The sequence below is a fragment of the Cajanus cajan genome, chromosome 9 (assembly GCF_000230855.2).
Source record: "Cajanus cajan strain Asha chromosome 9, NIPB_CcT2T_4, whole genome shotgun sequence".
Taxonomy (NCBI): Eukaryota; Viridiplantae; Streptophyta; class Magnoliopsida; order Fabales; family Fabaceae; genus Cajanus; species Cajanus cajan.
The window spans coordinates 42,686,819-42,830,997 of NC_138525.1; positions in this window are offsets into that span (position 1 = coordinate 42,686,819).

A 144,179-nucleotide genomic window follows, 5' to 3' on the forward strand; every position below is an offset into this window, starting at 1 on the left:
CTTAAGCCTACCATTGGCCAAGCCATTCTTACAAAATCCATTTTTCAAAAAATAAATAATCCCTTCTAAAACACAAACTTTTGAAAATATATCCTTTCCTTCTTTCCTCTCTTGTCCCAAACGATTTTTGAATAATCTAGTGGAAACATGGAGATATAGTAGTCAATAGGAGGGTTGACACATCTTCTAAAGGAAAGGAAAATCATTTGGTTGATGACACCAAATCTCAATATAACATGCATCATTCCTCGGTTACAGAAATCGGCAGCACACAGCCCGTCTAGAGGAATGGCAAAAATCCAAACAGAGAAACGCATCGGTTAATTCTTTTGAAAAGTGAATCAAATAGAATTAGGTGCATCATACTGCATACATGCATACAGATGATAGGTGTAATGGAAGATCACTTATTCTCTGTTTATTGAAAAAAACAAAAAAAAAATATATAAACTTCAGAAAAACAATACGCCCGTATCATGTTCAGTATGCCCGTACCAAAATTAGGGTTATGAACAAATTTTCAATTCAATACGGGCATACTGAAATGAATAACGGCCGTATTGGCAATAACAGAAATCCTTCCTCACATCAATGACAAAATTCCTCCAAGAAGAAGAGGATAGGGGGAGCCATTCATTTTTTCCAAAAATAAAATAATTAAACTTGCATTTTGTGCATCGCGCACATTAATTGCACATTCAAAGACCTCATCATGAGGCAATTGCATAAAATAGAAAAAATAGAAAATTGCTTGTGTATGACAGCAGTCAACAAAAGCCGAAAACGAAAAAAGGCAAGGATACAAACAATACTCCTCAGTTTGTACAGAATGATTGAGCCTGGAGAGGCTTGCTGAAAAAATACTTCCTCAGAATAATTAAGCCTGGAGAGGCTTGCAGAAACAATACTCTCTCACCATACAGAATAACTGAGCCTGGAGAGGCTCGCCGAAATAATACTCTCAGAATAATTGAGCCTGGAGAGGCTCGCCGAAATAATACTCTCACAGAATAATTGAGCCTGGAGAGGCTCGTCGAAATAATACTCTCTCAGAATAACTGAGCCTGAAGAGGCTTGCCAAAATAATACTTCTCAGAGACATTTCTGTACAGAAAAAGCCGAAATCAACCAAAAAAGGCAAAAACACAGAAAAAACCAAAATCAACAAAAAAGGCAAAAATACAGAAAAAGCCAAAAACGACAAAAAAGGCAAAAGATTTAGAAAATCGATCGCCTCGTACAGAATAACTGAGCCTGGAGAGGCTTGCCGAAACAATACTCATGCAGAATAATTGAGCCTGGAGAGGCTCGCCGAAATAATACTCTCTCAGAATAATTGAGCCTGGAGAGGCTTGCCGAAATATTACTCATACAAAATAACTGAGCCTGGAGAGGCTTGCCGAAATAATACTCTCGCAGAATAACTGAGCCTGGAGAGGCTTGCCGAAATAATACTCTCATCAGAATAATTGAGCCTGGAGAGGCTTGCCGAAACAATACTCCCTCTTAAAATAATTGAGCCTGGAGAGGCTTGCTGAAATAATACTCCCAAACTGTACAGAATAAATGAGCCTGGAGAGGCTCGCAGAAATAATGCTCCCCAGAGAAACCCCAACTCAAGCTCACGGAACAAATCCCCAGCGAGAGCTATCAAAGCAAGATCGACAAAATTCCCAATGGAAGCACGATCACCCAAGCAGTATATCTAGTCAAAGGACTTAAAACTTCCTCAGTGGAAGATAGCTCTCCAACTCAGGCGTTGAGTGAGTCTAAGCCTGTAGAGGCTTCCTAAATAATACTCTGGGATACATAAGATCCCCAAATCCCCAGTCGCCTACTCAAGAGGCATTCCTACAAAAAGAAACAAAAATCAAAAGATCAATAATCATTCCCCAAGCGGAATCCGGCACTCAGCCGAACACCAAACATCAAGATAATTCGCCTACTCAGAGGCACTCTTTCAAAAAAGAAAAAAATCCAAAAGATCAATAACAATTCCCCAAGCAGAATTTGGCTTTTCAGCCAATCATTGAACATCAAGATGATATGCCTAACAGAAGAGGCTAATCAAAATCAACATCCAGAATCCCCAGCGGATAACAGCCTACACAGAGGCAGCAAAAATCAGAAAATCAAAAAGAGTCACCCGAATAAAGATAACCGGGATACTCCACCACCGTCAAAAGGACATCAGCCAATCATAAGGCACCGCTCATCTCAGAAAGAGCATCTTCGTGTCTACAACCCAAGGAAACAGAAATTCCTCAATGGGCACCAACTACGCAATGGAAAGTTGGGACACAAGAACCTATGAGTAACTGCACATCCCCTAGATGGATCCCTGCGTTATCCAGCCCTCAGTGGCACAAAAATCAAAAACAATCGTCGAAACAGCATCGTGGACTGTGGAGACAAAATCATCACAAATCCCTGGAGAGGAAAAACTCACGCTACCCCGAGGTTGTCAAGAACACGGAGGTATGCAACTACCACGAGGTTGTCAAGAACACGTTGGTATACCCTGGAGAGGGAAAACTCACGCTACCCCGAGGTTGTCAAGAACACGGAGGTATGCAACTACCACGAGGTTGTCAAGAACACGGAGGTATGCAACTACCACGAGGTTGTCAAGAACACGTTGGTATACCCTGGAGAGGGAAAACTCACGCTACCCCGAGGTTGTCAAGAACACGGAGGTATGCAACTACCACGAGGTTGTCAAGAACACGTTGGTATACCCTGGAGAGGGAAAACTCACACTACCCCGAGGTTGTCAAGAACACGGAGGTATGCAACTACCACGAGGTTGTCAAGAACACGTTGGTATACCCTGGAGAGGGAAAACTCACGCTACCCCGAGGTTGTCAAGAACACGGAGGTATGCAACTACCACGAGGTTGTCAAGAACACGTTGGTATACCCTGGAGAGGGAAAACTCACGCTACCCCGAGGTTGTCAAGAACACGGAGGTATGCATGAGCCTGGAGAGGCGACGACTAATACTCACCCTGGAGAGGGCAAACTCAACTTGGAGAGGCTACTCAACAATTTTCCACCGGAAGACGCTACAAGTCAGAAGGTTGGCACCTCACCCGGACAATTGGGTCAACTCCTTTACTTGTCAGCCGGTACACCAAAAGGCCGTCCGACTAAGTAAAGGGGGGGCAGCTGTAGACCCCTAAAATTGTCCGGGTCAGAAATAAAGCTTGAAGACTCTCGAAGACTAAAGGAAAGTCAGCCGGAAGGACTCCTGGAAGACCCTGGAAGACCCTAGGATGATTATCTGTAGGTTTAGAGGTCTTAGAGTAGCAAAAAATAAGAAAAGTGGGAGGAATGAAGCCCAATACGGCCTCCCAGAGGTTCAGTACGGCCGTATTGAACATTTTGAACTTCAATACGGCCGCACTGAACTCAATACGGCCGTATTGAAGTTTCTGAACTTCAATACGGCTGCATTGAATTCAATACGGCTGCACTGAACTTCAATACGGCCGCACTGAACTTCAATACGGCCGTATTGAGGTTTTTTGAACTTCAATACGGCCGTATTGAATTCAATACGGCCGTATTAGTTCAAAATTTCAATGTTGACCGTATTGACCCTCATAAACCGTATTGAGCCTCTTCCCTATAAATATGACGTCAATGGGACGTCATTGGACACTTTTCCACACAGTTTTGACTCCCTCCTTGAGTATTCTGGGGTTTTTGAGCAGTGTTCTGCCCTAGAAATCTCTCTGGGAGTCGATCCGACGAAGTTCTGGAATTCCGAGCATTTAGCTTGGAGATTCGAACTTAGTCGAAGGGAAATCCTCCGGATTTCCATAGTCAAAAATTATTTTTAGGAAGGAGTGAGCGGGCTTGTAGAGCGAGGGAACGCCAAAAAAGCTTCCCAGTTTTACTTGATATATAAAAAGCACGCTTCAAGAGGTTTCTTTTCTAAAAATCCCTTCTTTTACTGCTTTCTGTGTGCATATTAAACTGTCATCATGTAGATAGTTAATTTATAATTGCTTAGAATAAATAGGGGTAATTTAGTAATTTTGCACTATTATTTTTAGAAATAATCTGTCATAGGGAACCCGAAAGGGGCGTTGTGGGGTGCTAACACCTTCCCCACACGTAACCGACTCCCTTACCCGACTCTGGTTGTAATGGCCGAAGTCGATTTTTGAATCGATTGCCTTAAACCTCTTTTTCCAATGTTTTGAGTAAAACATTGGTGGCGACTCCATGAACCCTTCCTTTTATGAAAACCACTAATCCATGGAGGGTCCCGCTTGGGATTAACATGGATTGGTGAGCCTTTAATAAAATTGCTCGTTTGACGAGGTCTCAGTTTGAGAATAAGTCATTCTAGCAATCCATATTTTTAAACAAATAAAAGAGTCCAACCATCCTTCGCGAATGCCGAAAGCCCGTTTCGGGCCGGTGGCGACAGCCGGTTGTCGAATGGGTCTATAGGTGCCCGCAGACCGTTGTCGGAAAGCATCACTCAAGGTGATAACCATGAACTCGAGTCCGACAGTGCGTTGGAGCTTTCCATCGACTTACGACGAGAGGAATTGGGTCCCTATAATGGGGGCACCTTGGGGGCCTCAGACCGGTGAGAACAGTTAGATCCACCTTGAATATGCACTTTTCTGCAGGATACCCCTACCTCGTGATTCGCTCGTGACTGTTCGTGGATGAGTGAATTGTTTGTGCATTGTTTATGTGAAATTGTTTGAGCATACATTGCATTTCTTTAAACATACAACATTCCTATTCTTTTAAAATAAAAATAAATAGGAATAAGAATCTTCCATTGCATGGTGTTAACATCTACCTTCATCACATTCATGTAGGTAGTTTCCCTTTTCACCCAAAAAAATACAAAAAACAAAATACCCAAAAAAAGGAAAAAAGGGTTATTTATCCAAACCAAGCAATATCATGCATCATCTTAGGAACATCCCGAAAACATGATAATGCCTAGTTCAATAAACACAATGCATGCATATTCAACATCATCATCTCATATCATGCATATAGATCATGGAGGGATCTAGGAGTCATTCATTTCATACATCTCTCCTAGTAATCCATTAATAACAGTAATAAAAAGAAAGAATTAAGCGATGCGTATGTTCAAAAGATGGATCGCACGCCGTTCGTTATTAAATGCAAGCCAACAACCGCGCCAAGCGAACACACGTCAACTCCGTTGTTGGTAATCAAGACAAACAAAGGGGAAGGTCCAATGCCGTTAAGGATCATCGCTCCAAGGCCTTTTCCCTACGAATCAAATAAGGCTGTGCCATGGATAAACGACATCCATTCTTCTGCCGACAGCGATATTTCCAACATCGCTGGACTTGGGGGCATGACTAGGAGTGGCAGGATCTACACTCCCGAAGATCTTCATGATAAAGCCCCCAAGAATAAAGAAAAAGAAGAAAAGAAAACCGAGGAAAAAGAATCCGAGGAGGAGACAGACGAGCTGTTAAAGTTTATCCGACAGAGCGAGTACTCCATCGTGGATCAACTTCATAGGACGCCAGCAAAGATTACGCTGTTGTCGTTGATCCTAAGCTCCGAACCGCATCGGCAAGCTCTGTCGAAAGTCTTGAACGAGGCATATGTGTCGCACACTATCTCCCAAGACAAGTTTGAGGGGATTGTTAGTCACATCACGGCTAATGATCACCTCACTTTCACCGATGAAGAGATCCCCGCCGAGGGACCAAATCACAACAAGCCCTTGCACATCTCTGTAAAGTGCAAGGAGTATCACATCGCAAAAGTCTTGGTAGATAATGGATCTTCCTTGAATGTGATGCCAAAAAGAACGCTCGAGCAAGTGGCAATCAAGGGAGTCCAAATGCGCCCGAGCAACATGATCGTTCGAGCTTTCGACGGTTCTAAAAGAGAAGTGGTGGGAGAAGTCAATCTTCCAATCCAAATTGGACCCACCATCTTCAACGTCGAATTTCAAGTGATGGACATTTCTCCCGCATATAGCTGTCTCCTTGGCCGACCTTGGATTCATGATGCGAAAGCTGTACCCTCTACGCTCCACCAGAAAGTCAAGTTCATAGTGGGTGACAAACTGGTGACTGTACAAGCTGAAGCTGACATACTCATCAGCAAGCCATCCAACATATCTTATGTGGATGCAGCAGAGGAAGCTTTAGAAACCGCCTTCCAAGCATTGGAAATCGCCAATGTTGAGACGTTTCCCCGAGAAATGAAGAAGGTAGCCCATATGCTCACCAAGAATGGATACTTGCTGGGACAAGGACTTGGCAAGGATTCCCAAGGAATTCCCGAGCTACCTATTATCAAGGATAATCCGGAGAAACAAGGGTTAGGATACAACCCTAACAAAGATCAAAGAACGAAGAGGAATCAAGATCCTTCTCGACGTTCTTTAAGCCAGATCTTCAGGAAGGCCGGTTCACAAGCGTCAAGGCCGGTCGTCGTCATCAAGTGCTCTTCTCCTTCCGATAGAGATGTATAGGCCTGATGACTATTAGAGATTACTCCTCGGGGACAGCCCGACCCCCGAGCCTCGATAGGGCACATGTTTTCCACTATGATTATAATAAAATCATTCTTTATTAATTCTTTATTGCTTCTTTTCTTGCTTGCAATAAAATTCTAGACCGCATTATTTAACCCTATTTGAATAAACATAAATGAGGTTAAAATCGTCTTAATAAAAATAAACCCGCATCTTTTTTATGTGGAAGTGTGTGACAACTTGGAGCACCTCTCCTTGGCCTCAATAAGTACCGTCATGGATAAAAAGAAATCCATTCAGGACAAAAATCCTAAAAAACAAAAAGCTCGGCAGGAAACCCAAAAAGGGGGCTGCGCAAAAATAAGAGCAAAAGACCCGCTAGGAATCCCACGAAAGGGTGACCTAGGCAAAAGTTAGGGTTGCAAAAATAAACAAAAACAAAAGTCCACTAAAACGCCACAAAAGGGTGTTTTAGGCAAAAATAAGGACAATCAAAAAACAGAATAAATCCATGATGGTACCACCAACTGAATTCAACAAAGGGGCTCAAGAAAAGCTATCCAAGTTGTCAAATCACAAATGTTAATAACCAAGACGTGCTTAACTTCATAAGTGTTTAATCAAACAAGCCTAAACACTTAAGCCTACCATTGGCCAGCCATTCTTACAAAATCAATTTTTCAAAATAAAAATAAATCCCCTCTAAAACACAAACTTTCAAAAAAGAATATACCTTTCCTTTCTTGTCTCTCTTGTCCCAAACGATTTTAGGATAATCTAGTGGAAACATGGAGATATAGTAGTCAATAGGAGGGTTGACACATCTTCTAAAGGAAAGGAAAATCATTTGGTTGATGACACCAAATCTCAATATAACATGCATCATTCCTCGGTTACAGAAATCGGCAGCACACAGCCCGTCTAGAGGAGTGGCAAAAATCCAAACAGAGAAACGCATCGGTTAATTCTTTTGAAAAGTAAATCAAATAGAATTAGGTGCATCATACTGCATACATGCATACAGATGATAGGTGTAATGGAAGATCACTTATTCTTGTAGACCCCTAAAATTGTCCGGGTCGGAAATAAAGCTTGAAGACTCTCGAAGACTGAAGGAAGATCAGCCAGAAGGACTCCTGGAAGGCCCTAGGAGGGTTCTCTGTAGGTCTAGAGGTCTTAGAATAGCTCAAAATAAGGAAGTGGAGGGAATGAAGCCCAATACGGCCGTACTGAACTTAATACGGCCGTATTGAAGCTTCAATACGGCCGCAGTGAACTCAATACGGCGTATTGAAGTTTCTGAAACTTCAGTACGGCCGTACTGAAATCAATACGGCCGTATTGAAGTTTCAATACAGCCGCAGTGAACTCAATACGGGCGCATTGAAATTTCTGAATTTCAATACGGCCGTATTGAATTCAATACGGCCGTATTGAAGTTCAAAAATTTCAATACGGCCGTATTGCATCTGTAGGCCGTATTGCGCCTATTCCCTATAAATATGACGTCAATTGGACGTCATTCCACACTTTTTCAGATAGTTTCAACCCTCTCCTTGAGTATTCTGGGGTTTTTGAGCAGTGTTCTGCCCTAGAAATCACTCGGAGAGTTGATCCGACAAAGTTCTTGAGCCCCGAGCCATTTGGCTTGAGGATCGAACCTAGTCGAAGGGAAATCCTCCGGATTTCCATAGTTAAAAGTTTTTTTAGGAAGGAGCGAGCGAGCTTGTAGAGCGAGGGAACGCCAAAAAGCTTCCCAGTTTTACTCAATATATAAAAGCACGCTTCAAGAGGTTTCTTCTTAAATCCTTCCTTTTACTGCTTTCTGTGTGCATATTTAAACTGTCATCATGTAGATAGTTAATTTATAATCGCTTATAATAAATAGGGGTAATTTAGTAATTTTACGCTATTATTTTAGAAATAATCTGTCATAGGGAACCCGAAAGGGGCGCTGTGGGGTGCTAACACCTTCCCCACGCGTAACCGACTCCCTTACCCGACTCTGGTTGTAATGGCCAAAGTTGATTTATAAAATCAATTGCCTTATCTCTTTTTCCAATGTTTTGAGTAAAACATTGGTGGCGACTCCACGAACCCTCCTTTTGCGAAAACCACTAATCCATGGAGGGTCCCGCTTGGGATTAATATGGATTGGTGAATCATTTTAATAAAATTGCTCGTTTGACGAGGTCTCAGTTTGAGAATAAGTCATTCTAGCAAACCATATTTTTTTTAAACAAATAAAAGAGTCTAACCATCCTTCGCGAATGCCGAAAGCCTGTTTCGGGCCGGTGGCGACAGATGGCTGTAGACCCCTAAAATTGTCCGGGTCGGAAATAAAGCTTGAAGACTCTCGAAGACTGAAGGATAATCAGCCAGAAGGACTCCTCGAAGGCCCTAGGAGGGTTCTCTGTAGGTCTAGAGGTCTTAGAATAGCTCAAAATAAGGAAGTGGAGGGAAAAAGCCCAATACGGCCGTACTGAAGTCAATACGACCGTATTGGCACTTCAATACGGTCGTACTGAAGTCAATACGACCGTATTGACACTTCAATACAACCGCAGCGAACTCAATACGGGCGTATTGAAATTTCTGAATTTCAATACGACCGTATTGAACTTCAATACGACCGTATTGAAGTTCAAAAATTTCAATACGGCCGTATTGCCCCTGTAGGCCGTATTGCGCCTATTCCCTATAAATATGACGTCAATTGGACGTCATTCCACACTTTTTTCACTCAGTTTTGACTCCCTCCTTGAGGATTCTGGGGTTTTTGAGCAGTGTTCTGCCCTAGAAATCTCTCTGGGAGTCGATCCGACGAAGTTCTTGAGCCCCGAGCCATTTTGCTTGAGGATCGAACTTAGTCGAGGGGAAATCTTTTGATTCCCTTAGTTAAAATTTTGTTCTAGGAGAGCGAGGAGCGGGCTTGTAGAGCGAGGGAACGCCAAAACGCTTCCCAGTTCTTTGCAATATATAAAAGCACGCTTCAAGAGGTTTCCTTTCAATCCTTCCTTTTACTGCTTTCTGTGTGCACATTTAAACTGTCATCATGTAGATAGTCAATTTATAATTGCTTAGAATAAATAGGGGTAATTTAGTAATTTTATACTATTATTTTAAAAATAATCTGTCATAGGGAACCCGAAAGGGGCGCCGTGGGGTGCTAACACCTTCCCCACGCGTAACCGACTCCCTTACCCAACTCTGGTTGTAGTGGCCAAAGTTGATTTTTAAATCAATTGCCTTATCCCTTTTTCCAATGTTTTGAGTAAAACATTGGTGGCGACTCCACGAACCCTCCTTTTGCGAAAACCACTAATCCATGGAGGGTCCCGCTTGGGATTAATATGGATTGGTGAGCCTTTTAATAAAATTGCTCGTTTGACGAGGTCTCAGTTTGAGAATAAGTCTTTCTAGCAATCCACATTTTAAAACAAAAAAACGAGTCCAACCATCCTTCGCGAATGCCGAACGCCCCGTTTCGGGCCGGTGGCGACAGATGGCGACTCCACTGGGGAAGCCTCGAGAGTCAGTCCCATTTAGTGACAGATTATTTTTAACAAATAATAGTTAAAATTACTTTATTACCCCTTGCTTGTATGATAACATGATTTATTATATGGCTTTAAAATAACTGTTGTATGTTTAAATTCCGCAAATATTTGAGATAAAAACTGCACACAAACCTTTGCACACAACAGTTCCCTCTATACCCGGGGGCATGAGTGATTAACCATAGGGAGTGGATGTTAGTACGGCCGGTTGTCGAATGGGTCTATAGGTGCCCGTAGACCGTTGTCGGAAAACATCACTCAAGGTGATAACCATGAACTTGAGTCCGACGGTGCGTTGGAACTTTCCATCGACCTACGACGAGAGGAATTGGGTCCCTATAATGGGGGCACCTTGGGGGCCTTTGACCAAGTGAGAACAGTTAGATCCTCCTTGAATATGCACTTTTCTGCAGGAGACCCCTACCTCGTGATTCGCTCGTGACTGTTCGTAGATGAGTGAATTGTGTGTGCATTTTTATGTGACGTTGTATGAGCATACATTTGCATTCTTTAAACATACAACATCCCTAGTAAAATAAAAATAAATAGAAATAAAGATTTTCTAGTACATGGTGTTAACATCTGCCTCCATTGCATCCATATAGGTAGTTTCCCTTTTCACCCAAAATATACAAAAAGAAAAAATACGTATTTATCCAAACCAAGCAATATCATGCATCATCTTAAGAATATCCCGAAAACATGATAATGCTTAGTTGAAAAAACACTATGCATGCATATTCATCGCCATCATCTCATATCATGCATTGTATTGTAGATTATGGAGAGGTCTAGGGAGGTGCAAAGGCCATTAAAGAAAGTGGACTTCCTATTATACCGTGCTGAGAGGTTGGATCACCTCTGTACCTTGATGCCACGAGAGGCTCGTTTGGAGTTCGAAAAATCTTATGGACGAGTCCTTGACTTGATGAAGATTTGTGTGGATCCAGCTTTTCTGAGAGCCTTGGTCCATTTCTGGAGTCTCGATCTGCACTGTTTTGAATTCCCCCAGTTTGACTTAGTTCCTACTCTCGAAGAGTACGAACTCATGCTTCGATGGCCCAAATCAACAGGGGTCTATATTTTCCATGGAAATCATGTGGCCGTAGAGAGAGTTGCCACTCAAGTCAAACTACCACCACGATTATCTGCTTTAGTGGGGAATGGCAGTATCAAGGGTTGGAAGCTTGCTATGATTGAAAACCACCTTTCTTCTTTGGCTGATGAGGGAGATTGGTTAGCTTTCAACAAGACTCTAGCGTTAGCCGTGTTTGGGATGATCCTATTCCCCTTTCACGCTAACACAGTGGATCATGCTGCTATGGACGCCTTCTTCGCTTGGGACGTACATATGAAGAGTCCCGTGCCTGCCATTCTTGCCGACACCTTGCTTTCTGTCAGCTTATCTCAACAGAAGCAAGGGAAAACTATCCGATGTTGTACCTCCTTGTTGTATGTGTGGGGCATCACACACTTTTATGCCTCTAGTCATATGGGGACTTTGCCCGATCCTTTGAGAAGTTTTTCGAAGATCCCCGTACGCCGTCGGTATGCTTCCGAGTGGAAGGAAGAGATGGAACAGTGGAGTATTGAGCACTTCACGTGGGTTTGTCCTTGGTTCCGTCCAAACAATGTATTGACAAGATGCGGCAGTTATCCAAGCATACCATTAATGGGCCTCAGAGGTTGCATAGCTTATTCACCTAGATTGGCTATGAGGCAACTCATGAGGACTCAAATTGTTCCTACCAAAGAGGAGCTTGGAGGGTTGTGTTTCTCCTTTGATTCCGAACATCAGAGGGACATGCACGCTATCATTAGAGCATGGGAGAAACCAATCTATGAGGGAGATCGAGAGCTTGGAAAGCCTCGGGTATCCGTCTCCACCGACTATGAGATATGGAGGAACGAGAGAGGGGTGTCTCAACCATCCACCCCTTGCGCAACCACAACCACAAGGAGGTTAATGCAAGAACAAGTCGACGCCTTGACCAAAAAGCTGGAAAGTATGGAAGCTCAAATGAGATTTCTTGAAGAAAAAAATGAAGAATCCAGTTTTACTATTGATGGTCTTCAAAGGCAATGCAAGAAGAAAGACCACGAGATAGAGCGGCTCAAGGATGAGTGTGCTAACCTCAACGAGGAGACTACTCGGGCATCCAAAACGCCAAAGGTCGAACCGAGTAGTCAACTCCAAGAAGTCAACGCAAAGATAGCACACCTTGAAGCCGAACATGTAAGGCAGGCACAGTTGATCAAGAACATGCAAGACGATCTGCTCTTGACTCGATCCGATGCACAACAATGGCGGGAAGTTGCTCAACAACAAGCCGCAAACCTTTCCGATTTCCGCAAAAAGGAGAGGGAGGGACTAGCACAAATGGCTAGACTCCGAGAGGAGAAGGATCGAGCCGAAGACGAGCTTAATAAGCTACAGGCCATGATCAACTACTATACTCAGAAAGCGAAGGAGGCTCAGAAAATCAGTGACGATATGAGCCAAGCGGTCCATACACAGATTAAAGCAATGGGTCGTCACGTCGAGGAAGCCGAAGATGAGTGGCAAAGAAACATGAACCCGCCTGTGGGTTTTTACCGGCTTTTCTCTTATTGTAAAAAATTGCTTCAAAGCATTGTATAAAGTTGTACACTTTCTTTAATGAATAAAACAGTATTTTTGAGATTTATTGCCTTTGCATTTCATAGTCATTCATTTGCATTTACCTCTCCCGGTAATTTAATAATAAATGTTAATAAAAAGAAAGAAATAATCGATGCGTATGTTCAGAATGGATCGCACGCCATTGGTCATTAAATGCAAACCAACAACTGCACCAAGCAAGCACACGGCGACTCCGTTGTTGGTAATCAAGACAGACGAAAGGGAAGGTCCGACACCGTTAAGGATCATCGCTCCGAGGCCTTTCCCCTACAAAACAAATAAGGCTGTGCCGTGGATATACGACATCCACTCTTTTGCCGACAGCGATATCTCCAACATCGCTGGACTTGGGGGCATGACTAGGAGTGGCAGGATCTACACTCCCGAAGATCTGCACGATAAAGCTCCCAAGAATAAAGGAAAAGAAAAGGAGAAAACCGAGGAAGATAGAGAATCCGAGGAGGAGACTGATGAGTTGTTAAAATTCATCAAACAAAGCGAGTACTCCATTGTGGATCAACTTCACAAGACACCAGCAAAGATCACTTTGTTGTCATTGATCCTAAGCTCCGAACCGCATCGGCAAGCTCTGTTGAAGGTCTTGAACGAGGCATATGTGTCGCATACCATCTCCCAAGACAAGTTTGAGGGAATTGTTAGCCACATCACGGCTAATGATCACCTTACTTTCACCGATGAAGAAATCCCCGCCGAGGGACCTAATCACAACAAGCCCTTGCACATCTCTGTAAAGTGCAAGGAGTACCACATCGCAAAAGTCTTGGTGGATAACGGATCCTCCTTGAATGTGATGCCCAAAAGAACTCTTGATCAAGTGGCAATCAACGGAGTCCAAATGCGCCCGAGCAACATGATCGTTCGAGCTTTCGACGGTTCTAAAAGAGAAGTGGTGGGAGAAGTCAATCTTCCAATCCAAATTGGACCCACCATCTTCAACGTCGAATTCCAAGTGATGGATATTACTCCTGCATACAGCTGTCTCCTAGGCCGACCTTGGATTCATGATGCGAAAGCTGTACCCTCTACGCTCCACCAAAAAGTCAAATTCATCGTGGGTGACAAACTGGTGACCGTGCAAGCTGAAGATGACATACTCATCAGTAAGCCATCCAACATACCTTATGTGGATGCAGCAGAGGAAGCTTTGGAAACCGCCTTCCAAGCATTGGAAATTGCCAATGTTGAAACGTTTCCCCGAGAAATGAAGAAGGTAGCCCATATGCTCACAAAGAACGGATACTTGCCAGGACAAGGATTGGGCAAGTACTCCCAGGGAATCCCGGAGCTACCTATTATCAAGGACAATCCGAGGAAGCAAGGGTTAGGATACAACCCTGTTAATGATCAAAGAACGAAGAGGAATCAAAATCCTTCTCGACGTTCTTTAAGCCAGATCTTTAGGAAGGCTGGTTCACAAATGTCGAGGCCAGCTGTTGTCATCAAGTGTCCTTCTCCTTCCGATAGGAATGTATAGACTCAGTGACTATTAGAGATCACTCCTCGGGGACAGCCCGACCCCCGAGCCTCGATAGGGCACATGTTTCCATTATGATTAGAATAAAATCATTCTTCATTAATTTCTTATTGATTCTTTTCTTGCTTACAATAAAGTTCTAGACCACATTATTTAACCCTGTTTGAATGAACATAAATGAGGTTAAGATCGTCTTAATAATCAATAAACCCGCATCATTTTTATGTGGAAGAGTGCATGACAGCTTGGGGCACCTTTTCTTGGCATCAATAAATGCCATCATGGATAAAGAAATCCTAAAGATAATAAGCTCGGCAGGAAACCCAAAAGGGGACTGCGCAAAATAAGAGCAAAAGACCCGCTAGGAATCCCACAAAAGGGTGACCTAGGCAAAAATTAGGGTTACAAAATAATGAACAAAAATAAAAGCCCGCTAAGACATCACAAATGGGTGTTTTAGGCAAAAGTTAGGGCCGTCAAAAAAGGGAACAAAATAAATCCGTGATGGTACCATCAATTGAATTCAACAAGGAGCTCAAGAAAAGCTATCCAAGTTGTCAAAGCACAATCATTAATAACGAAGATGTGCTTAACTTCATAAATGTTTAATCGAACAAACCTAAACACAATAAGCCTGCCATTGGCCAGCCATTCTTACAAAATCCATTTTTTCAAAAATAAAACAATCCCCTCTAAAACACAAACTTTTGAAAAATATACCTTTTCCTTCTTTTCTCTCTTGTCCCCAACGATTTTTGAATAATCTAGTGGAAACATGGAGATATAGTGGTCAATAGGAGGGTTGACACATCTTCTAAAGGAAGGGAGAATCATTTGGTTGATAACACCAAAAATCAAATACGCATCGTTCCTTGGTTACAGAAATCGGCAAAGCACAGTCTGTCTGGAGGAATGGCAAGATCCAAACAAAGAACGCACCGATTAATTCTTTTGAAAAACTGAATCAAATAGAATTAGGTGCATCTCATTTGCATACATGCATACAGATGATAGGTGTACTAGAAGATCACTTATTCTCTGTTTATCCAAAAAAAAAAAAAAAAAAAAAAAAAAAAAAAAAATCATAAATCAGAAAAATCCAATACGCCCGTATTGGTATTAATACGGTCGTATTGGAGTTAACGTTAAGGATAACGTTTCAACTCCAATACGGGCGTATTAAAACCCAGTACGCCCGTACTAAACCCCAATACGGTCGTATTGAATCCAATACGATCCGTATTGATTGTAAACTTTGTACATCAACGGAAAGGCCAATACGGCCGTATTGAATCCAATACGGGCCGTATTGGCGGAATTTTGCCTATAAATAAAGACTTCCCCTCCCTCATTTTGCATACCTTTCTTCATTCTCCACATTCCTTGCTTGTGAGTGCATTCCTAGAGAGATTATCGGAAATGGCAGAATCTTCTCGCAAAAGGCAGAGAGCCCCAGCCAGACGTGTAATGACAGATCGACACCGGGACCGGCTACAGCTTATAGAGACGTTCACCATCGAGCCGTCAAGAGTGCTCGACTTTGAGCTTCTCCAAGCAGTGGGCTTGGAGAATGACGTCAGGAACTACTTCGACGCCATAGGATGGGGATTTGTCCTTAATCCACCATCCCAGCTATATTTGACGGCCACGAAGGAGTTCTTGGCTACAGTCGGCGTCACGGAGTCGACTAACAGCTATGGGGAGGATGTTTGCGCGGTGGATTTCTGGATGAATGAAGGATACCGCACGCTGACGTTGGACGAGTTCAACGTCCAGGCAGGGTTTTTCAGCCGCACTGATCAGCTGGCCTTCCGAGACGCCATATGCGAGTGGCCTGATGAGTGGACTCCGGTTGAGATGTGGAGTTTGCTCACTGGCCGACGGGATTATCATTCAGGGGTGAAGGGCTCCCGGCTCCCGACTGCTCTTAGGATCTGTCACAAGATCCTCACCAGTACTATTCATGGCAGGTCCAAGAGTCAGGAGTCGATTACACGACCGGATCTGCTGGCCTTATATTGCATGGCCACCGGCCGGAAGGCCAATCCTGGATATTTCTTCCTTGAGCACGTGAAGAAGTTTGGGGTACGAGAGGGAGGAGAGTCCAGACAGGGGTACATCTTGGTTGCCCCACTCCTCTCACAGCTGGCGGAGACATGGGGATGTCCCGATGGTGCAGAGCCAGGGGCATTGGCGCCAAAATTGATTGGTGCCTCCACCCTGATTAACATGAAGATCATCGCTAGATCGCCAGGAGGGGGGTTTGTGCGAGTAGATGGCCTCGAGACCTTCGACGACCTCCTCAACAACCTCGACTTTGAGGGAGGCGACACCCCGCAGCCAGAGGCTAGCACGTCACGGTCGGACAGGGGATACTTCGACGCCCGCTTCGACACACTGCAGCAGAGCATTGACACGCGATTCGATGCTTTTCAGCAGAGCATCGACACGCAATTCGATGCTTTTCAGCATAGTGTCGGTACATGGCAGCAGAGTACCGATGCTCGACTAGATACCTTGGTGCAGGGGTTCGACAACCTCTCCGTCTGGATGCATCGCCGCTTCCCGGACTCGCCACAGGACCCGCCAGCAGAGGAGTGAAGACTGGCTTCTGTTTTATTGCTTTTTCATGTACTAGTTTGGTTGGGCTTAGCCCCATTTCTCAAATTTTTCTTGTACAAATTCATTTTTAATGAAATTTGCCACTTTTGAATTCAAAATTCTCTGGCAATTTAAATTCTGTACAGAAAAAGCCAAAAAAGAAAAAGGCAAGGATATAGAAAATCCGACAAACAGTTTATACAGAATAACTGAGCCTGGAGAGGCTTGCCGAAACAATACTCCTCATCCCCCACATCAAAGAATAATTGAGCCTGGAGAGGCTCGCAGAAATAATACTCCCCAGAGAAACCTCAACTCACGCTCTTGGACTCAAAATCCCCAGCAAGAGCTATCAAAGCAAGATCGACGACATTCTCAATGGAAGTACGATCACCCAAGCAGAATATCCAAGTCAAAGGACTTAAACTTCCTCAGTGAAGATAGCTCTCCAACTCAAGTGTCGAGTGAGGCTAAGCCTGTAGAGGCTTCCTAAATAATACTCTGGGATACATAAGATCCCCAAATCCCCAGTCGCCTACTCAAGAGGCATCCCTGCAGAAGGAGAAAAAATAAAAAAATCAATAATCATTCCCCAAGTGGAATCTGGCTCTCAGCCAATCATTGAACGTCAAGCTGATACGCCTAACAGAAGAGGCTAATCAAAATCAACGACAAAATCCCCCAGTGGATAACAGCCTACACAGAGGCAGCAAAATCAGAAAACCAAAAGAGACACCCGAACAAGGATAACCGGGATACTCCATCAACGTCGAAAGGACGTCAGCCAATCATAAGGCACCGCTCACATCAGAAAGAGCATCTTTGTGTCTACACCCCAAAGGAATCAGAAATTCCCCAGTGGGCACCAACTACGCAATGGAAAGTTGGGACACAAGAACCTATGAGTAACTGCACATCCCCTAGACGGATCCCTGCGTTATCCAGCCCCTAGTGGCACAAAATCAAAAAACAACCGTCGAAGCAGCATCATGGACTGTGGAGACAAAATCATCACCAAATCCCTAGAAAGGAGATATTCACGCTACCCCGTCGTCACAAACACGGAGGTATGCAGCTTCCGGCTCGGGCAATGAGCGAAGCTATCTCTGGAAAAGGGGTACTCACCGCTTACCGTTGTCACAAAGGTACTTAGCTTCCGGCTCAAACAAAGAGTGAAGCTAAGCCTGGAGAGACGGTACTTACAGCTTCCAGCTTGGGCAACAAGCAAAGCAAGGCCTGGAGAGGCAAAACTCACACTGCTCACCGTCGTCACAAGGATATTTAGCTTCCGGCTCGAACAAAGAGTGAAGCTAAGCCTAGAGAGGCGGTACTCAACCATCAGCGTCATCAGAGGCGCGTTGATGTCCAACTTCCGGCTCGGGCGTCGAGTGAAGTTGACCTTGGAGAAGGTAAACTCAGCTACCGAGGATGTCAGAAGCGCCGAGGTATGCACCCACCTAGAGAGGCTACTCAACATTTTTCCACCGGAAGACGCTACAAGTCAGAAGGTCGGCACAATACCCGGACAATTGGGTCAACTCCTTTACTTGTCAGCCGATACACCAAAAGGCCGTCCGACTAAGTAAAAGGGGGGCAGCTGTAGACCCCTAAAATTGTCCGGGTCGGAAATAAAGCTTGAAGACTCTCGAAGACTGAAGGATAATCAGCCAGAAGGACTCCTCGAAGGCCCTAGGAGGGTTCTCTGTAGGTCTAGAGGTCTTAGAATAGCTCAAAATAAGGAAGTGGAGGGAAAAAGCCCAATACGGCCGTACTGAAGTCAATACGACCGTATTGGCACTTCAATACGGTCGTACTGAAGTCAATACGACCGTATTGACACTTCAATACAACCGCAGCGAACTCAATACGGGCGTATTGAAATTTCTGAATTTCAATACGACCGTATTGAACTTCAATACGACCGTATTGAAGTTCAAAAATTTCAATACGGCCGTATTGCCCCTGTAGGCCGTATTGCGCCTATTCCCTATAAATATGACGTCAATTGGACGTCATTCCACACTTTTTTCACTCAGTTTTGACTCCCTCCTTGAGGATTCTGGGGTTTTTGAGCAGTGTTCTGCCCTAGAAATCTCTCTGGGAGTCGATCCGACGAAGTTCTTGAGCCCCGAGCCATTTTGCTTGAGGATCGAACTTAGTCGAGGGGAAATCTTTTGATTCCCTTAGTTAAAATTTTGTTCTAGGAGAGCGAGGAGCGGGCTTGTAGAGCGAGGGAACGCCAAAACGCTTCCCAGTTCTTTGCAATATATAAAAGCACGCTTCAAGAGGTTTCCTTTCAATCCTTCCTTTTACTGCTTTCTGTGTGCACATTTAAACTGTCATCATGTAGATAGTCAATTTATAATTGCTTAGAATAAATAGGGGTAATTTAGTAATTTTATACTATTATTTTAAAAATAATCTGTCATAGGGAACCCGAAAGGGGCGCCGTGGGGTGCTAACACCTTCCCCACGCGTAACCGACTCCCTTACCCAACTCTGGTTGTAGTGGCCAAAGTTGATTTTTAAATCAATTGCCTTATCCCTTTTTCCAATGTTTTGAGTAAAACATTGGTGGCGACTCCACGAACCCTCCTTTTGCGAAAACCACTAATCCATGGAGGGTCCCGCTTGGGATTAATATGGATTGGTGAGCCTTTTAATAAAATTGCTCGTTTGACGAGGTCTCAGTTTGAGAATAAGTCTTTCTAGCAATCCACATTTTAAAACAAAAAAACGAGTCCAACCATCCTTCGCGAATGCCGAACGCCCCGTTTCGGGCCGGTGGCGACAATGGCGACTCCACTGGGGAAGCCTCGAGAGTCAGTCCCATTTAGTGACAGATTATTTTTAACAAATAATAGTTAAAAATTACTTTATTACCCCTCACTTGTATGATAACATGTTTATCTATTTGGCTTTAATAACTGTTGTATTTTTAAATTTACGCAATTGTTTGAAATAAAAACTGCACACAAACCTTTGCACACAACAGTTCCCTCTATACCCGGGGGCATGAGTGATTAACCATAGGGAGTGGATGTTAGTACGGCCGGTTGTCGAATGGGTCTATAGGTGCCCGTAGACCGTTGTCGGAAAACATCACTCAAGGTGATAACCATGAACTTGAGTCCGACGGTGCGTTGGAGCTTTCCATCGACCTACGACGAGAGGAATTGGGTCCCTATAATGGGGGCACCTTGGGGGCCTTTGACCAAGTGAGAACAGTTAGATCCTCCTTGAATATGCACTTTTCTGCAGGAGACCCCTACCTCGTGATTCGCTCGTGACTGTTCGTGGATGAGTGAATTGTTTGTGCATTTTTATGTGACATTGTATGAGCATATATTTGCACCTTTTAAACATACAACATTCTTGTTTACAATAAAAAATAAGAATAAATAGAAATAAAGATTTTCTAGTACATGGTGTTAACATCTACCTCCATTGCATTCATATAGGTAGTTTCCCTTTTCACCCAAAAAATACAAAAAAAGATACAAAATATTCAAAAGAAAAATATGTATTTACCCAAACCAAGCAATATCATGCATCATCTTAGGAAAATCCTAAAAACATGATAATGCTTAGTTCAATAAACACAATGCATGCATATTCAACATCATCATCTCATGCATATAGATCATGGAGGGATCTAGGAATCATTCATTTCATACATCCCTCCTAGTAATTCAGTAATAAACATAAATAAAAAGAAAGGATTAAATCGATGCGTATGTTCAAAAATGGATCGCACGCCGTTCGTCATCAAGTGTAAGCCAACAACCGCGCCAAGCGAGCGCACATCAACTCCGTTGTTGGTAATCAAGACGAATAAAGGGGAAGGTCCGACACCATTAAGGATCACCGCTCCAAGACCTTTCCCCTACGAATCAAATAAGGCTGTGCCGTGGATATACGACATCCACTCTTCTGCCGACAGCGATATCTCCAACATCGCTGGACTTGGGGGCATGACTAGGAGTGGCAGGATCTACACTCCCGAAGATCTTCATGATAAAGCCCCCAAGAATAAAGAAAAAGAAGAAAAGAAAACCAAGGAAAAAGAATCCGAGGAGGAGACAGACGAGCTGTTAAAGTTTATCCGACAGAGCGAGTACTCCATCGTGGATCAACTTCATAGGACGCCAGCAAAGATTACGCTGTTGTCGTTGATCCTAAGTTCCGAACCGCATCGGCAAGCTCTGTCGAAAGTCTTGAACGAGGCATACGTGTCGCACACTATCTCCCAAGACGAGTTTGAGGGGATTGTTAGTCACATCAAGGCTAATGATCACCTCACCTTCATCGATGAAGAAATCCCCGCCGAGGGATCAAACCACAACAAGCCCTTGCACATCTCTATAAAGTGCAAGGAGTATCACATCGCTAAAGTCTTGGTAGATAATGGATCTTCCTTGAATGTGATGCCAAAAAGAACGCTCAAGCAATTGGCAATCAAGGGAGTCCAAATGCGCCCGAGCAACATGATCGTTCGAGCCTTCGATGGTTCTAAAAGAGAAGTGGTGGGAGAGATCAATCTTCCAATCCAAATTGGACCCACTATCTTTAATGTCGAATTCCAAGTGATGGACATTACTCCCGCATACAGTTGTCTCCTCGGCCGACCTTGGATTCATGATGCGAAAGCTGTAACTTCTACGCTCCACCAGAAAGTCAAATTCATTGTGGGTGACAAGCTGGTGACTGTACAAGCTGAAGATGATATACTCATCAGTTACCCATCCACCATACCTTACGTGGATGCAACGGAGGAAGCTTTAGAAACCGCCTTCCAAGCATTGGAAATCGCCAATGTCGAAACGTTTCCCCAAGAAATGAAGAAGGTAGCCTCCATGCTCACCAAGAACGGATACTTGCCAGGACAAGGATTAGGCAAGGACTCCCAAGGAATCCCGGAGCTACCCATTATCAAGGATAATCCGGGGAAACAAGGATTAGGATACAACCATATTAAAGATCAAAGAACGAAGAGGAATCAAGATCCTTCTCGACGTTCTTTAAGCCAGATCTTTAGGAAGGCTGGTTCACAAATGTCAAGGCCAGCTGTTGTCATCAAGTGTCCTTTTCCTTCTAATAGGGATGTGTAAATTCGGTGACTATTAGAGATCACTCCTCGGGGACAGCCCGACCCCCGAGCCTCGATAGGGCACATGTTTCCACTATGATTATAATAAAATCATTCATTATTATTTCTTATCGCTTCTTTTCTCGCTTGCAATAAAATTCTAAACCATATTATTTAACCCTGTTCGAATGAACATAAGTGAGGTTAAAATCGTCTTAATAATCAATAAACCCGCATCATTTTTATGTGGAAATGTGCATGACAGCTTGGAGCACCTTTTCTTGGCATCAATAAATGCCATCATGGATAAAGAAATCCTAAAGATAATAAGCTCGGCAGGAAACCCAAAAGGGGACTGCGCAAAATAAGAGCAAAAGACCCGCTAGGAATCCCACAAAAGGGTGACCTAGGCAAAAATTAGGGTTACAAAGTAATGAACAAAAACAAAAGCCCGCTAAGACATCACAAATGGGTGTTTTAGGCAAAAGTTAGGGCCGTCAAAAAAGGGAACAAAATAAATCCATGATGGTATCATCAATTGAATTCAACAAGGAGCTCAAGAAAAGCTATCCAAGTTGTCAAAGCACAATCATTAATAACGAAGATGTGCTTAACCTCATAAATGTTTAATCGAACAAACCTAAACACAATAAGCCTACCATTGGCCAGCCATTCTTACAAAATCCATTTTTCAAAAATAAAACAATCCCCTCTAAAACACAAACTTTTGAAAAATATACCTTTTCCTTCTTTTCTCTCTTGTCCCCAACGATTTTTGAATAATCTAGTGGAAACATGGAGATATAGTGGTCAATAGGAGGGTTGACACATCTTCTAAAGGAAGGGAGAATCATTTGGTTGATGACACCAAAATCAAATATGCATCATTCCTCGGTAACAGAAATCGGCAGAGCACAGTCCGTCTGGAGGAATGGCAAAATCCAAACACAAAAACGCATCGGTTAATTCTTTTGAAAAAAGAATCAAATAGAATTAGGTGCATCATACTGCATACATGCATACAGATGATAGGTGTACTGGAAGATCACTTATTCTCTGTTTATTGAAAAAACAAAAAAATAATAAAAAATATAAATTTCAGAAAAAACAATGCGCCCGTACCATGTTCAGTACACCCATACTAAAATCAGGGTTATGAACAAAATTTCAACTCAACATGGGCGTATTGAAATGGATGCGGCCGTATTGGCCATAAAGAAATTTTCAAAGACCTCGTCATGAGGCAATTGCATAAAAAAGAAAAAATAGAAAAAATTGCTTGTGTATGACAGCAGCAAACAAAATGCAAAGATTCAGAAAATCAACAGCGTCATACAGAATAACTGAGCCTGGAGAGGCTTGCCGAAAGAATACTCTCAGAATAACTGAGCCTGGAGAGGCTTGCCGAAACAATACTCCCACAGAATAACTGAGCCTGGAGAGGCTTGTCGAAATAATACTCTCTCAGAATAACTGAGCCTGGAGAGGCTTGCCGAAAGAATACTCTCAGAATAACTGAGCCTGGAGAGGCTCGCCGAAATAATACTCCCTCGTCATACAGAATAATTGAGCCTGGAGAGGCTTGTCGAAATAATACTCCTTCAGAATAACTGAGCCTGGAGAGGCTCGCCGAAATAATACTCTCTCATAATAACTGAATTTAATTTCTTTAGCACTTTTAAATTCTGTACAGCAAAAGCCAAAAACATAAAAAAGGCAAAATACCAGAAAAAGCCAAATCAGAAGAAAAGGCAAAATACAGAAAAAGCTGAAAATGAAAAAAGGCAAGGATATAGAAAATCCAGCAAACAGATTGTACAGAATAACTGAGCCTGGAGAGGCTTACCAAAATAATACTCCACATCCTCCACATTATGCAGAATAATTGAGCCTGGAGAGGCTCGCAGAAATAATACTCCCCAGAGGAAACCTCAACTCATGCTCTTGGATTCAAAATCCCCAGCGAGAGCTATCAAGCAAGATCGTCAAAATCTCCAATGGAAGCACGATCACCCAAGCAGTATATCTAGTCAAAGGACTTAAAACTTCCTCAGTGAAGATAGCTCTCCAATTCAAGTGTTGAGTGAGGCTAAGCCTGCAGAGGCTTCCTAAATAATACTCTGGGATACATAAGATCCCTCATTCCCCAATCGCCTACTCAGAGGCATCCCTGCAAAAAGAGAAAAATCAAAAATATCAATAACCATTCCCCAAGCGGAATTTGGCACTCAGCCGAACACTGAACTTCAAATCCCCAGTCGCTTACTCAAGAGGCACCCCTTCAAAAAGAGAAAAATCAAAAATATCAATAACCATTCCCCAAAAGGAATTCGGCATTCAGCCAATCATCAAACATCAAGATAATTCGCCTATTCAGAGGCACTCTTTCAAAAAAAAGAGAAAAAATCGAAAAGATCAATAATCATTCCCCAAGCGGAATCCGGCTCTCAGCCTATCATTGAACATCAAGATGATTTGCCTAACAGAAGAGGCCAATCACAACCAATGACAAAATCCCCTGGCGGATAACAGCCTACACAGAGGCAACAAAATCCAAAAATCAAAAAGAGATACCCGAATAAGGATAATCGGGATACTCCACCAACGTCAAAGGACGTCAGCCAAACATAAGGCATCGCTCAACTCAGAGAGAAAGAGCATCTGTGTCTGCACCCCAAGGAGTCAGAAATTCCCCATGGGTACCAACAATGCAATGCAAGTTGGGGCACAGGAACCTGTGAATGACTGCACATCCCTTAGACGGATCCCTGCATTATCCAGCCCTCAGTGGCATCAAAATCAAAAACAATTGTCAAAGCAGCATCGTGGACTGTGGAGACAAAATCAAAATCAACATCCAGAACCCCCAGTGGATAATAGCCTACATAGAGGCTACAAAATCAGAAAATCAAAGAGAGACACCCGAATAAGGATAATCGGGATACTCCACCAACGTCAAAGGACGTCAGCCAAACATAAGGCATCGCTCAACTCAAAGAGAGAGCATCTGTGTCTACACCCCAAGGAGTCAAAAATTCCCCATGGGTACCAACAATGCAATGCAAGTTGGGGCACAAGAACCTATGAATGACTGCACATCCCCTAGACGGATCCCTGCGTTATCCAGCCCTCAGCGGCACAAAATCAGAAAAACCGTCGAAGCAGCATCGTGGACTGTGGAGACAAAAATCATATCAAATCATTGCCGAAGTGATCAGAAGACACGGAAGCAGGCCTGGAGAGGTAATACTCAACTGCTGAATATTAAGAGGCAGGACCTGGAGAGGGTAAACTCACACTGCTGAATGTTAAGAGGCAGGACCTGGAGAGGGTAAACTCACACTGCTGAATGTTAAGAGGCAGGACCTGGAGAGGGTAAACTCAGCTGCCGATGTTAAGACGCAGTCCCTGGAGAGGGCAAACTCAGCTGCCGATGTTAAGACGCAGTCCCTGGAGAGGGCAAACTCAGCTGCCGATGTTAAGACGCAGTCCCTGGAGAGGGCAAACTCAGCTGCCGATGTTAAGACGCAGTCCCTGGAGAGGGTAAACTCACCTGCCGATGTTAAGACGCAGTCCCTGGAGAGGGTAAACTCAGCTGCCGATGTTAAGACGCAGTCCCTGGAGAGGGTAAACTCGCATTGCCGAAGTGATCAGAAGACACGGACGCAGTCCCTGGAGAGGGTAAACTCAGCTGCCGATGTTAAGACGCAGTCCCTGGAGAGGGTAAACTCACCTGCCGATGTTAAGACGCAGACCCTGGAGAGGGCAAACTCAAACTGCCAAATGTTAAGCGGCAGAGCCTGGAGAGGCGGGTACTCAATCATCAGGGTGATGTTAACACACTGGTCTCTAGCTTCCGGCTCGGGCGTCGAGTGAGGCTAGGTCTGGAGAGACGGTACTCAACCATCAGCGTCATCAGAGGTGCGTTGATGTCCAACTTCCGGCTCGGGCGTCGAGTGAAGTTGACCCTGGAGAGGGTAAACTCAGCTACCGAGGATGTCAGAAGCGCCGAGGTATGCACCCACCTGGAGAGGCTACTCAACAATTTTCCGCCGGAAGACATTACAAGTCAGAAGGTCGGCACATCACCCGGACAATTGGGTCAACTCCTTTACTTGTCAGCCGGTACACCAAAAGGCCATCCGACTAAGTAAAGGGGGGGCAGCTGTAGACCCCTAAAATTGTCCGGGTCGGAAATAAAGCTTGAAGACTCTCGAAGACTGAAGGAAGATCAGCCAGAAGGACTCCTGGAAGGCCCTAGGAGGGTTCTCTGTAGGTCTAGAGGTCTTAGAATAGCTCAAAATAAGGAAGTGGAGGGAATGAAGCCCAATACGGCCGTACTGAACTTAATACGGCCGTATTAAAGCTTCAATACGGCCGCAGTGAACTCAATACGGCGTATTGAAGTTTCTGAAACTTCAGTACGGCCGTACTGAAATCAATACGGCCGTATTGAAGTTTCAATACAGCCGCAGTGAACTCAATACGGGCGCATTGAAATTTCTGAATTTCAATACGGCTGTATTGAATTCAATACGGCCGTATTGAAGTTCAAAAATTTCAATACGGCCGTATTGCATCTATAGGCCGTATTGCGCCTATTCCCTATAAATATGACGTCAATTGGACGTCATTCCACACTTTTTCAGATAGTTTCAACCCTCTCCTTGAGTATTCTGGGGTTTTTGAGCAGTGTTCTGCCCTAGAAATCACTCGGAGAGTTGATCCGACAAAGTTCTTGAGCCCCGAGCCATTTGGCTTGAGGATCGAACCTAGTCGAAGGGAAATCCTCCGGATTTCCATAGTTAAAAGTTTTTTTAGGAAGGAGCGAGCGAGCTTGTAGAGCGAGGGAACGCCAAAAAGCTTCCCAGTTTTACTCAATATATAAAAGCACGCTTCAAGAGGTTTCTTCTTAAATCCTTCCTTTTACTGCTTTCTGTGTGCATATTTAAACTGTCATCATGTAGATAGTTAATTTATAATCGCTTATAATAAATAGGGGTAATTTAGTAATTTTACGCTATTATTTTAGAAATAATCTGTCATAGGGAACCCGAAAGGGGCGCTGTGGGGTGCTAACACCTTCCCCACGCGTAACCGACTCCCTTACCCGACTCTGGTTGTAATGGCCAAAGTTGATTTATAAAATCAATTGCCTTATCTCTTTTTCCAATGTTTTGAGTAAAACATTGGTGGCGACTCCACGAACCCTCCTTTTGCGAAAACCACTAATCCATGGAGGGTCCCGCTTGGGATTAATATGGATTGGTGAATCATTTTAATAAAATTGCTCGTTTGACGAGGTCTCAGTTTGAGAATAAGTCATTCTAGCAAACCATATTTTTTTTAAACAAATAAAAGAGTCTAACCATCCTTCGCGAATGCCGAAAGCCTGTTTCGGGCCGGTGGCGACAATTCTCTGTTTATTAAAAAAAAACAAAAAAATATAAACTTCAGAAAAACAATACGCCCGTATCATGTTCAGTATGCCCGTACTAAAAACAGGGTTATGAACAAATTTTCAACTCAGTACGAGCGTACTGAAATAGATATGGCCGTATTGGCCACAAAGAAATATTCAAAGACCTCATCATGAGGAAGTCGCATAAAATAGAAAAAATAGAAAAATTGCTTGTGTATGACAGCAGCAAACAAAATGCAGAAATTCGGAAAATCAATAAAACGTATAGAATAACTGAGCCTGGAGAGGCTTGCCGAAATAATACTCTCAGAATAACTGTGCCTGGAGAGGCTCGCCGAAATAATACTCTGTCAGAATAATTGAGCCTGGAGAGGCTCGCCGAAATAATACTCTCTCAGAATAACTGAGCCTGAAGAGGCTTGCCAAAATAATACTCCTCAGAGACATTTCTGTACAGAAAAAGCCAAAACCAACAAAAAAGGCAGAAATACAGAAAAAGCCAAAATCAACAAAAAATACAGAAAAAGCCGAAATCAACAAAAAAGGCAAAAACACAGAAAAAGCCAAAATCAACAAAAAGGCAAAAACACAGAAAAAGCCAAAATCAACAAAAAGGCAAAATACAGAAAATCCAACAAATTATACAGAATAACTGAGCCTGGAGAGGTTTGCTGAAAAAATACTCCCACAAAATAATCAAGCCTGGAGAGGCTTGCCGAAATAATACTCTCCAAAAGACGTCTCAGCTCGCATTCTCGGGCTGAACAAAAAACAATACTCATGCAGAATAACTGAGCCTGGAGAGGCTTGCCGAAACAATACTCCTACAGAATAATTGAGCCTGGAGAGGCTCGCCGAAATAATACTCTCTCAGAATAACTGAGCCTGGAGAGGCTCGCAGAAATAATACTCCCCAGAGAAACCTCAACTTCCACTCACGGGCCAAATTCCCCAGTGAAAGCTATCAAACCAAGATCAGCAAAATTCCCCAAGGGAGGCTTGATCATCTAAACAGAATATCCAAGTCGAAAGGACTTAAACTTCCTCAGTGGAAGGTAGCTTTCCAACTCAAGCGATGAGTGAAGCTAAGCCTGAAGAGGCTTTCTTAATAATACTCTGGGATAAATAAACTTTAAATCCCCACTCGCCTACTCAGAGGCACCCCCTCAAGAAAAATCACATAATCATTCCCCAAGCGGAATCCGGCACTTAGCCAAACACCAAACATCAAGATAATTCGCCTACTCAGAGGCACTCTTTCAAAAAAGAAAAAAATCCAAAAGATCAATAACAATTCCCCAAGCGGAATTTGGCTTTTCAGCCAATCATTGAACATCAAGATGATATGCCTAACAGAAGAGGCTAATCAAAATCAACATCCAAAATCCCCAGCGGATAATAGCCTACACAGAGGCAACAAAACCAGAAAAACAAAAAGAGTCGCCCGAATAAGGATAACCGGGATACTCCACCACCGTCAAAAGGACGTCAGCCAACCATAAGGCACCGCTCATCTCAGAAAGAGCATCTTTGTGTCTACACCCCAAGGAAACAGAAATTCCTCAATGGGCACCAATTACGCAATGCAAAATTGGGACACAAGAACCTATGAGTAACTGCACATCCCCTAGACGGATCCCTGCGTTATCCAGCCCTCAGCGGCACCAAAATCAAAAACAACCGTCGAAGCAGCATCGTGGACTGTGGAGACAAAACTATCACAAATCCCTGGAGAGGGCAAACTCACGCTACCCAGATGTCCAGAGCACCGAGGTATGCACAAAGCCTGGAGAGGCAATACTCAGCTACCCAGATGTCCAGAGCACCGAGGTATGCACAAGCCTGGAGAGGCAATACTCAGCTACCCAGATGTCTAGAGCACCGAGGTATGCACAAGCCTGGAGAGGCAATACTCAGCTACCCAGATGTCCAGAGCACCGAGGTATGCACAAGCCTGGAGAGGCAATACTCAGCTACCCAGATGTCCAGAGCACCGAGGTATGCACAAGCCTGGAGAGGCAATACTCAGCTACCCAGATGTCCAGAGCACCGAGGTATGCACAAGCCTGGAGAGGCAATACTCAGCTACCCAGATGTCCAGAGCACCGAGGTATGCAATGAGCCTGGAGAGGCGACGACTAATACTCACCCTGGAGAGGGCAAACTCAACCTGGAGAGGCTACTCAACAATTTTCCACCGGAAGACACTACAAGTCGGAAGGATGGCCTTATTCCCCGGACAATTGGGTCAACTCCTTTACTTGTCAACCGGTACACTAAAAGGCCGTTTGACTAAGTAAAGGGGGGGCAGCTGTAGACCCCTAAAATTGTCCGGGTCGGAAATAAAGCTTGAAGACTCTCGAAGACTGAAGGAAGATCAGCCAGAAGGACTTCCAGAAGGCCCAAGGAGGGTTCTCTATAGGTCTAGAGGTCTTAGGATAGCTAAAATAAGAAAAGTGGGAGGAATGAAGCCCAATACGGCCTCCCAGAGGTTCAGTACGGCCGTATTGAACATTTTGAACTTCAATACGGCCGCACTGAACTCAATACGGCCGTATTGAAGTTTCTGAACTTCAATACGGCTGCATTGAATTCAATACGGCTGCACTGAACTTCAATACGGCTGCACTGAACTTCAATACGGCCGTATTGAGGTTTTTGAACTTCAATACGGCCGTATTGAATTCAATACGGCCGTATTGTAGTTCAAAACTTCAATACGGACCGTATTGACCCCCAGAAACCGTATTGAGCCTCTTCCCTATAAATATGACGTCAATGGGACGTCATTTCACACTTTCACACTGAGTTTTGACCCTCTTCTTGAGTATTCTGGGTTTTTTTTGAGCAGTGCTCTGCCTAGAAATCACTCGGAGAGTTGATCCGACGAAGTTCTTGAGTCACAAGCCATTTGCTTGAGTCTCGAACCTAGTCGAAGGGAGATCCTCCGGATTTCCATAGTTAAAATTTTATAGGAGGGAGCGAGCGGTCTTGTAGAGGGAGGGAACGCCAAAACGCTTCCCAATTTCTGTCAAGATATATAAGAAAGCACGCTTCAAAGGTTTATATCTTTAAAGTCCCTTCTTTTACCGCTTTCTGTGTGTACATATTTAAACTGTCATCATGTAGATAGTTAATTTATAATTGCTTAGAATAAATAGGGGTAATTTAGTAATTTTGCACTATTATTTTTAAATAATCTGTCATAGGGAACCCGAAAGGGGCGCTGTGGGGTGCTAACACCTTCCCCACGCGTAACCGACTCCCTTACCCGACTCTGGTTGTAATGGCCGAAGTCGATTTTTGAATCGATTGCCTTAAACTTCTTTTTCCAATGTTTTGAGTATAACATTGGTGGCGACTCCATGAACCCTTCCTTTTTATGAAAACCGCTAATCCATGGAGGGTCCCGCTTGGGATTAACATGGATTGGTGAGCCTTTTAATAAAATTGCTCGTTTGACAAGGTCTCAGTTTGAGAATAAGTCATTCTAGCAATCCATATTTTCAAACAAATAAAAGAGTCCAACCATCCTTCGCGAATGCCGAAAGCCCGTTTCGGGCCGGTGGCGACATTGAATTTTGATCCGTGGTTCCAACTTGTTCTTGTGTTCATCTTGAGTTCATCTTGTTCAATTTTTGAGTTCATGTCACTATTGAGTTGATTCCTTCTTAGATCTAGTTTTTTGTTTTAAAATTTGATGGATCTAGTTTGTATTGCTTGAATGATTCATATGCGCCTATGTTATATGCTTTCATGAATCATGCCAATTTCTTCTTGTTCTTAATAGGAAAATTCTGCCTATGTTCGTTTTTGCTTTTGTTGAGTCATAATTGAAATTTTATTCGGTCAATTGTATGTTGAGTCTTTTATTTTGAAATCCATGTCTAGTAGGATTGTGTAGTTCTTTGATGTTCATCATTCCTAGCTTTGCTTGAGTAGTCCGTTTGAATTTTTGTTTGAGTAAATTTGGATTCATTTTATGGATTTGGCCGAGATCTATTGTCTTTGGTAAAAGCTTATCATTTTGGTTTTTGTTTGAGTTCATAAACTACTACTAGATCATTAGTAGTTTTCTTAGAAATTTGTAGGTTTCCAAAAATTTTATAATGTCTTGAAAATTTCTTGAATCAGTGAGGTTTGATTTTGTATAAGTTGGAGTGTGCTGAAATTTGTGTTTGGAAATTCAAATTTGAATTTGAGTTGGAGCCTAAAAACCGTGCATGTGCTATTCTAAACTACAAGCATGAAAAGCATGTCACATGTCACTTGAATTTACACTTAATTTCACTTGTATTTGGCAACTATTCTAAACCAGTTTTTAGTGCTACTATTAAGTGTAACCGAGAATCATTTGTGACAAATTTTTGTGAGCAGCAAAAGGCAACTCCTATTTGATAAAAAAAATTAGAAGAAAGATCAAAAGAAATTCAAAACAACATTAAAAAAAAAATGCTAAACCTAATTTGAAAAGGAAAAAGCCATTTAAGGAGTTAGTTTCTCAATTTGTTTCTTCTCGGTTGCTAGTTGAATTTGATTCATAAAAAGAATTTTTCAACTCATCTATTTTGAGTGTTTGGTTTTGTGCATCTACTCTAGAACTATTCCTAGGTCAATTCCTTCTAGTTCTAGTCAACTACTTCATTTGTGTCATATAAGCTTGTCATTACTTAATCTACTCTTGTCTTCTTTTCCTTCCATATTTTCTTTTGCTGTTCTTATCTTGTGCTAATCAAAGAGTGACCTAAGCTTGACCTAGCCTATCTTCTTAGAAGCTAGTTCTACAAGGGTCATCAAAAGAAGCCTACGGAAAGGAGGAGGAAGGAAGATAGAAGTGGCTTGCGGATTTTGACTCCTTAAACACAAACCATAAACACCTCTTGGCTGGAAATTTGGTGGAGGCTGGACTGGAAAACCATGAAGCATCTTGGATTTTAATTTCATTTGTATTTGAATTTAAAAAAAAAAATGTATAAGCATTAGTGACGGATTTTAGTGACCGATTTTACCTTACTAATTTGAATTTTGTTGCAAAATTTGGTCACTAATCCATCACTAATTCTTTGTGGCTGTTTTTAATACTTCATTTCATCCACTTGTTCTTTGTTGTTTATACTTTGTATTTGGCCTTTACAAGGAGTGTCTTGGGAGTGTCTTTGGTACACAACCATCTCTCCTTAAGTTTACAATTTTCGTTAGTACTTGGTGGGAGTGGTCCTTGATTGATCTTTGGTATCTCTCAAGCTCTCACCTTAGGACACGTTTAGGTAGTTTAATTTTTGTTGCTTAATCCTTGTTTTACTTGCTTTTATACGTCTTGCTTATCATAGTTCACAAAAACATCAAAAATCATTTTCATTGAAAAGAATTTGGTAGAGATTAACTACAAAGGGGATTAGTAATTTTTACTTGAAGAGGCTTGGTTTTTAAGTGGCTCCTAGTAGCTCACCTCCCTCCAAAGTTCAATTTGTATACATAATCCTCTAAGTATTTAGTCTTAACCTTGCATAAAAACAATTGATTTTCAAAAATCATTTCTCAAAAAGCCACTTTCTCCTATAATGGAAGAATTTTCTACCCCTCAAAGTGATAGTAATTCAAGTGATTACAATGACTTGTCAAAAGTAACACATGAATTAAGATCACTTAAGCTTTGGAAGAAGCTGTCGCCACCGGCCCGAAACGGGCTTTCGGCATTCGCGAAGGATGGTTGGACTCGTCTGTTTGTTTAAAAATGTGGATTGCTAGAATGACTTATTCTCAAACTGAGACCTCGTCAAACGAGCAATTTTATTAAAAGGCTCACCAATCCATATTAATCCCAAGAGGGACCCTCCATGGATTAGTGGTTTTCGCAAAAGGAGGGTTCGTGGAGTCGCCACCAATGTTTTACTCAAAACATTGGAAAAAGGGATAAGGCAATTGATTTTATAAATCAACTTTGGCCATTACAACCAGAGTTGGGTAAGGGAGTCGGTTACGCGTGGGGAAGGTGTTAGCACCCCACAGCGCCCCTTTCGGGTTCCCTATGACAGATTATTTCTAAAACAATAGCGTAAAATTACTAAATTACCCCTATTTATTATAAGCGATTATAAATTAACTATCTACATGATGACAGTTTAAATATGCACACAGAAAGCAGTAAAAGGAAGGATTTAAGAAGAAACCTCTTGAAGCGTGCTTTTATATATTGAGTAAGACTGGGAAGCTTTTTGGCGTTCCCTCACTCTACAAGCTCGCTCGCTCCTTCCTAAATAACTTTTAACTATGGAAATCCGGAGGATTTCCCTTCGACTAGGTTCGATCCTCAAGCAAAATGGCTCGGGGCTCAAGAACTTCGTCGGATCAACTCTCCGAGTGATTTCTATGGCAGAACACTGCTCAAAAACCCCAGAATACTCAAGGAGAGGGTTAAAACTATCTCAAAAAGTGTGGAATGACGTCCAATTGACGTCATATTTATAGGGAATAGGAGCAATACGGCCTACAGGAGCAATACGGCCGTATTGAAATTTTTGAACTTCAATACGGCCGTATTGAGTTCAATACGGCCGTATTGAAATTCAGAAATTTCAATGCGCCCGTATTGAGTTCACTGCGGCTGTATTGAAGCTTCAATACGGGCGTATTGATTTCAATACGGCCGTATTGAAGTTTTCAGAAACTTCAATACACCGTATTGAGTTCACTGCGGCCGTATTGAAGCTTCAATACGGCCGTATTAAGTTCAGTACGGCCGTATTGGGCTTCATTCCCTCCACTTCCTGATTTTGAGCTATTCTAAGACCTCTAGACCTACAGAGAACCCTCCTAGGGCCTTCCAGGAGTCCTTCTGGCTGATCTTCCTTCAGTCTTCGAGAGTCTTCAAGCTTTATTTCCGACCCGGACAATTTTAGGGGTCTACAGCTGCCCCCCCTTTACTTAGTCAAACGGTCTTTTGGTGTACCGGCTGACAAGTAAAGGAGTTGACCCAATTGTCCGGGTGACGCGCCGACCTTCTGACTTGTAGCGTCTTCCGGTGGAAAATTGTTGAGTAACCTCTCCAGGTTGTTGCATACCTCGGCGCTCCTGACAACCTCGGTAGCTAAGTTTACCCTCTCCAGGTCCTGCCTCTTAACATTCAGCAGTGTGAGTTTACCCTCTCCAGGTCCTGCCTCTTAACATTCAGCAGCGTGAGTTTACCCTCTCCAGGTCCTGCCTCTTAACATTCAGCAGCGTGAGTTTACCCTCTCCAGGTCCTGCCTCTTAACATTCAGCAGTGTGAGTTTACCCTCTCCAGGTCCTGCCTCTTAACATTCAGCAGTGTGAGTTTACCCTCTCCAGGTCCTGCCTCTTAACATTCAGCAGTGTGAGTTTACCCTCTCCAGGTCCTGCCTCTTAACATTCAGCAGTGTGAGTTTACCCTCTCCAGGTCCTGCCTCTTAACATTCAGCAGTGTGAGTTTACCCTCTCCAGGTCCTGCCTCTTAACATTCAGCAGTTGAGTTTACCCTCTCCAGGTCCTGCCTCTTAACATTCAGCAGTTGAGTATTGCCTCTCCAGGCCCTGCCTCTTAACATTCAGCAGTTGAGTTTACCCTCTCCAGGTCCTGCCTCTTAACATTCAGCAGTGTGAGTTTACCCTCTCCAGGTCCTGCCTCTTAACATTCAGCAGTTGAGTTTATCCTCTCCAGGTCCTGCCTCTTAACATTCAGCAGTTGAGTTTACCCTCTCCAGGTCCTGCCTCTTAACATTCAGCAGTTGAGTATTGCCTCTCCAGGCCTGCTTCCGTGTCTTCTGATCACTTCGGCAATGATTTGATATGATTTTTGTCTCCACAGTCCACGATGCTGCTTCGACAGTTTTTCTGATTTTGTGCCGCTGAGGGCTGGATAACGCAGGGATCCGTCTAGGGGATGTGCAGTCATTCATAGGTTCTTGTGCCCCAACTTGCATTGCATTGTTGGTACCCATGGGGAATTTTTGACTCCTTGGGGTGTAGACACAGATGCTCTCTCTCTGAGTTGAGCGATGCCTTATGTTTGGCTGACGTCCTTTTGACGTGGGTGGAGTATCCCGGTTGTCCTTATTCGGGTATCTCTTTTGGATTTTCTGATTTTTGTAGCCTCTGTGTAGGCTGTTTATCCGCTGGGGATTTTGTCATTCATTTCTTGACTGGCCTCTTCTGTTAGGCAAATGATCTTGATGTTTGGTGCTTGGCTGGATGCCACATTCCGTTTGGGGAATATTTATTGATATATTTTTTCCTTTTTTGGAAGAGTGCCTCTGAGTAGGCGAATTATCTTGATGTTCAGTGTTCGGCTGAGTGCCGGATTCCTCTTGGGGAATGGTTATTGATCTTTTTGTGATTTTTCTTGAAGGGGTGCCTCTGAGTAGGCGACTGGGGATTTAGGGATCTTATGTATCCCAGAGTATTATTTAGGAAGCCTCTGCAGGCTTAGCCTCACTCAATGCTTGAGCTGGAGAGCTATCTTCACTGAGGAAGTTTAAGTCCTTTGACTTGGATATTCTGCTTGGGAGATCGTACTTCCATTGGGGATTTTGACGATCTTGCTTTGATAGCTCTCGCTGGGAAATTTGGCCCGTGAGCTTGAGTTGAGGTTTCTCTGGGGAGTATTATTTCTACGAGCCTCTCCAGGCTCAGTTATTCTGCATACTGTGGAGGATGTGGAGTATTATTTTGGTAAGCCTCTCCAGGCTTAGTTATTCGGTTCAAACTGTTTGTTGGATTTTCTATATCCTTGCCTTTTTTCATTTTCGGCTTTTTCTGTATTTTGCCTTTTCTTCTGATTTGGCTTTTGCTGTACAGAAATTAAAAGTGCTAAAGAAATTAAATTCAGTTATTATGAGAGAGTATTATTTCGGCAAGCCTCTCCAGGCTCAGTTATTTTGCAGGAGTATTATTTCGGCAAGCCTCTCCAGGCTCAATTATTCTGTGGGAGTATTATTTCGACAAGCCTCTCCAGGCTCAATTATTCTGTATGACGAGGGAGTATTATTTCGGCGAGCCTCTCCAGGCTCAGTTATTCTGAGAGTATTCTTTCGGCAAGCCTCTCCAGGCTCAGTTATTCTGAGAGTATTCTTTCGGCAAGCCTCTCCAGGCTCAGTTATTCTGAGAGTATTATTTCGGCAAGCCTCTCCAGGCTCAGTTATTCTGAGAGTATTCTTTCGGCAAGCCTCTCCAGGCTCAGTTATTCTGTATGAGTATTGTTTCGGCGAGCCTCTCCAGGCTCAGTTATTCTGTACAATTTTCTTGTTGGATTTTTTGTACCCATGCCTCTTTTCCGTTTTCGGCTTTTTGTTGACTGCTGTCATACACAATCAATTTTTCCTATTTTCTATTTTATGCAATTGCCTCATGACGAGGTCTTTGACAATTTCTTTATGGCCAATACGGCCGTATCCATTTCAGTTCGCCCATGTTGAGTTGAAAATTTGTTCATAACCCCAATTTTGGTACGGGCGTACTGAACATGATACGGGCGTATTGTTTTTTTCTGAAGTTTATATTTTTTGTTTTTTTTTGTTGTTTTTTTTTTTTTTTTTTTTTTGTTGTTTTTTTTTTTTTTTTGTTGTTTTTTCAATAAACAGAGAATAAGTGATCTTCCAGTACACCTATCATCTGTATGCATGTATGCGGTATGATGCACCTAATTCTATTTGATTCTTTTTTCAAAAGAATTAACCGATGCGTTTTTCTGTTTGGATTTTGCCATTCCTCCATACGGACTGTGCTCTGCCGATTTCTGTTACCGAGGAATGATGCGTATTTTGATTTTGGTGTCATCAACCAAATGATTCTTCCCTTTCTTTAAGAGATGTGTCAACCCTCCTATTGACCACTATATCTCCATGTTTCCACTAGATTATTCAAAAATCGTTGGGACAAGAGAGAAAAGAAGGAAAGGATATATTTTCAAAAGTTTGTGTTTTAGAGGGGATTATTTTATTTTTGAAAAATTGTTTTTGTAAGCATGGATGGCCAAGGTAGGCTTATTGTGTTTAGGTTTGTTTGTTTAAACACTTATGAGGTTTAAGCACATCTTTGTTATTAATGATTGTGCTTTGACAACTTGGATAGCTTTTCTTGAGCCCCTTGTTGAATTCAATTGATAGTACCATCATGGATTTATTTTGTTTTTTTTCTTTTTTTGACGGCCCTAACTTTTGCCTAAAACACCCATTTGTGATGTCTTAGCGGGCTTTTGTTTTTATTCATTATTTTGTAACCCTAATTTTTGCCTAGGTCACCCTTTTGTGGGATTCCTAGCGGGTCTTTTGGTCTTATTTTGTAACCCTAACTTTTGCCTAGGTCACCCTTTTGTGGGATTCCTAGCGGGTCTTTTGGTCTTATTTTGTAACCCTAACTTTTGCCTAGGTCACCCTTTTGTGGGATTCCTAGCGGGTCTTTTGCTCTTTAGGATTTCTTTATCCATGATGGCACTTATTGAGGCCAAGAAAAGGTGCTCCAAGTTGACACACACACTTCCACATAAAAATGATGTGGGTTTATTATTATTAAGATGATTTTAACCTCATTCATGTTTATTCAAACAGGGTTAAAATAATGTGGTCTAGAATTTTATTGCAAGCGAGAAAAGAAGCAATAAAGAATTAATGAAGAATGATTTTATTATAATCATAATGGAAACATGTGCCCTATCGAGGCTCGGGGGTCGGGCTGTCCCCGAGGAGTGATCTCTAATAGTCACTGAGTCTATACATCCCTATCGGAAGGAGAAGGACACTTGATGACAACAGCTGGCCTTGACGTTTGTGAACCAGCCTTCCTAAAGATCTGGCTTAAAGAACGTCGAGAAGGATCTTGGTTCCTCTTCGTCCTTTGATCTTTGTTAGGGTTGTATCTTAACCCTTGTTTCCCCGGATTGTCTTTGATAATGGGTAGCTCCGGGATTCCTTGGGAGTCCTTGCCTAATTCTTGTCTTGGCAAGTATCCGTTCTTTGTGAGCGTATGAGCTACCTTCTTCATTTCTCGGGGAAACGTTTCAACATTGGCGATTTCCAATGCTTGGAAGGCGGTTTCTAAAGCTTCCTCTGCTGCATCCACATAAAGTATGTTGGATGGCTTGCTGATGAGTATGTCATCTTTAGCTTGTTCGGTCACCAGTTTGTCACCCACTATGAACTTGACTTTCTGGTGGAGCGTAGAAGGAATAGCTTTCGCATCATGAATCCAAGGTCGGCCGAGGAGACAGCTGTATGCGGGAGTGATATCCATCACTTGAAATTCGACGTTGAAGATAGTGGGTCCAATTTGGATTGGAAGATTGATTTCTCCCACTACTTCTCTTTTAGAACCGTCGAAAGCTCGAACGATCATGTTGCTCGGGCGCGTTTGGACTCCCTTGATTGCCAATTGCTTGAGCGTTCTTTTTGGCATCACTTTCAAGGAAGATCCATTATCTACCAAGACTTTAACGATGTGATACTCCTTGCACTTTATAGAGATGTGCAAGGGCTTGTTGTGATTTGGTCCCCCAGCGGGGATTTCTTCATCGGTGAAGGTGAGGTGATCATTAGCCTTGATGTGACTAACAATCCCCTCAAACTTGTCTTGGGAGATAGTGTGCAACACGTATGCCTCGTTCAAGACTTTCAACAAATCTTGCCGATGCGGTTCGGAGCATAGGATCAACGAAAACAGAGTAATCTTTGCTGGCGTCTTATGAAGTTGATCCATGATGGAGTACTCGCTCTGTCGGATATATTTTAACAGTTTGTCTGTCTCCTCCTCGGATTCCTTATTTTCCTCGGTTTTTTCTTCTTTTTCTTTCCCTTTATTCTTGGGAGCTTTGTCATGAAGATCTTCGGGAGTGTAGATCCTGCCACTCCTAGTTATGCCCCCAAGTCCAGCGATGTTGGAGATATCGCTGTCGGCAGAAGAGTGGATGTCGTATATCCACGGCACAACCTTATTTGATTTGCAAGGGAAAGGCCTTGGAACTGTGATCCTTAATGGTGTTGGACCTTCCCCTTTGTTTGTCTGATTACCAACAACGGAGTTGACGTATGCTCGCTTGGCATGGTTGTTGGCTTACACTTGATAACGAACGGCGTGCGATCCATTCTTTGAACATACGCATCGATTATTTCTTTCTTTTTATTAATATTTATTAATGGAATACTAGGAGAGATGTATGAAATGAATAACTCCTAGATCCCTCCATGATCTATATGCATGATATGAGATGATGGTGGTGGATATGCATGCATAGTGTTTATTCAACTAAGCATTATCATGTTTTTAGGATGTTCCTAAGATGATGCATGATATTGCTTGGTTTGGATAAATAACCCTTTTTTCTTTTTTTTTTTTGGGTATTTTTATTTATTATATTTTTTTTTGTATTTTTGGGTGAAAAGGGAAACTACCTATATGAATGTGATGAAGGTAGATGTTAACACCATGCAATGGAAGATCCTTATTCCTATTTATTTTTATTTTAAAAGAATAGGAATGTTGTATGTTTAAAGAAATGCAATGTATGCGCAAACAATTTCACATAAACAATGCACAAACAATTCACTCATCCACGAACAGTCACGAGCGAATCACGAGGTGGGGGTATCCTGCAGAAAAGTGCATATTCAAGGTGGATCTAACTGTTCTCACCGGTCTGAGGCCCCCAAGGTGCCCCCATTATAGGGACCCAATTCCTCTCGTCGTGGGTCGATGGAAAGTTCCAACGCACCGTCGGACTTAAGTTCATGGTTATCACCTTGAGTGATGTTTTTCCGACAACGGTCTCGTAGGCTCCTATAGACCCATTCAACCGGCCGTACTAACATCCACTCCCTATGGATTACCACTCATGCCCCCGGGTATAGAGGGAACTGTTGTGTGCAAAGGTTTGTGTGCAATTTTTATTTCAAACAATTGCGGAAATTTAAACAAACAACAGTTATTTAAAGCCAAATATATAAAGCATGTTATCATACAAGCAAGGGGTAATGAAGTAATTTTAACTATTATTTGTTAAAAATAATCTGTCACTAAATGGGACTGACTCTCGAAGCTTCCCCAGTGGAGTCGCCATCTGTCGCCACCGGCCCGAAACGGGCTTTCGGCATTCGCGAAGGATGGTTGGACTCGTCTGTTTGTTTAAAAATGTGGATTGCTAGAATGACTTATTCTCAAACTGAGACCTCGTCAAACGAGCAATTTTATTAAAAGGCTCACCAATCCATATTAATCCCAAGCGGGACCCTCCATGGATTAGTGGTTTTCGCAAAAGGAGGGTTCGTGGAGTCGCCACCAATGTTTTACTCAAAACATTGGAAAAAGGGATAAGGCAATTGATTTTATAAATCAACTTTGGCCATTACAACCAGAGTTGGGTAAGGGAGTCGGTTACGCGTGGGGAAGGTGTTAGCACCCCACAGCGCCCCTTTCGGGTTCCCTATGACAGATTATTTTTAAAACAATAGCGTAAAATTACTAAATTACCCCTATTTATTATAAGCGATTATAAATTAACTATCTACATGATGACAGTTTAAATATGCACACAGAAAGCAGTAAAAGGAAGGATTTAAGAAGAAACCTCTTGAAGCGTGCTTTTATATATTGAGTAAGACTGGGAAGCTTTTTGGCGTTCCCTCACTCTACAAGCTCACTCGCTCCTTCCTAAAAAACTTTTAACTATGGAAATCCGGAGGATTTCCCTTCGACTAGGTTCGATCCTCAAGCAAAATGGCTCGGGGCTCAAGAACTTCGTCGGATCAACTCTCCGAGTGATTTCTAGGGCAGAACACTGCTCAAAAACCCCAGAATACTCAAGGAGAGGGTTAAAACTATCTCAAAAAGTGTGGAATGACGTCCAATTGACGTCATATTTATAGGGAATAGGCGCAATACGGCCTACAGGAGCAATACGGCCGTATTGAAATTTTTGAACTTCAATACGGCCGTATTGAGTTCAATACGGCCGTATTGAAATTCAGAAATTTCAATGCGCCCGTATTGAGTTCACTGCGGCTGTATTGAAGCTTCAATACGGGCGTATTGATTTCAATACGGCCGTATTGAAGTTTTCAGAAACTTCAATACACCGTATTGAGTTCACTGCGGCCGTATTGAAGCTTCAATACGGCCGTATTAAGTTCAGTACGGCCGTATTGGGCTTCATTCCCTCCACTTCCTGATTTTGAGCTATTCTAAGACCTCTAGACCTACAGAGAACCCTCCTAGGGCCTTCCAGGAGTCCTTCTGGCTGATCTTCCTTCAGTCTTCGAGAGTCTTCAAGCTTTATTTCCGACCCGGACAATTTTAGGGGTCTACAGAAGCAAGAAGCCAAGCAAAAACTTAAAGAAAAGATTGAAAGAGAGGCTCAACTTGCTCTCTTAGAGGAAGAGATTCGTTTATTAAAGGAGAAAGAAGAAAAATTACACCACAGGCACCGAAGTAGACATAGCTCCCAAAGTAATTCAACCTTAGGAGAGTCAATGCATGATGATAGTCTAGCTTTAGGAGATCATTATCAACAACCTCCTAGAAGAGTTCATAGGATCCCCAAGTCAAGGGAATCTAGGGTAGATCTCCCTTATTTCCATGGAAAAGATGATGTGGAGGGGTACCTAGATTGGGAGATGAAGGTGGAACAAATTTTCACTTGCCACCAAGTAAGTGAAGAAAGAAAAGTCTCCCTCGCCACTTTAAGTTTTCAAGGTCATGCCATGTATTGGTGGACTTCTCTTGTGAGAGATAGGCGTCTCCATAATGATCCTCCAATTCAATATTGGAATGAATTAAGGAGTGCCTTGAGGAGGCGGCATATACCCTCTTACTACACTAGGGAGCTTATCAACAAGCTCCAAAGACTTCATCAAAAAAATATGACTGTGGAAGAGTATAGACAAACGATGGAGTTATACTTAATGAGGGCTGGCATTAGGGAGGAGGAAAACATTACCATTGCTAGGTTTTTAAGTGGATTAACTTTTGATATAAGAGATAAAGTGGAGCTTCTCCCTTATAGGGATTTGAATGATTTGGTTCAACTTTGCATCAAGGTTGAACAGCAAAATTTGAGAAAAGGATTTAAAAGCTCATACTCATCATCTTATTCTAAGGTTGACTACAAGAGGGAAGACAAGAAAAATGATTTTGAAAAGAAAAACACTTTTCCCTCTAAAAACCTAGACAAGGGCAAAGAAAAGGAAAAAGAGAAAAAAACAAACACTTCACACACTAGCACTAAGACTAGTGACATAAAATGCTTTAAGTGTCTTGGGAGAGGCCACATTGCTTCTCAATGCCCTACTAAGAAGGTTATGATTTTAAGGGGGCAAGACATTTATAGTAGCCAAGATGAAGCTACTACTTCTTCCTCTTCAAGTGAGGATGAAGAAGAAGCAAGTGAAGGAGACTCATGTGAGGTCACTTATCCTTATAATGGGGAACTTCTTATGATGAGAAGGGTCCTCAATAACCAACCTAGTGATACACAATCCCAAAGAGAGAACATTTTTCATACAAGATGTAATATTTCAAACAAAGCTTGTTCTCTCATAGTGGATAGTGGGTCTTGGTGCAATTGTTGTAGCACTAGGATGGTTGAAAAGTTGGGTTTGACTACCACACCCCACCCAAAATCTTATCAACTTCATTGGCTTAATGATGATGGGGATATGGTGGTCAACCAACAAGTGGAAGTAGAGTTTTCTATAGGGAACTATCAAGATAAAGTTAAATGTGATGTAGTTCCTATGGAGGCTTGTCATATTTTATTAGGTAGGCCATGGCAATTTGATAAACAAACTCATCATGATGGCCTAACTAATAAAATAACTTTCACACATAAGGGTAAAAAGTTTGTGCTTCATCCTTTATCACCTTCACAAGTGATAGAAGATCAAGTACAAATGAAGGCCAAACGTGAGCAAGAAAAAGGAAAACAAAAAAAAGTTGAAAAAAAAAAAAACTTCTAAAAATTGATGAAAAGGAGGATTCTAGAGAGATTAATGTTCCCTCTCTAAAGATAGTTCAAGAAGAGAGTTTTCAATCAAAACCTTTACACAAAACTTCTCTCTTTCTTGAACCATCATCTCATATCCTCATGTGTAGAGGAACATTAACTTGCACTGCCACATCTTCTTTGGAAACTACTCTACCTCTTGAGGTGAAAAATCTTTTAGATGAATTTGATGATATATTTCCCAAAGAAGGTCCAGTTGGACTTCCACCTTTTAGGGGAATAGAGCATCAAATAGATCTTGTGCCTGGGGCTAGTCTTCCAAATAGACCAGCTTATAGGACTAATCCACAAGAAACCAAAGAGATAGAGAAGCAAGTACAAGAGTTGTTGGAGAAGGGCTGGATTCAAAAGAGTCTAAGTCCTTGTGCTGTACCTGTCATTTTGGTGCCAAAAAAAGATGGAAAATGGCGGATGTGTTGTGACTGTAGAGCCATCAACAACATCACCATAAAATATAGGCACCCAATTCCTAGGCTTGATGACATGCTTGACGAATTGCATGGGTCATCCATATTTTCCAAGGTAGATCTTAAGAGTGGATATCACCAAATTAGAATCAAAGAAGGTGATGAGTGGAAAACCGCTTTTAAGACTAAGTTTGGATTATATGAATGGTTAGTAATGCCTTTTGGGCTTACTAATGCACCTAGCACATTCATGAGGTTGATGAATCATGCCCTTAGGGATTGCATTGGTAAGTTTGTAGTTGTTTATTTTGATGATATTCTAATCTATAGCCAAAGTCTAAGTGATCATGTGGATCACCTAAGACAAGTATTTCTTGTTCTTAGAGACAATCACTTGTTTGCCAATGTAGACAAGTGCACTTTTTGTGTAGATAATGTTATCTTTTTAGGTTTTGTGGTGAGTAAAAAGGGGGTTCATGTGGACCCCAAGAAAATCAAGGCCATCCAAGAATGGCCTATTCCTACTAACGTAAGTGAAGTTAGGAGCTTCCATGGATTGGCAAGCTTTTATAGGAGATTTGTTCCTAACTTCTCTACATTAGCTTCACCTCTCAATGAGTTGGTGAAGAAGGATGTGGTCTTTGAATGGACGGAAAAACATAACTTAGCTTTCCAAGATCTAAAGCATAAGCTCACTCAAGCACCTGTTCTAGCTCTGCCTAATTTTTCTAAAACTTTTGAGCTAGAATGTGATGCTTCAGGACTTGGCATCGGAGCTGTGTTGTTACAAGGTGGCAACCCAATAGCTTATTTCAGTGAAAAACTTCATGGGGCTACCTTGAACTACCCTACCTATGACAAGGAGTTATATGCTTTAGTTCGTGCCCTTCAAACTTGGGAACATTATCTTGTGACCAAGGAATTTCTCATACATAGTGATCATGAATCACTTAAATATTTGAAGGGACAACATAAATTAAATAAAAGGCATGCAAAATGGGTTGAGTATTTAGAACAGTTCCCTTATGTCATCAAATACAAAAAGGGCTCTACTAATGTAGTAGCTGATGCTTGTCGCCACCCGCCGAAACGGACCTTGGCATTCGCGAAGATGGTTGGACTCTTTTTAAAGTTTTGAAAAGTGGTGGATTGTTAGAACGACTTATTCTCAAACTGAGACCTCATCGAACTAACAATTTTATTAAATGATTCACCAATCCATGTTAATCCCAAGCGGGACCCTCCATGGATTAGTGGTTTTCGCAAAAGGAGGGTTCTTGGAGTCGCCACCAATGTTTTACTCAAAACATTGGAAAAAGATATAAGGCAATTGATTTCATAAATCAACTTTGGCCATTACAACCAGAGTCGGGTAAGGGAGTCGGCTACGTGCGGGGAAGGTGTTAGCACCCCACAACGCCCCTTTCGGGTTCCCTATGACGGATTATTTCATAAATAACAGTGTAAAATTACTAAATTACCCCTATTTATTATAAACGGCTATGAATAAGATATCTACATGATGAATAAATTAAACATGCGATGCAACAATCAGAAAGCAGTAAAAGGAAGGATTTTGAAGAAGAAACCTTTGAAGCGTGCTTTTATATATTCAAATGTCGCTCGCTCCTTCCCTAAAAATTAATCTTTACTATGGAAATCAAAAAGATTTCCCTTCGACTAGTTCGAATTCTCAAGCTAAATGCTCAGAACTCAAGAACTTCGTCGGATCGGCTCTCGGAGAGATTCCTAGGGCAGAACACTGCTCAAAAACCCCAGAATACTCAAGAAGAGAGTCCAAGAAGTGTGGAAAAGTGTGGAATGACGTCCAAATGACGTCCTATATATAGGAGTGAGGCGCAGTACGACCTCTGACATCAATACGGCCCGTACTGAAGATTTGAACTACAGTACGGCCGTATTGAATTCAGTACGGCCGTACTGAAGTTTCAAAAACTTCAGTACGGCTGTATTGGTTTCAGTACGGCCGTACTGAAGTTCAAAAACTTCAGTATGGCCGTATTGGTTTCAGTACGGCCGTATTGTAGTTCAAATTGTTCAGTACGGTCGTACTGAACTTCTAGGAGGCCGTATTGAGCTTCAATCCTCCCACATCTTTATTTTAAGCTACTCTAAGACTTCTAAACCTACGAATAATCATCCTATGGTCTTCCAGGGTCTTCTAGGAGTCCTTCCGGATGACTTTCCTTCGGTCTTTGAGAGTCTTCGAGTCTTATTTCTGACCCGGACAATTTTAGGGGTCTACAGCTGCCCCCCCTTTACTTAGTCAAACGGATTTTTGGTGTACCGGTTGACAAGTAAAGGAGTTGACCCAATTGTCCGGGGAGTAGGCCATCCTTCTGACTTGTAGTGTCTTCCGGTAGAAAATTGTTGAGTAGCCTCTCCAGGTTGAGTATTAGTCGTCGCCTCTCCAGGCTCGTGCATACCTCGGTGCTTCTGACAACCTCGGTAGCTGAGTACCGCCTCTCCAGGCTTAGCTTCGCTCGTCGCTCGAGCCGGAAGCTGCATACCTCCGTGTTTGTGACGACGGGGGTAGCGTGAGTACCGCCTCTCCAGGCTTAGCTTCGCTCGTCCTTCGAGCCGGAAGCTGCATACCTCCGTGATTGTGACGACGGGGGTAGCGTGAGTACCGCCTCTCCAGGCTTAGCTTCGCTCGTCCTTCGAGCCGGAAGCTGCATACCTCCGTGTTTGTGACGACGGGGGTAGCGTGAGTACCGCCTCTCCAGGCTTAGCTTCGCTCGTCCTTCGAGCCGGAAGCTGCATACCTCCGTGTTTGTGACGACGGGGGTAGCGTGAGTACCGCCTCTCCAGGCTTAGCTTCGCTCGTCCTTCGAGCCGGAAGCTGCATACCTCCGTGTTTGTGACGACGGGGTAGCTGAGTATTAGTCGTCGCCTCTCCAGGCTCGTGCATACCTCGGTGTTTCTGACAACCTCGGTAGCGTGAGTTTGCCCTCTCCAGGGTCTGCGGTTTGCCCTCCCCAGGGTTGCGTACCTCCGTGCTTCTGGTCACTTTGGTAGCGTGAGTTTGCCCTCTCCAGGGTCTGCGGTTTGCCCTCCCCAGGGTCTGCCTCCGTGTTTCTGACGACGTTGGCAGTGTGAGTTTGCCCTCTCCAGGGATTTGTGATGATTTTGTCTCCACAGTCCACGATGCTGCTTCGACGATTGTTTTTAATTTTTGTGCCACTGAGGGCTGGATAACGCAGGGATCCGTCTAGGGGATGTGCAGTTACTCATAGGTTCTTGTGTCCCAACTTTCCATTGCGTAGTTGGTGCCCACTGGGGAATTTCTGATTCCTTGGGGGTGCAGACACAAAGATGCTCGTTCTGATGTGAGCGATGCCTTATGATTGGCTGACGTCCTTTCGACGGTGGTGGAGTATCCCGGTTATCCTTATTCGGGTGACTCTTTTGATTTTTTGATTTTGTTGCCTCTGTGTAGGCTGTTATCCGCTGGGGGATTCTGTCATTAATTTTGATTAGCCTCTTCTGTTAGGCGGATCATCTTGACGTACAATGATTGGCTCAATGCCGAATTCCACTTGGGGAATGATTATTGATCTTTTTTTGATTTTCTCTTTTTGAAGGAGTGCCTCTGAGTAGGCGAATGATCTTGATGTTCAGTGTTCGGCTGAGTGCCGGATTTCGCTTGGGGAATGGTTATTGATCTTTTCGATTTTTCTCTTTTTGAAGGGGTGCCTCTGAATAGGCGAATGGGGATTGAGGATCTTATGTATCCCAGAGTATTATTTAGAAAGCCTCTTCAGGCTTAGCTTCACTCGTCGCTCGAGTTGGACAGCTATCTTCCACTGAGGAAGTCTGAGTCCTTTGACTCGGATATTTCGTTTGGATGATCGTTGCTTCCATTGGGGGATCTTACTGATCTTGCTTTGATAGCTCTTACTGGGAATTTGGTCCAAGAGTGTGAGCTGAGAAGTCTCTGGGGAGTATTATTTCAGCAAGCCTCTCCAAGCTCAGTTATTCTGTACAATTGGGGAGTATTATTTCGGCAAGCCTCTCCAGGCTCAGTTATTCTGTACGATTGGGGAGTATTATTTCGGCAAGCCTCTCCAGGCTCAGTTATTATGTATGATGAGGGAGTATTATTTCGGCAAGCCTCTCCAGGCTCAGTTATTCTGTATGATGAGGGAGTATTATTTCGGCAAGCCTCTCCAGGCTCAGTTATTCTGTACGTTGGGGGAGTATTATTTCGGCAAGCTTCTCCAGGCTCAGTTATTCTGTACAATTTGTTGGGTTTTCTGTATTTTGCCTTTTTTTGTTGATTTTTGGCTTTTTCTGTATTTTTGCCTTTTTTGTCGATTTTTCGGCTTTTTCTGTTGGCTGCCGTCATACACAAGCAATTTTTCCTATTTTTCTATTTTATGCGATTGCCTCATGATAAGGTCTTTAAATGTGCAACTAAAGGCCAATACGGCTGTATCCATTTCAGTACGCCTGTATCGAGTTAAAAATTTGTTCATAACCCTAATTTTAGTACGGGCGTACTGAACATGGTACGAGCGCATTGTTTTTTCTGAAGTTTATTTTTTTTGTTTTTTGTTTTTTTGTTTTTTTTTGTTTTTTTTTGTTTTTTTGTTTTTTTTGTTTGTTTTTTCAATAAACAGAGAATAAGTGATCTTCCAGTACACCTATCATCTGTATGCATGTATGCAGTATGATGCACCTAATTCTATTTGATTTATTTTTTCAAAAGAATTAACCGATGCGTTTCTTTGTTTGGATCTTGCCATTCCTCCAGACGGGCTGTGCGATGCCGATTTCTGTAACCGAGGAATGATGCGTGTTATATCGAGATTGGTGTCATCAACCAAGTGATCCTTCCCTTCCTTTAGAAGACATGTCAACCCTCCTATTGACCACTATATCTCCATGTTTCCACTAGATTATTCTAAAATCGTTTGGGACAAGAGAGAAAAGAAAGGAAAGATATTTTTGTTCTGAAGTTTGTGTTTTAGAGGGGATTTATTTTTCAAAAATGGTTTTTGTAAGAATGGTTGGCCAAGGTAGGCTTATGTGTTTAGGCTTGTTTGATTAAACACTTATGAAGTTAAGAAAATCTTGTTATTGACGTTGTGATTTTGACAACTTAGATAGCTTCTCTTGAACCTTTCTTTTTGAATTCGGTTCATGGTACCATCATGGATTTCTTTTGCTTTTTGATAGTCCTTATTTTTGCCTAAAACACCCTTTTGTGGCGTTTTAGCGGACTTTTGTTTTTGTTCATTTTTGCAACCCTAACTTTTGCCTAGGTCACCCTTTCGTGGGATTCCTAGCGGGTCTTTTGCTCTTATTTTTGCGCAGCCCCCTTTTTGGGTTTCCTACCGAGCTTTTTTGTTTTTATGATTTTTGTTTTTAAAGGATTTCTTTTTTATCCATGATGGCACTTGTCGAGGCCAAGGGAAGGTGCTCCAAGTTGTCACACACACTTCCACATAAAAATGATGCGGGTTTATTGTTATTAAGACAATTTTAACCTCATTCATGCTTATTCAAACAGGGTTAAAATAATGTGGTCTAGAAATTTATTGCAAGCAAGAAAAGAAGCAATAAGAAATAATAAAGAATGATTTTATTATAATCATAATGGAAACATGTGCCCTATCGAGGCTCGGGGGTCGGGCTGTCCCCGAGGAGTAATCTCTAATAGTCATCAGGTCTATACGTCTCTATCGGAAGGAGAAAAACACTTGACGACGACGACCGGCCTTAACGCTTGTGAACCGGCCTTCCTAAAGATCTGGCTTAAAGAACGTCGAGAAGGATCTTGGTTCCTCTTCGTCCTTTGATCTTTATTAGGGTTGTATCCTAACCCTTGTTTCCCCGGATTATCTTTGATGATGGGTAGCTCGGGAATTCCTTGGGAGTCCTTGCCAAGTCCTTGTCCAGGCAAGTATCCGTTCTTGGTGAGCATGTAGGCTACCTTCTTCATTTCTCGGGGAAACGTTTCAACATTGGCAATCTCCAATGCTTGGAAGGCGGTCTCTAAAGCTTCCTCTACTGCATCCACGTAAGGTATGGCAGATGGCTTGCTGATGAGTATATCGTCTTCAGCTTGTACAGTCACCAGCTTGTCACCCACTATGAATTTGACTTTCTGGTGGAGCGTAGAGGGAACAGCTTTCGCATCATGAATCCAAGGTCGGCCGAGGAGACAGCTGTATGCGGGAGTAATGCCCATCACTTGAAATTTGACATTAAAGATGGTGGGTCCAATTTGGATTGGAAGAGTGATTTCTCCCACCACTTCTCTTTTAGAACCGTCGAAAGCTCGGACAATCATGTTGCTCGGGCGCATTTGGATTCCCTTGATTGCCACTTGCTCGAGCGTTCTTTTTGGCATCACATTCAAGGAAGATCCATTATCTACCAAGACTTTAGCGATGTGATATTCCTTGCACTTGACAGAGATGTGCAAGGGCTTGTTGTGGTTCGGTCCCTCAGCGGGGATTTCTTCATCGGTGAAAGTGAGGTGACCATTAGCCTTGATGTGACTAACAATCCCCTCAAACTTGTCTTGGGAGATAGTGTGCGACACATATGCCTCGTTCAAGACTTTCAATAGAGCTTGTCGATGCAGTTCGGAGCTTAGGATCAACGACAACAGAGTGATCTTTGCTGGCGTCCTATGAAGTTGATCCACGATGGAGTACTCGCTCTGTCGGATATACTTTAACAGCTCGTCTGTCTCCTCCTCGGATTCTTTATTTTCCTCGGTTTTTTCTTTTTCTTTTTCTTTTCCTTTATTCTTGGGAGCTTTATCATGAAGATCTTCGGGAGTGTAGATCCTACCACTCCTAGTCATGCCCCCAAGTCCAGCGATGTTAGAGATATCGCTGTCGGCAGAAGAATGGATGTCGTATATCCATGGCATAGCCTTATTCGATTCGTAGGGAAAAGGTCTTGGAGCAGTGATCCTTAATGGTGTCGGACCTTCCCCTTTATTCGTCTTGATTACCAACAACGGAGTTGATGTGCGCTCGCTTGGCGCGGTTGTTGGCTTACACTTAATAACAAATGGCGGTTGTTGGTTTATTGGGAGGGATGTATGAAATGCAAACCTAGATCCCTCCATGATCTTTGATAAGAATGCATGACATGAGATGATGGGGTTGAATATGCATGCATTGTGTTTATTCAACTGAGCATTATCATGTTTTCGGGATGTCCCTAAGATGATGCATGATATTGCTTGGTTTTGGATAAATATCATTTTTCTTTATTTTTCTTTGGGTATTTCGTTTTTTGCATTTTTCGGGTGAAAAGGGAAACTACCTATATGAATGTGATGAAGGTAGATGTTAACACCATGTAATGGAAGATTTTTATTCCTATTTATTCTTATTTTAAAAGGAGAATGTTGTATGTTTAAAGAATGCGATGTATGCTCAAACAATGTCACATAAACAATGCACAGACAATTCACTCATCCACGAACAGTCACGAGCGAATCACGAGGTAGGGGTATCCTGCAGAAAAGTGCGATTCAAGGAGGTTCTAACTGTTCTCACCGGTCCAAGGCCCCCAAGGTGCCCCCATTATAGGGACCAAATTCCTCTCGTCATAAGTCGATGGAAAGTTCCAACGCACTGTCGGACTTGAGTTCATGGTTATCACCTTGAGTGATGCTTTCCGACAACGGTCTACGGGCACCTATAGACCCATTCGACAACCGGCCGTACTAACATCCACTCCCTATGGCTTTCCACTCATGCCCCCGGGTATAGAGGGAACTGTTGTGTGCAAAGGTTTGTGTGCAGTTTTTATTTCAAACAATTGCAAAAATTTAAACATTCAACAGTTATTAAAAGCCACATAGATAAAACATATTATCATACAAGCGAGGGGTAATGAAGTAATTTTAAACTATTATTTTTAGAAATAATCCACCACTAAATGGGACTGACTCTTGAGGCATCCCAAGTGGAGTCGCCATCTGTCGCCACCCGCCGAAACGGACCTTGGCATTCGCGACGATGGTCGGACTCTTTTTAAAGTTTTGAAAAGTGATGGATTGTTAGAACGACTTATTCTCAAACTGAGACCTCATCGAACTAACAATTTTATTAAATGATTCACCAATCCATGTTAATCCCAAGCGGGACCCTCCATGGATTAGTGGTTTTCGCAAAAGGAGGGTTCTTGGAGTCGCCACCAATGTTTTACTCAAAACATTGGAAAAAGATATAAGGCAATTGATTTCATAAATCAACTTTGGCCATTACAACCAGAGTCGGGTAAGGGAGTCGGTTACGTGCGTGGAAGGTGTTAGCACCCCACAACGCCCCTTTCGGGTTCCCTATGACGGATTATTTCATAAATAACAGTGTAAAATTACTAAATTACCCCTATTTATTATAAACGGCTATGAATAAGATATCTTCATGATGAATAAATTAAACATGCGATGCAACAATCAGAAAGCAGTAAAAGGAAGGATTTTGAAGAAGAAACCTTTGAAGCGTGCTTTTATATATTCAAATGTTAGGAGGCTTTTTGGCGCTCCCTCCCACTACACGCTCGCTCGCTCCTTCCCTAAAAATTAATCTTTACTATGGAAATAAAAAAGATTTTCCTTCGACTAGTTTGAATTCTCAAGCTAAATGCTCAGAACTCAAGAACTTCGTCGGATCGGCTCTCGGAGAGATTCCTAGGGCAGAACACTGCTCAAAAACCCCAGAATGCTCAAGAAGAGAGTCCAAGAAGTGTGGAAAAGTGTGGAATGACGTCCTATATATAGGAGTGAGGCGCAGTACGGCCTCTGACATCAATACAGCCCGTACTGAAGATTTGAACTACAGTACGGCCGTATTGAATTCAGTACGGCCGTACTGAAGTTTCAAAAACTTCAGTACGGCCGTATTGGTTTCAGTACGGCCGTACTGAAGTTCAAAAACTTCAGTATGGCCGTATTGGTTTCAGTACGGCCGTATTGTAGTTCAAATTGTTCAGTACGGCCGTACTGAACTTCTAGGAGGCCGTATTGAGCTTCAATCCTCCCACATCTTTATTTTAAGCTACTCTAAGACTTCTAAACCTACGAATAATCATCCTATGGTCTTCCAGGGTCTTCCAGGAGTCCTTCCGGATGACTTTCCTTCGGTCTTTGAGAGTCTTCGAGTCTTATTTCCGACCCGGACAATTTTAGGGGTCTACAATGCCTTGTCCCGAAGACATGTTTTATTGAACACCTTAGGTTCTCAAATACTAGGGTTTGATGACATCAAGGAGTTGTATGAGAAAGACCTTGATTTTGCTAACTTTTATTCTTTATGTATTCAAAAACCTTACCAAGGTTACTATATTTCTGAGGGGTTTCTTTTTAAAGAAAATAAACTTTGTATTCCCCAAGGATCTATTAGAAAACTTTTGGTTAGGGAGAGCCATGAGGGTGGGCTCATGGGGCATTTTGGAATTGACAAAACTCTTTCACTTTTGAGAGAGAAATTCTTTTGGCCTCATATGAAGAGAGATGTCCAACGGTTTTGTAGTAGTTGCATTGCTTGTTTACAAGCAAAGTCTACCACTAAACCTCATGGGCTATACACACCCTTGCCTATATCCTCTTCTCCTTGGGTAGACATTTCCATGGATTTTATCCTTGGTTTGCCTCGAACCCAAAGAGGAAAGGATTCCATATTTGTGGTTGTGAACCGTTTTAGCAAAATGGCACACTTTATTCCATGCCACAAAGTGGATGATGCAAGTAACATTGCTAAGTTATTCTTTCAAGAGATTGTGAGACTACATGGGTTACCCAAAACTATAGTCTCTGATAGAGATGTTAAGTTCTTAAGCCATTTTTGGAAAACTCTTTGGGCTAGGCTTGGAACTAAACTTCTATTTTCTACCACATGTCATCCTCAAACTAATGGACAGACTGAGGTAGTCAATAGGTCTCTAGGGACTATGTTGAGGGCAATCCTCAAGGGCAACAAAAAGTCATGGGATGAATACCTCCCTCATGTGGAGTTTGCCTATAATAGAGTGGTTCATAAGACCACCAACATGTCTCCTTTTGAGATTGTCTATGGCTTTAATCCTCTTACTCCTTTGGATTTATTACCTCTCCCTGATGTGGCTTCTTTTATCCATAAAGAAGGTACATCTAGGGCTGAATTTGTTAAGAAATTACATGAGAGGGTTAGAGATCATATTCAATCCCAAACTGAAAAATACCAAAAATATAATAATAAGGGTAGGAAGGAAGTTATCTTCAAGGAAGGTGACTGGGTTTGGCTACACCTTAGGAAGGATAGATTTCCTTCCAAAAGAAAGTCCAAGCTTAGTCCTAGAGGAGATGGACCCTTTCAAATCCTTAGGAAAATCAATAACAATGCCTATGTTCTAGATCTCCCTTCTGAGTATGGTGTTAGTTCTAGTTTCAATGTTTCTGATCTCTCTTTGTTTACAGGACTAGCTACCCTAGAGGAGGATGCTCTGGATTTGAGGTCAAATCCTCTTCAAGAGGGAGGGGATGATGGAGGAGGCCCATGGGCTAAGGGCCCAACTACTAGAGCAATGGCAAGAAGGATGCATGAAGAGTGGACCCAAGCCCAAGGAAAGCCCACCACTTTATTTTGTTGGGCTTTGTATCAAGCCCATTAGATTAGGGTTAGTATAGGAGTGGGCCTTAGTGCCATGTATTTCTTTTGGGCCTTGTATTTTCGGCCTAGTAGTATAGGAGTTTCATTTGAAGGTCATTTGAATTTAGGTTAATTAGAGTTACATGTGAAATTACATTAGCATCTAATTAGAAGCACATTTGGTGTGCATTTCGGCCATGTGCAACACATGCACATGGTGTGATCCGAAATGCAACTCAAATGGCCTCCTAATTACATGCCAAATGTGTGCACATGGGGGGGTGACCGGTTGGCACCAAAATTTGAATTTTACAATTCAAATTTTGGCGCCTAGAGTTAAGATAACCATACCATGGTTTTAATTAACTCTAGGTAAACCCAACTTAAACCCTTAACCTAATTTAGCCTATAAATTCCTTATGACCGAGTTATGTAGCTACTTTGGATATTATTGAATGAGCATTTCTCTCAAAGAATTCTCTTCTCCGAAGTCACCTTTGCTTCTAGCCTCTACCCTCCTTGAGAGCTTCTCCTTGTAGAGCTAGGACACCTTATCTTCTTAGGACTTAGCTTGAATGCAAGCCTAGGTCACCTTGCTCCTTTGAGGCGTCTCAAATCCTTGAAGAATCATCTAAGAAATCCGAGAAGGAGTGAAGAATCCATGTGCATCCAAGTGGAAGCACATCATTTCCATAGTAAAAATTATCTTTAGGGAAAGGAGCGAGCGAACGTGTAGTGGGAAGGAGCGCCAAAAAGCCTCCTAAACTTCGTTTTGAATATATAAAAGCCCGCTTCGAAGGTTTCTTTCCAAATCCCTTCTTTTACCGCTTTTATTTATTGCTTTTTGATTGTTGCATTGCATGTTTAGAGTTTTCATCATGTAAATATTTTACTCATAATCGTTTCTAATAAATAGGGGTAATTTAGTAACTTTACACTTATTTATGAAATAATCCGTCATAGGGAACCCGAAAGGGGCGTTGTGGGGTGCTAACACCTTCCTCGCACGTAACCGACTCCCTTAACCGACTCTGGTTGTAATGGCCAAAGTTGATTTGTGAAAATCAATTGCCTTATATCTTTTTCCAATGTTTTGAGTAAAACATTGGTGGCGACTCCAAGAACCCCTTCTTTTTGCGAAAACCACTAATCCATGGAGGGTCCCGCTTAGGATTAACATGGATTGGTGAGAATCATTTAACAAAATTGTTAGTTCGATGAGGTCTCAGTTTGAGAATAAGTCATTCTAACAATCCATCATTTTTTAAAACTTAAAAAGAGTCCGACCATCGTCGCGAATGCCAACGTCCGTTTCGGCGGGTGGCGACAGATGGTGACTCCACTGGGGAAGCCTCGAGAGTCAGTCCCATTTAGTGATGGATTATTTCTGAAATGATAGTTCAAAATTACTTCATTACCCCTCGCTTGTATGATAATATGTTTTTCCTAATTGGCTTTAATAACTGTTGGATGTTTAAATTTTCGCAATTGTTTGAAATATAAACTGCACACGAACCTTTGCACACAACAGTTCCCTCTATACCCGGGGGCATGAGTGGAAAGCCATAGGGAGTGGATGTTAGTACGGCTGGTTGTCGAATGGGTCTATAGGTGCCCGTAGACCGTTGTCGGAAAGCATCACTCAAGGTGAAAACCATGAACTCAAGTCCGACAGTGCGTTGGAGCTTTCCATCGACTTACGACGAGAGGGATTGGGTCCCTATAATGGGGGCACCTTGGGGGCCTTAGACCGGTGAGAACAGTTAGAACCTCCTTGAATATGCACTTGTCTGCAGGATACCCCTACCTCGTGATTCGCTCGTGACTGTTCGTGGATGAGTGAATTGTTTGTGCATTGTTTATGTGACATTGTTTGAGCATACATTGCATTCTTTAAACATACAACATTCCCCTTTTAAAATAAGAATAAATAGGAATAAGAATCTTCCATTACATGGTGTTAACATCTACCTTCATCACATTCATATAGGTAGTTTCTCTTTTCACCCAAAAAAATAAAAAAAACAAAATACCCAAAAAAAGATATTTATCCAAACCAAGCAATATCATGCATCATCTTAGGAGCATCCTGAAAACATGATAATGTTTAGTTGAATAAACACAATGCATGCATATTCAACGCCATCATCTCATATCATGCATTCTTATCGAAGATCATGGAGGGATCTAGGGGAGTGCATTGCATACATCTCTCCTAGTAATTCATTAATAACAGTAATAAAAAGAAAGGATTAATCGATGCGTATGTTCAGAATGGATCGCACGCCGTTTGTTATTAAGTGTAAGCCAACAACCGCGCCAAGCGAACGCACATCAACTCCGTTGTTGGTAATCAAGACGAATAAAGGGGAAGGTCCGACACCGTTAAGGATCACTGCTCCAAGACCTTTTCCCTACGAATCGAATAAGGCTGTGCCATGGATATACGACATCCTTTCTTCTGCCGACAGCGATATCTCTAACATCGCTGGACTTGGGGGCATGACTAGGAGTGGCAGGATCTACACTCCCGAAGATCTTCATGATAAAGCTCCCAAGAATAAAGGAAAGGTAAAAGAAAAGGAGAAAACCGAGGAAAATAAAGAATCCGAGGAGGAGACTGACGAGCTGTTAAAATATATCCGACAGAGCGAGTACTCCATCGTGGATCAACTTCATAGGACGCCAGCAAAGATTACTCTGTTGTCGTTGATCCTAAGCTCCGAACCGCATCGGCAAGCTCTGTTGAAAGTCTTGAACGAGGCATACGTGTCGCACACTATCTCCCAAGACAAATTTGAGGGGATTGTTAGTCACATCACGGCTAATGATCACCTCACTTTCACCAATGAAGAAATCCCTGCTGAGGGACCGAACCACAACAAGCCCTTGCACATCTCTGTAAAGTGCAAGGAATATCACATCGCTAAAGTCTTGGTGGATAATGGATCTTCCTTGAACGTGATGCTAAAAAGAACGCTTGATCAAGTGGCAATCAAGGGAATCCAAATGCGCCCGAGCAACATGATCGTTCGAGCTTTCGACGGCTCTAAAAGAGAAGTGGTGGGAGAAATCAATCTTCCAATCCAAATTGGACCCACCATCTTTAATGTCGAATTTCAAGTGATGGACATTACTCCTGCATACAGCTGTCTCCTCGGCCGACCTTGGATTCATGATGCGAAAGCTGTTCCCTCTACGCTCCACCAGAAAGTCAAATTCATAGTGGGTGACAAGCTGGTGACCGTACAAGCTGAAGATGACATACTCATCAGCAAGCCATCTGCCATACCTTACGTGGATGCAGCAGAGGAAGCTCTAGAGACCGCCTTCCAAGCATTGGAGATCGCCAATGTCGAAACGTTTCCCCGATGTCGCCACCCGCCGAAACGGACTATGGCATTCGCGACGATGGTTGGACTCTTTTTAAAGTTTGGAAAAAATGATGGATTGTTAGAACGACTTATTCTCAAACTGAGACCTCATCGAACTAACAATTTTATTAAATGATTCACCAATCCATGTTAATCCCAAGCGGGACCCTCCATGGATTAGTGGTTTTCGCAAAAAGGAGGGTTCTTGGAGTCGCCACCAATGTTTTACTCAAAACATTGGAAAAAGATTAAGGCAATTGATTTTCGTAAATCAACTTCGGCCATTACAACCAGAGTTGGGTAAGGGAGTCGGTTACATGCGAGGAAGGTGTTAGCACCCCACAACGCCCCTTTCAGGTTCCCTATGACGGATTATTTCTTAAATAACAGCGTAAAATTACTAAATTACCCCTATTTATTAAAAACGATTGTTAACGAGATATCTACATGATGACAAATTTAAATATGCAACAATCAGAAAGCAGTAAAAGAAGGGATTTTGGGAAAGAAACCTTTGAAGCGTGTTTTTATATATCTCAACGGAATCTAGGAGGCTTTTTGGCGCTCCCTCCCTCTACACGCTCGCTCGCTCCTTACTAAAAAATAATTTTTAACTATGGAAATCAAAAAGATTTCCCTTCGACTCGGTTCGAGACTCAAGCAAATGGCTCGTGACTCAAGAACTTCGTCGGAGCGGCTCTCAGAGCGATTTCTAGGGCAGAACACTGCTAAAAAACCCCAGAATACTCAATAAGAGAGTGGAGAAAGTGTCCAAAAGTGTTGAATGACGTCCAATTGACGTCCTATATATAGGAGTGAGGCGCAGTACGGCCTCTGGGGTCAATACGGCCCGTACTGAAGTTTTGAACTACAGTACGGCCGTATTGAATTCAGTACGGCCGTACTGAAGTTCAAAAACTTCAGTACGGCCGTATTGGGTTCAGTACGGCCGTATTGTAGTTCAAAATGTTCAGTACGGCCGTACTGAACTTCTAGGAGGCCGTATTGAGCTCCAATCCTTCCACTTCCTTATTTCAAGCTACTCTAAGACCTCTAAACCTACAGATAATCATCCTAGGGTCTTCCAGGAGTCCTTCTGGCTGACTTTCCTTCGGTCTTCGAGAGTCTTCGAGTCTTATTTCCGACCCGGACAATTTTAGGGGACTACAGCTGCCCCCCCTTTACTTAGTCAAACGGCCTTTTGGTGTACCGGTTGACAAGTAAAGGAGTTGACCCAATTGTCCGGGGAATGAGCCATCCTTCTGACTTGTAGTGTCTTCCGGTGGAAAATTGTTGAGTAGCCTCTCCAGGTTGAGTATTATTCGTCGCCTCTCCAGGCTCGTGCATACCTCGGTGTTTCTGACAACCTCGGTAGCTGAGTACTGCCTCTCCAGGCTCTGCTTCCATTGTTTCTGACGACGTTAGCAGTTGCACACCTCCGTTGTTTCTGACGACGTCGGTGGCTGAGTACCGCCTCTCTAGGCTCTGTCTTGGTTGTTTCTGACGACCTTGACAACTGCATACCTCCGTTGTTTCTGACGACGGGGGTAGCGTGAGTACTGCCTCTCCAGGCTTAGCTTCACTCGTCGCTCGAGCTGGAAGCTGCATACCTCCGTGTTTCTGACGACGGGGTAGCGTGAGTACCGCCTCTCCAGGCTCTACCTTGGTGTTTCTGACAACCTCGGTAGCTGAGTTTGCCCTCTCCAGGGTCTACAGTTTGCCCTTCCCAGGGTTGCATACCTCCGTGTTTCTGATCACTTTGGTAGCGTGAGTTTGCCCTCTCTAGGGTTAGCTTCACTCGTCGCTCGAGCTGGAAGCTGCATACCTCCGTGTTTCTGACGACGGGGGTAGCGTGAGTACTGCCTCTCCAGGCTCTACCTTGGTGTTTCTGACAACCTCGGTAGCTGAGTTTGCCCTCTCCAGGGTTTGCGGTTTGCCCTCCCCAGGGTTGCATACCTCCGTGTTTCTGATCACTTTGGTAGCGTGAGTTTGCCCTCTCCAGGGTCTGCGGTTTGCCCTCCCTAGGGTCTGCCTCCGTGTTTCTGATCACTTTGGCAGTGTGAGTTTGCCCTCTCCAGGGTCTACGGTTTGCCCTCCCCAGGGTCTGCCTCCGTGTTTCTGATCACTTTGGCAGTGTGAGTTTGCCCTCTCCAGGGATATGTGATGATTTTGTCTCCACAGTCCACGATGCTGCTTCGACGGTTTGTTTTTGATTTTGGTGCCGCTGAGGGCTGGATAACGCAGGGATCCGTCTAGGGGATGTGCAGTTACTCATAGGTTCTTGTGTCCCAACTTTCCATTGCGTAGTTGGTGCCCACTGGGGAATTTCTGATTCCTTGGGGTGCAGACACAAAGATGCTCTTTCTGAGATGAGCGGTGCCTTATGATTGGCTGACGTCCTTTCGACGTTGGTGGAGTATCCCGGTTATCCTTATTCGAGAGTCCCTTTTTGATTTTCTGATTTTATTGCCTCTGCGTAGGCTGTTATCCGCTGGGGGATTCTGTCGTTGATTTTGATTAGCCTCTTTTGTTAGGCAGATCATCTTGGCGTTCGGTGTATGGTTGAATACCAAATTCCGCTTGGGGAATGGGTATTGATCTTTTGGATTTTCTTTTTTTGGAGGAGTGCCTCTGAGTAGGCGAATGTGAATTGAGGATTTTATGTATCCCAGAGTATTATTTAGAAAGCCTCTGCAGGCTTAGCTTCACTCTTCGCTTGAGTTGGAAAGCTATCTTCCACTGAGGAAGTCAGAGTCCTTTGACTCGGATATTCTGTTTGGATGATCATGCTTCCATTGGGGAATTTTGCTGATCTTGCTTTGATAGCTCTTACTGGGGATTCGACCCAAGAGTGCGAGCTGAGAAGTCTCTGGGGAGTATTATTTTGGCAAGCCTCTCCAGGCTCAGTTATTCTGTACAATTTGTTGGATTTTCTGTATTTTGCCTTTTTTGTTGATTTCGGCTTTTCTTGTATTTTTGCCTTTTTTGTTGATTTCGGCTTTTTCTATATTTTTGCCTTTTTTGTTGATTTTGGCTTTTTCTGTTGGCTGCTGTCATACACAACAAATTTTTCCTATTTTTCTATTTTTATGCGACTGCCTCATGATAAGGTCTTTGAATGTGCAACTAATGTGTGTGTGATGCACAAATGCAAGTTTAATCATTTTGTTAATGTTTTTAGAAAAATGAATGGCTCTCCCTATCCTCCTCTTCTTGGAGGAATTTCTGTCGTCGACGCGAGGGAATATTTTTGTGAGCCTTTTACGCAGGAGATTACGGATTTTATAGGAACCCCTCCAACTTTCTTTATTGACCGATTATTAAAGGAATTTCGTACAATTTTTTAGAAACACCAATTTAGAGGCATAATCACATGGTCAAGAGAGAAGAGAAATGAATAGATATTTTATTGATATTCACAAATGGTTTTACAGAAAGATATACAAAAGGAATTTCTGAAGAATGGCTGGCCAGGGTAGGCTATATACATCAGGCTTAACAATTATATCTGTAATTGTTGCTCTTACGTTCCCCTAATTGCTTCGGGTGAGATGCCTGAGCCAGGAGTGTAGATACTGCAAGACGCTTGCTTCTAGAAGATAATCACTTGAACCGCCTTTCGGTTTTCGATTCAAGTGATCGTTGCTTGCTTTGTTTTTGTGTCTTATTCTTTTGCCCCTAATTTTTGCCTAGGACGTATCCTAGCGGGGATAAATTCGCCTTTGTTTTGCCTAGTACCCTTGTACTGGCGGGCTTTTTATTTTGCCCTAACTTTTGCCTAGGACGCCCTTTTCGGGTTTTCATCCTAGCGGGCCTATGCAAGCAACGTCTTCAAGCATAGTACTTCTTTACCACGTCAGCATTGACTGGGTATCGAAGTTCTTCTCCATCCATGTGCGTGAGGATCAATGCTCCTCCTGAGAAGGCTCGCTTCACCACGTATGGTCCTTCGTAATTCGGGGCCCACTTTCCGATTTTGTCCTTTTGAGCTGGTAGCAACTTCTTCATTACCAACTCTCCCTCATGGTAGACTCGAGGGTGGACTTTCTTGTCAAAAGCCTTTTTGATCTTCCTCTGATAGGCTTGACCATGGCATATGGCGTTCAGCCGTTTCTCTTCGATAAGGTTCAACTGGTCGTATCGGCTTTGAACCCATTCTGTCTCGGAAAGTTTTGCTTCCATGATTACCCTTAGAGAAGGTATTTCGACTTCAACAGGTAGAACTGCCTCCATCCCATAGACGAGGGAGAATGGAGTAGCTCCTGTAGATGTGCGTACTGAAGTCCTATAACCATGAAGAGCGAAGGGTAACATCTCATGCCAGTCTTTAAATGAGACAACCATCTTTTGTACTATTTTCTTGATGTTTTTGTTGGCTGCCTCGACTGCCCCATTCATTTTTGGCCGGTATGGGGAAGAGTTGTGGTGTTGGATCTTGAATTCTTGGCACAGTTCTTCCACCATTTTGTTATTCAAATTGGATCCATTATCAGTGATGATTTTATCGGGAATACCGTATCTGCATATAATGTTCTTCTTGATGAAGGATATTACCACTTTTCGGGTCACATGAGCATACGATGCCGCTTCTACCCATTTGGTGAAGTAGTCAATGGCCACAAGGATGAACCTATGTCCATTGGATGCTTTTGGTTCGATGGGTCCAATAACATCCATGCCCCACATTGTGAATGGCCAAGGTGAAGCCAATACATTGAGTGGAGTCGGTGGGACATGAATGTTGTCGGCGTATGCTTGACACTTATGGCATTTTCGCACGTACTGGTAACAATCCCTTTCCATGGTCGACCAATAGTACCCCGCCCTGAGGATCTTTTTAGCCATTGCAGGCCCGGGGATATGGGTACCGAAAACCCCCTCATGTACTTCTTTGATCATATTTTGAGCTTCGACTTGGTCTATACATCTCAACAAGACCGAGTCATAATTTTTCTTGTAGAGGGTTTCACCGACTAGTAGAAATCCCATGGACTCATCAAGCACGGTTAAATAGAGTATTAACGGTCTTCCCTCGACAGGTAGCACCAATACTGGTGGATTGGCCAAGCACTGTTTGATCTTATCAAAAGCTCGTTGACAATCCTCACCCCAAGATTCGGAATGATTCTTGCGCAACAGCCTTGTAGACCCCTAAAATTGTCCGGGTCGGAAATAAAGCTTGAAGACTCTCGAAGACTGAAGGATAATCAGCCAGAAGGACTCCTCGAAGGCCCTAGGAGGGTTCTCTGTAGGTCTAGAGGTCTTAGAATAGCTCAAAATAAGGAAGTGGAGGGAAAAAGCCCAATACGGCTGTACTGAACTTAATACGGCCGTATTGAAGCTTCAATACGGCCGCAGCGAAACTCAATACGGCGTATTGAAGTTTCTGAAACTTCAATACGGTCGTACTGAAGTCAATACGACCGTATTGACACTTCAATACAACCGCAGCGAACTCAATACGGGCGTATTGAAATTTCTGAATTTCAATACGACCGTATTGAACTTCAATACGACCGTATTGAAGTTCAAAAATTTCAATACGGCCGTATTGCCCCTGTAGGCCGTATTGCGCCTATTCCCTATAAATATGACGTCAATTGGACGTCATTCCACACTTTTTCACTCAGTTTTGACTCCCTCCTTGAGTATTCTGGGGTTTTTGAGCAGTGTTCTGCCCTAGAAATCTCTCTGGGAGTCGATCCGACGAAGTTCTGGAATTCCGAGCACTTAGCTTGGAGATTCGAACCTAGTCGAAGGGAAATCCTCCGGATTTCCATAGTCAAAAGTTTTTAGGAAGGAGCGAGCGAGCTTGTAGAGCGAGGGAACGCCAAAAAGCTTCCCAGTTTTACTCAATATATAAAAGCACGCTTCAAGAGGTTTCTTCTTAAATCCTTCCTTTTACTGCTTTCTGTGTGCATATTTAAATTGTCATCATGTAGATAGTTAATTTATAATCGCTTATAATAAATAGGGGTAATTTAGTAATTTTACGCTATTATTTTAGAAATAATCTGTCATAGGGAACCCGAAAGGGGCGCCGTGGGGTGCTAACACCTTCCCCACGCGTAACCGACTCCCTTACCCGACTCTGGTTGTAATGGCCAAAGTTGATTTATAAAATCAATTGCCTTATCCCTTTTTCCAATGTTTTGAGTAAAACATTGGTGGCGACTCCACGAACCCTCCTTTTGCGAAAACCACTAATCCATGGAGGGTCCCGCTTGGGATTAATATGGATTAGTGAGACTTTTAATAAAATTGCTCGTTTGACGAGGTCTCAGTTTGAGAATAAGTCATTCTAGCAATCCACATTTTTAAACAAATAAACGAGTCCAACCATCCTTCGCGAACGTCGAAAGCCCGTTTCGGGCCGGTGGCGACAGATGGCGACTCCACTGGGGAAGCTTCGAGAGTCAGTCCCATTTAGTGACAGATTATTTTTAACAAATAATAGTTAAAATTACTTCATTACCCCTTGCTTGTATGATAACATGATTTATTATATGGCTTTAAAATAACTGTTGTATGTTTAAATTCCGCAATTGTTTGAAATAAAATTGCACACAAACCTTTGCACACAACAGTTCCCTCTATACCCGGGGGCATGAGTGGTAATCCATAGGGAGTGGATGTTAGTACGGCCGGTTGTCGAATGGGTCTATAGGTGCCCGTAGACCGTTGTCGGAAAACATCACTCAAGGTGATAACCATGAACTTGAGTCCGACGGTGCGTTGGAGCTTTCCATCGACCTACGATGAGAGGAATTGGGTCCCTATAATGGGGGCACCTTGGGGGCCTTTGACCAAGTGAGAACAGTTAGATCCTCCTTGAATATGCACTTTTCTGCAGGAGACCCCTACCTCGTGATTCGCTCGTGACTGTTCGTGGATGAGTGAATTGTTTGTGCATTTTTATGTGACATTGTATGAGCATACATTTGCACCTTTTAAACGTACAACATTCTTTTTTAAATAAAAAGAATAAATAGAAATAAAGATCTTCTAGTACATGGTGTTAACATCTACCTTCATTGCATTCATATAGGTAGTTTCCCTTTTCACCCAAAAAATACAAAAAAGATACAAAATATTCAAAAGAAAAATATGTATTTACCCAAACCAAGCAATATCATGCATCATTTTAGGAAAATCCTAAAAACATGATAATGCTTAGTTCAATAAACACAATGCATGCATATTCAACATCATCATGCATATAGATCATGGAGGGATCTAATAATCATTCATTTCATACATCCCTCCTAGTAATTCAGTAATAAACATAAATAAAAAGAAAGGATTAAATCGATGCGTATGTTCAAAAATGGATCGCACGCCGTTCGTCATCAAGTGTAAGCCAACAACCGCGCCAAGCGAGCGCACATCAACTCCGTTGTTGGTAATCAAGACGAATAAAAGGGAAGGTCCGACACCATTAAGGATCACCGCTCCAAGACCTTTCCCCTACGAATCAAATAAGGCTGTGCCGTGGATATACGACATCCACTCTTCTGCCGACAGCGATATCTCCAACATCGCTGAACTTGGGGGCATGACTAGGAGTGGCAGGATCTACACTCCCGAAGATCTTCATGATAAAGCTCCCAAGAATAAAGGGAAAGAAAAAGAGGAAAAAACCGAGGAAAATAAGGAATCCGAGGAGGAGACAGACAAGCTGTTAAAATATATCCGACAGAGCGAGTACTCCATCATGGATCAACTTCATAAGACGCCAGCAAAGATTACTCTGTTGTCGTTGATCCTATGCTCCGAACCGCATCGGCAAGCTCTGTTGAAAGTCTTGAACGAGGCATACGTGTCGCACACTATCTCCCAAGACGAGTTTGAGGGGATTGTTAGTCACATTAAGGCTAATGATCACCTCACCTTCATCGATGAAGAAATCCCCGCCGAGGGATCAAACCACAACAAGCCCTTGCACATCTCTATAAAGTGCAAGGAGTATCACATCGCTAAAGTCTTGGTAGATAATGGATCTTCCTTGAATGTGATGCCAAAAAGAACGCTCAAGCAATTGGCAATCAAGGGAGTCCAAATGCGCCCGAGCAACATGATCGTTCGAGCCTTCGATGGTTCTAAAAGAGAAGTGGTGGGAGAGATCAATCTTCCAATCCAAATTGGATCCACTATCTTTAATGTCGAATTCCAAGTGATGGACATTACTCCCGCATACAGTTGTCTCCTCGGCCGACCTTGGATTCATGATGCGAAAGCTGTACCTTCTACGCTCCACCAGAAAGTCAAATTCATTGTGGGTGACAAGCTGGTGACTGTACAAGCTGAAGATGATATACTCATCAGTTAGCCATCCACCATACCTTACGTGGATGCAACGGAGGAAGCTTTAGAAACCGCCTTCCAAGCATTGGAAATCGCCAATGTCGAAACGTTTCCCCGAGAAATGAAGAAGGTAGCCTCCATGCTCACCAAGAACGGATACTTGCCAGGACAAGGATTAGGCAAGGACTCCCAAGGAATCCCGGAGCTACCCATTATCAAGGATAATCCGGGGAAACAAGGGTTAAGATACAACCCTAACAAAGATCAAAGGACGAAGAGGAACCAAGATCCTTCTCGACGTTCTTTAAGCCAGATCTTTAGGAAGGCCGGTTCACAATCGTCAAGGCCGGTCGTCGTCATCAAAATGTTTTTTTTCCTTCTAATAGGGATGTGTAAATTCAGTGACTATTAGAGATCACTCCTCGGGGACAGCCCGACCCCCGAGCCTCGATAGGGCACATGTTTCCATCATGATTACAATAAAATCATTCTTCATAATTTCTTATTGCTTCTTTTCTTGCTTGCAATAAAATTCTAAACCACATTATTTAACCCTGTTTGAATGAACATGAATGAGGTTAAAATCGTCTTAAAAATAATAAACCCACATCTTTTTATGTGGAAGTGTGTGTGTCAACTTGGAGCACCTTTTCTTGGCCTCAATAAGTGCCATCATGGATAAAGAAATCCTAAAAAGCAAAAGACCCGCTAGGAATCCCACAAAAGGGTGACCTAGGCAAAAGTTAGGGTTACAAAATAAGACCAAAAGACCCGCTAGGAATCCCACAAAAGGGTGACCTAGGCAAAAATTAGGGTCACAAAATAATGAATAAAAACAAAAGCCCGCTAAGACATCACAAATGGGTGTTTTAGGCAAAAGTTAGGGCCGTCAAAAAAGAAAAACAAAATAAATCCATGATGGTACCATCAATTGAATTCAACAAGGGGCTCAAGAAAAGCTATCCAAGTTGTCAAAACACAATCATTAATAACAAAGATGTGCCTAACCTCATAAGTGTTTAATCGAACAAGCCTAAACACATAAGCCTACCATGGCCAGCCATTCTTACAAAATCCATTTTTCAAAAATAAAATAATCCCCTCTAAAACACAAACTTTTGAAAATATATATCCTTTCCTTCTTTTCTCTCTTGTCCCAACGATTTTTGAATAAATCTAGTGGAAACATGGAGATATAGTGGTCAATAGGAGGGTTGACACATCTTCTAAAGAAAGGGAAGAATCATTTGGTTGATGACACCAAAATCAAATATGCATCATTCCTCGGTAACAGAAATCGGCAGAGCACAGTCCGTCTGGAGGAATGGCAAAATCCAAACACAAAAACGCATCGGTTAATTCTTTTGAAAAAAAAGAATCAAATAGAATTAGGTGCATCATACTGCATACATGCATACAGATGATAGGTGTACTGGAAGATCACTTATTCTCTGTTTATTGAAAAAACAAAAAATATATAAACTTCAGAAAAAACAATACGCCCGTATCATGTTCAGTACGCCCGTACCAAAATTAGGGTTATGAACAAATTTTCAATTCAATACGGGCATACTGAAATGAATAACGGCCGTATTGGCAACAACAGAAATCCTCCCTCACATCAATGACAAAATTCCTCCAAGAAGAAGAGGATAGGGGGAGCCATTCATTTTTTCTAAAAATAAAATAATTAAACTTGCATTTTGTGCATCGCGCACATTAATTGCACATTCAAAGACCTCATCATGGGGCAATTGCATAAAATAGAAAAATAGAAAAATTGCTTGTGTATGACAGCAGCAAACAAAATGCAAAGATTCAGAAAATCAACAGCGTCATACAGAATAACTGAGCCTGGAGAGGCTTGCCGAAAGAATACTCTCAGAATAACTGAGCCTGGAGAGGCTTGCCGAAAGAATACTCTCAGAATAACTGAGCCTGGAGAGGCTTGCCGAAAGAATACTCTCAGAATAACTGAGCCTGGAGAGGCTTGCCGAAAGAATACTCTCAAAATAACTGAGCCTGGAGAGGCTCGCCGAAATAATACTCTCTCAAAATAATTGAGCCTGGAGAGGCTCGCCGAAATAATACTCTCTCATAATAACTGAGACATTTCTGTACAGAAAAAGCCGAAAAACAACAGAAAAGGCAAAAATACAGAAAAAGCCAAAAAATGACAAAAAAGGCAAAAATACAGAAAAAGCCAAAAAATAAAAAAGGCAAACATACAGAAAAAGTCAAAAGTCGATAAAAAAGACAAAGATTTCACATCTTTCAAAATAACTGAGCCTGGAGAGGCTTGCTGAAATAATACTCTTTCAGAATAATTGAGCCTGGAGAGGCTTGCAGAAATAATACTTCCTCAAAATAACTAAAGCCTGGAGAGGCTTGCAGAAATAATACTCCCCCAACTGTATAGAATAATTGAGCCTGGAGAGGCTTGCTGAAATAATACTCTCATCAAAAATAACTGAGCCTGGAGAGGCTTGCCGAAACAATACTCATGCAGAATAATTGAGCCTGGAGAGGCTCGCCAAAATAATACTCCACACCAAAGAATAAATGAGCCTGGAGAGGCTCGCAGAAATAATACTCCTTCAGAATAATTGAGCCTGGAGAGGCTCGCAGAAAGAATACTCCCTCAGAATAATTGAGCCTGGAGAGGCTCGCAGAAACAATACTCTTCCTTCAGAATAGTTGAGCCTAGAAAGGCTCGATTCCCCAGAGATATCTCAAGCTTACACTCACGGGCCAAATTCCCCAGTGAAAGCTATCAGAATGCGATCAGCGAAATCCCCAAAGGAGGCCTGATCATCCAAGAAAAATGTCTAAGGACTTTAAACTTCCCCAATGGAGGATAGCTTTCCAACTCAAAAGCGATGAGTGAAGCTAAGCCTGAAGAGGCTTTCTAAATAATACTCTGGGATGAATAAAAACTTCAAATCCCCAATCGCCTACTAAAGAGGCATCTCTTCAAAAGGAAGACCAATAAACTATTCCCCAAGTGGAATTTGGCTCTCAGCCTAACAAATGAACGTCAAGATGATCTGCCTAACAAAAGAGGCCAATCAACATCAATCCCCAGTGGATGATCGCCTATCCAAGAGGCATCCCCACAAAAGGGGAAGAAAATCAAAAGATTAATAAGATTCCCCAAACGAAATTTGGCATCCCGCCAAAACATCGAACATCAAGACTATCTGCCTAACAGAAGAGGCCAGTCAAAAAATCAACATATCAACATCCCTAGCGGATAACAGCCTACACAGAGGCTACAAAACCAGAAAAGTCAAAAAGAGTCACCCGAATAAGGATAACCGGGATACTCCACCAACGTCGACAGGACGTCAGCCAAACATAAGGCATTGCTCAACTCAGAGAGAAAGAGCATCTGTGTCTATACCCCAAGGAGTCAGAAATTCCCCAAGGGTACCAACAATGCAATGCAAGTTGGGGCACAGGAACCTGTGAATGACTGCACATCCCCTAGACGGATCCCTGCGTTATCCAGCCCTCAGTGGCACAAAAATCAAAAACAATCGTCGAAGCAGCATCGTGGACTGTGGAGACAAAATCAACATCCAGAATCCCCAGCGGATAACAGCCTACACAGAGGCAGCAAAAAATCAGAAAATCAAAAAGAGTTACCCGAACAAGGATAACCGGGATACTCCACCAACGTCGAAAGGACGTCAGCCGATCATAAGGCACCGCTCACACCAGAAAGAGCATCTTTGTGTCTACACCCCAAAGGAATCAAAAATTCCCCAGTGGGCACCAACTACGCAATGGAAAGTTGGGACACAAGAACCTATGAGTAACTGCACATCCCCTAGACGGATCCCTGCGTTATCCAGCCCCTAGTGGCACAAAATCGAAAAACAACCGTCGAAGCAGCATCGTGGACTGTGGAGACAAAATCATCACAAATCCCTGGAAAGGAGATATTCACGCTACCCCGTCGTCACAAACACGGAGGTATGCAGCTTCCGGCTCGGGCAATGAGCGAAGCTATCTCTGGAAAAGGGGTACACACTGCTTACCGTTGTCACAAGGGTACTTAGCTTCCGGCTCAAACAAAGAGTAAAGCTAAGCCTGGAGAGACGGTACTTACAGCTTCCAGCTTGGGCAACAAGCAAAGCGAGGCCTGGAGAGGCGAAACTCACACTGCTTACCGTTGTCACAAGGGTACTTAGCTTCCGGCTCGGACAAAGAGTGAAGCTAAGCCTGGAGAGACGGTACTTACAGCTTCCAGCTTGGGCAACAAGCAAAGCAAGGCCTGGAGAGGCAAAACTCACACTGCTCACCGTCGTCACAAGGATACTTAGCTTCCGGCTCGAACAAAGAGTGAAGCTAAGCCTAGAGAAGCGGTACTCAACCATCAGCGTCATCAGAGGCGCGTTGATGTCCAACTTCCGGCTCGAGCGTCGAGTGAAGTTGACCTTGGAGAAGGTAAACTCAGCTACCGAGGATAATCAGCCAGAAGGACTCCTGGAAAGCCCTAGGAGGGTTCTCTGTAGGTCTAGAGGTCTTAGAATAGCTAAAAATAAGGAAGTGGAGGGAAAAAGCCCAATACGGCCGTACTGAACTTAATACGGCCGTATTGAAGCTTCAATACGGCCGTACTGAAGTCAGTACGACCGTATTGACACTTCAATACGACCGCTGCGAACTCAATACGGGCGTATTGAAATTTCTGACTTTCAATACGACCGTATTGAACTCCAATACGACCGTATTGAAGTTCAAAAATTTCAATACGGCCGTATTGGCCCTGTAGGCCGTATTGCGCCTATTCCCTATAAATATGACGTCATTTGGACGTCCAACCACACTTTTTCACTCAGTTTTGACTCCCTCCTTGAGTATTCTGGGGTTTTTGAGCAGTGTTCTGCCCTAGAAATCTCTCTGGGAGTCGATCCGACGAAGTTCTGGAATTCCGAGCACTTAGCTTGGAGATTCGAACCTAGTCGAAGGGAAATCCTCCGGATTTCCATAGTCAAAAGTTTTTAGGAAGGAGCAAGCGAGCTTGTAGAGCGAGGGAACGCCAAAAAGCTTCCCAGTTTTACTCAATATATAAAAGCACGCTTCAAGAGGTTTCTTCTTAAATCCTTCCTTTTACTGCTTTCTGTGTGCATATTTAAACTGTCATCATGTAGATAGTTAATTTATAATCGCTTATAATAAATAGGGGTAATTTAGTAATTTTACGCTATTATTTTACAAATAATCTGTCATAGGGAACCCGAAAGGGGCGCTGTGGGGTGCTAACACCTTCCCCACGCGTAACCGACTCCCTTACCCGACTCTGGTTGTAATGGCCAAAGTTGATTTATAAAATCAATTGCCTTATCCCTTTTTCCAATGTTTTGAGTAAAACATTGGTGGCGACTCCACGAACCCTCCTTTTGCGAAAACCACTAATCCATGGAGGGTCCCGCTTGGGATTAATATGGATTAGTGAGACTTTTAATAAAATTGCTCGTTTGACGAGGTCTCAGTTTGAGAATAAGTCATTCTAGCAATCCACATTTTTAAACAAATAAACGAGTCCAACCATCCTTCGCGAACGTCGAAAGCCCGTTTCGGGCCGGTGGCGACAATACAAAGTTGGACCAAATCATCAAGGTCCCTATAAGGGAGTAACTCAACTCTATCTCTTATGTCAAAATTAAGACCACTTAGAAATCTAGCAATGGTCAATCTTTCTTCTTCCCTTACCCCAGCCCTCATGAGATATAACTCCATTTTTTGCCTATACTCCTCAACACTCATACCTTTTTGTTGGAGTCTTTGGAGCTTATCCATAAGCTCCCTACTATAATAAGAAGGTATGTGCCTTCTTCTTATAGCACTCCTCAACTCATTCCAATAAGTGATGGGAGGATCATTGTGAAGTCTTCTCTCTCTTTCCAAGGATGTCCACCAATACATGGCTTGTCCTTGAAAAGCTAGGGTGGCTAAAGGAACTTTTCTTTCCTCACCTACTTGATGACAAGTGAAGATTTGCTCCACTTTCATCTCCCAATCTAAGTAGGTGTCCACATTATCTTTTCCATGAAAGTAAGGGAGATCAACCCTTGATTCCCTCATTTTGGGTTCTTTAATGACTCTTCTAGGATGGGGTTGGTAATATGCATCAAGGTTTAGGCAATCCTCATTTTGGCTAGGAGATTCATTGGAACTCTTTGTGGAACCTTTTGAGGAACTTTTTTGACTTTTGTTTTTATGTAATTTTTTTAAAAGTTTTGCTTCTTGTTGCTTAATCTTTTGAATCTCTTCTTCTAAAGCAAGAAGTTGTACTTCTCTTTCAATCTTTTCTTTTTGTTTTTGAAGTACTTCTTCATGCTTCCAAAGTTTTGGTGCTTCAACCTCCTTGACAATTTTTCTAAAACTTTTAGGAGTATCAAAGTCACTACTACTTGGAGAATGATGACTCATGATTAAACAATAAGAATTTGTATGTTATGCAAAAAGGTATAAAATGTTTTTGGTATTTTCTAGGAATGAAAATAGCACTTGGAAGTCTAAGTGTACAAGTTGCACTATCAAGGGAGGTGAGCTACAAAGAGCCACTTAATAACCAAGCCTTTTCAAGTGGAAATCACTAAACTCCTTTGTGGTACTTCCAATTCCCCAAAACTTTTCACAAAAATTTTGAATGCTTTTTTTCACAATTTTTTTGTTTTTGAGACTAAACTAAACGTGAGCAAGTAAAACTACACAAGTCTAGACGTTTCAAGGCAGCAAATAAAGCAATTAAAAGACAAAAAACTTAAAGGAATCAAGATAAGTAACTAGTCGGGTTCCCTAAGTGGAAGCTTGAAACATATGAAATTTCCAAGCCACTTCCACTAGCACTACACGTGAGGATGCTAACAAGGATTTAGATATACCTGACCAGCTTCTTAATACTCCCTCCAAGCTTTACAAATTGATTTTAAAATACAAAAGAGATTGCAAAATTTAAACTAGCCTAGAAAGCAATAAATGGCGGTTTTGGTGACCAACTAGTGACGGATTGTTGTGCAAATTTTTCCAACACTTAATCAAGTGTTTAATCCGCCACTAATCCTTCAATATGATGCTACTGGACCTGCAAAAGAAACACAACAAAGAGGTTAATGGTGGCTGCCTCACAAGGTGAAAGGAATGGTCACTCAAGTGAAGGAAGTTTAGGAGAAGTTTTGGTCACTAAATTAGGTCAAATTTTTAGGTCTTAGTGTCCAAACTTTTCCTACTCTTTGTTGAGCAATGCTTGATCCTTGAGCAAGGATTTGAGGCCACTTCCAGCACAGGAAATTATTGAAAGAAAACTAGACAAGCAATAAAAGCACAATTTGGAAAGCTTATACCAAAAGTTAAGAGTAATATGTATATATGACAAGACTCAAAGAGGTTCAACAAGTAAAACTGGGAAATAAGACTCCAAATAAAGCTAGCACTCAGTTAGGAATGTTCCTAGATAGGTACTAGAGTAGATGAACAAAACAAAAAAAAATTGAAAGCAATTGGATAAGTATAGAACAAATAGTAGTCAAAACAAATAACAAGGAATCAAGTGATTTTTCACCAATGTACACCTCTCGGCTTTTTCTATTTAAAATGCTTTCTCTATTTTTTTTTAATTATTTCTTTTTCTATATTCAAGTTAAGAGTCCAGAGAGTATATTTGCCTTTTGTTTCAAATTTTTTTAAGATTCCAAGCTATAGAAACCGAGACTACAAGTTAGCCAAAAATTAGGTCAAAATTCAAGTAACTTGAGAAACTAGTGCACTAGTCTTTAGGTTTTGGTTTGGATTCCTTTTGAACTCTTTTTCTTTTGAACTTTAGGTCTTTTCTTTTGATTTAGGCTCTGTTTTATCTCTGTTTTCAGCCTCTAAATTTTTTTAAAATTGAATCCACAAGAAAGAGTGCACTTGAAGTAGAATTAAGCACTTGAAATTTTGAGTCAAAATTTTTTTATAAGATTTTCAATGGAAAGTGATTTGAAAACTTAAGAACACAATGGAAACCTAACTCTAAGGAAACTTGCTAGGACTAATAGCAAATCATGAACACAATAAGGTAAAAGAAAAAGCACATATAGGTAGGCACAAATGAAGTATGACCGAAACAACAATGTAGACACAAAATTCAAAATAACACTAGGTTAAACATGCTATTCAAGGAATTTGCAACATATAAGGACTAAACACAAACTTCTAAGAAAAAACATAGATTCAAAACCAAAATCTAAATGCAATGCATGAGGTCCAATCACGGACACATACAAAGAATGGAGAGACTCAAAATAAACTCAAAATAAGCACAAGCAAATAGTTCCTAAAACATTGATTGTGGAAGAAAAATCAAGAACAATCAACCATGGATCTATGAACACAAAATATGACTTAAAACATATAGATCCGAAGAGAAACTCAAACAAGACAAGGAGAAATACAAGAACACAAGCACGGACACAAAAACAAGATGAAGAACTTATCTCCTTGAAGACCTTGCTCTTGATACCAAAATTGATGGAGGTGAGTAGTAGGAGTGAAGCTCAAACTCTTCCTAAACTCCTCCTAGGCTCGGATCTTCTTCAATGGAGATAGAAACACACTTGAAGACTCTTGAAGATGAAGAAAAATCTGCGGAAATGAAAGAAGGAAGCATCCAAGCTCATGAACTCAAAGGATTGCACACTTCAAAGGGAAGGAAAACTAGGTTTTCCTAAGGTTTTTGAAGGCATTCTCTTAGGTTTTCTCTCTTGGAATTTTCGGTGACTCTTGAGGGAATTGGCTGAAGTATTTGTTCAGGAATTCTCATATATTCAATGTCGCCACCGGCCCGAAACGGGCTTTCGGCATTCGCGAAGGATGGTTGGACTCGTTTATTTGTTTAAAAATATGGATTGCTAGAATGACGTATTCTCAAACTGAGACCTTGTCAAACGAGCAATTTTATTAAATGATTCACCAATCCATATTAATCCCAAGCGGGACCCTCCATGGATTAGTGGTTTTCCCAAAAGGAGGGTTCTTTGGAGTCGCCACCAATGTTTTACTCAAAACATTGGAAAAAAGGATAAGGCAATCGATTCAAAAATCGACTTCGGCCATTACAACCAGAGTCGGGTAAGGGAGTCGGTTACGCGTGGGGAAGGTGTTAGCACCCCACAGCGCCCCTTTCGGGTTCCCTATGACAGATTATTTCTAAAATAACAGCGTAAAATTACTAAATTACCCCTATTTATTATAAGCGATTATAAATTAACTATCTACATGATGACAGTTAAATATACAAACAGAAAGCAGTAAAAGGAAGGATTTTAAGAAGAAAACCTTTGAAGCGTGCTTTTATATATTTCGTAAAACTGGGAAGCTTTTTGGCATTCCCTCGCTCTACAAGCCCGCTCGCTCCCTCCTATAAAATTTTGACTACGGAAATCCGGAGGATTTCCCTTCGACTAGGTTCGAATCTCCAAGCTAAGTGCTCGGAATTCCAGAACTTCGTCGGATCGACTCCCAGAGAGATTTCTAGGGCAGAACACTGCTCAAAAACCCCAGAATACTCAGGGAGGGAGTCAAAACTGAGTGAAAAAGTGTGGAATGACGTCCAATTGACGTCATATTTATAGGGAATAGGCGCAATACGGCCTACAGGGGCAATACGGCCGTATTAAAATTTTTGAACTTCAATACGGTCGTATTGAAGTTCAATACGGTCGTATTGAAATTCAGAAATTTCAATGCGCCCGTATTGAGTTCGCTGCGGTTGTATTGAAGTGTCAATACGGTCGTATTGACTTCAGTACGACCGTATTGAAGTTTCAGAAACTTCAATACGCCGTATTGAGTTCACTACGGTCGTATTGAAGCTTCAATACGGCCGTATTAAGTTCAGTACGGCCGTATTGGGCTTCATTCCCTCCACTTCCTTATTTTTGAGCTATCCTAAGACCTCTAGACCTACAGAGAACCCTCCTAGGGCCTTCCAGGAGTCCTTCTGGCTGATCTTCCTTCAGTCTTTGAGAGTCTTCAAGCTTTATTTCCGACCCGGACAATTTTAGGGGTCTACAGCTGCCCCCCCTTTACTTAGTCGGACGGCCTTTTGGTGTACCGGCTGACAAGTAAAGGAGTTGACCCAATTGTCCGGGTGATGCGCCGACCTTCTGACTTGTAGCGTCTTCCGGTGGAAAATTGTCGAGTGGCCTCTCCAGGTTTTGCTATGCTTGCTGCCCAAGCTGGAAGCTGTGAGTATCGCCTCTCCAGGCTTAGCTTCACTCTTTGTTCGAGCCGGAAGCTAAGTACCCTTGTGATGACGGTAGCAGTGTGAGTTTCGCCTCTCCAGGCTTAGTCTCGCTCTTTGTTCGAGCCGGAAACCAAGCACCTTTGTGACGACGGTGAGCAGTGTGAGTTTTGCCTCTCCAGGCCTTGCTTTGCTTGTTGCCCAAGCTGGAAGCTGTAAGTACCGTCTCTCCAGGCTTAGCTTCACTCTTTGTTTGAGCCGGAAGCTAAGTACCTTTGTGACAACGGTGAGCAGTGTGAGTTTTGCCTCTCCAGGCCTTGCTTTGCTTGTTGCCCAAGCTGGAAGCTGTAAGTACCGTCTCTCCAGGCTTAGCTTCACTCTTTGTTTGAGCCGGAAGCTAAGTACCTTTGTGACAACGGTGAGCGGTGAGTACCCCTTTTCCAGAGATAGCTTCGCTCATTGCCCGAGCCGGAAGCTGCATACCTCCGTGTTTGTGACGACGGGGTAGCGTGAATATCTCCTTTCCAGGGATTCGTGATGATTTTGTCTCCACAGTCCACGATGCTGCTTCGACGGTTGTTTTTTGATTTTGTGCCACTAAGGGCTGGATAACGCAGGGATCCGTCTAGGGGATGTGCAGTTACTCATAGGTTCTTGTGTCCCAACTTTCCATTGCGTAGTTGGTTCCCACTGGGGAATTTCTGATTCCTTTGGGTGCAGACACAAAGATGCTCTTTCTGATGTGAGCGGTGCCTTATGATTGGCTGACGTCCTTTTGACGTAGGTGGAGTATCCCGGTTATCCTTATTCGGGTAACTCTTTTTGATTTTCTGATTTTTTGCTGCCTCTGTGTAGGCTGTTATCCGCTGGGGATTCTGGATGTTGATTTTGTCTCCACAGTCCACGATGCTGCTTCGACGATTGTTTTTGATTTTTGTGCCACTGAGGGCTGGATAACGCAGGGATCCGTCTAGGGGATGTGCAGTCATTCACAGGTTCCTGTGCCCCAACTTGCATTGCATTGTTGGTACCCTTGGGGAATTTCTGACTCCTTGGGGTATAGACACAGATGCTCTTTCTCTCTGAGTTGAGCAATGCCTTATGTTTGGCTGACGTCCTTTTGACGTAGGTGGAGTATCCCGGTTATCCTTATTCGGGTAACTCTTTTTAATTTTTGGATTTTGTTGCCTCTGTGTAGGCTGTTATCCGCCAGGGGATTTTGTCATTGGTTGTGATTGGCCTCTTCTGTTAGGCAGATCATCTTGATGTTCAATGATAGGCTGAGAGCCGGATTCCGTTTGGGGAATGATTATTGATCTTTTCGATTTTTTTCTCTTTTTTGAAAGAGTGCCTCTGAATAGGCGAATTATCTTGATGTTTGATGATTGGCTGAATGCCGAATTCCTCTTGGGGAATGGTTATTAATCTTTTTGATTTTTTTTCTTTTTGAAGGGGTGCCTCTTAAGTAGGCGACTGGGGATTTGAAGTTCAGTGTTCGGCTGAGTGCCAAATTCCGCTTGGGGAATGGTTATTGATCTTTTTTATTTTTCCTCTTTTTGAAGGAGTGCCTCTTGAGTAGGCGATTGGGGAATGAGGGATCTTATGTATCCCAGAGTATTATTTAGGAAGCCTCTGCAGGCTTAGCCTCACTCAACGCTTGAGTTGGAGAGCTATCTTCACTGAGGAAGTTTAAGTCCTTTGACTTGGATATTCTGCTTGGGAGATCGTGCTTCCATTGGGAATTTTGTCGATCTTGTTTTGATAGCTCTCGCTGGGGATTTTTTCCGTGAGCTTGAGTTGGGGTTTCTCTGGGGAGTATTATTTCTGCGAGCCTCTCCAGGCTCAGTTATTCTGCATACTGTGGAGGATGTGGAGTATTATTTTGGTAAGCCTCTCCAGGCTTAGTTATTCTGAAAGAGTATTATTTCGACAAGCCTCTCCAGGCTCAGTTATTCTGTGGGAGTATTGTTTCGGCAAGCCTCTCCAGGCTCAGTTATTCTGAGAGTATTCTTTCGGCAAGCCTCTCCAGGCTCAGTTATTCTGAGAGTATTTTTTCGGCAAGCCTCTCCAGGCTCAGTTATTCTGTATGACGCTGTTGATTTTCTGAATCTTTGCATTTTGTTTGCTGCTGTCATACACAAGCAATTTTTCTATTTTTTCTATTTTATGCAATTGCCTCATGATGAGGTCTTTGAATGTGCAATTAATTGTGCGCGATGCACAAAATGCAAGTTTAATTTATTTTATTTTTTGGAAAAAATGAATGGCTTCCCCTATCCTCTTCTTCTTGGAGGAATTTTGTCATTGATGTGAGGGAGGATTTCTGTTATTGCCAATACGGCCGTTATTCATTTCAGTATGCCCGTATTGAATTGAAAATTTGTTCATAACCCTAATTTTGGTACGGGCATACTGAACACGATACGGGCGTATTGTTTTTCTGAAGTTTATATATTTTTTGTTTTTTCAATAAACAGAGAATAAGTGATCTTCCAGTACACCTATCATCTGTATGCATGTATGCAGTATGATGCACCTAATTCTATTTGATTCTTTTTTCAAAAGAATTAACCGATGCGTTTTTGTGTTTGGATTTTGCCATTCCTCCAGACGGACTGTGCTCTGCCGATTTCTGTTACCGAGGAATGATGCATATTTGATTTTGGTGTCATCAACCAAATGATTCTTCCCTTTCTTTAGAAGATGTGTCAACCCTCCTATTGACCACTATATCTCCATGTTTCCACTAGATTATTCAAAAATCGTTGGGACAAGAGAGAAAAGAAGGAAAGGATATATATTTTCAAAAGTTTGTGTTTTAGAGGGGATTATTTTATTTTTGAAAAATGGATTTTGTAAGAATGGCTGGCCATTGGTAGGCTTATTGTGTTTAGGCTTGTTTGATTAAACACTTATGAAGTTAAGCACATCTTTGTTATTAATGATTGTGCTTTGACAACTTGGATAGCTTTTCTTGAGCCCCTTGTTGAATTCAATTGATGGTACCATCATGGATTTATTTTGTTTTTTCTTTTTTTTTTTTTTGACGGCCCTAACACCTATTTGTGATGTCTTAGCGGGCTTTTGTCTTTGTTCATTATTTTGTAACCCTAATTTTTGCCTAGGTCACCCTTCTGTGGGATTCCTAGCGGGTCTTTTGCTCTTATTTTTGCGCAGTCCCCTTTTTGGGTTTCCTGCCGAGCTTTTTGTCTTTAGGATTTCTTTATCCATGATGGCACTTATTGATGCCAAGAAAAGGTGCTCCAAGCTGTCATGCACATTTCCACATAAAAATGATGCGGGTTTATTGATTATTAAGACGATTTTAACCTCACTTATGTTTATTCAAACAGGGTTAAATGACGTGGTTTAGAATTTTATTGCGAGCAAGAAAAGAAGCAATAAGAAATAATGAAGAATGATTTTATTATAATCATAGTGGAAACATGTGCCCTATCGAGGCTCGGGGGTCGGGCTGTCCCCGAGGAGTGATCTCTAATAGTCACTGAGTCTACACATCCCTATTAGAAGGAAAAGGACACTTGATGACGACAGCTGGCCTTGACGTTTGTGAACCAGCCTTCCTAAAGATCTGGCTTAAAGAACGTCGAGAAGGATCTTGATTCCTCTTCGTTCTTTGATCTTTAACAGGGTTGTATCCTAACCCTTGTTTCCCCGGATTGTCCTTGATAATGGGTAGCTCCGGGATTCCTTGGGAGTACTTGCCTAATCCTTGTCCTGGCAAGTATCCATTCTTTGTGAGCATATGAGCTACCTTCTTCATTTCTCGGGGAAACGTTTCAACATTGGCGATTTCCAATGCTTGGAAAGCGGTTTCCAAAGCTTCCTCTGCTGCATCCACATAAGGTATGTTGGATGGCTTACTGATGAGTATGTCATCTTCAGCTTGCACGATCACCAGTTTGTCACCCACGATGAACTTGATTTTCTGGTGGAGCGTAGAGGGTACAGCTTTTCGCATCATGAATCCAAGGTCGGCCGAGGAGACAGCTGTATGCAGGAGTAATGTCCATTATTTGAAATTCGACATTAAAGATAGTGGGTCCAATTTGGATTGGAAGATTGATCTCTCCCACCACTTCTCTTTTAGATCCATCGAAGGCTCGAACGATCATGTTGTTGGCGCATTTGGATTCCCTTGATTGCCACTTGCTCGAGCGCTCTTTTTGGCATTACGTTCAAGGAAGATCCATTATCTACCAAGACTTTAGCGATGTGATACTCCTTGCACTTTATAGAGATGTGCAAGGGCTTGTTGTGGTTTGATCCCTCGGCGGGGATTTCTTCATCGATGAAGGTGAGGTGATCATTAGCCTTGATGTGACTAACAATCCCCTCAAACTCGTCTTGGGAGATAGTGTGCGACACATATGCCTTGTTCAAGACTTTCAACAGATCTTGTCGATGCGGTTCGGAGCTTCGGATCAACGACGACAGCGTAATCTTTGCTGGCGTCTTATGAAGTTGATCCTCGATGGAGTACTCGCTTTGTCGGATATACTTTAACAGCTCGTCTGTCTCCTCCTCAGATTCTTTTTTCTCGGTTTTCTTTTCTTCTTTTTCTTTATTCTTGGGGGCTTTATCATGAAGATCTTCGGGAGTGTAGATCCTGCCACTCCTAGTCATGCCCCCAAGTCCAGCGATGTTGGAGATATCGCTGTCGGCAGAAGAGTGGATGTCGTATATCCACGGCACAGCCTTATTTGATTTGCAAGGGAAAGGCCTTGGAACTGTGATCCTTAATGGTGTTGGACCTTCCCCTTTGTTTGTCTTGATTACCAACAACGGAGTTGACGTATGCTCGCTTGGCACGGTTGTTGGCTTACACTTGATAACGAACGGCGTGCGATCCATTCTTTGAACATACGCATCGATTATTTCTTTCTTTTTATTAATATTTATTAATGGAATACTAGGAGAGATGTATGAAATGAATAACTCCTAGATCCCTCCATGATCTATATGCATGATATGAGATGATGGTGGTGGATATGCATGCATAGTGTTTATTCAACTAAGCATTATCATGTTTTTAGGATGTTCCTAAGATGATGCATGATATTGCTTGGTTTGGATAAATAACCCTTTTTTCTCTTTTTTTTGGGTATTTTTATTTATTATATATTTTTTTGTATTTTTCGGTGAAAAGGGAAACTACCTATATGAATGTGATGAAGGTAGATGTTAACACCATGCAATGGAAGATCCTTATTCCTATTTATTTTTATTTTAAAAGAATAGGAATGTTGTATGTTTAAAAAAAATGCAATGTATGCTCAAACAATTTCACATAAACAATGCACAAACAATTCACTCATCCACGAACAGTCACGAGCGAATCACGAGGTAGGGGTCTCCTGCAGAAAAGTGCATATTCAAGGAGGATCTAACTGTTCTCACCGGTCTTAGGCCCCCAAGGTGCCCCCATTATAGGGACCCAATTCCTCTCGTCGTGGGTCGATGGAAAGTTCCAACGCACCGTCGGACTTAAGTTCATGGTTATCACCTTGAGTGATGTTTTTCCGACAACGGTCTCGTAGGCTCCTATAGACCCATTCAACCGGCCGTACTAACATCCACTCCCTATGGATTACCACTCATGCCCCCGGGTATAGAGGGAACTGTTGTGTGCAAAGGTTTGTGTGCAATTTATTTCAAACAATTGCGGAAATTTAAACAAACAACAGTTATTTAAAGCCAAATATATAAAACATGTTATCATACAAGCAAGGGGTAATGAAGTAATTTTTAACTATTATTTGTTAAAAATAATCTGTCACTAAATGGGACTGACTCTCGAAGCTTCCCCAGTGGAGTCGCCATCTGTCGCCACCGGCCCGAAACGGGCTTTCGGCATTCGCGAAGGATGGTTGGACTCGTTTATTTGTTTAAAAATATGGATTGCTAGAATGACGTATTCTCAAACTGAGACCTTGTCAAACGAGCAATTTTATTAAATGATTCACCAATCCATATTAATCCCAAGCGGGACCCTCCATGGATTAGTGGTTTTCGCAAAAGGAGGGTTCTTTGGAGTCGCCACCAATGTTTTACTCAAAACATTGGAAAAAAGGATAAGGCAATCAATTCAAAAATCGACTTCGGCCATTACAACCAGAGTCGGGTAAGGGAGTCGGTTACGCGTGGGGAAGGTGTTAGCACCCCACAGCGCCCCTTTCGGGTTCCCTATGACAGATTATTTCTAAAATAACAGCGTAAAATTACTAAATTACCCCTATTTATTATAAGCGATTATAAATTAACTATCTACATGATGACAGTTAAATATACAAACAGAAAGCAGTAAAAGGAAGGATTTTAAGAAGAAAACCTTTGAAGCGTGCTTTTATATATTTCGTAAAACTGGGAAGCTTTTTGGCGTTCCCTCGCTCTACAAGCCCGCTCGCTCCCTCCTATAAAATTTTGACTACGGAAATCCGGAGGATTTCCCTTCGACTAGGTTCGAATCTCCAAGCTAAGTGCTCGGAATTCCAGAACTTCGTCGGATCGACTCCCAGAGAGATTTCTAGGGCAGAACACTGCTCAAAAACCCCAGAATACTCAGGGAGGGAGTCAAAACTGAGTGAAAAAGTGTGGAATGACGTCCAATTGACGTCATATTTATAGGGAATAGGCGCAATACGGCCTACAGGGGCAATACGGCCGTATTAAAATTTTTGAACTTCAATACGGTCGTATTGAAGTTCAATACGGTCGTATTGAAATTCAGAAATTTCAATGCGCCCGTATTGAGTTCGCTGCGGTTGTATTGAAGTGTCAATACGGTCGTATTGACTTCAGTACGACCGTATTGAAGTTTCAGAAACTTCAATACGCCGTATTGAGTTCACTACGGTCGTATTGAAGCTTCAATACGGCCGTATTAAGTTCAGTACGGCCGTATTGGGCTTCATTCCCTCCACTTCCTTATTTTTGAGCTATCCTAAGACCTCTAGACCTACAGAGAACCCTCCTAGGGCCTTCCAGGAGTCCTTCTGGCTGATCTTCCTTCAGTCTTTGAGAGTCTTCAAGCTTTATTTCCGACCCGGACAATTTTAGGGGTCTACATTCAAAAGTGTTTACAATAGGTGGGAAAAGATACACTTATAGGAAGTAATTAGGTTAACTTTGGGCGGCAATTTCAAACCAACCAAATTGGCGCCTAGTTTGAATTTCAAATTTGAATTTGAAATTCAAACTTTGGCTTCCAACGTGACTAATTCAGATGCTACCCTCATTTAGGAGTCATTTAGAAGTGATTTGGGTTGCATTTGAAGCTCACATGGCCGGAACCACTCCATGCCATCCATGTGACTCAAATTCAACTCAAATTACTTCTAAATGATGCATAAATGAAGCCTAATTTTCCTATTAATGTATTCTTCATATAACCCTAATCTAATGACCGAAATACATTGGTCTAATGAATACAATGAATAGGAAAAAATATAAGAAGAAGAATGAGCCCAATATTGGGTATTAAAAGCCCAAAGCTTAAGAAGCCCAATATTAAGCCCAAGACACCTAAACTCTAATCTATGGTCAAAATACAAGACCAACAACAAAGTAAATTCCTATACTAAGAAAATACAATTAAACATGGTGTTCAATCAATTAAAGCCCAAGTGAGAAGTGTCGTCACCCGCCGAAACGGACGTTGGCATTCGCGACGATGGTCGGACTCTTTTTAGTTTTGAAAAATGATGGATTGTTAGAACGACTTATTCTCAAACTGAGACCTCATCGAACTAACAATTTTATTAAATGATTCTCACCAATCCATGTTAATCCCAAGCGGGACCCTCCATGGATTAGTGGTTTTCGCAAAAAGAAGGGGTTCTTGGAGTCGCCACCAATGTTTTACTCAAAACATTGGAAAAAGATATAAGGCAATTGATTTTCACAAATCAACTTTGGCCATTACAACCAGAGTCGGGTAAGGGAGTCGGTTACGTGCGAGGAAGGTGTTAGCACCCCACAACGCCCCTTTCGGGTTCCCTATGACGGATTATTTCATAAATAATATTGTAAAGTTACTAAATTACCCCTATTTATTAGAAACGATTATGAGTAAAATATTTACATGATGAAAACTCTAAACATGCAATGCAACAATCAAAAAGCAATAAATAAAAGCGGTAAAAGAAGGGATTTGGAAAGAAACCTTCGAAGCGGGCTTTTATATATTCAAAACGAAGTTTAGGAGGGTTTTTGGCGCTCCTTCCCACTACACGTCCGCTCGCTCCTTTCCCTAAAGATAATTTTTACTATGGAAATCAAAGAGATTTCCCTTCGACTTGTTCGAGTCTCAAGCTAATGGCTCATGACTCAAGAACTTCGTCGGATTGGCTCTCGGAGAGACTTCTAGGGCAGAGAATAGCTCAAAAACCCAAGAATACTCAGCACGAGGGTCCAGAAGTGTGGAAAAAAGTGTGGAATGACGTGCAAATGACGTCCTATTTATAGGATTGAGGCGCAATACGGCCTGGGAGGTCAATACGGCCCGTACTGGGTTTTTGAACTACAGTACGGCCGTATTGAATTTGGTACGGCCGTACTGAAGTTCAAAAACTTCAGTACGGCCGTATTGAGTTCACTACGGCCGTATTGCAGTTCAAATGGCTCAGTACGGCCGTACTGAACCTCTGGGAGGGTGTATTGAGCTCCAATCCTCGCACACCCTTATTCTAAGCTACTCTAAGACTTCTAGACCTACAAAGAATCATCCTAGGGTCTTCCAGGAGTCCTTCCGGCTGACTTTCCTTCGGTCTTCGAGAGTCTTTGAGTCTTATTTCCGACCCGGACAATTTTAGGGGTCTACAAGAAGCACCCTAGGCCCACCAAGCCCATTGGGCCCACTAAGCTCTGAAGCAGTCAAATCTTCAAGTAACCTCCTGGCCATTGCTCTAGTGGTTGGGCCTTTAGCCCATGCTCTTCCATCAGATAACTAGGAAGTGTGAGAAGTTAGAATGGAAATTTGGTGAACACTCTTTTGTTGCTGATTTTCTGGTACTACCTGGTTCAACTTTTGGTGCTATCCTAGGAATTCAATGGTTTAAAACTTTGGGTGAGATATACTGGAACTGTGCTAACTTGACAATGAGGTTTGTTCATAGAGGCAGCACTGTGACGTTGACAGGAGAACAACAAGCGAACATGTTAATAGACGATGTTGGGAAACTTAAAGCAATTAGTTTACAAGCGATGTTGCTTCCAATTCACGGACCACTTAGCTTTGGCATATCGGTTGCAGAAGATGACACAAAATTGGATTCAAGCCAGACTCTTGAGTTGGATGAACTTTTGCAGAAATATACTAAACTCTTTGTGGAACCTACTCAATTACCTCCAAAAAGAAGGTATGATCACAAAATCACCCTCGTTAATGATAATCCTATATGCCTGAAACCTTATAGGTATCCTCATACTCAAAAAGAGGAAATTGAACGACAAATTAAACACATGTTATCTACTGGCCTTATAAGAGAAAGTAGCAGCTCATTTGCTTCACCTCTGGTTCTTGTTAAAAAGAAGGATGCCACATGGAGGTGTTGTACTGATTTTCGCCGATTAAATGCTATGACTGTGAAAAACAAGTTGCCTATTCCACTTATTGAAGACCTTTTGGATGAGCTAAAAGGAGCAACATATTTCACGAAACTAGATTTAAGGAGTGGATATAACCAAGTTCGAATGGCAGAATCTGACATATACAAGACAACTTTTAGAACTCACAGCGGACACTATGAATGGGTGGTTCTCCCATTTGGCCTAAGCAACGCACCTGCAACATTTCAGAACTTGATGAATGATATTTTTCGTGAACATTTGAGGAAGTTCATACTTGTCTTTTTTGATGACATTTTGGTTTACACAAAAAATTGGGATGAACACCTCTTGTGTTTGGAGAAGGCTTTGAAGATATTGGAAACAAATTCACTAGCATTAAATTACAAGAAGTGCAGTTTTGGAAAGAAGAAGGTTGAATACTTGGGACACATTATCACAGTTGATGGAGTTTCACCTGATAATGATAAGGTAGTAGCTGTACAAGAATGGCCAACACCAACATCAGTGAAGGAATTACGAGGATTCTTAGGGCTGTCAGGTTTCTACAGACGGTTTATTAAAAACTATGGCAGAATAGCATCTCCGTTAACTTCATTATTGAAGAAGGATACTGACTTCAACTGGACACAAGAAGCTGAGGAAGCATTCTGGACCATCAAGCAATCCTTAGTATCTGCACCTATTTTGGCTCTTCCAGATTTCCACCAACCCTTTATAATAGAAACAGATGCTTCAGCATACGGAATTGGGGCAGTTCTACTTCAACAGGGTCATCCAATAGCCTATATTAGCAAGGCTATGGGAAAGAAGTTTCAACTATTATCAGCATATGAAAAAGAGTTCTATGCCATCCTTTTTGCTGTTAAAAAGTGGCTTCATTACTTCCTAGGAAATCACTTCGTTATCAAAACAGATCAAAAATCCTTAAAGCATTTACTAGAACAACCTCCTACAACGCTAATGCAGAATTGGGGCTTAGAGAAGCTTATGGGCCTTGATTTTAGCATTGAATATAAAAAAGGCAAAGACAATGTTATGGCAGATGTGTTGTCTAGGAAAGGAGTTACAGGGCAATTAGCAGTTGTTTCTCAATTAGTAAGTAACTTGGTGACCGAAGTAAAAACTACTTGGGAATGTGATCTAAAATTGAAAAAGATTATGGACAAAATTCGACTATCACAACAGCAGTATAAGCAATTTAGTTATGATAAAGGCTTGCTGAAACGAAAAGGTAAACTAGTAGTGGGAGCAAATCAAAGTCTACGAAGCCGAATTGTTAACTATTTTCATGATTCTCCTATTGGAGGACACTCAGGTAGTGACCAAACATATAGAAGAATAAAAGAACAATTCTATTGGAAGGGTTTGCAAAAGGACGTCAAGACTTGGGTCAGGGAATGTCAAGTATGCCAGAAATTTAAGAGCATCCCTCAACTTCCAACAGGCTTGTTGCAACCTTTACCAATACCTGACAAAGCATGGCATTCTGAATCTATGGATTTTATTGTGGGTCTTCCAAAATCTAATGGTATGTCTGTCATATTAGTAGTGATTGACAGATACACAAAATATGCACATTTTATACCATTAAAGCATCCATTTGGTGCTGCAAAGGTTGCAGAATTGTTCATGGATACAGTTGTCAAATTACATGGTTGGCCAAGAGAGATAATTTCTGACAGGGACCCTATTTTCTTAAGCAACTTCTGGACAGAATTATTAAAGGCTCATGGTGTCAAGTTGCTTCGCTCCACTGCTTTCCACCCACAAACAGATGGCCAATCAGAGGCTCTTAATAAAGCACTAGAAGGGTATTTGCGATGCATCACGAGTGAGACTCCAAAGAAATGGTTGACATACTTATCATTAGCTGAATTATGGTACAGCACAAAGTTCCATACAGCAATACAAATGACCCCTTTTGAAGCATTATATGGTTACAAGCCCTCCATTCCATGTCCAATTCAGCTTTCGGACTCTGTAGTGGAAGCAGTAGACTATACTTTAAAAACAAGAGAACAGATATCACGGTTACTTCATTCCAACCTCACTAAAGCGCAAGAACGAATGAAATGGTATGCAGATTTGAAACGAGTAGACAGGGAATATGCTGAAGGAGACCTTGTTTACCTAAAGATTCAACCCTACAAACAAAATTCCTTAGCAAATTCAGCATTTCACAAGCTTGCTGCAAGATATTATGGCCCATTCAAGGTGTTGGAGAGGATAGGCAAAGTGGCATATCGACTGGAATTACCTGCTGGCACCAAAATACATGATGTCTTCCACATTTCATTACTTAAGAAGCACCATGGTGATCATCCAGTATGCCAGCAGCTACCACTGTTCACTGATGATGGAGAGATTTCCATGCAGCCTTTGGCTGTCCTTGCACAAAGAATGAAGAAAAGACACAATAAGGCTGTCACTGAAGTTTTGATCCAATGGGAGCATACTAGCCCTGAAGATATGCTACATGGCATGAGTTACATGACGTGGAGAACAAGTATCCTAGCTTTGATTGGCGGAAGACTTAGTTGACCTTGGGGACAAGGTCATCTTTCATGGGCGAGAAAGTTGTTATAAGTGATTTATAATCAAAGATAAAGATAGATTAGCTATTAAAAGATAAGATAGATTAGCTACTAGAAGATAAGAATAAATTATTCATTAGAAGATAAAGATAGATTCAGTTAAGAAATAAGGATTATAAATAAGATCCTAGTGTAATCAGCAAATTATCAATAATACAATTATATTCTTATATTTCCTCTTCTATTCTCGTGTGAGATTGAGAGAGTGAGTGGTGTTAGAGGAGAACTCCAATTCTCATCTAACACTAAACCTTGAATACTATGATCACTTCAACACTGATGTCTCAAAAAAAAAATAAAAATAATAGTCCTCTATTATTTCTATGAAGCTTGGTTGTGAAGCTTACTTCAATAAGCCATAACAAACTTATATTGGTTAAATTTTGTTGTAAATTTATTGAAAATAGCTTCAAAGCACTTTCATAGGCTCGCTCAAGAAAAGTAAAAGAATGACACAAAATATAACTGAAATGCATACCTGTCAATCTCATTCCTACAACCGATGCTCAATAGAGATACTTAACACAAAAAACATAATCAATTAGGCATTGAACCAAAATTGAAGGGAAATAGAATCAACTACTCCAATAAAATGGACAGGTGGCAGGTAGTTAGATGGACCCCTAAATCATGGCTTTAACTATACTATTTTCTCTATATTTGTATCTACAATTAAAGAACTATTGTACGACTATAATGAACAATACTAGTATTGGATACTGGTTTCTATAAAGCTATCGCTCCTATAAAGCTTTAACTGGTGAATAACGCATAACTACTAAATTGGACATTATTAATTTATAGTTTTATACAATTAAGCCAGCAAATTTTGGTTTAGGGCTAAGCGAATTAGTTTAGGGGTTCAAATTTAGTCTTTTTAGATTTAATTAATTCAAATAATAGTTGCAAAACACACCGATAAAAGTTGTTGGCTTTAGATGAAATTTGTTCACTTGGCTTCAGATGTTTCACCTGAAATGCCCCCTTTTTTTCTCTAACGAATGTTTTCACTACTTCGATACTTTTTTATCACACTACGAATTTGTTGTTTTCAGGCCCTCAAAAAAGAAATTAAAGAAACCTGTTCCTGCTTAGAAACACTCCTCTTGTTGTTCTTCCTTCTTGGTCTTCTAAGTCTTAGGTGCCGACCGAATACTATCTCCGAGGGGTGGGGGAGGGTACATGCAAAGGCACTCCGACGATCAAGTAAGTATTCGGTTCAGAGCAATAAAGGCTTTATATTGGATAATAACGTACCTCATTTATGTCCCATCACCTGTGTATTTATAGTGACATGAGTGGGCCTGGTGGGCCTTTTATTTTGGGAGATGGGTAACATTTTAATTAACCTTAATCTTCTCTTAATCAGGAATGGTAGTTATTGCATAATGGGCATGTAATTTGCCACGTGTTTTATGTGGGTTCTCCTTGCCTTAAGTCTTTGGTCAAGCCTAAGGCCGACGAGGTATTCGGCCTGGTCAAGGCCCGAAGGGGTATTCGGCCTGATCTGGGGCCGAGGGGATGTTCGGCCTGGCCTGGAACCGAGGGAGTATCCGGCTAGGTCTAGGACCGAGAAGGTATCCGACTAGGTCTAGGACCGAGAGGGTACTCGGCTAGGTCTAGGGTCGAAGTGGGTATTCAGCTTGGTCAGGAACCGAGAGGGTATTCGGCTAGGTCTAGGACCGAAGTGGGTATTCGGCTAGGTCTAGGACCGAAGTGGGTATTCGGTTTGGTCTAGGGCCGAAGGGGTCTCTTTTGGTTTTGGTGTGTTCGACCTTTGACCGGGTCAAAGGTGGGTGCCAACTGGTACAAAACCCTTTCCATGTTCTTAGAAATTAAACTCTCTTGGAAAAGAAGATAAGAGTACTAACCGTGTGGGTGTCCAAGAACTCAAAACGACAATGTTGTAGTGAGTACGAGCAAGAGCGTTGCAGTACAAGCGAGAGCACAACGACGATAAGCCTTAACTAGATTGGAAGCACGTACATACTACGATGATTAGAATAAATGGTTTAGGGTTTTCTGATTTCTTTTGGTAACTATGCGTAGAAGTATTAAGGGTTTTGTGATTTTTTATTTTCAATTTCTTTTGGGAGGGAAAGAACTATGAGTAAGAGAGGGAAGCAAATGATTTTAGTATCATTTGTTTTATTTAAGAGAAAAAGATTTAAGTATAAAGAAATATTTTAATTATATACACTTAAATTTTGGATGTTGAAATAATGATGTATTTTTAATAATTTAAAGATGTTTTTAAAATTTTTGTAAATTAACCTCTATTATTTATCATTTTTTGTAGTGGTATATGGTGTTTGTAAAAAATATTATAGTGAAATGATTAGATTAAACGAGAGCTAATTCTGAAATTAGATATAGGCCTTTGTATGGCTGAACAAGTATAGATCACTGTATAGATTATCTCTTAACCTTTATACCTTGTTATAATTTTAGTTAAATTGATAAAAAGAATCTCAAGAAATTCAAGAAAATATTTTCTTGAATATTATCAATTATTGATTTAAAATTGATAATAAAAAAAACGTAATTACTAAAATCAATTTGGATTATAATAATTGTTTCGTTGTGTATTAAATCTAATTAATTGTATTCTTGATTGTATTAGTAATCTAAATGTGATTAATTGAAATTGGTCTAAAGAAAGTAAAGAAATTAGAAAGAGTTTGAAAGACCATTAGAAGTCGTCTAAGCGAAAAATATATTCAACCCCCCTTCTCGATTCATGTTCTACCCAAGACCAACATAAATGGCTTGAACCTATTGAATCAATGCGATATTTTTATACCTACTAGATTAATAACAAATTTGGATAATAATTGATGGAAGAAAGTAGGGAGAAGTGATGGATGTTCTTCTCCTTAGCTCCTCCTAGCCACGGATCCTCTTTAAGGAGATAACACCGAATGGAAATGAAGCTTGAAGGATGAATGAACACGGATGATTGTAGACCCCTAAAATTGTCCGGGTCGGAAATAAAGCTTGAAGACTCTCGAAGACTGAAGGAAGATCAGCCAGAAGGACTTCCAGAAGGCCCAAGGAGGGTTCTCTATAGGTCTAGAGGTCTTAGGATAGCTAAAATAAGAAAAGTGGGAGGAATGAAGCCCAATACGGCCTCCCAGAGGTTCAGTACGGCCGTATTGAACATTTTGAACTTCAATACGGCCGCACTGAACTCAATACGGCCGTATTGAAGTTTCTGGACTTCAATACGGCTGCATTGAATTCAATACGGCTGCACTGAACTTCAATACGGCCGCACTGAACTTCAATACGGCCGTATTGAGGTTTTTTGAACTTCAATACGGCCGTATTGAATTCAATATGGCCGTATTAGTTCAAAATTTCAATGTTGACCGTATTGACCCTCATAAACCGTATTGAGCCTCTTCCCTATAAATATGACGTCAATGGGACGTCATTTGACACTTTCACACACAGTTTTAACCCTCTTCTTGAGTATTCTGGGTTTTTTTGAGCAGTGCTCTGCCTAGAAATCACTCGGAGAGTTGATCCGACGAAGTTCTTGAGTCACGAGCCATTTGCTTGAGTCTCGAACCTAGTCGAAGGGAAATCCTCCGGATTTCCATAGTTAAAATTTTATAGGAGGGAGCGAGCGGTCTTGTAGAGGGAGGGAACGCCAAAACGCTTCCCAATTTCTGTTAAGATATATAAGAAAGCACGCTTCAAAGGTTTATCTCTTTAAAGTCCCTTCTTTTACCGCTTTCTGTGTGTACATATTTAAACTGTCATCATGTAGATAGTTAATTTATAATTGCTTAGAATAAATAGGGGTAATTTAGTAATTTTGCACTATTATTTTTAAATAATCTGTCATAGGGAACCCGAAAGGGGCGCTGTGGGGTGCTAACACCTTCCCCACGCGTAACCGACTCCCTTACCCGACTCTGGTTGTCATGGCCGAAGTCGATTTTTGAATCGATTGCCTTAAACTTCTTTTCCCAATGTTTTGAGTAAAACATTGGTGGCGACTCCACGAACCCTTCCTTTTTATGAAAACCACTAATCCATGGAGGGTCCCGCTTGGGATTAATATGGATTGGTGAGCCTTTTAATAAAATTGCTCGTTTGACAAGGTCTCAGTTTGAGAATAAGTCATTCTAGCAATCCATATTTTTAAACAAATAAAAGAGTCCAACCATCCATCGCGAACGCCGAAAGCCCGTTTCGGGCCGGTGGCGACAGATGGCGACTCCACTGGGGAAGCTTCGAGAGTCAGTCCCATTTAGTGACAGATTATTTTTAACAAATAATAGTTAAAATTACTTTATTACCCCTTGTTTGTATGATAACATGCTTTATTTATATGGCTTTAATAACTGTTGTATGTTTAATTTTACGCAATTGTTTGAAATAAAAACTGCACACAAACCTTTGCACACAACAGTTCCCTCTATACCCGAGGGGCATGAGTGGTAAGCCATAGGGAGTGGATGTTAGTACGGCCGGTTGTCGAATGGGTCTATAGGTGCCCGTAGACCGTTGTCGGAAAGCATCACTCAAGGTGATAACCATGAACTCGAGTCCGACAGTGCGTTGGAGCTTTCCATCGGCTTACGACGAGAGGAATTGGGTCCCTATAATGGGGGCACCTTGGGGGCCTCAGACCGGTGAGAACAGTTAGAACCACCTTGAATATGCACTTTTCTGCAGGATACCCCTACCTCGTGATTCGCTCGTGACTGTTCGTGGATGAGTGAATTGTTTGTGCATTGTTTATGTGAAATTGTTTGAGCATACATTGCATTTCTTTAAACATACAACATTCCTATTCTTTTAAAATAAAAATAAATAGGAATAAGGATCTTCCATTGCATGGTGTTAACATCTACCTTCATCACATTCATGTAGGTAGTTTCCCTTTTCACCCAAAAAAAATACAAAAAACAAAATACCCAAAAAAAGGAAAAAAGGGTTATTTATCCAAACCAAGCAATATCATGCATCATCTTAGGGACATCCTAAAAACATGATAATGCTTAGTTGAATAAACACAAATGCATGCATATTCATCGCCATCATCTCATATCATGCATTCTTATCAAAGATCATGGAGGGATCTAGGTTTGCATTTCATACATCCCTCCCAATAAATCATTAATAAACATTAATAAAAAGAAAGAATTAAGCGATGCGTATGTTCAAAAGATGGATCGCACGCCATTTGTTATTAAGTGTAAGCCAACAACCGCGCCAAGCGAGCGCACATCAACTCCGTTGTTGGTAATCAAGACGAATAAAGGGGAAGGTCCAACACCATTAAGGATCACTGCTCCAAGACCTTTCCCCTACGAATCAAATAAGGCTGTGCCGTGGATATACGACATCCATTCTTCTGCCGACAGCGATATCTCCAACATCGCTGGACTTGGGGGCATGACTAGGAGTGGCAGGATCTACACTCCCGAAGATCTGCACGATATCTCCATCGTGGATCAACTTCATAAGACGCCAGCAAAGATCACTCTGTTGTCGTTGATCCTATGCTCCGAACCGCATCGACAAGCTCTGTTGAAAGTCTTGAACGAGGCATATGTGTCGCACACTATCTCCCAAGACAAGTTTGAGGGGATTGTTAGTCACATCACGGCTAGTGATCACCTCACCTTCACCGATGAAGAAATCCCCGCTGGGGGACCGAATCATAACAAGCCCTTGCACATCTCTGTAAAGTGCAAGGAGTATCACATCGCTAAAGTCTTGGTAGATAATGGATCTTCCTTGAATGTGATGCCAAAAAGAACGCTCAAGCAATTGGCAATCAAGGGAGTCCAAATGCGCCCGAGCAACATGATCGTTCGAGCCTTCGATGGTTCTAAAAGAGAAGTGGTGGGAGAGATCAATCTTCCAATCCAAATTGGGCCCACTATCTTTAATGTCGAATTCCAAGTAATGGATATCACTCCTGCATACAGCTGTCTCCTCGGCCGACCTTGGATTCATGATGCGAAAGCTGTACCTTCTACGCTCCACCAGAAAGTCAAGTTCATAGTGGGTGACAAACTGGTGACTGTACAAGCTGAAGATGACATACTCATCAGCAAACCATCCACCATACCTTACGTGGATGCAGCGGAGGAAGCTTTAGAAACCGCCTTCCAAGCATTGGAAATCGCCAATGTCGAAACGTTTCCCCGAGAAATGAAGAAGGTAGCCTCCATGCTCACCAAGAACGGATACTTGCCAGGACAAGGATTAGGCAAGGACTCCCAAGGAATCCCGGAGCTACCCATTATCAAGGATAATCCGGGGAAACAAGGGTTAGGATACAACCCTTATAAAGATCAAAGGACGAAGAGAAACCAAGATCCTTCTCGACGTTCTTTAAGCCAGATCTTTAGGAAGGCCAGTTCACAAGCGTTAAGGCCGGTCGTCGTCGTCAAGTGTTTTTCTCCTTCCGATAGGGATGTATAGACCTGATGACTATTAGAGATTACTCCTCGGGGACAGCCCGACCCCCGAGCCTCGATAGGGCACATGTTTCCACTATGATTATAATAAAATCATTCTTCATTATCTCTTATTGCTTCTTTTCTTGCTTACAATAAAATTCTAAACCACATTATTTTAACCCTATTTGAATAAGCATGAATGAGGTTAAAATCGTCTTAATAAAAATAAACCCGCATCTTTTTTATGTGGAAGTGTGTGACAACTTGGAGCACCTTTCCTTGGTCTCAATAAGTGCCGTCATGGATAAAAAGAAATCCATTCAGGACAAAAATCCTAAAAAAACAAAAAGCTCGGCAGGAAACCCAAAAAGGGGACTGCGCAAAAATAAGAGCAAAAGACCCGCTAGGAATCCCACAAAAGGGTGACCTAGGCAAAAATTAGGGTTACAAAATAATGAACAAAAACAAAAGCTCGCTAAAACTCCACAAATGGGTGTTTTAGGCAAAAGTTAGGGCAATCGAAAAACAGAATAAATCCATGATGGTACCACCAACTGAATTCAACAAAGGGGCTCAAGAAAAGCTATCCAAGTTGTTAAATCACAAACGTTAATAACTAAGACGTGCTTAACTTCATAAGTGTTTAATCAAACAAGCCTAAACACTTAAGCCTACCATTGGCCAAGCCATTCTTACAAAATCCATTTTTCAAAAATAAATAATCCCCTCTAAAACACAAACTTTCGAAAAAAATATATCCTTTCCTTCTTTTCTCTCTTGTCCCAAACGATTTTTGAATAATCTAGTGGAAACATGGAGATATAGTAGTCAATAGGAGGGTTGACACATCTTCTAAAGGAAAGGAAAATCATTTGGTTGATGACACCAAATCTCAATATAACATGCATCATTCCTCGGTTACAGAAATCGGCAGCACACAGCCCGTCTAGAGGAATGGCAAAAATCCAAATACAGAAACGCATCGGTTAATTCTTTTGAAAAGTGAATCAAATAGAATTAGGTGCATCATACTGCATACATGCATACAGATGATAGGTGTAATGGAAGATCACTTATTCTCTGTTTATTGAAAAAAACAAAAATATATATAAACTTCAGAAAAACAATACGCCCGTATCATGTTCAGTACGCCCGTACCAAAATTAGGGTTATGAACAAATTTTCAATACAATACGGGCATACTGAAATGAATAACGGCCGTATTGGCAATAACAGAAATCCTCCCTCACGTCGATGACAAAATTCCTCCAAGAAGAAGAGGATAGGGGGAGCCATTCATTTTTTCTAAAAAACAACAAATTAATAAAATAATTAAACTTGCATTTTGTGCATCACGCACACATTCAAAGACCTTATCATGAGGCAATTGCATAAAAATAGAAAAAAATAGAAAATTGCTTGTGTATGACAGCAGTCAACAAAAGCCGAAAACGAAAAAAGGCAAGGATACAAACAATACTCCTCAGTTTGTACAGAATAATTGAGCCTGGAGAGGCTTGCTGAAAAAATACTTCCTCAGAATAATTAAGCCTGGAGAGGCTTGCAGAAACAATACTCTCTCACCATACAGAATAATTGAGCCTGGAGAGGCTTGCCGAAATAATACTCCTTCAGAATAACTAAGCCTGGAGAGGCTTGCCGAAATAATACTCCTTCAGAATAACTCCCACAAAATAATTGAGCCTGGAGAGGCTCGCCGAAATAATACTCTCTCAGAATAACTGAGCCTGAAGAGGCTTGCCAAAATAATACTCCTCAGAGACATTTCTGTATAGAAAAAGCCGAAATCAACAAAAAAGGCAAAAACACAGAAAAAGCCAAAATCAACAAAAAAGGCAAAAACACAGAAAAAACCAAAATCAACAAAAAAGGCAAAAACACAGAAAAAGCCAAAATCAACAAAAAGGCAAAATACCAAAAATCCAACAAATTATACAGAATAAATGAGCCTGGAGAGGCTTGCCAAAATAATACTCTCCAAAAGACGTCTCAGCTCGCATTCTCGGGCTGAACAAAAAAAACAATTCATCATACAGAATAATTGAGCCTGGAGAGGCTTGCTGAAATAATACTCTCTCAGAATAAATTGAGCCTGGAGAGGCTCGCCGAAATAATACTCCCTCATCAGAATAATTGAGCCTGGAGAGGCTTGCCGAAATAATACTCTTTCAGAATAATTGAGCCTGGAGAGGCTTGCCGAAACAATACTCTCTCAGAATAACTGAGCCTGGAGAGGCTTGCCGAAATAATACTCTTTCAGAATAATTGAGCCTGGAGAGGCTTGCCGAAATAATACTCGTACAGAATAATTGAGCCTGGAGAGGCTTGCCGAAATAATACTCATACAGAATAAATGAGCAGAATAATTGAGCCTGGAGAGGCTTGCCGAAATAATACTCCCACAGAATAATTGAGCCTGGAGAGGCTTGCCGAAATAATACTCTCTCAAAATAATTGAGCCTGGAGAGGCTTGCCGAAATAATACTCATACAGAATAATTGAGCCTGGAGAGGCTTGCCGAAATAATACTCTCATCAGAATAATTGAGCCTGGAGAGGCTCGCAGAAATAATACTCCCCAGAGAAACCCCAACTCAAGCTCACGGAACAAATCCCCAGCGAGAGCTATCAAAGCAAGATCGACAAAATTCCCAATGGAAGCACGATCACCCAAGCAGTATATCTAGTCAAAGGACTTAAAACTTCCTCAGTGGAAGATAGCTCTCCAACTCAGGCGTTGAGTGAGTCTAAGCATGTAGAGGCTTCCTAAATAATACTCTGGGATACATAAGAACTTCAAATCCCCAGTCGCCTACACAAGAGGCACTCCTTCAAAAAAGGAAAATCAAAAATCCAAAAGATCAATAATTATTCCCCAAGTGGAATCCGGCTCTTAGCCAATCATTGAACGTCAAGCTGATACGCCTAACAGAAGAGGCCAATTACAACCAATGACAAAATCCCCTAGCGGATAACAGCCTACACAGAGGCGACAAAAATCAGAAAACCCAAAAGCGATACCCGAATAAGGATAACCGGGATACTCCACCAACGTCAAAGGACGTCAGCCAAACATAAGGCATTGCTCAATTCAAGGAGAGCATCTGTGTCTACACCCCAAGGAAACAGAAATTCCCCATGGGTACCAACTAAGCAATGCAAGTTGGGGCACAAAAACCTATGAATGACTGCACATCCCCTAGACGGATGCCTGCGTTATCCAGCCCTCAGTGGCACCAAAATCAAAATCAAACCGTCGAAGCAGCATCGTGGACTGTGGAGACAAAATCATCTCAAAGCCTAAGAGGCAATACTTAGCTACCCAGTTGTCGAGAGCACCGAGGTATGCACAAGCCTGGAGAGGCAATACTCAGCTACCCAGTTGTCGAGAGCACCGAGGTATGCACAAGCCTAAGAGGCGCTACTCAGCTACCCAGTTGTCGAGAGCATCGAGGTATGCACAACCCTGGAGAGGGAAAACTCACGCTACCCCGAGGTTGTCAAGAACACGGAGGTATGCAACTACCACGAGGTTGTCAAGAACACGTTGGTATAGCCTGGAGAGGCGGTACTCAGCTACCCAGTTGTCGAGAGCACCGAGGTATGCAATGAGCCTGGAGAGGCGACGACTAATACTCACCCTGGAGAGGGCAAACTCAACCTGGAGAGGCTACTCAACAATTTTCCCACCTGAAGACACTACAAGTCGAAAGGATGGCCTTATTCCCCGGACAATTGGGTCAACTCCTTTACTTATCAACCGGTACAACTAAAAGGCCGTTTGACTAAGTAAAGGGGGGGCAGCTGTAGACCCCTAAAATTGTCCGGGTCGGAAATAAAGCTTGAAGACTCTCGAAGACTGAAGGAAGATCAGCCAGAAGGACTTCCAGAAGGCCCAAGGAGGGTTCTCTATAGGTCTAGAGGTCTTAGGATAGCTAAAATAAGAAAAGTGGGAGGAATGAAGCCCAATACGGCCTCCCAGAGGTTCAGTACGGCCGTATTGAACATTTTGAACTTCAATACGGCCGCACTGAACTCAATACGGCCGTATTGAAGTTTCTAGACTTCAATACGGCTGCATTGAATTCAATACGGCTGCACTGAACTTCAATACGGCCGCACTGAACTTCAATACGGCCGTATTGAGGTTTTTTGAACTTCAATACGGCCGTATTGAATTCAATACGGCCGTATTAGTTCAAAATTTCAATGTTGACCGTATTGACCCTCATAAACCGTATTGAGCCTCTTCCCTATAAATATGATGTCAATGGGACGTCATTTGACACTTTCACACACAGTTTTAACCCTCTTCTTGAGTATTCTGGGTTTTTTTGAGCAGTGCTCTGCCTAGAAATCACTCGGAGAGTTGATCCGACGAAGTTCTTGAGTCACGAGCCATTTGCTTGAGTCTCGAACCTAGTCGAAGGGAAATCCTCCGGATTTCCATAGTTAAAATTTTATAGGAGGGAGCGAGCGGTCTTGTAGAGGGAGGGAACGCCAAAACGCTTCCCAATTTCTGTCAAGATATATAAGAAAGCACGCTTCAAAGGTTTATTTCTTTAAAGTCCCTTCTTTTACCGCTTTCTGTGTGTACATATTTAAACTGTCATCATGTAGATAGTTAATTTATAATTGCTTAGAATAAATAGGGGTAATTTAGTAATTATGCACTATTATTTTTAAATAATCTGTCATAGGGAACCCGAAAGGGGCGCTGTGGGGTGCTAACACCTTCCCCACGCGTAACCGACTCCCTTACCCGACTCTGGTTGTCATGGCCGAAGTCGATTTTTGAATCGATTGCCTTAAACTTCTTTTCCCAATGTTTTGAGTAAAACATTGGTGGCGACTCCACGAACCCTTCCTTTTTATGAAAACCACTAATCCATGGAGGGTCCCGCTTGGGATTAATATGGATTGGTGAGCCTTTTAATAAAATTGCTCGTTTGACAAGGTCTCAGTTTGAGAATAAGTCATTCTAGCAATCCATATTTTTAAACAAATAAAAGAGTCCAACCATCCATCGCGAACGCCGAAAGCCCGTTTCGGGCCGGTGGCGACAATGATGAAGGCTAAAGCCTTGGATGGAAGTATCCAAGCTCAAGATGCAAGAGAAAGCTCACACTCAAAGAGAAGGAAATCCTAATGAATTCCTAAAGGTGAAGCTCACTCTCTCTCTAGAAGACTTTGAAGAAACTCGGCACTTGGCTCTCAAATTTCAATAATGTTCAAAGTGAGTACAATAGGTGAGAGGAGGGAAACATATAGCATCCGAATTTGAGGAGAACACTTGGCGCCACATGATTGGTCACATGTTGGCGCCAAGATTTGAATTCAAATTCAAATTTGAATTCAAACCTTGTGTCACATGCTCATGACCGGTCATGTGGAGCTAAATGAGAGATTAGGTTGAATTTAGAGTGAATTTAGGGTTGCATTTCAGTGTCACACTTGTGCAACCAAGGTGGTGCCAAAAGTGTGACCTAAATGCAACTTAAATTCATCCTAAATTTGACCTAATTTGTCCTAATTCAAATGAACTATTAAACCTCCTTAAACCCTAAACTAATGACCAAAATACAATGGTCTAATGAATACAATCAATAGGAAATATTACAAGAATGAAAATGAGCCCAATATTGGGTACCAAAAGCCCAAAGGCCCATGAAGCCCAAAACTAGGCCCAACAAGCCTAAAACCTAAAATGCTACTCTATGTGGTCCAAAATACAAGACCAAAATATATGATACCTATACTAACATGATGTATACAAAACATATGAAAATAGCTATGACAAAATATGGCCCATGAAAAGTTCAACTTGGGCCTTCCTAGGCCCAATGGGCCCGATGGGCCCTGACAGGCCCAAACCTTCATGTCTAGCCAACTCCTCTTGGATCTTTGAGTATGTCACCTCTTGCACTCCAAAGCATGATTCCATCATCCCCTCCCTCTTGAAAAGGATTTGTCCTCAAATCTCGAGGATGAATGGAAGAAAAATTAACACCTACATATAAAACATGCAAGGAATAAGAAGTAACATGGTAAGAGAAAAGATCATGGATCCTAAGAGGAGTCCTAGTATCTAACCTAACAAAGAAAGATAAAATATTAGAATCTCTAAAAATAGGCTCCTCTTCTAAGCATAACCTAGAAGTAAAACCTAAAAATGTAAGAACACTATGACTAAGACAATGAAAAAACTGATTTTTAAACACTACAATATCTTGCCTAAAGTACCCTAAATGGTATCCTAGGCTTTTCCTAAAATATAAAGAAAATACTACTAAAAAACGTCCTAAACAATTTTGGATTTGATTGTTTATTAGATACTCATAGTCATATATTCTATTTTTGTCTTGTAGGGAAGGAAATATATTAAGTTCAAAAAAATAAGAACTTCCCATAAGATCAAGCATAGAATATAGATTATTACAATTTATATCTACTAAACAATGTAAACCAAAAATTGGGTGCTTTATGAAATCCAAAGAAATACTTCCTTCCTTGTGCACCTTCAAGGAAGTAGTATAAGGAGTAACACTAGGTATAGTCCACTCCTTCTTCACTATATCTCGAAGTTGAGAAGAATTCTTTACTTGAAATTCATTTTGTTCCTTATTCTCAACTTTAAGATAAGTGGCAGCATTAGGATAAGAGTCAAGACTTTTATGAATAAAGAGAGTTCTTTTCAAATCTTGCTTGGTCATAAAATAACTCTCCTTGGTCACAAAGGATTTAGTGGAATCTCCTTCTTCCACACTCTTTCCTTCTTTTCTTTCTTTATTTCTTTTTCTTTTCATTTGTTTTTGATCCTCAAACACTTGGGGTGGTGTTAAAGGATTAAAAACAACTTTCTTATTTTTATGAGTGAAGGTTATTTTGTTAGTAAGGCCATCATGTATAGTTTGTTTATCAAATTGCCATGGCCTACCAAGCAAAATATGACAAGCTTCCATAGGGATCACATCACATAAAACTTTGTCTTTATAATCCCCTATAGAAAACTTGACCTTCACTTGTTGATTCACCTCCAATTCCTCACCTTCATTGAGCCAATGAAGTTTATAAGGGTGAGGGTGAGGAATGGTGGTAAGGGCTAACTTGTTAACCATCCTTGTACTACAACAATTAGAACATGATCCACTATCAACAATGAGAGAACAAGTTCTTTTAGAAACCAAACATCTTGTATGAAAGATGTTCTCTCTTTGAGATAGTGAAGTGGGACAAGGTTGGCTTCCAAGAAGCCTTTTGATCATAAGAAGATCACCATCCACAGGATATAACTTTTCAATTTTAGGATCTTCCTCACTAGTCTCACTACCACTTGAAGTGGTAGAACTAGATTCATCAAGACTACTATAAATGTCTTGTCCTCTCAAAATCATGACCTTTTTAGTTGGACATTAAGAAGCTATATGGCCTCTCCCAAGACATTTAAAGCATTTGATGTCACTAGTTTTACTACTAGAAGTGACGACATTTTTATTATTTTCTTTTTTTATTTCTTTTTCTTGACCCTTACTAGAGTTTTTAGAAGAGTCATATTGACCATCTCTCTTGTAGTCATTCTTGATATAAGAGTTAGTTTGAGTTTTTCCTTTTCTCAAATTTTGTTGTTCCACCCTTATACAAAGTTGGACCAAATCATCAAGGTCCCTATAAGGGAGTAACTCAACTCTATCTCTTATATCAAAATTTAGACCACTTAAAAACCTAGCAATGGTCAATCTTTCCTCTTCCCTTATGCCAGCCCTCATGAGATACAACTCCATCTTTTGTCTATACTCCTCAACACTCATATTCTTTTGTTGGAGTCTTTGGAGCTTATCCATAAGCTCCCTACTATAATAAGAAGGTATATGCCTTCTTCTCATAGCACTCCTCAACTCATTCCAATAAGTGATTGGAGGGTCATTGTGAAGTCTTCTCTCTCTCTCTAAGGATGTCCACCAATACATAGCTTGTCCTTGGAAAGCTAAGGTGGCCAAGGGAACTTTTCTTTCTTCACCTACTTGGTGACAAGTGAAGATTTGCTCCACTTTCATTTCCCAATCCAAGTAGGCATCCACATCTTCTTTTCCATGAAAGTAAGGGAGATCAACCCTTGATTCCCTCACTTTGTGTTCTTTAATGACTCTCCTAGGTGTTGGTTGATAGTAAGCATCCATATGCATACTACCATCATTATCTTGGCTTTGAGAATCATTGGAGCTCTTGGTTGAGCTCCTAGAAGAACCTTTTGGACTTTTATTTTTATTTAATCTTTTCAAAAGTTTTTCTTCCTTTTGCTTAATCTTTTGGATTTCTTGTTCCAAAGCCATGATTTGTACTTCTTTTTCAAGTTTCTCTTTTTGTTTTTGAAGTATCTCATCATTTTTCCAAAGTTTTAGTGCTTCAACCTCCTTGACAATTCTTTCAAAACTTTTAGGAGTATCAAAGTCACTACTACCTTGAGAATGATGACTCATGGTTAAGCAAAAAGAGGTTGTATGCTATGCAAAAAAAATTATAAAATGTTTTTGAGATTTTCTAGGAACAAAAATAGCACTTGGAAGTCTAAGTGTACAAATTGCACTATCAAGGGAGGTGAGCTACTAAGAGCCACTTAATAACCAAGCCTTTTCAAGTGGAAATCACTAAACTCCTTTGTGGTATCTTTGATTCCCCAAAACTTTTCACAAAAAATTTTGAATGCTTTTTTTCACAAATTGTTTCTTTTGACACTTAAACTAAGCGTGAACAAATAAACTACACAATTCTAGACGTTTCAAGGCAGCAAAATTAAACAATTAAGGACAAGAAACTTAAAGGAAGCAAGAACAAGTAGCTAGTCGGATAACCCTAAGTGGAAGCTTGAAACATATGAAATTTCCAAGCCACTTCCACTAGTACTACACGTGAGATGCTATCAAGGATGTAGATATACCTGACCAGCTTCTTAATACTCCCTCCAAGCTTTACAAATTGATTTAAAATACAAGAGTTTTGACAAAAATGTAAACTAGCCTAGGAAAACAAGTAAATGATGGCTTTAGTGACCAATTAGTGACGGATTGTTGTGCAAATTTTCCAACACTTAACCAAGTGTTTAATCCGCCACTAATCCTTCAATATGATGCTCCTGGACCTGCAAAAGAAACACAACAAAGAGGTTAAAGTGGCTGCCTCACAAGGTGAAGGGATTGGTCACTCAAGTGAAGGAGATTTAGGAGGATTTTGGTCACTAAATTAGGTCAAATTTGGTGATTATAGTGTCCAAAATTTTTCCTAATTTTTGTTGAGCAATGCTTGATCCTTGAGCAAGGATTTAAGGCCACTTCCAGCACAGGAAATTATTGAAATAAAACTAGACAAGCAACAAAGCACAATTTGGAAAGCTTATACCAAAATTAAGAGTAATATGTGTATATGACAAGACTCAAAGAAGTTCAACAAGTAAAACTGGAAAATTAAGACTCCAAAATGAAGCTAGCACTCAGTTAGAATGAATCCTAGATAGGTACTAGAGTAGATGAAGAAAACAAAAAAAAATTGAAAGCAATTGGACAAGTATAGCAAAAGTAGTAGCCAAAACAATAACAAGGAACCAAATGAATTTTCACCAATGTACACCTCTCGGCTTTTGTATTTTAAATTGTCTTATATATTTTTTTTTTAATTCTTTCTTTTTCCAGTATCAAATTAAGATTCCAGAGAGTGTTTTTGCCTTTTATTTCAAATTTTTATAAGGTTCCAAGCTATGGAAAACGAGAATACAAATCAGCCAAAAATTAGGTCAAATTTCAAGTGAGAATGATAAACTAGTGCACTAGTTTTAGGTTTTGGTTTGGATTCTTTTTGAACTATTTTGCTTTTCAACTTTTAGGTCTTTTAGGCTCTGTTTTAAACTCTGTTTTCCAGCCTCTTAATCATCATTTTTTTTTTAAATTGAATCCACAAGAAGAGTGCACTAGAAGTAGGATTACACTTGAAATTTTGAGTCACAAAATGTTTAGAAGATTTTCAAGAGAATGTGATTTGAAAACTTAAAGAACACAATGGAAACCTAACTCTAAGGAAACTTGCTAGGACTAATAGCAAATCATGAACACAATAAGGTAAAAGAAAAAGCACATATAGGAGGCAAAAGAGACACAAATCCGAGAGCAAAATATGAGACAAAATTCAAAACAAAACAAGGTTAAACATGCTATTCAAGGAATTTGCAACATATAAGGATTAAACACAAACTTCTAAGACAAAACATAGATTCAAAACCAAAATCTAAATGCAATGCATGAGGTCCAATCACGGACACATACAAGGAATGGAGAGACTCAAAATAAAATCAAAATAGCACAAGCAAAAAGTTCCTAAACATTTGATTGTGGAAGAAATTCAAAACAATCAAACAATGGATCTATGGAACAAAATATGATTAAAAGCATATAGATCCGAATTGAAAAACTCAAACAAGACAATTAGAACTCAAAGAACACACAAAAACACAAGAATAAAAACGGACACAAGAAGAAGGACTTATCTCCTTGAAGAACCTTGCTCTTGATACCAAAATTGATGGAAGAAAGTAGGGAGAAGTGATGGATGTTCTTCTCCTTAGCTCCTCCTAGCCACGGATCCTCTTTAAGGAGATAACACCGAATGGAAATGAAGCTTGAAGGATGAATGAACACGGATGATGAAGGCTAAAGCCTTGGATGGAAGTATCCAAGCTCAAGATGCAAGAGAAAGCTCACACTCAAAGAGAAGGAAATCCTAATGAATTCCTAAAGGTGAAGCTCACTCTCTCTCTAGAAGACTTTGAAGAAGCTCGGCACTTGGCTCTCAAATTTCAATAATGTTCAAAGTGAGTACAATAGGTGAGAGGAGGGAAACATATAGCATCCGAATTTGAGGAGAACACTTGGCGCCACATGATTGGTCACATGTTGGCGCCAAGATTTGAATTCAAATTCAAATTTGAATTCAAACCTTGTGTCACATGCTCATGACCGGCCATGTAGAGCTAAATGAGAGATTAGGTTGAATTTAGAGTGAATTTAGGGTTGCATTTCGGTGTCACACTTGTGCAACCAAGGTGGTGCCAAAAGTGTGACCTAAATGCAACTTAAATTCATCCTAAATTTGACCTAATTTGTCCTAATTCAAATGAACTATTAAACCTCCTTAAACCCTAAACTAATGACCAAAATACAATGGTCTAATGAATACAATCAATAGGAAATATTACAAGAATGAAAATGAGCCCAATATTGGGTACCAAAAGCCCAAAGGCCCATGAAGCCCAAAACTAGGCCCAACAAGCCTAAAACCTAAAATGCTACTCTATGTGGTCCAAAATACAAGACCAAAATATATGATACCTATACTAACATGATGTATACAAAACATATGAAAATAGCTATGACAAAATATGGCCCATGAAAAGTTCAACTTGGGCCTTCCTAGGCCCAATGGGCCCGATGGGCCCTGACAGGCCCAAACCTTCATGTCTAGCCAACTCCTCTTGGATCTTTGAGTATGTCACCTCTTGCACTCCAAAGCATGATTCCATCATCGATAATAATCCACAACATGCTTTATTGAATTTTGTCTCTTAAATTAGGAAGTCTAGTATTATTATTAAGGTAGAATAACTTGAATGTGAGCTTACCACGACATTAGTTTGCATCACTAAGCCTTCTATGTGACTAACCCACTAATTATCCTCCAAATACTATACCCTTCCAATACTCAATTAGGGACTTGGCCCCTCAACTTCCAATCCCTTTGTACAGCCAGCATCGTTGAGATAGGGAGCTCTTTGACTCGTTCATGCTTGACATCTTTCAATCTACACCCAACGTGAATGAAGTAAAGAACCCTCAAAGGGGCTAACAAGTGGAAAATATGTAATGTAAGGCCATTTGGCTAGAAGCTTATTAAAAAGGAATGTCTATATCATATCAATAATGCATGTGAGACAAGAAATATCAAAGAGAGACAAGGTTAGTTTTAATGCACCTATGTAACATCCTAGGAAAATTCTCTAAACCTATATCAAATGAAGATTCAAATTTAAGCTCTAAGGATAGAGGTTGCATAATGGATGATAATGGAAGATCTTCTACTAATTGAACTTCCACTATTGTAGCTACATCTGCTGGTGAATCATCTGATACTTATCGCAACCCGAAAATTTCTGATCTTGCGACCTATGGTTTAAACATCCTTTTAAAGATCTCATCAATTAAGGAATGCCCGGACACCAAACTAATCCTTAATCAATGGTTTTGAAAATAGGTTCTATGGAGTCGCCACCAATATTTTACTCAAAACATTGAAAAAAGAAAAGATTTTTAAAAGATCCAATAATGGCCTTCATAACCAGAATTGGGTTCGGGGGTCGGTTACGTGTAAGGAAGGTATTAAGCACCCTTACAACGCCCTAAATCGGTACCCTATGATGAAGTTAATGCGATAAGAAATAATAAATTAAATATTATATCCCCTTTTATTGATGATTATTTACATGATTTAAAATTTAAATTAACAATTAACTCTAAAATATCTACATGATTGCTCTTATTATAAACAATATTTATCAAATGTAAGAAATAAAATAGAGAGAAGAAAATTGATTTGAATACCTCTTGAACGAGCTCTATTAATCTTCAAAGATGGAGATTTGGGTGCTTTTTGGCAACCCTTCGCACTACAATGCCTCACAAAAATCTCAAGAAATACAAAAAGAGAGGGGAAGAGAGAAAAAGAGAGAAATTTCGAGCTATAGGAAGTCTGGACGAAATTTCGGAGCCCGGAGAAATGAGCCTCAGCTGTCTATTTATAGACTTCAGGAAGGGGGTCCAGAACGGCCCGTTCCAAAACCAGAACGGCCCGTTCCAAAACCGGAACGGCCGTTCTGGATATGGCCGTTGTGCCTAAATTTTGTACTCTGGAACGGCCCGTTCTGAAACCAGAACGGCCCGTTCCGGGGAACCAGAACGGCCCGTTCTGGTTTCAGAACGGCCCCTTCTGGAGTACAAGTTTAGCCCACTTTTAGGAGACTGGAACGGCCCGTTCCAGGTGGAACGGCCCGTTCCAGTTTACAAAGTACAGGCTTTTTAAGATCCTTGGAACGGCCCGTTCCAATTCGAGAACGGCCCGTTCCAGTATTGGGAACGGCCCGTTCCGGGACACTAAAAATGTCTGATTTGGGCTTCTGGGTCCCCTAACGTCTATCTTGTCGCTTGCACTCTTCGGAAGCTCCTTCCCTTCATGACAGAGATCCATGTCCTTGTTTGTGTGCCCCCGGACGAAATTGGGTGTCTACAGCTGCCCCTCTTTACTTGTCCTTTGGAATAGTAATGTGTTGCTTTTCCAAAGGCAAGGAAAGACGTAGACATTTCGTCCGGGTCTTCTCTTTGTCTCTCTGATTCTTTTGCATTGTTTCTCTTGTGATAGTGAGGTGAAAATTCGGATCTTCACTCTTGTTTTGACAATAGATACCTTCACGTTGTTTCCTTCGGATAGACGGTGTTCCCTATATCTTTGCCCCATGGAGCAACTGAGTGTTGGATTGTATGCTCTATTAGGTGTCAAGGATGGTGAACTGAAACATCTAGGCTTCAAGATCCATGTGAATGTCCCATGTCGCTTCCTGTGTCCGAATCTTCTCCTTTACTTCGGCAGTGTAGATGCCCCCACACCATTTCTTTCGGGTAGATGGTGTTTACCCGTATCCTTGTCCCTAAGAGCAATTGAGTGTTGGTTTATGCTCCGTCGGGTGATAAGGATGGTAAACCGAAACATCTAGGCTTCTAGTCTTGATGTAGATGCTTCCTACTGCTTCTGCCTGTCTCATGGTAGTGTGTTTCTTTATTTGTAGCTTGTTAAAGAGGGAGTATGTTCTGAGCTCAGCCTCTCCAGGCTGGACTGATATTTAGGGCTTCAGCCGGCCCACTGCTAGTTTTAGGGTCTAGCAACCCTTACCGATCTTGTACTAGTTTTGGGGATCTAGCAACCCTTACTGATCTTGTACTAGTTTTAGGGATCTAGCAACCCTTACTGATCTTATACTAGTTTTAGGGATCTAGCAACCCTTACTGATCTTGTACTAGTTTTGGGGATCTAGCAACCTTTACTGATCTTGTACTAGTTTTAGGGATCTAGCAACCCTTACTGATCTTGTACTAGTTTTAGGGATCTAGCAATCCTTACTGATCTTGTACTAGTTTTGGGGATCTAGCAACCCTTACTGATCTTGTACTAGTTTTAGGGATCTAGTAACCCTTACTGATCTTGTACTAGTTTTGGGGATCTAGCAACCCTTACTGATCTTGTACTAGTTTTGGGGATCTAGCAACCCTTACTGATCTTGTACTAGTTTTAGGGATCTAGTAACCCTTACTGATCTTGTACTTGATGTCTTCTTGTTGGTGTTGTGGGATGAAAGATTGCCCCTAAGTGAATGGGCGGGAAATGTTGGATGACAGGGATTCTAGTGTTGCCCCTGCCATGTGAGTATTATGATGCCTCTCCAGGCGTCTTCATTGTGGGATGGTTGGTAGGAGTTTGGTTTTGTTCTTGTCAAGATGAGTATTGTAATGCCTCTCCAGGCATCTTCTTGTTGTAGGTTTTTTTCTTTTCATTTCTTTGTTTAGCTTCGGCTTTTTCACATTTGAAGCTTGCCTTTTTCTGCTATTTTCATAAATTGCTTCGGCTTTTTCAACATTTGTGAAGCTTGCCTTTTTCTGATGTTGTTTTTGCTTTTTTTATTGTCATCATTGGTGGAGAGATCTATCCCCATGATGATGTTATCTGCTGAATCTTTATTGATGAGTATTATTTTGGAAGCTACTCCTGGCTTTGGTAAGGAAGCCATTCCTAGTCTTGGCATTCTCTTGGATCATCCTTCATTTAGTTGAGGAGTATGGCGCGATGACCTCTTCATGCTTACAGACATGCTTGTTTGATCGATTCTATTCTATTCCACTGTTGATATGTCTTTGCTTAGTGGGCACATAGAATCACTTGGGGTTGCCATTTGACACCGCTTCGACTCATGCTTGGCTATTGAGCTTTTACGAGTGCTTTGTCCTGATGAGTCTTCTTAACCCATAGCAAGTAGAATGCATGGATGCATGGATGCAAAGAAAATGCAAGACAAGAATGATTCTTTTATTTTTTTTTGTGTAACGCCCTTCCATATGCCCCTAACTCATATGCATGCAATACAGTTTATGCTTGTGTTTGTTCCTAAAGATGCAATTCATTTTTTTTTATATCGGGAAATTAACCTGTACGTGTTAAGGTTAATGATGACGATTCCTTTTCATTCATGTCGTTTATGATCATTGTTGGGATATGTTCTTTTGAACACGAGCTTCAGTGGCTCCTTGACTATCCAGTCGATGTGTGGTCAAGCGTCTCTAACCTCTGTTTGAGGACATCTCGGCCTTCCCTCTGTGAGTATTCACTGTGCATTTTCCGTGTATCTTTTCAGTGTTATTTTAATGCCATAAGGGTCAAGAGAAAAGAAGAAAAGGGATGTTTTTTTTTTTTCAAAAGGTTGTTAGAAGGGATTTCTTTTTTCAAAAGGGGTTTTTAGAAGAATGGCTGGCCAAGGTAGGCTTTGGTGTTTAGGGTTATTAAACAAAACGTATTTGCTACAAAGAAGCTATCATTGTGTTTAGCCTTTTTGGAAAGTGAAGTGATGACTCGGGGTCGTACTTTAATTGGATGATTCTTCTGAGCCGCCTTTGGGTTTTCAACTCAGGTTGCTGTTTTAACGTCCTAACTTTTGCCTAGGTCACTTGAGATGTGTTTCCTAGCGGACATTTTTCTTTTGATCTTTCTCTTTTGCCTAGGTTACCCAGTTTTACTTGTGGATTGCCTAGCAGATCTTGCCCTAACTTTTGCGCAGCCCCCTTAGTGGGTTTCCTGCCGGGCCTTCATTTTTTTTTTGCAGCACTCATGAGGTATGGAATGTCTTTATTTTATCAAACCCTAGTCATGTTTGAACTCCTGATTGTTCCTTTGTTATCCTTTCCATGCTATTATTGAGTAACATCTTTGTCGCAAATACATCTTGTTTATTAAGGGTTAATGGATAAGGCCTAGAGTGAATATTTAGAGGGAGAAGAGAAATGAAAGAATGTTATGACATTTAAAACAACATTTCCAATTTACACGTGCCCTTTTAGCAAAGCTCGGAGGCCCGGGCATGCCCTGAGTTCGTGATTCGTACACAGAGAGATTAACTGAGGTTGCCCCCTAGAGAGGTATGGTTGACAATTGGTTGAACTACGTTAGGAACACATTCCCACTTGCTTGAATGTGAGTGTTTCAACTTCGGAGTGAAACCTTTATGAATTCTTGCTTTTTGAAGGGAATACCCAAAAATCGCCTTTCGATTTTCAACTCAAGCAGACATTGTTTTTTTTTTTTATGTATCCCTAACTTTTGCATAGGACGTATCCTATCGGGATTTTGATTCTTTTTCCTTTACCCTAATTTTTGCCTAGGACGCCCTTTACGGGTTTTCGTCCTAGCGGGTTTTTGTCATGCAATGCCTTTATTCTTCAATTGGGTTTTGTTGTAATTCCCTAGAAGCAAGGATTCATTCATTCTTGATCATTCCTCCTATCCCAACAGTTGTCATTTTCGCATGGGAAACTCTCGGTGTTTGAATCGTCAATTTGGGCGTGTTATGCCCCCAATTGCTGATAAATGTTTCCCGATTTGATGTGTCAGGTTCGCATTTGATTACAGTAATTTCCATTATCCGGCTTAACACGCACAAGTTATATTTCTCTTTTTATTCTTATTTATCATTGTAGACCCCTGAAATTGTCCGGGTCGGAAATAAAGCTCAAAGACTCTCAAAGACCGAAGGAAAGTCAGCCGGAAGGACTCCTGGAAGACCCTAAGATGATTCTTTGTAGGTCTAGAAGTCTTAGAGTAGCTTAGAATAAGGGTGTGCGAGGATTGGAGCTCAATACACCCTCCCAGAGGTTCAGTACGGCCGTACTGAGCCATTTGAACTGCAATACGGCCGTAGTGAACTCAATACGGCCGTACTGAAGTTTTTGAACTTCAGTACGGCCTACCAAATTCAATACGGCCGTACTGTAGTTCAAAATGGCTCACTACGGGCCGTACCAAATTCAATACGGCCGTACTGTAGTTCAAAAACCCAGTACGGGCCGTATTGACCTCCCAGGCCGTATTGTGCCTCAATCCTATAAATAGGACGTCATTGGCACGTCCTCACACACTTTGGACACACGTTTGGACCCTCTTGCTGAGGATTCTTGGGTTTTTGAGCTATTCTCTGCCCTAGGAACCTCTCTGAGAGCCAACCCGACTAAGTTCTTGAGTCATGAGCCTTGAAGCTTGAGACTCGAACAAGTCGAAGGGAAATCTCTTTGATTTCCATAGTTAATATTTGTTCTAGGGAAGGGAGCGAGCGAGCGTGTAGTGGGAAGGAGCGCCAAAAAGCCTCCTAACTCTTTTTGAATATATAAAAGCACGCATCAAAGGTTTCTTTCCAAGTCCTTTCTTTTACCGCTTTCATTTATCGCTTTTTGATTGTTGCATTGCACGCTTTCAACATGTAGATAGTTTACTTATAATCGTTCTAATAAATAGGGGTAGTTTAGTAATTTTACGCTATTATTAATGAAATAATCCGTCATAGGGAACCCAAAAGGGGCGTTGTGGGGTGCTAACACCTTCCCCGCACGTAATCGACTCCCTTACCCAACTCTGGTTGTAATGGCCAAGTTGATTTGTGAAAATCAATTGCCTTATATCTTTTTCCAATGTTTTGAGTAAAACATTGGTGGCGACTCCAAGAACCCCTTCTTTTTACGAAAACCACTAATCCATGGAGGGTCCCGCTTGGGATTAACATGGATTGGTGAGAGTCATTTAAACAAAATTGTTAGCTAGATGAGGTCTCAGTTTGAGAATAAGTCGTTCTAACAATCCATCATTTTTTCAAAACTTAAAAAGAGTCCGACCATCGTCGCGAATGCCAAGGTCCGTTTCGGCGGGTGGCGACAGATGGCGACTCTGCTGGGGAAGCCTCGAGAGTCAGTCCCATTTAGTGATGGATTATTTTTAAAATAATAGTTTAAAATTACTTCGTTACCCCCCGCTTGTATGATAATATGTTTTATCTAATTGGCTTTAATAACTGTTGAATGTTTAAATTTTCGCAATTGTTTGAAATACAAACTGCACACGAACCTTTGCACACAACAGTTCCCTCTATACCCGGGAGCATGAGTGGAAAGCCATAGGGAGTGGATGTTAGTACGGCCGGTTGTTGAATGGGTCTATAGGTGCCCGTAGACCGTTGTCGGAAAACATCACTCAAGGTGAAAACCATGAACTCAAGTCCGACAGTGCGTTGGAGCTTTCCATTGACTTACGACGAGAGGAATTGGGTCCCTATAATGGGGGCACCTTGGGGGCCGTGGACCGGTGAGAACAGTTAGAACCTCCTTGAATATGCACTTGTCTGCAGGATACCCCTACCTCGTGATTCGCTCGTGACTGTTCGTGGATGAGTGAATTGTTTGTGCATTATTTATGTGACATTGTGATGGAAGAGCATGGGTTAAAGGCCCAACCACTAGAGCTATGGCCAGGAGGTTATTTGAAGATTTGACTGCTTTAGAGCTTAGTGGGCCCAATAGGCTTGGTGGGCCTAGGGTGCTTCTCACTTGGGCTTTTATTGATTGAACACCATGTTTAATTGTACTTTCTTAGTTTAGGAATCTATTTTCATGTTGGTCTTGTATTTTGACCATAGATTAGGGTTTAGGCTAGTTGGGCCTAGTTTTGGGTTTCATGGGCCTTTGGGCTTTTGGTACCCAATATTGGGCTCATTATTTTCCTTGTAATATTTCCTATTGATTGTATTCATTAGACCATTGTATTTTGGTCATTAGTTTAGGGTTTAAGGAGGTTTAATAGTTCATTTGAATTAGGACAAATTAGGTCAAATTTAGGATGAATTTAAGTTGCATTTAGGTCACACTTTTGGCACCACCTTGGTTGCACAAGTGTGACACCGAAATGCAACCCTAAATTCACTCTAAATTCAACCTAATCTCTCATTTAGCTCTACATGACCGGTCATGAGCATGTGACACAAGGTTTGAATTCAAATTTGAATTTGAATTCAAATCTTGGCGCCAACATGAGACCAATCATGTGGCGCCAAGTGTTCTCCTCAAATTCGGATGCTATATGTTTCCCTCCTCTCACCTATTGTACTCACTTTGAACATTATTGAAATTTGAGAGCCAAGTGCTGAGTTTCTTCAAAGTCTTCTAGAGAGAGAGTGAGCTTCACCTTTAGGAATTCATTAGGATTTCCTTCTCTTTGAGTGTGAGCTTTCTCTTGCATCTTGAGCTTGGATACTTCCATCCAAGGCTTTAGCCTTCATCATCCGTGTTCATTCATCCTTCAAGCTTCATTTCCATTCGGTGTTATCTCCTTAAAGAGGATCCGTGGCTAGGAGGAGCTAAGGAGAAGAACATCCATCACTTCTCCCTACTTACTTCCATCACATTGTTTGAGCATACATTGCATTCTTTAAACATACAACATTCCCTTTTAAAATAAGAATAAATAGGAATAAGAATCTTCCATTACCTGGTGTTAACATCTACCTTCATCACATTCATATAGGTAGTTTCCCTTTTCACCCAAAAAAAAAAAAATAATACAAAAAACAAAATATCCAAAAAAAGATATTTATCCAAACCAAGCAATATCATGCATCATCTTAGGAGCATTCCGAAAACATGATAATGCTTAGTTGAATAAACACAATGCATGCATATTCAACGCCATCATCTCACATCATGCATTCTTATTGAAGATCATGGAGGGATCTAGGGGAGTGCATTGCATACATCTCTCCTAGTAATTCATTAATAACATTAATAAAAAGAAAGGATTAATCGATGCGTATGTTCAGAATGGATCGCACGCCGTTTGTTATTAAGTGTAAGCCAACAACCGCGCCAAGCGAACGCAGATCAACTCCGTTGTTGGTAATCAAGACAAATAAAGGGGAAGGTCCGACACCGTTAAGGATCACTGCTCCAAGACCTTTTCCCTACGAATCGAATAAGGCTGTGCCATGGATATACGACATCCATTCTTCTGCCGACAGCGATATCTCTAACATCGCTGGACTTGGGGGCATGACTAGGAGTGGCAGGATCTACACTCTCGAAGATCTTCATGATAAAGCTCCCAAGAATAAAGGAAAAGAAAAAGAAAAAGGGAAAACCGAGGAAAATAAAGAATCCGAGGAGGAGACTGACAAGCTGTTAAAATATATCCGACAGAGTGAGTACTCCATCGTGGATCAACTTCATAGGACGCCCGCAAAGATTACTCTGTTGTCGTTGATCCTAAGCTCCGAACCGCATCGGCAAGCTCTGTTGAAAGTCTTGAACGAGGCATACGTGTCGCACACTATCTCCCAAGACAAGTTTGAGGGGATTGTTAGTCACATCACGGTTAATGATCACCTCACTTTCACCGATGAAGAAATCTCCGCTGAGGGACCGAACCACAACAAGCCCTTGCACATCTCTGTAAAGTGCAAGGAATATCACATCGCTAAAGTATTGGTGGATAATGGATCTTCCTTGAATGTGATGCCAAAAAGAACGTTCAATCAAATGGCAATCAAGGGAATCCAAATGCGCCCGAGCAACATGATCGTCCGAGCTTTCGACGGTTCTAAAAGAGAAGTGGTGGGAGAAATTAATCTTCCAATCCAAATTGGACCCACCATCTTTAATGTCGAATTTCAAGTGATGGATATTACTCCCGCATACAGCTGTCTCCTCGGCCGACCTTGGATTCATGATGCGAAAGCTGTTCCCTCTACGCTCCACCAGAAAGTCAAATTCATAGTGGGTGACAAGCTGGTGACCGTACAAGCTGAAGATGACATACTCATCAGCAAGCCATCTGCCAAACCTTACGTGGATGCAGCAGAGGAAGCTCTAGAGACCGCCTTCCAAGCATTGGAGATCGCCAATGTCGAAACGTTTCCCCGAGAAATGAATAAGGTAGCCTACATGCTCACCAAGAACGGATACTTGCCTGGACAAGGACTTGGCAAGGATTCCCGAGCTACCCATTATTAAGGATAATCCGGGGAAACAAGGGTTAGGATACAACCCTAATAAAGATCAAAGGACGAAGAGGAACCAAGATCCTTCTCGACGTTCTTTAAGCCAGATCTTTAGGAAGGCCGGTTCACAAGCGTCAAGGCCGGTCGTCGTCATCAAGTGCTCTTCTCCTTCCGATAGGGATGTATAGACCTGATGACTGTTAGAGATTACTCCTCGGGGACAGCCCGACCCCCGAGCCTCGATAGGGCACATGTTTCCGCTATAATTATAATAAAATCGTTCCTTATTATTTCTTATTGCTTCTTTTCTTGCTTGCAATAAATTTCTAGACCACATTATTTTTAACCCTGTTTGAATAAGCATGAATGAGGTTAAAATTGTCTTAATAACAATAAACCCGCATCATTTTTATGTGGAAGTGTGTATGACAACTTGGAGCACCATTCCTTGGCCTCGACAAGTGCCATCATGGATAAAAAAGAAATCCTTTAAAAACAAAAATCATAAAAACAAAAAAGCTCGGCAGGAAACCCAAAAAGGGGGGGCTGCGCAAAAATAAGAGCAAAGAACCCGCTAGGAATCCCACGAAAGGGTGACCTAGGCAAAAATTAGGGTTGCAAAAATAAACAAAAACAAAGGTCCGCTGAGACGCCACAAAGGGGTGTTTTAGGCAAAAATAAGGACAATCAAAAAAGCAAAAGAAATCCATGATGGTACCATGAGCTGAATCCAAAAAGAAAGGTTCAAGGGAAACTATCTAAGTTGTCGAATCACAACGTCAATAACAAGACTTTCTTAACTTCATAAGTGTTTAATCAAACAAAGCCTAAACACACGAGCCTACCTTGGCCAGCCATTCTTACAAAAACCGTTTTCAAAACAATAAATAATCCCCTCTAAAACACAAAACTTTTGAACAAAAATATCTTTCCTTTCTTTTCTCTTGTCCCAAACGATTTTAGAATAATCTAGTGGAAACATGGAGATATAGTGGTCAATAGGAAGGTTAATACATCTTCTAAAGGAAGGGAATGATCACTGGGTTGATGACACCAATCCCGATATAACACGCATCATTCCTCGGTTACAGAAATCGGCAGCGCATAGCCCGTCTAGAGGAATGGCAAAAATCCAAGCAAAGAAACGCATCGGTTAATTCTTTTGAAAAATAAATCAAATAGAATTAGGTGCATCATACCGCATACATGCATACAGATGCTAGGTGTACTAGAAGATCACTTATTCTCTGTTTAACAACAAAAACAACAAAAACAACAAAAACAACAAAAACAAAAAAAAAACAAAAAAACAAAAAAAACAAATAAACTTCAGAAAAAACAATGCGCCCGTACCATGTTCAGTACGCCCGTACTAAAATTAGGGTTATGAACAAATTTTCAACTCAATACGGGCGTACTGAAATGAATACGGCCGTATTGGCCATAACGTCCACACCAATACGGGCGTATTGAATTCAATACGGCCCATATTGGCCCATTCTTTTGTACATCAACAATAAGATCAGTACGGCCGTACTGAATTCAGTATGGGCCGTACTTTTTTCTATAAATACGTCCCTCCTCCTCTCATTCATCACAACATCTTCATTCCTCTGCATACTTTATCTGTGAGTGTGTTTGAGATCCTTCTGTACAGAAAAAGCCAAAAATCGACAGAATAACTGAGCCTGGAGAGGCTTGCCGAAATAATACTCCCCAGAGACATCTCAGCTTGCACTCTTGGACCGAATTCCCAGTGAAAGCTATTAGAGCAAGATCAGCAAGATTCCTCAATGGAAGCATGATCGTCCAAACAAAATATCCGAGTCAAAGGACTCAGACTTCCTCAGTGGAAGATAGCTTTCCAACTCAAGCGACGAGTGAAGCTAAGCCATAAGAGGCTTTCTAAATAATACTCTGGGATACACAAAATCCTCAATCCCCATTCGCCTACTCAGAGGCACTCCTCCAAGAAAAGGAAAATCCAAAAAGACCAATCCATTCCCCAAGCGGAATTCGGTATTCAACCAAACACCGAACGTCAAGATAATCCGCCTAACAGAAGAGGCCAATCAAGATCAATACGACAGAATCCCCCAGCGGATAACACCCTACGCAGAGGCAACAAAAACCAGAAAATCAAAAAGTCACCCGAATAAGGATAACCGGGATACTCCACCAACGTCGAAAGGACGTCAGCCAATCATAAGGCATCGCTCACCTTAGAAAGAGCATCTTTGTGTCTGCATCCCCAAGGAATCAGAATTTCCCCAGTGGGCACCAACTACGCAATGGAGAGTTGGGACACAAGAACCTATGAGTAACTGCACATCCCCTAGACGGATCCCTGCGTTATCCAGCCCTCAGCGGCATCAAAATCAAAAACAACCATCGAAGCAACATCGTGGACTATGGAGACAAAATCATCACAATAGAATCCCCCAGCGGATAACAGCCTACGCAGAGGCAATAAAACCAGAAAATCAAAAAGAGTCACCCGAATAAGGATAACCGGGATACTCCACCACCGTCGAAAGGACGTCAGCCAACCATAAGGCACCGCTCACATCAGAAAGAGCATCTTTGTGTCTACATCCCCAAGGAATCAGAATTTCCCCAGTGGGCACCAACTACGCAATGGAAAGTTGGGACACAAGAACCTATGAGTAACTGCACATCCCCTAGACGGATCCCTGCGCTATCCAGCCCTCAGCGGCACCAAAATCAAAAACAACCGTCGAAGCAGCATCGTGGACTGTGGAGACAAAATCATCACAAATCCCTGGAAAGGGCAAACTCACGCTACCAAAGTGACCAGAAGCACGGAGGTATGCAACCCTGGGGAGGGCAAACCGCAGACCCTGGAGAGGGCAAACTCACGCTACCGAGGTTGTCAGAAACACCGAGGTATGCACGAGCCTGGAGAGGCGACGACTAATACTCAGCTACCCCGTCGTCAGAAACACGGAGGTATGCAGCTACCGAGGTTGTCAGAAACACCGAGGTATGCACGAGCCTGGAGAGGCGGTACTCAGCTACCCCGTCGTCAGAAACACGGAGGTATGCAGCTACCGAGGTTGTCAGAAACACCGAGGTATGCACAAGCCTGGAGAGGCGGTACTCAGCTACCCCGTCGTCAGAAACACGGAGGTATGCAGCTACCGAGGTTGTCAGAAACACCGAGGTATGCACGAGCCTGGAGAGGCGACGACTAATACTCAGCTACCCCGTCGTCAGAAACACGGAGGTATGCAGCTACCGAGGTTGTCAGAAACACCGAGGTATGCACGAGCCTGGAGAGGCGGTACTCAGCTACCCCGTCGTCAGAAACACGGAGGTATGCAACTACCGAGGTTGTTAGAAACACCGAGGTATGCACGAGCCTGGAGAGGCGGTACTCAGCTACCCCGTCGTCAGAAACACGGAGGTATGCACGAGCCTGGAGAGGCGACGACTAATACTCAACCTGGAGAGGCCACTCAACAATTTTCCCACCGGAAGACACTACAAGTCGGAAGGATGGCTTACTCCCCGGACAATTGGTTCAACTCCTTTACTTGTCAACCGGTACACCAAAAAGCCGTTCGACTAAGTAAAGGGGGGGCAGCTGTAGACCCCTGAAATTGTCCGGGTCGGAAATAAAGCTCAAAGACTCTCAAAGACCAAAGGAAAGTCAGCCGGAACGACTCCTGGAAGACCCTAGGATGATTCTTTGTAGGTCTAGAAGTCTTAGAGTAGCTTAGAATAAGGGTGTGCGAGGATTGGAGCTCAATACACCCTCCTAGAGGTTCAGTACGGCCGTACTGAGCCATTTGAACTGCAATACGGCCATAGTGAACTCAATACGGCCGTACTGAAGTTTTTGAACTTCAGTACGGCCGTACCAAATTCAATACGACCGTACTGTAGTTCAAAATGGCTCAGTACGGGCCGTACCAAATTCAATACGGCCGTACTGTAGTTCAAAAACCCAGTACGGGCCGTATTGACCTCCCAGGCCGTATTGCGCCTCAATCCTATAAATAGGACGTCATTGGCACGTCCTCACACACTTTGGACACACGTTTGGACCCTCTTGCTGAGGATTCTTGGGTTTTTGAGCTATTCTCTGCCCTAGGAACCTCTCTGAGAGCCAACCCGACTAAGTTCTTGAGTCATGAGCCTTGAAGCTTGAGACTCGAACAAGTCGAAGGGAAATCTCTTTGATTTCCATAGTTAATATTTGTTCTAGGGAAGGGAGCGAGCGAGCGTGTAGTGGGAAGGAGCGCCAAAAAGCCTCCTAACTCTTTTTGAATATATAAAAGCACGCATCAAAGGTTTCTTTCCAAGTCCTTTCTTTTACCGCTTTCATTTATCGCTTTTTGATTGTTGCATTGCACGCTTTCAACATGTAGATAGTTTACTTATAATCGTTCTAATAAATAGGGGTAGTTTAGTAATTTTACGCTATTATTCATGAAATAATCCGTCATAGGGAACCCAAAAGGGGCGTTGTGGGGTGCTAACACCTTCCCCGCACATAATCGACTCCCTTACCCAACTCTGGTTGTAATGGCCAAGTTGATTTGTGAAAATCAATTGCCTTATATCTTTTTCCAATGTTTTGAGTAAAACATTGGTGGTGACTCCAAGAACCCCTTCTTTTTACGAAAACCACTAATCCATGAAGGGTCCTGCTTGGGATTAACATGGATTGGTGAGAGTCATTTAAACAAAATTGTTAGCACGATGAGGTCTCAGTTTGAGAATAAGTCGTTCTAACAATCCATCATTTTTTCAAAACTTAAAAAGAGTCCGACCATCGTCGCGAATGCCAAGGTCCGTTTCGGCGGGTGGCGACAATTATTTACAAGGAAGGCGTGTTATCTATATGAAACGTAAAATAGGATGCAAAGACATATGAGAAATTCGACGGATATCATTCTCATTGATTTTTGTTTAGAGAACATTCTTTGCATACTGTTATATGTGTCTTCCATTTCTAATGAATGTATGCTAATATACTATCCTAGGAGATGCATGATATTTATTTTCTGCCTAAATTTTATCATGTTTTTGGCTAAAGGAAATGATGCATGATTTTTGCTATATATTTATCTTTTTTTTTTTAAATAAACTATCCTATATGATGCTTTGAAGTTGGAGTATATAGAAGGGAGTTAAAATTTTATCATATTTTTTATTAATATTTATTTTTTTATAATTCTTATCCATTTGAAATAAATAAACACAAACAAATGCAACACACATATGCTCAAACAAATGTACACCCGCGAACAATCACGTTTAAATCCTTGGTCTGTGGTCCCTGCAAGAAAAGTGCATTGTATAAGATAGTTCTAATCTCACTGGTCTTAAGGCCCCCAAGGTGCCCCCATTATAGGGACCCAGTATCTCTGTCGCCGTCACCTGGCAAACTCTAAGGTCTGTCGCAGTATTTCGGGCTAGAGTAACCAGTTATCACCTTGAGTGTGATTTCCGACAAGGCTCGCAGGCTCCAAGGCCAAACTTGGGCCGGTCGTACGTCAACCACTCCCTATGTTTATTACCCTCATGCCCCCGGGTGTAGGGGGAACTGTTGTGTGCAAAGGATTGTGTACAATTTTTTATTTCAACAAATGCTGAATTTAAACAACGAAACAAATATTAAAGCCAAATAAATAAAGCAAACAAAGTAAAAGGGGAAAATATTTAAATTATTATTTTTATTTTATTAACTTCATCAATTGAATGGGCCTGACCCTCTTTAAACGTCCCCAGTGGAGTCGCCATCTGTCGCAACCCAAAAATTTCCAATCTTGCGACCTATGGTTTAAACATCCTTTTAAAGATCTCATCAATTAAGGAATGCCCGGATACCAAACTAATCCTTAATCAATGGTTTTGAAAATAGGTTCTATGGAGTCGCCACCAATATTTTACTCAAAACATTGGAAAAAGAAAAGATTTTTAAAAGATCCAATAATGGCCTTCATAACCAGAATTGGGTTCGGGGGTCGGTTACGTGTAAGGAAGGTATTAAGCACCCTTACAACGCCCTAAATCGGTACCCTATGATGAAGTTAATGCGATAATTATATCCCCTTTTATTGATGATTATTTACATGATTTAAAATTTAAATTAACAATTAACTCTAAAATATCTACATGATTGCTCTTATTATAAACAATATTTATCAAATGTAAGAAATAAAATAGAGAGAAGAAAATTGATTTGAATACCTCTTGAACGAGCTCTATTAATCTTCAAAGATGGAGATTTGGGTGCTTTTTGGCAACCCTTCGCACTACAATGCCTCACAAAAATCTCAAGAAATACAAAAAGAGAGGGGAAGAGAGAGAAAGAGAGAAATTTCGAGCTATAGGAAGTCTGGACGAAATTTCGGAGCCTGGAGAAATGAGCCCCAGCTGTCTATTTATAGACTTCAGGAAGGGGGTCCAGAACGGCCCGTTCCAAAACCGGAACGGCCGTTCTGGATATGGTCGTTGTGCCTAAATTTTGTACTCTGGAACGGCCCGTTCTGAAACCAGAACGGCCCGTTCCGGGGAACCAGAACGGCCCGTTCTGGTTTCAGAACGGCCCCTTCTGGGGTACAAGTTTAGCCCACTTTTAGGAGACTGGAACGGTCCGTTCTAGTTGGAACGGCCCGTTCCAGTTTACAAAGTACAGGCTTTTTAAGATCCTTGGAATGGCCCGTTCCAATTCGAGAACGGCCCGTTCCAGTATTGGGAACGACCCGTTCCGATTTTGGAATGGCCCGTTCCGGGACACTGAAAATGTCTGATTTGGGCTTCTGGGTCCCCTAACGTCTATCTTGTCGCTTGCACTCTTCGGAAGCTCCTTCCCTCATGACAGAGATCCATGTCCTTGTTTGTGTGCCCCCGGACGAAATTGGGTGTCTACAATACTACAACATCTATTGTACCTACAATAATAATACTAATCTTTGCACATATAGTACACATAATATAATCCTCACAAGTATAATCAGAGTTAACAATGGTAACCTCAACTACAATGTCAAAAATGTCAAATTCATAGTCAAGTATAAAGTTAGCAGTCTCACACATAGAGGAATTAATACCAGATGAATCAATACTAGTACAATCAAGATCAAGAATGTCACTCCTCAAGGTAGGCATAGATGAACGTGGTAATTGTAGTTGGTTGACAATAGTAGTCATTTGATCAAATTGTATTTCCAAATCTTGAGATGCAACATTCCACTATTGTTGAAACTTCTTATTACATTCATCCATCTGTTTCATCATTCCCTCTAATGCAATTCCACCACTCTATTCAGGTTGTGGTTGAACATAATCATCAATAGGACGTCATTCATGGCCTATCCACTCAGAACTATACCTCTTGGAGTATGAATAATGATAATATTTTTGTGGAGGATCATAATATTGTTATGGAGGATCATAATAAGTTCTAACAATATTACCACTAATGGCTAATTGTTGGACTAAGGAGGTCAAGTCAGTCAAAATATAATCCATAAGTATCTAACAATAGTAACAAGTATAAAATCACAATTTAAAATAGAAACAAGACTAACAATGCTTAGCAAAACAAAGTGATAAAAGTCAACAAAAAAGTAAAAAAGTCAACCATAAAGTTAATATCTAACAAAGAGAACCTTTCAATGCCATTTGATGTTTGTCATAACCCGAAAAATTCCGAACATAAGACCAATGGTTTAGACTACCATTTTGAAAAATATCAATAATTAAGAAATGCTCAGAGACCACACACTAATCCTTAATTGATGGTTTAGGAAATAGGTTCATGGAGTTTCCACCAATATTTTACTCAAAACATTAGAAAAAGAAAAGATCTTTAAAATTCCAACAAAGGTCTTCAAAACCAGAATTGGGTTCGGGGGTTGGTTACGTGTTGAGAAGGTATTAAGCACCCCCACAACGCCTTAAATTGGTACCCTATGACGAAGTTAGCATAATAATAAATAATATTTTAAGTATTAATTCCCCTTTACATATAGATATTTACATACTTGGAATTTAAATTACACGATTTATCCTACAATGTCTACATGATTATTTTTATTCAGAAGTGCATTTATTAAAAATAGGGAAGTAAGGGAGGAAGAAGGATATTGATTGGAATACCTCTTAGTTGAGCTTTATTGAATCTTTGAATGTAGAGATCCTTTAAGCACTTTTTGGCTACCTTACACACTACAACACGTCTCACTAATCTCAAGAATTACAAAGAGGGGGAGAGAGAGAAAATTTCAAACTATCTAAGAATTCCTAAGTAAATATTTTTGGCCCCTTGAACAGTGCCTAATGCAGCTATTTATAGATGTTAGAACTGACCAAAACGGCCCATTCGGGTCTAGGAACGGTCCCATTTTTTATCATTCTATTAAGAGTAAAATTTGAATTTGAAACGGCCTGTTCCAGAATTAAAATGGCCCGTTTTGGATTTGAATTTTACTCATAATAACCTGTGTCAGAACGACCAGTACTCGATTGGGAACGGCCCGTTCTGACCTAGGGTTGCTAGCCCTTTTGAGGAGGTTGGAACGGCTCGTTCCAGCTTGGGAATGTTGAGATTCATGGAATAGTGAATCAACTCAGACTTGGAGTATGATAATTTTGATGATAACAAAGGAGTTGAAGCTGACCAAGGACACAAACCAGTTAAGAAAGGAAGATATGAATATCATGATGTGTAATAGGAATAGCTTATGAGTTGTATTGTTTTAATTAGCTTGTTTTGCATGTGTATGCTTTGTGCATGAGTTAATTTTAATCTAAATTGACTGAGAGTGAGTATGATGATGATTTAAAATACTTGGAAAGTTTTTTTGAAGTATAAAATTGAGTTTTTGAGAACTAACTCAAAATAATCGATTATCATTAAGTGTAATCGATTATTCCAGTAGCAGGTGAAAAGAGCCTTGCTGTAATAATCGATTATTTGAGAAATAATCAATTATTCTAGAAAGCACTCTCTGGAATAATCGATTATCCTGCAAAATAATCGACTATTCTATTCTTGAGTGGTTTCCAGAAATCATGAAGAACAAAATAATCAATTATCCTTTAAAATAATTGATTATTTGGTTCTGAAATTTTTATAAATAGCTTTCACACTTTGAAACTTCAGAACAGAGAATGAATTGAGAATCAAAAAGAGAAAAACCATATTGTGAAGTCTTTGTGACCTTTTTGGAGTGTTTTCTTTGTGAAACCAAGAAGTAAAACATTTTGGAATGCTTTGAAAGAGATCATCATCATCATTACATTCTTGGGAGAGAAAGATTAAGATTTGCTTTTGGAATTCAGAGTCTGATTTGTTCAACTTCCAGGTGAATTCATTCCTTTAATTCTTTGTGAAAAGTGTAAGGGAAATCTTGAGTAGGTGTCTCAAGTGGTACGGAGTTCTTGTAGTGGATTTCTACAAGAAATGCTTTCTTAGGGGTAAGAAAGTGGTTATCTTGAATGTAGGAGTATATGCATGTGTTGTATGCTTGTAAAACTTCTTCATTGAGATAGTGGAAAAAATCTTGATCAAGTTATGATTGAGGACTGGATGTAGGTCACATGTGGAGTGGCTGAACCAGGATAAAAGACTTGTGCATTCTTCTCTCTCACTCTTATCTTTTACATTGAGCAAAATCTTGGTTGAGTGTTAAAGTGGATAATCTTGATTAATATTTTTGTATGCACAACATTGCCTTAAACTGAATCAAAGTGTTGCATATTAAGTGTTCTTAACATTGAACTTTATCAAGATTAATCAAGAAAGCATATAGGACTCATTCCCATTAGCAAGTCTTTCAAGGAACTTCTTTGAGAATTCATATTAGAAAAGTTTAAGTTGAAATAAAGATCCTTAGAACTTTGAAAAAAATTTAAGTGTTATAGAATCCAATTCACCCCCTCTTAGATTGAGCCATTCTTTTCTAACAATTGGTATCTAGAGCAAGGTTCTTGAGTGTTATTCAAGATTTCAAAACCTTAGTATAAGCCAGCTTAGTGACAGGATTTAAAATTGAATTCGATAACACTTGTTGTTTAATCTGTGATAAATTGAGAAAAGAAATTAGATTCATTGGAAAAAGAATTGACTACATTTACATGCTAGATTTAGAACACTCAATTACAATTTCTAACACCAAGTGTTTAATAACCAAAGCAGACAATATTTGGCTTAGGCATAGAAGAGCTGCACATATACACATGGATCACTTAAACAAACTTAGTAGAAAGGAGTTAGTGATTGGATTACCTAAACTCAAGTTTAGCAAGGACAAACTATGTGATGCTTGTCAAAAGGGCAAGCAAGTAAAGGCTAGCTTGAAAAGCAAAAATCAGATTTCAACTTCTAGACCTTTACAATTAATTCACATGGATTTGTTCGGTCCTTTAAGAACCATGAATCTAGGAGGGAATTACTATGGGCTAGTTATAATAGATGACTATTCAAGATTCACTTGGGTTATGTTTCTTGCAAATAAAAGTGAAGCATTCAATGCTTTTAAGAAATTTTCTAAGCTTGTTCAAAATGAGAAAAACACAAATATCACCTCAATTAGAAGTGAGCATGGAGGTAAATTCCAAAACATTTTGTTCCAAAAATTATGTGAGGAGCATGGCATTAATCATAATTTTTCAGCACCTAGGACACCTCAACAAAATGGGGTTGTGGAAAGGAAAAATAGGTCTCTTGAGGAATTAGCTAGGACTATGTTGAATGAGACCAAACTACCTAAATATTTTTGGGTTGATGCAATTAACACAGCATGTCATGTGTTAAATAAGGTTCTAATTAGGCCTATTCTAAAAAGAACACCCTATGAGATTTATAATGGAAGGAAGCCTAATATGTCATACTTTAAAGTATTTGGGTGTAAATGTTTTGTGCTGAATAATGGTAAGGAACAACTTGGAAAATTTGATGCTAAAGCTGATGAAGCAATTTTCTTAGGTTATTCTACAAATAGCAAAACCTATAGAGTATATACCAAGAGAACTCTAATAGTTGAAGAATCAGTACATGTTGTGTTTGATGAGACTAACGAGCAAGAAATAAAGAAAACTGAAATAGAGGACTTGACTGATTTGCTTGATCAACCACCATTAGAAAGTGAACCTAGTGAAAAGCCTAAAGAGAGTGAATCAATTAAAACCACTAAAAAGACAAGTGAACAATTGCCTAAGGAATGGAAAACTTCTAAGGACTTATCAATTGAAAATATAATTGGAAACATTGGTAAAGGAGTGTCAACTAGAAGATCCATCAAGAATATTTGTAACACTATGGCTTTTGTTTCATAAGTTGAACCCAAAACAATAGATGAAACACTACATGATGAACATTGGTTAATGGCTATGCAAGAGGAACTAAATAAATTTGAAAGAAATGAAGTTTGGGATTTAGTGCCATTACCAAGTGATTATCCAATTATTGGAACCAAATGGGTTTTTAGGAATAAGCTTGATAAATCTGGAATCATTATAAGAAATAAGGCACGGTTAGTGGCTAAGGGGTATAATCAAGAAGAGGGAATTGATTATGATGAGACTTTTTCCCCTGTAACAAGGATAGAAGCCATTAGATTACTTCTTGCTTATGCTTCAATAATGAATTTCAAGCTTAAAAAGGTATTTTATGGCTTGAAACAAGTTCCAAGATCATGGTATGAGAGGCTGAGCAAATTTTTGATTAAGAATGACTATGTTAGAGGAAAAATGGATAATAAATTGTTTGTGAAGAAATTTAAGAATAATATAATGTATGTTCAAATCTATGTGGATGACATTGTTTTTAGATCTACTAATTCCTCTCTAGGCAAAGAATTTGCTAAGACCATGCAAGGTGAATTTGAGATGTAAATGATGGGAGAGCTTACATTTTTCTTGGGGTTGCAAATCAAACAAATGACTGATGGAATCTTTACAAGTCAAAGCAAGTATTGCAATGAATTGTTGAAAAGTTTGGTATGGAAGGGTGTAAGGAGGCTGCAACACCAATATCAAACTCATGCAATCTTGACTTGGATGAGAAAGGGATAGCAGTTGATAACTCAAAATATAGAGGTATCATTGGATCACTTTTATATTTGACAGCTAGTAGACCTGATATAATGTTTGTTGTGTGCTTGTGTGCAAGATTTCAGGTAAATCCAAAAGAGTCTCATATGAAATCTGTCAAAAGAATCCTTAAGTATCTAAGAGGAATAACAAATGTAAGTTTATGGTATCCAAAAGGAGTCTCCCTAAGTCTAATAGGTTATTCGGATTCAGACTATGCTGGGTGTAGACTTCATAGGAAAAACACAAGTGGTACTTGTCACTGATGGGCTCCTTCTTTCCATGGTGTGTTCTTTGGCTTCCAAGGAGGAGCTCCCTCTTTCTCTACGGTCTAGGAAGAAGTATGATGGCTGGATGTTCCTCAAGGGTGGTGGAAAAACAATATTGAAGGGTGGAGGTGAAGGTGGACGAAAATGGAGGTGGAAAGGTGGAAGGTGTTTTTGGTACTCTTGGCTAGCTCTCTCCACCAAGGGTTGGTGGAGGCCACTTAAGTGATGGAAGAAGGAAGAAGAAGTGAAGAATGGACTCCTCCTGAGCTCCTCCTAAGGTACGAATCTTCTTCAAGGAGATATCACCGAATGGAATGGCACTTGAATGAAGAAGGAACACAGATGGAGTTAGGTCTAGCCTTAGATGGAAGCATCCAAGCTCAAGCATCAATGGAGAGCTCACTTGAAAGAGAAGGAATAAGGAAGAATTCCTAGGATTTTGAGGTGAAACTCTTGGAGACTTTGAAAGGAGAAACTCGACCAAGGGCTCTCAAATTTCAATATGATTCAAAGTGTGTACAAAAGTGTGGAGGGAAGTTTAAATAGGATCCGGAAATGGTACCACTTGGCGCCAATGTGAATGGCTCACATGTGGCCCCAAGATTTGAATTCAAATTTGAAAATTTGAATTCAAATCTCACACTACATGTATGTCACCGGTCACATTAGGAGCTAAATGAATTAGCCCTAATCTATGGTCAAAATACAAGACCAAAAGCAAAGTAATTTCCTATACTAATAAAATGCAATAAAACATGGTGTTTAATCAATCAAGGTCCAAGTGAGAAGCACCCTAGGCCCACCAAGCCCATTGGGCCCACTAAGCTCTGAAGCAGTCAAGTCTTCAAGTAATCTCCTGGCCATAGCTCTAGTGGTTGGGCCTTTAGCCCATGCTCTTCCATCATTAAGGGAAACTCAAACTCTCTTTAGGGTAGAGAGGAGAGGAGGTTGGGCATGAGCACTACAAGAAAAATGCTGATTTCCGACAAAAATTTTCGACGGAAAGAGGTAAATTTCCAATGGATTTTTTGTTTTTCGACAGATTTTTGACGGATTTCAATCCGTTAGAAAAAGTGGCGTCGGAAAAAAAAATCCATCGGAAATAATTTTTCTTACGGATTTTTCTGACAGATTTTTCCGTCAAAAAATTCCATAAAAAATTTCTGACAGAAATATCTGTCGGAAAATTTCTTCAGAAATTTCCGACAGAATTATCCATCGAAAATTTTCGACGGAATTTTCTATCAGAAATTATATTTTTTTTTTAATTTTAATAAATTTATTAATGTAACAACTCTCATATTTGGCCTTATTTCACTGTTTAGCGTGTTTTATCCTTACTTGTGTAATTTCTGGGTGACTTCCCAGAAGGTCACCCATCCCAGTACTACTCCAGGTCAAACATGCTTAACTGTGAAGTTCTGATGAGTGTAGACCCCTAAAATTGTCCGGGTCGGAAATAAAGCTTGAAGACTCTTGAGGACTGAAGGAAAGTCAGCCAGAAGGACTCATGGAAGGCCCTAGGAGGATTCTCTGTAGGTCTAGAGGTCTTGTAATAGCTCAAAATAAGGAAGTGGAGGGAATGAAGCCCAATACGGCCTCCCAAAAGTTCAGTACGGCCGTATTGAACATTTTGAACTACAATACGGCCGCACTGAACTCAATACGGCCGTATTGAAGTTCACTACGGCCGCACTGAACTCAATACGGCCGTATTGAGGTTTCTTGAACTTCAATACGGCCGTACTGAATTCAATACGGCCGTATTGTAGTTCAAAACTTCAATACGGGCCGTATTGACTCCAGGGCCCATATTGCGCCTGTTCCCTATAAATAAGACGTCATTTGGACGTCATTCTACACTTTGACACTGAGTTTTAACCCTCTTCTTGAGTATTCTGGGTTTTTTTGAGCAGTGCTCTGCCTAGAAATCACTCGGAGAGTTGATCCGACAAAGTTCTTGAGTTCTGAGCTTTTTGCTTGAGTCTCGAACTGAGTCGAAGGGAAATCCTCCGGATTTCCATAGTTAAAATTTTCTAGGAGGGAGCGAGCGGGCTTGTAGAGCGAGGGAACGCCAAAAAGCTTCCCAGTTTTACTTGAATATAAAAGCACGCTTCAAAGGTTTCTTCTTAAGACCTTCCTTTTACTGCTTTCTGTGTGTATATTTAACTGTCATCATGTAGATAGTTAAGTTATAATTGTTTAGAATAAATAGGGGTAATTTAGTAATTTCGCACTATTATTTTTAGAAATAATCTTTCATAGGGAACCCGAAAGGGGCGCTGTGGGGTGCTAACACCTTCCCCACGCGTAACCGACTCCCTTACCCGACTCTGGTTGTCATGGCCGAAGTCGATTTTTGAATCGATTGCCTTAAACTTCTTTTTCCAATGTTTTGAGTACAACATTGGTGGCGACTCCATGAACCCTTCCTTTTTATGAAAACCGCTAATCCATGGAGGGTCCCGCTTGGGATTAACATGGATTGGTGAGCCTTGTCGCCACCGGCCCGAAACGGGCTTTCGGCCTTCGCGAAGGATGGTTTGGACTCTTTTATTGTTTTGAAAAGTATGGATTGCTAGAATGACTTATTCTCAAACTGAGACCTCGTCAAACGAGCAATTTTATTAAAAGGCTCACCAATCCATGTTAATCCCAAGCGGGGCCCTCCATGGATTAGCGGTTTTCATAAAAAGGAAGGGTTCGTGGAGTCGCCACCAATGTTTTACTCAAAACATTGGAAAAAGGGATAAGGCAATTGATTTTATAAATCAACTTCGGCCATTACAACCAGAGTTGGGTAAGGGAGTCGGTTACGCGTGGGGAAGGTGTTAGCACCCCACAACGCCCCTTTCGGGTTCCCTATGACAGATTATTTCTAAAAATAATAGTACAAAATTACTAAATTACCCCTATTTATTCTAAGCAATTATAAATTAACTATCTACATGATGACAGTTTAATATGCACACAGAAAGCAGTAAAAGAAGGGATTTTTAGAAAAGAAACCTCTTGAAGCGTGCTTTTTATATATCAAGTAAAACTGGGAAGCTTTTTGGCGTTCCCTCGCTCTACAAGCCCGCTCACTCCTTCCTAAAAAATAATTTTTGACTTGGAAATCCGATGGATTTCCCTTCGACTTAGTTCGAGACTCAAGCAAAATGCTCAGTGTAGACCCCTAAAATTGTCCGGGTCGGAAATAAAGCTTGAAGACTCTCGAAGACTGAAGGATAATCAGCCAGAAGGACTCCTCGAAGGCCCTAGGAGGGTTCTCTGTAGGTCCAGAGGTCTTAGAATAGCTCAAAATAAAGAAGTGGAGGGAAAAAGCCCAATACGGCCGTACTGAACTCAATACGGCCGTATTGAAGCTTCAATACGGCCATACTGAAGTCAGTACGACCGTATTGACACTTCAATACGACCGCTGCGAACTCAATACGGGCGTATTGAAATTTCTGACTTTCAATACGACCGTACTGAACTCCAATACGACCGTATTGAAGTTCAAAAATTTCAATACGGCCGTATTGGCCCTGTAGGCCGTACTGCGCCTATTCCCTATAAATATGACGTCAATTGGACGTCATTCCACACTTTTGAACATAGTTTGAACCCTCTCCTTGAGTATTCTGGGGTTTTTGAGCAGTGTTCTGCCCTAGAAATCACTCGGAGAGTTGATCCGACGAAGTTCTTGAGCCCCGAGCCATTTTGCTTGAGGATCGAACCTAGTCGAGGGGAAATCTTTTTGATTCCCTTAGTTAAAATTTTGTTCTAGGAGAGCGAGGAGCGGGCTTGTAGAGCGTGGGAACGCCAAAACGCTTCCCAGTTCATTTTTTATAAAAGGCACGCTTCAAGAGGTTTCCCTTCAATCCTTCCTTTTACTGCTTTCTGTGTGCATATTTAAACTGTCATCATGTAGATAGTCAATTCATAATTGTTTAGAATAAATAGGGGTAATTTAGTAATTTTACGCTGTTATTTTAGAAAATAATCTGTCATAGGGAACCCGAAAGGGGCGCTGTGGGGTGCTAACACCTTCCCCACGCGTAACCGACTCCCTTATCCAACTCTGGTTGTAGTGGCCAAAGTTGATTTTTAAATCAATTGCCTTATCCCTTTTTCCAATGTTTTGAGTAAAACATTGGTGGCGACTCCACGAACCCTCCTTTTATGAAAACCTCTAATCCATGGAGGGTCCCGCTTGGGATTAATATGGATTAGTGAGCCTTTTAATAAAATTGCTCGTTTGACGAGGTCTCAGTTTGAGAATAAGTCATTCTAGCAATCCACTATTTTTTAAACAAATAAATGAGTCCAACCATCCTTCGCGAACGCCGAAAGCCCGTTTTGGGCCGGTGGCGACAGATGGCGACTCCACTGGGGAAACCTCGAGAGTCAGTCCCATTTAGTGACAGATTATTTTTAACAAATAATAGTTAAAATTACTTCATTACCCCTTGCTTGTATGATAACATGCTTTATATATTTGGCTTTAATAACTGTTGTATGTTTAATTTTCCGCAATTGTTTGAAATAAAATTGCACACAAACCTTTGCACACAACAGTTCCCTCTATACCCGGGGGCATGAGTGGTAATCCATAGGGAGTGGATGTTAGTACGGCCGGTTGATGGGTTTATAGGAGCCTATGAGACCGTTGTCGGAAAACATCACTCAAGGTGATAACCATGAACTTGAGTCCGACGGTGCGTTGGAGCTTTCCATCGACCTACGACAAGAGGAATTGGGTCCCTATAATGGGGGCACCTTGGGGGCCTTTGACCAAGTGAGAACAGTTAGATCCTCCTTGAATATGCACTTTTCTGCAGGAGACCCCTACCTCGTAATTTGCTCGTGACTGTTCGTGGATGAGTGAATTGTTTGTGCATTGACTATGTGACATTGTATGAGCATACATTTGCATTTGTTAAACAAACAACATCCCTATTCTATTTAAATAAAAAGAATAAATAGAAATAAAGATCTTCTAGTACATGGTGTTAACATCTACCTTCATTACATTCATATAGGTAGTTTCCCTTTTCACCCAAAAATACAAAAAATATAATAAATAAAAATACCCAAAAAAGAAAAAAGGGTTATTTATCCAAACCAAGCAATATCATGCATCATCTTAGGGACATCCCGAAAACATGATAAGGCTTAGTTCAATAAACACAATGCATGCATATTCATCATCTCATATCATGCATATAGATCATGGAGGGATCTAGGAGTCATTCATACATCTCTCCTAGTAATCCATTAATAAACATTAATAAAAAGAAAGGATTAGTCGATGCGTATGTTCAAAGAATGGATCGCACGCCGTTCGTTATCAAGTGTAAGCCAACAACCATGCCAATCGAGCGCACATCAACTCCGTTGTTGGTAATCAAGACGAATAAAGGGGAAGGTCCGACACCATTAAGGATCACAGTCCCAAGGCCTTTCCCTTACAAATCAAATAAGGCTGTGCCGTGGATATACGGCATCCACTCTTCTGCCGACAGCGATATCTCCAACATCGCTGGACTTGGGGGCATGACTAGGAATGGCAGGATCTACACTCCCGAAGATCTTCATGACAAAGCTCCCAAGAATAAAGGGAAAGAAAAAGAAGAAAAAACCGAGGAAAATAAGGAATCCGAGGAGGAGACAGACAAACTGTTAAAATATATCCGACAGAGCGAGTACTCCATCATGGATCAACTTCATAAGACGCCAGCAAAGATTACTCTGTTGTCGTTGATCCTATGCTCCGAACCGCATCGGCAAGCTCTGTTGAAAGTCTTGAACGAGGCATACGTGTCGCACACTATCTCCCAAGACAAGTTTGAGGGGATTGTTAGTCACATCACGGCTAATGATCACCTCACCTTCATCGATGAAGAAATCCCCGCCGAGGGATCAAACCACAACAAGCCCTTGCACATCTCTATAAAGTGCAAGGAGTAGCACATCGTTAAAGTCTTGGTAGGTAATGGATCTTCCTTGAAAGTGATGCCAAAAAGAACGCTCAAGCAATTGGCAATCAAGGGAGTCCAAACGCGCCCGAGCAACATGATCGTTCGAGCTTTCGACGGTTCTAAAAGAGAAGTAGTGGGAGAAATCAATCTTCCAATCCAAATTGGAACCACTATCTTCAACGTCGAATTTCAAGTGATGGATATCACTCCCGCATACAGCTGTCTCCTCGGCCGACCTTGGATTCATGATGCGAAAGCTATTCCTTCTACGCTCCACCAGAAAGTCAAGTTCATAGTGGGTGACAAACTGGTGACCGAACAAGCTAAAGATGACATACTCATCAGCAAGCCATCCAACATACCTTACGTGGATGCAACGGAGGAAGCTTTAGAAACCGCCTTCCAAGCATTGGAAATCGCCAATGTCGAAACGTTTCCCCGAGAAATGAAGAAGGTAGCCTCCATGCTCACCAAGAACGGATACTTGCCAGGACAAGGATTAGGCAAGGACTCCCAAGGAATCCCGGAGCTACCCATTATCAAGGATAATCCGGGGAAACAAGGGTTAAGATACAACCCTAACAAAGATCAAAGGACGAAGAGGAACCAAGATCCTTCTCGACGTTCTTTAAGCCAGATCTTTAGGAAGGCCGGTTCACAATCGTCAAGGCCGGTCGTCGTCATCAAAATGTTTTTTTTCCTTCTAATAGGGATGTGTAAATTCAGTGACTATTAGAGATCACTCCTCGGGGACAGCCCGACCCCCGAGCCTCGATAGGGCACATGTTTCCATCATGATTACAATAAAATCATTCTTCATAATTTCTTATTGCTTCTTTTCTTGCTTGCAAAACCACATTATTTAACCCTGTTTGAATGAACATGAATGAGGTTAAAATCGTCTTAAAAATAATAAACCCACATCTTTTTATGTGGAAGTGTGTGTGTCAACTTGGAGCACCTTTTCTTGGCCTCAATAAGTGCCATCATGGATAAAGAAATCCTAAAAAGCAAAAGACCCGCTAGGAATCCCACAAAAGGGTGACCTAGGCAAAAGTTAGGGTTACAAAATAAGACCAAAAGACCCGCTAGGAATCCCACAAAAGGGTGACCTAGGCAAAAATTAGGGTTACAAAATAATGAATAAAAACAAAAGCCCGCTAAGACATCACAAATGGGTGTTTTAGGCAAAAGTAAGGGCCATCAAAAAGAAAAAGAATAATAATAAATCCATGATGGTACCATCAATTGAATTCAACAAGGGGCTCAAGAAAAGCTATCCAAGTTGTCAAAAGCACAATCATTAATAACAAAGATGTGCTTAACCTCATAAGTGTTTAATCGAACAAGCCTAAACACATAAGCCTACCATGGCCAGCCATTCTTACAAAAACCATTTTTCAAAAATAAAATAATCCCCTCTAAAACACAAACTTTTGAAAAATACCCTTTCCTTCTTTTCTCTCTTGTCCCAACGATTTTTGAATAATCTAGTGGAAACATGGAGATATAGTGGTCAATAGGAGGGTTGACACATCTTCTAAAGAAAGGGAAGGATCATTTGGTTGATGACACCAAATCTCAAATATAATACGCATCATTCCTCGGTAACAGAAATCGGCAGAGCACAGTCCGTCTGGAGGAATGGCAAAATCCAAACACAAAAACGCATCGGTTAATTCTTTTGAAAAAAGAATCAAATAGAATTAGGTGCATCATACTGCATACATGCATACAGATGATAGGTGTACTGGAAGATCACTTATTCTCTGTTTATTGAAAAAACAAAAAATATATAAACTTCAGAAAAAACAATACGCCTATATCATGTTCAGTACGCCCGTACCAAAATTAGGGTTATGAACAAATTTTCAATTCAATACGGGCGTACTGAAAAGAATAACGGCCGTATTGGCAATAACAGAAATCCTCCCTCACATCAATGACAAAATTCCTCCAAAAAGAAGAGGATAGGGGAAGCCATTCATTTTTTCCAAAAATAAAATAATTAAACTTGCATTTTGTGCATCGTGCACATTAATAGCACATTCAAAGACCTCATCATGAGGCAATTGCATAAAATAGAAAAATAGAAACATTGCTTGTGTATGACAGCAGCAAACAAAATGCAAAGATTCAGAAAATCAACAGCGTCATACAAAATAACTGAGCCTGGAGAGGCTCGCCGAAATAATACTCTTTCAGAATAACTGAGCCTGGAGAGGCTCGCCGAAATAATACTCTCTCAGAATAATTGAGCCTGGAGAGGCTTGCTGAAATAATACTCTTTCAGAATAATTGAGCCTGGAGAGGCTTGCAGAAATAATACTTCCTCAAAATAATTGAGCCTGGAGAGGCTTGCCGAAAGAATACTCTCAAAATAACTAAAGCCTGGAGAGGCTTGCAGAAATAATACTCCCCCAACTGTATAGAATAATTGAGCCTGGAGAGGCTCGCCGAAATAATACTCTCTCATAATAACTGAGACATTTCTGTACAGAAAAAGCCAAAAAATGACAAAAAAGGCAAAAATACAGAAAAAGCCAAAACACGACAAAAAAGGCAAACATACAGAAAAAGTCAAAAGTCGACAAAAAAAAAGAGACAAAGATTTCACATCTTTCAGAATAATTGAGCCTGGAGAGGCTCGCCGAAATAATACTTTCAGAATAATTGAGCCTGGAGAGGCTCGCAGAAATAATACTCCTTCAGAATAATTGAGCCTGGAGAGGCTCGCAGAAAGAATACTCCCTCAGAATAATTGAGCCTGGAGAGGCTCGCAGAAACAATACTCTTCCTTCAGAATAGTTGAGCCTAGAAAGGCTCGATTCCCCAGAGATATCTCAAGCTTACACTCACGGGCCAAATTCCCCAGTGAAAGCTATCAGAATGCGATCAGCGAAATCCCCAAAGGAGGCCTGATCATCCAAGAAAAATGTCTAAGGACTTTAAACTTCCCCAATGGAGGATAGCTTTCCAACTCAAAAGCGATGAGTGAAGCTAAGCCTGAAGAGGCTTTCTAAATAATACTCTGGGATAAATAAAAACTTCAAATCCCCAATCGCCTACTAAAGAGGCATCTCTTCAAAAGGAAGACCAATAAACTATTCCCCAAGTGGAATCTGGCTCTTAGCCAATCATTGAACGTCAAGCTGATACGCCTAACAGAAGAGGCTAATCAAAATCAACATCCAGAATCCCCAGCGGATAACAGCCTACACAGAGGCAGCAAAATCAGAAAACCAAAAGAGACACCCGAACAAGGATAACCGGGATACTCCACCAACGTCGAAAGGACGTCAGCCAATCATAAGGCACCGCTCACATCAGAAAGAGCATCTTTGTGTCTACACCCAAAGGAATCAGAAATTCCCCAGTGGGAACCAACTACGCTATAGAAAGTTGGGGCACAAGAACCTATGAGTAACTGCACATCCCCTAGACGGATCCCTGCGTTATCCAGCCCTTAGTGGCACAAAATCAGAAACAACCGTCGAAGCAGCACCGTGGACTGTGGAGACAAAATCGTCACACATCCCTGGAAAGGAGATATTCACGCTACCCCCGTCGTCACAAACACGGAGGTATGCAGCTTCCGGCTCGGACAATGAGCGAAGCTATCTCTGGAAAAGGGGGTACTTACCGCTTACCGTTGTCATAAGGGTACTTAGCTTCCGGCTCGAACAAAGAGTGAAGTTAAGCCTGGAGAGACGGTACTTACAGCTTCCAGCTTGGGCAACAAGCAAAGCAAGGCCTGGAGAGGCAAAACTCACACTGCTCACCGTCGTCCCAAAGGTGCTTGGTTTCCAGCTCGAACAAAGAGCGAGACTAAGCCTGGAGAGGCGAAACTCACACCGCTCACCGTCGTCACAAAGGTACTTAGCTTCCGGCTCGAACAAAGAGTGAAGCTAAGCCTGGAGAGGCGGTACTCAACCATCAGCGTCATCAGAGGCGCGTTGATGTCCAACTTCCGGCTCGGGCGTCGAGTGAAGTTGGCCTTGGAGAAGGTAAACTCAGCTACCGAGGATGTCAGAAGCGCCGAGGTATGCACCCACCTGGAGAGGCTACTCAACATTTTCCCACCGGAAGACGCTACAAGTCAGAAGGTCGGCACAATACCCGGACAATTGGGTCAACTCCTTTACTTGTCAGCCGATACACCAAGAGGCCGTCCGACTAAGTAAAGGGGGGGCAGCTGTAGACCCCTAAAATTGTCCGGGTCGGAAATAAAGCTTGAAGACTCTCGAAGACTGAAGGATAATCAGCCAGAAGGACTCCTCGAAGGCCCTAGGAGGGTTCTCTGTAGGTCCAGAGGTCTTAGAATAGCTCAAAATAAAGAAGTGGAGGGAAAAAGCCCAATACGGCCGTACTGAACTCAATACGGCCGTATTGAAGCTTCAATACGGCCATACTGAAGTCAGTACGACCGTATTGACACTTCAATACGACCGCTGCGAACTCAATACGGGCGTATTGAAATTTCTGACTTTCAATACGACCGTACTGAACTCCAATACGACCGTATTGAAGTTCAAAAATTTCAATACGGCCGTATTGGCCCTGTAGGCCGTACTGCGCCTATTCCCTATAAATATGACGTCAATTGGACGTCATTCCACACTTTTGAACATAGTTTGAACCCTCTCCTTGAGTATTCTGGGGTTTTTGAGCAGTGTTCTGCCCTAGAAATCACTCGGAGAGTTGATCCGACGAAGTTCTTGAGCCCCGAGCCATTTTGCTTGAGGATCGAACCTAGTCGAGGGGAAATCTTTTTGATTCCCTTAGTTAAAATTTTGTTCTAGGAGAGCGAGGAGCGGGCTTGTAGAGCGTGGGAACGCCAAAACGCTTCCCAGTTCATTTTTTATAAAAGGCACGCTTCAAGAGGTTTCCCTTCAATCCTTCCTTTTACTGCTTTCTGTGTGCATATTTAAACTGTCATCATGTAGATAGTCAATTCATAATTGTTTAGAATAAATAGGGGTAATTTAGTAATTTTACGCTGTTATTTTAGAAAATAATCTGTCATAGGGAACCCGAAAGGGGCGCTGTGGGGTGCTAACACCTTCCCCACGCGTAACCGACTCCCTTATCCAACTCTGGTTGTAGTGGCCAAAGTTGATTTTTAAATCAATTGCCTTATCCCTTTTTCCAATGTTTTGAGTAAAACATTGGTGGCGACTCCACGAACCCTCCTTTTATGAAAACCTCTAATCCATGGAGGGTCCCGCTTGGGATTAATATGGATTAGTGAGCCTTTTAATAAAATTGCTCGTTTGACGAGGTCTCAGTTTGAGAATAAGTCATTCTAGCAATCCACTATTTTTTAAACAAATAAATGAGTCCAACCATCCTTCGCGAACGCCGAAAGCCCGTTTTGGGCCGGGTGGCGACACTCAGAACTCAAAAACTTCGTCGGATCAACTCTCCGAGTGATTTCTAGGCAGAGCACTGCTCAAAAAAACCCAGAATACTCAAGAAGAGGGTTAAAACTCAGTGTGAAAGTGTCAAATGACGTCAAATTGACGTCATATTTATAGGAATGAGGCGCAGTACGGCCCCTGGGGTCAATACGGGCGTATTGAAGTTTTTGAACTTCAATACGGCCGTATTGAATTCAGTACGGCCGTATTGAAGTTCAAAGACTTCAATACGGGCGTACTGAGTTCGCCGCGGCCGTATTGCAGTTCAAAATACTCAATACGGCCGTAGTGAACCTCTGGGAGGCCGTATTGAGCTTCATTCCTCCCACTTTTCTTATTTTTGCTATCCTAAGACCTCTAGACCTACAGAGAACCCTCCTAGGGCCTTCCAGGAGTCCTTCTGGCTGATCTTCCTTCAGTCTTTGAGAGCCTTCTAGCTTTATTTCCGACCCGGACAATTTTAGGGGTCTACAGCTGCCCCCCCTTTACTTAGTCGGACGGCCTTTTGGTGTACCGGCTGACAAGTAAAGGAGTTGACCCAATTGTCCGGGTGATGTGCCAACCTTCTGACTTGTAGCGTCTTCCGGTGGAAAACTGTTGAGTAGCCTCTCCAGGTTGTTGCATACCTCGGCGCTTCTGACAACCTCGGTAGCTAAGTTTACCCTCTCCAGGATCAACTTCACTCGACACCCGAGCCGGAAGTTGAACACCAACGTGCCTCTGACGACGCTGATGGTTGAGTACTGTCTTTCCAGACCTTGAGTACCGTCTCTCCAGACTTTGAGTACTGTCTCTCCAGACCTTGAGTACTGTCTCTCCAGACTTTGAGTACTGTCTCTCCAGACCTTGAGTACTGTCTCTCCAGACCTTGAGTACCGTCTCTCCAGACTTTGAGTACCGTCTCTCCAGACTTTCTTTGAGTACCGTCTCTCCAGACTTTCTTTGAGTACCGTCTCTCCAGACTTTGTTTGAGTACCGTCTCTCCAGACTTTGTTTGAGTACCGTCTCTCCAGACTTTGTTTGAGTACCGTCTCTCCAGACCTTGTTTGAGTACCGTCTCTCCAGACCTTGTTTGAGTACCGTCTCTCCAGACTTTGTTTGAGTACCGTCTCTCCAGACTTCATTTGAGTACCGTCTCTCTAGACTTCGTTTGAGTACAGTCTCTCCAGACTTCGTTTGAGTACCGTCTCTCCAGACTTCGTTTGAGTACCGTCTCTCCAGACTTCGTTTGAGTACTGTCTCTCCAGACTTCGTTTGAGTACCGTCTCTCCAGACTTCGTTTGAGTACCGTCTCTCCAGACCTTGTTTGAGTACCGTCTCTCCAGACTTCGTTTGAGTACCGTCTCTCCAGACCTTGTTTGAGTACCGTCTCTCCAGACTTCGTTTGAGTACTGTCTCTCCAGACTTCGTTTGAGTACCGTCTCTCCAGACTTCGTTTGAGTATCGTCTCTCCAGACTTTGCCTCTCAAAATGAGGTAGTTGAGTATAGTTTGTCTCCACAGTCCACAATGCTGCTTCGACGGTTTGTTTTTCTGATTTTGTGCCGCTGAGGGCTGGATAACGCAGGGATCCGTCTAGGGGATGTGCAGTCATTCATAGGTTCTTGTATCCCAACTTGCATTGCTTAGTTGGTACCCATGGGAATTTTTGACTCCTTGGGGTGTAGACACAGATGCTCTCTCTCTGAGTTGAGCGATGCCTTATGTTTGGCTGACGTCCTTTTGACGTGAGTGGAGTATCCCGGTTGTCCTTATTCGGGTGTCTCTCTTTGATTTTCTGATTGTGTTGCCTCTGTGTAGGCTGTTATCCACTGGGGGATTTTGTCGTTGATTTTGATTAGCCTCTTCTGTTAGGCGTATCGGCTTGACGTTCGATGTTTGGCTAAGAGCCGGATTCCACTTGGGGAATACTTATTGATATTTTTGATTTTCTCTTTTTGTAGGGATGCCTCTGAGTAGGCGACTGGGGAATGGGGGATTTTATGTATCCCAGAGTATTATTTAGGAAGCCTCTGCAGGCTTAGCCTCACTCAACGCTTGAGCTGGAGAGCTATCTTTACTGAGGAAGTTTAAGTCCTTTGACTTGGATATTCTGCTTGGATGATCGCGCTTCCATTGGGGATTTTGACGATCTTGCTTTGATAGCTCTCGCTGGGGATTTGTTCTGTGAGCTTGAGTTGGGGTTTCTCTGGGGAGTATTATTTCTGCGAGCCTCTCCAGGCTCAATTATTCTGATGAGAGTATTATTTCGGCAAGCCTCTCCAGGCTCAGTTATTCTGCGAGAGTATTATTTCGGCAAGCCTCTCCAGGCTCAATTATTCTGAGAGAGTATTATTTCGGCGAGCCTCTCCAGGCTCAATTATTCTGAGAGAGTATTATTTCAGCAAGCCTCTCCAGGCTCAATTATTTTGTTCAGCCCAAGAATGCAAGCTGAGATGTCTTTTGGAGAGTATTATTTTGGCAAGCCTCTCCAGGCTCAGTTATTTTGTATAATTTTGTTGGATTTTCTGTATTTTGCCTTTTTGTTGTTTTCGGCTTTTGTTGACTGCTGTCATACACAAGCAATTTTCTATTTTTCTATTTTATGCAATTGCCTCGTGGTAAGGTCTTTAAATGTGCAACTAATGTGTGTGATGCACGCGATGCAAGTTTTTATTTTTGTTCTTTTATTTAGAAAAGTGAATGGCTCTCCCTATCCTCTTCTTCTTTGGAGGAGTTTCTGTCATAGACGCGAGGGAGGATTTTTGTGAGCCTTTTATGCAGGAGATTATGGATTTTATAGGAACCCCTCCAATTTTCTTTATTGACCGATTATTAAGGAATTTCATACAATTTTTTTTTGAAATACCAATTTAGAGGCATAATCACATGGTCAAGAGAGAAAAGAAATGAATAGATATTTTATTAATATTCACAAGTGTTTTTACAGAAAGATATACAGAAGGAATTTCTGAAGAATGGCTGGCCAGGGTAGGCTATATACATTTTTGGCTTAAACAATTATATCTGTAATTGTCGCTCTTCCCGTTCCCCTAATTGCTTCGGATGAGATGCCTATGCCAGGAGTGTAGATGCTGCAAGACGCTTGCTTCTAGAAGATAATCACTTGAACCGCCTTTCGATTTTCGATTCAAGTGACCGTTGCTTGCTTTGCTTTTACATCTTATTCTTTTGCCCCTAACTTTTGCCTAGGACGTATCCTAGCGGGGATAATTTTGCCTTTGTTTTGCTTAGTACCCTTGTACTGGCGGGCTTTTTGTTTTGCCCTAACTTTTGCCTAGGATGCCCTTTTTCGGGTTTTCATCCTAGCGGGCTTATGCAAGCAACGTCTTCAAGCATAGTACTTCTTTACCTCGTCAGTGTTGACTGGGTATCGAAGTTCTTTTCCATCCATGTCTGTGAGGATCAATGCTCCTCCTGAGAAGGCTCGTTTTTCCACGTATGGTCCTCCGTGATTTGGGGCATACTTTCCAATTTTGTCCTTTTGAGTTGGTAGCAATTTCTTCATTACCAACTCTCCCTCATGGTAGACTCGAGGGTGGACTTTCTTGTCAAAAGCCTTTTTGGTCTTCCTCTGATAGGCTTGACCATGGCATATGGTGTTCAGCCATTTTCTTCAATGAGGTTCAATTGGTCATACCGGCTTTGAACCCATTCTACCTCGGAAAGTTTTGCTTCCATAATTACCCTTAGAGAAGGTATCTTGACTTCGACGGGTAGAACTGCCTCCATCCCATAGACGAGGGAGAATGGAGTAGCTCCTGTAGATGTGCGTACTGAAGTCCTATAACCATGAAGAGCGAAGGGTAACATCTCGTGCCAGTCTTTAAATGAGGCAACCATCATTTGCCCTATTTTCTTGATGTTCTTATTGGTTGCCTCGACTGCCCCATTCATCTTTGGCCGAAATAGGGAAGAGTTATGATGTTGGATCTTGAATTCTTGGCACAGTTCTTTCACCATTTTATTATTCAGATTAGATCCATTATCAGTGATGATTTATTTCTCCATGCTTCCACTAGATTATCCTAAAATCTTTTGGGACAAGAGAGAAAAGAAAAGAAAGATATTTTTATTCTGAAGTTTGTGTTTTAGAGGGGATTTATTTTTCAAAAATGGTTTTTGTAAGAATGGATGGCCAAGGTAGGCTTATGTGTTTAGGCTTGTTTGATTAAACACTTATGAAGTTCAAAAGTCGTGTTGTGATTTGACAACTTGGATAGCTTCCCTTGAACCTTTCTTGAATTCGGCTCATGGTACCATCATGGATTTCTCTTTTTTTTTTTTTTTTTTTTTTTTTTTTTTGATTGCCCTTATTTTTGCCTAAAACACCTTTTTGTGGTGTCTTAGCGGACTTTTGTTTTTGTTTATTTTGCAACC